The 115,581-nt window shown below is 35.3% G+C and overlaps 4 protein-coding genes and 1 long non-coding RNA gene across 6 annotated transcripts; 2 read left to right on the top strand and 3 right to left on the bottom strand.

Annotated features, from left to right (window-relative positions):
- The first annotated feature begins 535 nt into the window (after positions 1 to 535).
- LOC149780341 (uncharacterized) lies at positions 536 to 15,649 on the top strand. The gene is made up of 3 exons (XM_089937220.1): positions 536 to 730; positions 13,855 to 14,197; positions 15,194 to 15,649. Exons 1-3 carry the CDS (start codon positions 613 to 615, stop codon positions 15,234 to 15,236), a joined length of 504 nt encoding a protein of 167 aa, XP_089793346.1. The 5' UTR covers positions 536 to 612; the 3' UTR covers positions 15,237 to 15,649.
- An 11,572-nt stretch (positions 15,650 to 27,221) lies between these two features.
- On the bottom strand, positions 27,222 to 36,375 carry LOC149780340 (uncharacterized). Its single transcript, XR_016415059.1, has 2 exons — positions 27,871 to 36,375; positions 27,222 to 27,772 (listed from the first exon to the last, which is right to left on the bottom strand). It is a non-coding gene; the product is annotated as an uncharacterized LOC149780340 (long non-coding RNA).
- A 103-nt stretch (positions 36,376 to 36,478) lies between these two features.
- Positions 36,479 to 62,447, bottom strand: LOC149780339 (uncharacterized). Of its 2 annotated transcripts, XM_089937216.1 has the most exons (7): positions 62,318 to 62,447; positions 59,570 to 59,646; positions 56,933 to 57,014; positions 53,116 to 53,206; positions 51,017 to 51,163; positions 40,323 to 40,730; positions 36,479 to 39,353 (listed from the first exon to the last, which is right to left on the bottom strand). In XM_089937216.1, the coding sequence occupies exons 1-7, from the start codon at positions 62,390 to 62,392 to the stop codon at positions 38,752 to 38,754; spliced, it is 1,482 nt and encodes a 493-aa protein (XP_089793342.1). In that variant the 5' UTR covers positions 62,393 to 62,447; the 3' UTR covers positions 36,479 to 38,751. The 2 variants fall into 2 exon arrangements, with proteins under 2 accessions (XP_089793342.1, XP_089793343.1); XM_089937217.1 differs by lacking the exon at positions 51,017 to 51,163.
- Positions 62,448 to 71,613: 9,166 nt separating this feature from the next.
- On the top strand, positions 71,614 to 87,728 carry LOC149780338 (proteasome subunit alpha type-7-like). The gene is made up of 6 exons (XM_089937215.1): positions 71,614 to 71,769; positions 76,227 to 76,353; positions 80,764 to 80,888; positions 82,237 to 82,359; positions 84,469 to 84,651; positions 87,011 to 87,728. The coding sequence occupies exons 1-6, from the start codon at positions 71,668 to 71,670 to the stop codon at positions 87,098 to 87,100; spliced, it is 750 nt and encodes a 249-aa protein (XP_089793341.1). The 5' UTR covers positions 71,614 to 71,667; the 3' UTR covers positions 87,101 to 87,728.
- Positions 87,729 to 100,839: 13,111 nt separating this feature from the next.
- Positions 100,840 to 112,607, bottom strand: LOC149780337 (uncharacterized). Its single transcript, XM_089937214.1, has 4 exons — positions 112,308 to 112,607; positions 109,938 to 110,006; positions 108,808 to 108,906; positions 100,840 to 104,835 (listed from the first exon to the last, which is right to left on the bottom strand). Exons 1-4 carry the CDS (start codon positions 112,446 to 112,448, stop codon positions 104,713 to 104,715), a joined length of 432 nt encoding a protein of 143 aa, XP_089793340.1. The 5' UTR covers positions 112,449 to 112,607; the 3' UTR covers positions 100,840 to 104,712.
- Positions 112,608 to 115,581: the final 2,974 nt, after the last annotated feature.

The following is a 115,581-nucleotide window of genomic DNA, read 5'->3' as shown; positions in this document are numbered from 1 at the left end:
CCGTATATACCTAAAGAGAAAAACATTCTCACTTAAACTTATTATCCTTAACCCAAGTGCTCACGTCCGGTTTCCTCATCTTGAATTATTTGTGTTCCGTTTGTCTAAGTCTGTTGACCCAACGCTATGGGTTTTTAATGCAAAATCTGCAAGGCATGATAATGCCGAGAAAACTTTTCTGTAAATGTTCGTGCGTCATTGATATCCGCAGATACTGCCACTTTGCTCCTGTATTTGCGTATCAATGTTGGAGCAGGGTCAAGGCGAGTATCAGTAAGAGATCCAAAAGGAAATGCAAAAATTTAGCAAGACAATCAGTGGAAACAAATTTGTATATAAATGCCTATATCATTTACAGCGTTTAATAGAATATATGTCTGACAACAAAATTAAAAGGCAAAGGTGTCTGACAACATTTATATGGTCATTTTAGACCTTCGGAGTTAATTTATTTCAACCTAATGAGACGTGGGTATTACATCTGTATTCCCCTTTCTATCCCCACTGTTAACCTCTCAATAAAATAACACTAGATGCCGCTGCCTTCGTAATAAAAATTTTGGGAAGTAAATACAGACATCCGCCCCATGCAAGCAGCTGTTTGCCAGGCGTATGAGAAAGTCTTTATTAACTCCAAATCCTGAGTCAAGTCTTATTTACATCTACAATAGGAACAAAATGCTGAATTTAATTTGTGCATCGATCCTACTCCTTCTCGTCGCTGATGCAAGTAAGTTGCATTTTTGTATATGTTACAAAGGGCTAAATTTATAAGTATGATGCATGTTTTACCAGAATCGTTTTCGCTTGCCAATGGGTTCTGTGGATCCAAAAACCTTCCTGATATAGAGAAGATGTACGAATATCACAACACCGTTTCCTTGCTCTAAAGATTTTGTAAGCCAACTCGGATATTTTTTCTTTCTACTTGCTGGTGTCCTTTTGGTAAAAATTTACGTTGCTAACCCTAATGTATCTCGACATGCTCTAGACCCTACAATGTAAGACATAATACATGTTGCTTTTGTTTTAGTGCTTTGTCTTACTACCCAAATAACGGCCTTGTATAGAGTGTTGACAATGGAACGAGTAGTCAAAGTTTCAGGAATATCTAACATTTGGAAGCCTTTATCGACACTCTTCCACTAATGTATGTGTAATTAATGTACTTAATGAGCTGTCTTTATCCTGGTAGAATTAATATATGACATAGCAAATGGACGCATTTTCATGTTCGGTTAACATACATTTTAATGGTACCTGGACGTTTCGGCCCAAGACATTTCGCCCCACTTCAATGGACATTTCGCCCCACATGGTACATGGACGTTTCGGCCCAGGACATTTCGCCCCACATTAATGGAACTATCGGACATTTATAGAAATTCATCAGCATTACACCACGTTCTTCATTTTACTTTAAAATGATCAAAAAATATAATTAAGTGTCCTTTGTGATCTGAATTCTTTGGCATTATTCTAAATAGTTAAAGAGACGGCCTGCTACAGTCGGGAGAAGTACAATTAAATAACGTATGGACCCTCACTCGAGTACAGCCTGTCTCAGTATAATGGTAATGCGAGAAACGACACACATCATCAATCATACAAAACAATATGGTTTATTTGTCATTTAAATACAATACACCGTTTATTCGCCCAAATTCCAAATTAAATTTAAAATAAAAATCCCAAATTAAATTTAAAATAATAAAACAATGATAAATTATCATTGGATGGATTGTATCCAATAAGAAAATATAATAAGCTGGACGGAGTATTGCTTTCCAAAACTGGACATATTTTATATGCACGTGCCTTTTGCGTTGTCCATATGTTGCAAACATTATACTTCAGTAGAGATAATATGTATATTTGTATTTCAATTTCGTATAGTAGTAGCTGATGTTTTACTTGCATGCATTTAAAAAAAAAGTCATAGTTACTTTTGCACATCATAATTTGACACCCATACCTTGTCATGAGCTGTAATTTTGATTAGTGATGTGTGTTGATTTAAAAATGCAAATACATGCTTCATATTTCAAAAATATAAATCTCTGAAACCATTTTTATATCTCTTTATTGTTAATTACAATTAACATTCCTCGCCCCCAGTGTTTTCCTTGCTCGCGATATGTCGGGCTATTCTGTGCACAGCTTTGAAAAGATGTAATGTATAACGATCGGGCTATAGAAATGAAATACATTAATTTGGATTGTTTCTGTCAGCAGGTCAGTCGAGTAATTAGGACCCGATTTATAGCTAGTTTTACAAAATTCAATGTAACAATGCCAATAAATGGCAGGAGATAAAAAGCCAATTAACCCGAGCTTAAAAAAATTGAGCAAAGTTCAACATTTAAAAAAAAAGCTATTTTGCGGGCGACCACAAGTCTTTAATCATCGTAGTTTTTTATGTTTCGCGAAAGGAATAAACCTAACTCCATATATACGATCTTGATATTGACTGTTAGGCTTACAAAGCCCTCTTTTAAGTTGTGTCTAATTTACGCTCGCCGATTGGGTAAACGAACAGCATGATTGATAATTTCCTACAAACGGTAAAAGTAGTTTTCATCAGTTTGTGTAACAGCGAAAATAAAAGTACTGCCGTATAGAAAATGATCACTGTAAACGATAGATTAATTTTCTGATCAGTCTTATTACATAAATGAAGAAAAAAAAGAGGAAAATAATGTCTGATATAACGGCACGCTGAATGTAATTGAAATGGATGAGAGTGATGGGATTATGGGGCATGAAATTAAATCTTAACGGTAGGCCCCTAAAGTAAAATGAAGACAATGGTGCAATGCTTGTGAATTTCTATAAATGTCCGATATTTCCGTTGATGTGGGGCGAAATGTCCTGGGCCGAAACGTCCATGGGGCGAAACGTCCATAATCCATTTTAATTTGTTGCAAAGCGATGGTAGTCGAGGAACGCCGAAGTATGTTCCAGTACGTTCGTTGAGGGGATATGTTCCTTGAACGAAACAAAACGCTGCTTACAATTCCAATGGGCATACTATATTTTTATTCGTTTCGTTAAAGAATAATTTTTCATTTTAACCCGATTTCGGCATTCCCGGCTTTCCAGCCAAAGAAACTTGAAAATGGTCCATTTCTTTTGTGAGAATTTGAATTTATTGGAGAAAAGACATCAGGGTAAGTAAAGTCTGACAAAAACATAATTTCACTTTGTGGAAAAGCGTTATTATTGGTTGCAAGTTGTGTGTGATATTCCTAAAAAATTGACTTTAGTTACACTGTTAGTCAACATCAGAACACGCTAGACAGCGCCGTTAGTTAGGCTGTAAGACCCATCACGCCCAGAACAAAAATATCGGGGGATGTGACTGTCTTACGTTGTAGGGATAAACATGTTTAGGAATGTCTGGCCATTCCATCTCGAAAGTCTCTAGTATTAATAGCACGCTGCAATGACGTTTTGTAATAGACCACAACGTGCTCTAACTTCTTGAGGATGATACCTCACTTATAGCGTGTATTAATCAATGCAAAGAAAAAGAGTACATAAAAAGTTGCAACAATACTAATTAATTAATTGTGCATTCGACAATAAAATATGGATGAAAAGAAAATTAAAACTAATAATAAAGGTAAAGTGAGAAGAAAGGAGTTGTGGAGCCTGTATTATCTTGTGTACATTTACGGGTTTCACCAATATAAACCTAAACTCGGCCTGCAGATCAGATATATATATATATATATATATATATATATATATATATATATATATATATATATATATATATATATATATGTCGGTGCACTACTTTAGAAAGTTTGATAGAAAAATAACTAAAGACATTAAATTAATATTATTACACAGAAAACATATTTTGATGGATACAAATTATTCGGTGGTTGTAACAATCACCATAGAGATCTAAAGAAAGATTATTTTTTAAATCACTTAATCACATGGATAGGTAATAAGAACATTGATCACAAATTGGGTCAGACTTTTTGTAATGAAAAAGATATAAACTGTATGTGATATTCCACCCCACCCCACACATAATATGTCCGTTTCATTTGTGATTTAAAATTTACATTGTTTAATCATCTTTTCACCTTTCTTCCATTCGGCTGCGACACCACGTGACTTATTCATGAGTTTTGTTGTTTTTATTAAATCGACTGCATTTCTTGCAAAATACCATTTTAGTGATTTTCGCATTTTTCTCACTTCTTAAACACTTCATGAACTTGTATAGTTTTCTCATTTCTTAAACACTTCTTGGACTTTGGCATTCTTCTCAGTTCTTTGCACTTCACGGGTTTGTGTATTGTTATTATAAACTTTGTTATCATGAATATAAAAACAGCGGCGTCGCTAGGGTTGGTGTCACCCAGTGCGGTAAACTCATGGTGTCAGCCCTCCAGACTTCCACCATGGATTTCTTCTTCTTAAAATAAGTCCACAGTATAAAAATGACAAGAACAAAAACAAATTAATTGAAGGTCAGAAGGTAAAAGTATTTAAGACCTGTAACAACGTTAAGTTATAGTTATTTTTACATTAAACTTACTTGCAGACTGCATGGTGGCACCCTGTGCCTGCTAGTCATGTATTTAACTATGATCGGTTATCCGCTTATGAAATCCGACTAGACCGAGCAGTGTGTGCTCTGTAAAATTTGCAGTTTTTCATTTTGGTGTCACCCCTCTGAGATGGTGTCACCCGGTGCGGTCCGCACCCCCCCCCCCCCGCACCCCCCTAGCGACGCCACTGTATAAAAAATAAATCAAATTTTTCACAAAAAACTTGACTTTTAATGTAATTTAACAGACATTAGATTATTGTGTAATCTTTACACATCTGTCAGCTTTCTTCCTGTCAAACAAAGGAATGGATCATTCATGTAAAAATAATGTGAATCCGCTAGATGGGTCGCCCAGGAATAAAATTGAATTACCTTAAGTGAAATTGTTCCCGAGGTAAGAGACGGCAAGACGGAAGGGTAATAGAAAAGTCATCGTATAAAAACAAATATCAAAGTCAATGCACGTTCGCCATCGTGACTTCCTAATGTTTAATTTCCGGAAACTAATTTAAAACCTTTCTCAGCTTTGCTAGATATTACGACATTGTTGGCTATATCAGGCAGAAGAAATGCCACCTAGGCACCTTTCCTGCAGACAGTTGGCCTGGGAGTACAGCCGAAACCCTGACCCTTTGATTACACGTCCGACACTCTTTTAACTAAGTTACCGCAGCGCCCCGACCAGACTTTACTGCGATATATTACGTTACGCGGTAGTGTATTGCAATCAACACACTACTTATTGCAATATATGGAGAACAAATTTTCATAAGTGCTAATGGTATTAAAGAGTGAACAAGAAGTCGATGTTTAAGAGAACCATTATTGAGAAACATCAAGAGTCCGAGCATGAATTCCATTAAAGCTTATATATTTTTTTCCGTGTGTGTGTGTGTGTGTGTGTGTCAGAGAGTGAGAGAGAGAGGGGGGCAGAGAGACAGAGCGAGCGTCAGGGACGTGGTATATCGTATTATGAAAACATATTGTTTCAAATGCCCAATGTCAATGTCTAATGTATGATTTTGTACAAATATTACTTGTGAATGAGTTTCAATGGTACTCCGAATGATGTTCAATAATGTACTGATGTATCAACAGTACAGAAGAATCACTGTGATATAATTTCAAAATGTCTTTAAATGAATTAACAGTAATTCCGTAAATGGTGGTTCTATTAAGGACGCTTAATTATACGCAATAATTCTCTTATATAGATTGCTAAGCCAAAGTTAATAAAACATACAGACGTTTCAATGACTCATTCACATTGCGCATCGAACCGGTAAACAGTGTCACGTGGGTTAGATAGCTAATCGAGAATTGGGTCATCTTAGCTTTTAAAAAATTACGACCATTCACAGTACGTAATGTTTACTTGGATAACTCAACCTTCGAAGCTATGAATGGTTCTGCGCACTATTAGAATGACTCGTCCTATAGTACAAACCGATTCATTTAGAAAACAAGTGTTTAAAATATTGACTAAATAACTCTTACAAACTACAATCATGAATGATAGTGCGCATAATATAGATATACATAACAATAGTGAACAAATTTTGTGTTTGATTCTGGATTGAACGGGTAGCCAGCAGAGGTTACAGGCAGGGGGAGGTATGCTCCGTTCTTCGTACTCTAAAGATAATCTGTGTAGATGTGTTTTGAACTTGAAGTTTCTGTAGCAGATACTGAGATGAACCAGACGGAAGCGAATTTAATGAGTCCAGTCTTGAAAGTACTATGGAAAACACAAATGGTTTAGTGAAGTCAGCCGGAAGAAAGTTTCGAATGGAGTTGATTCGTGTCAGCTGCAGATAGGTAGCCTTGCATATGTTCATGACATGTTGGTGTAATTAGAGCGTACTGTCGAGAATGACACCTGATACTTATTGGTAAAGGATGTAAATGAAAAAGAATTTGCGTAGTGATAATGATGTCTTCAGTTTTATCATCATTCATCTGCAGCTTGTTACATGTCATCCATAACTTCACATCGAAAATGCACCGCTACGACGTGGATAGTAGCCTCAACTTCAGTTGGGCAGCTAGATTTGAATATTTGAGTGTGATCAGCGTACAACTTTTAAAACATCGGATGTCGGTCTATGCCACTTGAGAGCGGTTGCGTGTAAAGAGTGAAGACAATGTGGCTGAGAACAGATCCTTGTGGAACACCGAAAACATAGATTACCTGAGCTAGAATGTTTCCCATTTACGGACACAAGTTGTCTCCCGTTGACTTAATAAGACTAAATCCAAAACTATTGTGAATACCAAATACGTGCTGGAGACGGTGAAGTTATATGTGATGGTCTCTTGTGTGAAGTTGCCGCAGACAAGTCAAGGAGGGTGATGACTAATATTTCTACTATCCAAAGCGCAGCAAAAGTCGTTAACTACTTTCAGAAGGACAGTTTCAGTAATATGGAGACGGCTAAAAAGACTAATTTAATTCAAATGAAATCCAAGTTGGGATAGAAGAACTTTTTCTAAGATTGTTTACATCAATAGGAGGTTACAGAGAGAGCGGTAGTTCTTTAAACCATTATGGTCAAGCGTCTGTTTCTTCAACACATGCTTTACAATGGCACTTTTGATGAGAATTCTCCATAAGAGAGAGAAGTTTCATAACATTGCTTAGTGAAAGCAATATTGAATCAAAGCACTGGTAATCGGATCGAGTTCACGTGACTTTGCGGCGCTGTTCATCAGAATTGTTTGTACCAAATCCATAGAGACAGGCTTCTAAGGTGAGAATTGCTGCTGAAAATAAACGTATTAATATTTGTGTATTATTTTTATTTTTCATGTCCCACACCATTCGTTTCAGATCATTATTAATTTGATCTAATTCATTTTGTTCCATTAGTTGCAAAATGAAAAATATGTTAAAGCTTGACTCTCTGTCATAACTATTAATGTTTATATTTTGAATCTTCATATCGTTTGATATCATCTTGAATTCTTCCTCATGTGTTATCATTTCGTCATTTTTTTTCAAGGTTTTCATTTAGGCAATTTTGTGCTTTTTAATCTATTGCATTTTATCTTCTTTCTTTCCATCTGTTATTGCAGCAAAGGCAAATTCATCTAAGCTTTTCTGGCTATTTACAATTTGAAATCTTAAAACAGACTATGAAATGTAGAAATCTTAAAATTCCGTGAGATTACTGCGGCTGGAAACTTTTATTTGTTGAATGTTGCTGAAAATATTAATTCACAAAAATGGGTAGACTTCATCTAGTTCTAAACGTTTGAAAAGTACATTGTTGATTGTCACATTCGTCTTTATATAATAGTTGATTATTTCTTGTGTTTATGCCATTTAAATAAGATTGCTTCGTTTCTAATCATTTTCTGTACAATTCTATTCTAGGATTTTAAACTGGTTGACTGAGTGAACCATATTTTAACAAATGAAAATGAAAATGATGTTGATCGATCTTTACAAACATTTAAAAAGCATTGCTTATATTCCTAGACGAGTGCTTTTTGAAAGAATAAGCCATGTGGCAGGGCTATGTTCTCTTTCAAACATTTTGAAAACCCATTCACCGTAGATAGCTGGCTTAGCGATGATAAACAAGGTTAAAGCGATTAAACAGTCTCATTTACGGATATATATATATATATATATATTTGTGTGTGTGTAACAATTACCAAGATTCAATGCCAATTTATTATGTATTATGTACAGTTATTATGTACTTTTGAGAGAGTGACGTCTGTAAGGTGGAGTTGTTTGCATTTAAAACATGCACAATGGAGAAAATGGTGGTATACCTCTATGCTACATTAATGCAATGTGGATGATATTTCATTGGATATTGTACTTTTGGAAATTATACATGATCTAAGCACACTGCTAATTAAAATGACTGCTCCCTTGTGCTAAAAATTCGACCTGAATTAGTCTAAAGTACACTTTCCATATCAGCTATTAAAATAGGGAAAATGAATTTTGCCAGACTGGACAATACCAGCTTCTGAAAGTGCAATGAATGAATTACCAAATATATAAAATGTAAAACAAAAGTGATCGGCTCTTTTTTATACCATTTACCTCTGAAGTTCAGGAAGTGAAAATGACCAAGTGGAGCTAGCACTTTTTTGAAAGGTGCACATCTGGAGTAAAGCCAAGCTGTATACTCAATAACCCATATTACACTCATCAATCATACGCCAAAATAAAGAGAATTAAAGGTTCTTTGAATTATACCTAAGATATACAAGGTCTTTTTTATAAGCCAGTATAACCAGTGAGGAAAGCCGGGGGAATTCTTTTTCTTTAAAATTCTAACCCAATGCAAATAGCGAAACCGTAGAGCGCCACCTTAAAACAAATATAAAAATGTATGCAATTATTTGTTTTTAATTTTCGTATCAGAATGTATAATGTTCTGAATAAAATGGTACATTAATATTGATGTTAGCATGAAAATAAGCTAATTATGCTCATTTTGCTCTTACATACTAAATTTGCCATGAGGCATGTTTGTGTGAGGAGGGACCTTAATTATGGGGAAATTAGAAGTCTTAGAATATAGGAATAGAGTCAACTTAAATTTAAAACTGTTGCAATAAGTCAATGAAATATATAGTGAAAATGTTTCTTTTCATTTATTTGCAATGAAATAAAAAAATAAATGAATAAATGATGAGATAGCAAATTCGCTTCTTCCATATTAATCAATAAGCAAATAATTTACCCTTTGACCTTTATGAACCTGATCTGTTCCATCCCTTTTCAAACTGTAAAATTTATTGTTGATATCTCATAAATAACTCTGACTAGTTCCATGTCCCTGTCATTCAGCATCACATTGGTTGCTCTGTTGACAAAATGTAATGTGCATTTTTAAAATAGCTCACTTCTTTGTGGGGGGTTGGGGCTGACTTGTTAGAGACTCTGACACTCATAAATACCTTTCTGTGGAGGGGGGAAATACAAGAGAATTATTAAAAAGGGCTGTTTTGATGCTTGCGACTTAAATGTTTCGGCCATAGAATCAAAATTAAATCATACAATAAAAACACCTATGTTCTCTTTAAGGGGCGCTCACCAGTTCTTATGTACTTTTGAGAGAGTGACGTATGTAAGGTGAAGTTGTTTGCATTTAAAACATGCACAATGGAGAGAATGTTGGTTCACCTCTATGCTACATTAATGTAATGTGGATGATATTTCTTTGGATATTGTACTTTGGAAATTATACATGATCTAAGCACACTGCTAATTAAAATGACTGCTCCCTTGTGCTAAATATTCAGCCTGAATTAGTCTAAAGTACACTTTCCATAGCAGCTATTAAAATAGGGAAAATGAATTTTGCCAGACTAGACAATACCAGCTTCTGAAAGTGCAATGAATGAATTATCAAATATGTAAAATGTATTATAAAAAAATGTTATTGGCTCATTTTTATACAATTTACCTCTGAAGTTCAGGAAGTGAAAATAACCAAGTGGAGCTAGCACTTTTTTGAAAGGTGCACATCTTGAGTAAGGCCAAGCTATATACTCAATAACCCATAGTACACTCATCAATCATACATCAAAATAAAGAGAATTAAAGGTTCTTTGAACTATACCTAAGATATACAAGGTCTTTTTTAAATAGCCAGTATAACCAGTGAGGAAGGCCGGATAAATTCATTTTCTTTAAAACTCTACCCCTCCCTACGCAAAATGCGAAATTGTCGAGCGCCACCAACGTAGATCAGTAAGGTTATATATGTATTTGACCCATTGTTATATTTCCGCGCCACCTTTCAGTACTATGTATTTTACGGATGTACCGAAAATTTTAGTATCTCATTACATATAAAAAGGAGGCATCCACTATAAATAAAATTTTAAAAAAACGATTTCAAGCGCTTTGACTACTTTAAGCTGGTTTAATCGCTTTGAATCTGGGTAACTGTAATATACAGAGCATACTAGCTTACGGTCGACCACTCATTATGTTTGTAGGTTTGTACCAATCAATTAATAAAACAACTTCATGAATCGCTTGGATTCTTAAACCGTAGTACCCAGTTCAGATACCCATCAAAAATACTGTGCTCTTGACATTATATATTCACTCTTTCTAGATATGCACAAGAGGACACGGTCTAATTTACCGTATTGTTTATGTTTGCAATAAAAGGTTTTCATTGCCAAAGGAGTTCTAGGTGTTATGTATGTCTATATTTTTTGTAACTCCTGGTACATGATTTTATATCATTTTTGTAATTTTTATTCGTGGCCGTAAATTATAGTAATTTCTTATTATCTTTAATTAGATTTTGCGTACGTTTGTGTTGGGATTATTAAGAGAGTAAAAATTAAACAGGCTCTATAAACAGATACTTAAGTATTTGTTGCCAAGTACTAACAATAATTTTGATGGCGACATTGGGATAATTTCTTATTAGCAGATGGGATTGGGACGGTTCTAGAAGAATTAAGTAGTTCCCCATTGGTTGGGCTAGGTCACATGAATAAGGCAGTTTCTCAATTTATTGAGCAGTATGTTCTGTCACATAGGGGTATGTTGTGAAAGGTGTATACAAGGAGGGAACTGAGCAATCAGATTCATTCCTTTTTGGAGTCATCCTCATTTCTTGTGTTTCTCTTGTAAGTCTGCAGTAGACGTACTTTATTTTGAACTTAGATATTATTCGCGAGGAAAAGCATTTGTTTGGACTGTTCAGTGGAACTAGAAAGTGCTCATTTTTTGGATTAAAATATTTTTCGGGAACTTTTATGAATTTTTTTTACAAATTGGGACAACGCCATCTTGACAACGTCACGATTCATGGAAGACCAGTGCATTTCGGGTCTTGAAATTCATACGGAACTTTTGACTCTTTTGGACCTTCTAGAACTTTATCAGGATTATTTTGGATTCACTTCATAATACTGTAATTTGTTCTAACATTTTCATTTTCATTTATAACGTTGATAATCAATTTTTTTTTGTTACGGCTTACAAAACTTGGTTTTGTTTCTTTCTTTTACTTATTTTATGACCATAGAATCATAACAAAACTTAGGGGCTCGTCCGCGATCCGAATTTTTACAAATATTTCAGAGAAATTGAAATTAAAAAAACAATGTGGTTTAAAGAAGAACACTTTTTTAAATCCTTGAAAAATGACAAATTGCTCCAACATGTTTGACAACATGATTCTTTAGAGGAAAATCTATCTTTGTTGTAACAAGAAACAAAAAAGTTTTGGTTTAATATTTGGTAGAAAAGAATATTTTGGATAAATTTCCTTAGTGTGATTAGTAAGTCTCCATCTGGCTCTAACTTGCAAGTTCTGAAATTGAAATTTAAATACAAGAATGTAAGGGAGTTTGAAAAAGAGGAAAGAGAGAGACAAATTCAAAAAGAAAAAAAGACGTGAAAATGAAAATGTAAACGAAGGAGAAAGAAAGAGAAAGATAAATTCAGAAAGAATAGATGCAACTCAAATTGCAAATGCAAAAGGAATGGAGATGCAAATGAAAATACAAAACAAGAAACAGAGAGATGGAAATGCAGTCAATTATTTTAAAAGTACAACTGGCAAGAATAAAGTAACCCACGCATGAAAGTTCATGTTACAAAACGTAATACATTAGTATCCACTTTTAAAGAAAAAAATGTAGATCAGTATTGTTTACATTTTGAAGAAAAACACATTGCTAAATATTTAAAACTACCGAGAGAGCATTTGGCTTTGTTATTACAGGATATATTTATTGGCAAAGCTCGCGAAGTCTAGACTTCTCTGTTAGTAGAAGCAAGTACGGATTATGGTTTGTTCAAGCATTGTATCTTGAAGGGTTATGAGTTGGTAAATGAAGCATATCGACAGGTTTCGGAATTGCGAAAAAAAAATAGCCAAACCTATGTCGAGTTTGCAAGGGAAAAAAAACATCAGTTGGACGTATGCATCTAAAAGTATTGATGAAGATTATGACAAACTTACACATCTCATATTAGTCGAGGAGTTCAAGAACTGTGTCCATAATGACGTCAAAAATTTACCTTGATGAACACAAGATAGATACCTTAGAACGCGTTGCCCGTACAATTGACGAATATTCCTTGGCACACAAAGATTCATTGTCTATAAGTTTTCCTCTCAGCAGATGGTTTGTATGAAACGAACTCAGTCTCAAGATAATACTTACAAATTTCAATCTGGTACAACTAATAAGAATCAAACGTCTGATAAGACTGAACAGAAATACTTATCATATGAGCACGAGCAAGAAATTGGGGTACGTTATTTCTGATTGCTTTAAGTTAAATAATAAGCAACGGAATAAAGACAGAGCCGTTCTAAATGCTCTTGTTTCTCATAGATCAAGGTCATGGTCATGTACTGGAAACAATACATGTGTTGGGTCAAACAAACCCCAGTCTGATTTTGTTATGGAAAATTAATAACCATTTATCTCGAAAGGTTCTGTCTCCGATTTGGTCAGCCATATTCCTATTAAAATATTAAGGAACACAAGAGTTTCTTAGAGTCTTTTATTGTCAGATACCTTGCCTTTGTCTGAGAAGTCTTCTTCTTCTGAAAGTGTTCTTGTTCAGGGAGTAGAGTGCGCTTTTATTCAAATTCCTTGCCATAATGTTAATTTGTCGCTACATAATGCTGTAAGTTCCTCTCATATTTTCATTTATAATATTGATAATTAAATTGTTTGTTAAGATTTACAAAAATTGTTGCCTTTCATTCTTTCGGTTATTTAGTTTATGACCACTGAGTCATAAGAAAGGAGAGTGTTCTACCCTTTGATTAAAATTGTTGTATCATATAACTGGATTTGAGTACGTGAAATACGCCTATGCTCCTATTGAGAAATGATCAGTTCTTAACTCTTTTATAAATTTTCTAGATACGTAACGTTGAGGACATTTTAATGCCGTTTTCAGGGACATATTGTTTTACCCTGAGTCAATACCGATCAATAAACGATATAAATTCATGTTAAATCCAACGTTTATATCACCAAGTGCTAGATAACTATATCAAACGTTTGAAGATATAATTCTCGACACTTTCCTTCCGTTTTATTTCTAGTATATATACTGTAATGACCGATTGTCCTTAAGTTGTTTAATATAATATCAAATTTGTACAATAAATTAAACCTAGAGGCAATAACGCTTGTAACTTAATAAATGTTAATCTGACACACCATCTTAACAATAACAAAAATTCATTTTATATGATTTTATGTTGAGAAAGGGTTTTCTGTCTTTCTTTTGATTTCGTATTTTACATTTTCAGCTGACGCTCATCGGCGGCATGACTTTGATGACGTAATGCGACATCCACATTACCATCACGGAGGTCACCATGGACAGGGACATCGCCAGACGATTGCACTCCACGATGGTAGAAGGTATCGTGTCAGGGAAGATCAACCAGTGTCATGGTACCATCGTGCTAGAGAGAGAGACTACGATCGCCAACAAAGCGGTGGGCATGGGAACATTTTCCACGGCAGCCTGGACGAGCGTCAACAACAAAGTGGTTGTCCAAGGATGTGTCCCATGAACTACAGCCCTGTATGTGGAACGGACAGCAATACGTATTCCAATGACTGTGAGCTACGAGTGGCGGCCTGCACGTACGTATACAACGTTTATAAATAGCAACGCACAGGACAAGTGACAAACACGCGGGAATGGAAAAATAACGAATAGGAATAGAAGATGTACCTTGCATCCGGTGTGAAAATGCTTAAGCATCGACAACTGTTCTTCAGTGCTGCAAAAACTAGTACAGATAAATTTAGAAAAATAGTGCACGGATATGCACAATTTTGCAGCTCTTTTTCTATATACCTTCGTGGATCATTTTCAAACATTTGATAGCAGTTTGCATGGTCGGTCACAAAACCCCAGTATTGGTTCAAAGTGATTTGGCGTTTTCGCAAAAGAAACACATTTAGGCTTGAACTGTAGTGAGACAGGAGAACGATGATGATAAAATTTCCTAAATACTATTTAGGAAATTTATGTCTTGACCGCAATTGTATGTGTAGGGCATATATAAGTTCCAGGCAATATTTCTATCTCATATCATGCCTGTGCATTTAGATGTTTTACGACATTTCTATTTCAGTGAAATAAAACGATCGATGCCTGCCAAGCAGGAAAGTAGCAGGAAAAGGGATTATTAAAATCGAGTTTATCCTACGTACTGTGAAAATGATAGGAGTCAGAGCTGGGGTGGGATGGGTTAAGACTGATAAAAACAAATTTCTAGCACATATTTGGTACTTGTCCCATAAGAATATCCTTGTTTCTCCATCTACGATCTGACATATACCTTGATGAACACAATACAGAGAGTAATAACGTTCTCATTTTTTATATCTTTTCGGAATATTGGAGTTTAGGAAATTGAACGACAAAAATCAGCCTAACGTTTTTTTTTGTGTTTTTTTTTTTTTTTTTTGTTTGTTTGTTTTTGTTTTGTTTTTGTTTTTCCTCTTTCTAGCGGGGTTAGGTTGGGTTGTATTTATCTTGGGCGTAAATGGTGTATCCATGTAAACTGACGTTTTAAAAATAAATGTTGAAAAAAAAACACGTATATTCAATATTTGCTTTTCTCTTTTCAGACGACGCATGAGAATTGACGTTCTGAAGCAAGGACCTTGCTGAAGATACAAAAACCGCCAAGGATACTGCTGATAATTTGTTACAAAAAGTTCATTAAATTTGCTCATTAACACTGTAAAAATCTAAATTGTGTTTAATGGAAGCATTTTCACTCATAAATCTAACCGTATGAATATTCACATTATAAACTCTGACTGGATCCATTAATCAGAATTCTATGGAAGATTTGTCTTGTTGTTTGTGACAATAACCCTCTTAAAAGGCGTGTGCTCATTAAATTTCAAAATAGAAACATAATTATACACAAGACATCATTTTTATTCGATTTTGTGACGCAGAAAATTGACGGTTTCTTCAGGAATTCGTTTTTATTGCGAGTTCCAGAAATAAATAAAATATAAAATATCATTTAAAAAGAAAAATGTAGAAGAAATTTCAATAAATATGAAAATGTCTTTGAATTTTTAAATATTTATTTAGCTCCAATGATCAAAAAATATATTGAGATTGCCGGAGCACGAGAAAAGAGTTTTTGAAGTATGTATGCATGTGTGTTTGTATGATGAAGTTAATAAATCATTCATATTTACATGAAGTTCTTCTATACGCGTGTTCGTGTCGAGCTATTACGCCGGTACTGGTAGCAGACGCTGAGAAAGTTCCCATTGCCATCATCATTAGGTTACATTCAGTTGTTTACAATAAACAGTATACACAGTGACGTAAGTATTAAACATGACAAAGACAAACGTTATTTTATTCTTTATTATTCGCTTACATACCGTGCTATCGACCGTGGAGTAATTGTTATCAATGATATGCTTGCTGCGCAGTCTCAGTAATACAATATTACGTTTTGATGACTTACTAGCCGCAGTTTTCAGCTTACTAGTGTATGTTTTGTTTGTTTGTTTATTTTTATTTTGTTATTTTTAGCGCACTTTTAACTCTTTTCCCTATATCATGTCAAGAAAATGAGAGGCAAATGCTTTTCCTAATATACCGAGGTTTGCCGACATGGGCTGGCCTTAGCGTGCATCTATCCCGCGACCGTTGGATTACTATTCTGACGCTCTACCAACTAAGCTACCGCGACTACGAAGCGGGACACGGATCACTAAAATTGGAAACGACTTTTGGGTCCTTTTACAACGCGTCGCCTATATTTAGGTGCATTCTTGTCGATCTTCTGAATAAATGCGCAAGGACGCAGCCTAGAGAAAACGTTATATAATGGGTTCGAGAGGGGTGTTCACGTGACTTCATCTTGGCTAAAGATTTCCGATGTCTGATTTTGCCTTCGCAAATATGTTAGTAGAGTGTTCGGCAGAACAAACAAGATAAAGTAAAAAACTTGAAAGAACCAAACAAATTCTGAAAACAATATGCATATAACGGCATATAACCTGAACCATACGCATAGAAACATGCATACCAAATACTAGTTGTCTACCTCAGGTAGATTTTGCCTAATCTTGCTTACAAAATTTTCGTATTAAAAAAAATCCAAGTTCAAACATATGTGTTAAAAAAATAAACAATTGCTTAATTTTGACTGAAATCTAATCAGGTCATGTGCATATAACTGCATACATGTGTTCTCGATTTGATTTTTTATGTTTCAAGTGGTTTTCATCATGCTACCAAGGTCTTTTTGTCTAAATATCAAAGCCCCAAAAGTTCAAAACATATTTGTTTTTAAATTACAAATTGATATAATGGCCTCAAAAAGTAATCGGTTCATCTGTCTACGAACATAATAGTAAAGTATGTAAAATTTCGCGGCTCTGTCTATCACGATAACGTGCAAAAAAAGATTTGGGATGTACGGTCGTACGGACAGCACCAAAAGAAAATGTTCCCATTTTACGTATAAGCAGTGGGGACATAACAAAAGAACTATTGTCAAAAAATCGATTCTGAAGTTGGTACAGGTGTGTGCTTGCATGTTTCACGGCACATCAACATATGACAGTTGGTTGTGTCATGCCATCATCTTTTCGGAAAGAAATTAGTCTTAATAGAGATTGTATAACTGACCATTGATGTAGTCAAACGCATCAGCCCTCACTGGCTGATAAAGGGACAATACCAGATGGGTCACATGACTAACAAGATGGCCAGTGCCTGCATGTAGATCCCACGAACAAAGCTTTGTTGTAAAATGTGTGACCTTGACCCGAAGGTCAAAAGGCTGAACAAACTTGCTATGTGACTTTGATCTTACCCATATGTGAACAGGGGAGAAAGCGTGTCGTCGAATCAATTGTCTTCGCTTCACATTTACTCATGCCATGTATGAAAAAAAATAAAAGCATGAAGTAGTTTCGAAAATATAAGCAAACAAGACGCCTTGAACCAAAACTTTAACATTTTGTTATATCTTTCATCTTGACATCAAGGTCAAAAGGGCGAACAACCCTCTTGTACATTCATAATGATGTATAGCAAGCACGGCGAGAATCTAACAGAGATTTGGGAAATGTTGGCAAATTAAAAAATTACAACTTTAACCAAAACTTTTACGCAAACAGCACATCATAGAATAAATAGTCTTAGCTTTATGATAATTTATCCTAAATATGAAAAAAAAAATCCATCAAGAGACAAGCAAATTAAAATATATTAACCAAAACCTTAACGCAAATTTCCGATTACTCTGATCCTGACCCTATGGTAAAAGAAGCTATCGAGTATATCGCATACTGAATTGTCTCATTTTTATAATGATTCGTGCCAGTTGTGACGGGATTCTTGAAGGGTTTTTAGTAAATAAGTGTGTATATGCAAATGAAAACCGGAGCCAAAACCGTAATGAAATGTTGAAGAATGCCCCCCCCCCCCCACTTCGCAACTTCGAAGTCGATCCTACAGATTATACCTCGAGGAACCTCATGTTCATATACATAAGCCCGCGAACAAGACACTTTAATCAGCAATTATGCACAGACAGGGTCTGGTAACATTGACACAGTGTCAGCTGGGATGGGCAAACTCTTAATGAAAAAGTTATTTTTAGTGAACAAATAGTACTAATCCTTGACAATATTAGTTTCTTCCCATAAAATATGTCTTTACACGTCAGTGCAGCCTTTCAAAACAAGTTACCTGGTCTATGAAATGTTACTTACTTCGTAGAAAAATACAATTTTCATGAGGAATATTACTTTCCTGGCGAAATGTGCCTTTACACGTTATTGTAATCTTGTCATAAAAAGGTACTGCTTTACAAAAATAAACCTCATTTTAATTAAGAATATAACTTGTTTCATAATAAACGTGTGATAACGTGTCGGTGCAAAGTTTCCACACACAAAAATAAGTCTTGTGAAAAAGTGCAATTCTAAAAAAAATGTGATTCATTTCACAAAAAGAGGCAATCGTCATGAAAATGTTATTTATTTTGTGAAGATAGATGAATCATTAGAAGAAGAAAAATCTTTCGTGGAATTTACATTAGAAATTTATATTTTTGTATAGAATATCACAGACTTAGCCCTTTAAAATAATCGTGAAGAAAACAGTTCGCCCACAAAACGTCGCCTTTTTCGTGGAATAGGCACATTTGTTCACCAATTTTTGATATATTATTTTTAAGGCTTTTCTGCGTAACAACCACTACGATAATAGCATGAATGTTCAGTGATACAATATGTACATTTGTTAACGTTACCCAAATACAAACTCAGTCGCGAACATATTTTTCGACTTAGAACAAGATGAATCTTGTTTCTTAATTATCACGTAGCTATTTCTCCATCAAATCTTTTAATAACAGAAATATCAGAGCCAGACAATATAATCTACACAGTTTCATAATCCCTCAAACGAAACGTACAACAAATGTTCTTTTAACCCCAGAACTATCATGGAGTAGATTATATTACAATCTTCAATATACACATGTGATAACGTGAAAACTCTGTGTTGATATGTCCATCCATACAAGAGCGGTAGCGAAAACAAGATTTCCAAGATGGCTACTGTGGCGTCCATATTGGATTCCGAGAGGCACTATTTTAATTTAGGACCAATTAGACCATGGGATAAATGTAAATAAAATTTCTCGGCAATCATCCAAGAAGTTTAGAAGTAGCCATGATAAAACTGTGCCAACGGACGGACGGACGAAGTACCGTAACATAAGCTCTTCTTATCTAGAACTAAAATTATTTTAAAAAATAAGATTAATTTTAAAAAAGGAATATAAAAATGTTAGATTAATTTTAATAAAGGAATTTTGATAACATATCGATTTTCAAAACTTTTGTTTTTGTCATATTTTTACGTTATTAAATGAGCATTTGTTTTTCACTGAATAACTGCCACTGGCAAATAAAATTGTCTTCACCTAATTTCAAATTTATAATGAATTGATAATTATATTAATTAAATCTCTCTCTCTCTCTCTCTCTCTCTCTCTCTCTCTCTCTCTCTCTAAAATGGTACGACGAGCTTTTTACTGCTCGGTATTTTCGGCGTTAATTCAGATTTTTAGTTGCTGTATTTGCATTTATATATTAATGTACTTTTTCTGTACACGGATGCCGTATTGACATGGTTTGCTGACAAGGTTATGAATCGACTAAATTTTATAATTTGTATCCCCAACATCCTCATGTGGTATCGTTGCAAAAAAAGAACTTTACTATCCAATTCCTTGTCAAAATGTTCAACTGTGATATTTGACTCGCAAAGGGATTGAAACATTTCCCAGTCTGCCTTGTTCTGTTTCCATCTCTGTCCGAGCCCCTCATGTTTGATAGTGTAACTTTTTCATGTATATTTGAATAGTGTTCATCACCCCTTAGGTTGTCACTAAGCTCCCAAGATAAATCAAGCACAAGAGATGGACTGGCGGTATTCAGTTCTAAGGACGAGTTCGAATCTTATGGCATGATGCAGGTAAGTATACGACTTATTAAAAAGGTAATGACTGCGTTTTGAACCAAAGTCTTCTATCATGTTCCATCCTTTCTTGATAAATATACTGTCCCAACGTGTATGGTGGCTGTTAAAGTCGCCAAACGAAACAAAAGGCGTCGGCAACTGTTCAATAAAGATAGTCAAGATCAGACTGATTGATTGGAGCGCTTGGAGGAAAATATATTAAACGGAGTGAAAGAGCAGACTCAAGAACGTCTACGGCCTGAAAAGTAATACTGAGATTAATTTGGCTGTAAGGAGTGATATTATGTGTAATGATGGACACGTATCCAGCAAGCCTGATAAGCATTTCTTGAAATGCTGCTTTACATTGTGATATTTTTAATTGGCGGTTTGATGTTTTTTTTGTGACCGCTCCGGTGGCCTAGTGGTTAGAGCGCCCGCCTCAGATGCGGGAGGTCGTGTGTTCGATCCCGGCCGAGTCATCCAAAAGACTTACAAAAATGGTACTAACAGCTGCCTCGCTTGGCGCTCAGCATTAAGAGGTTAGTATTAGGACTGGTCGGCCTGGTGTCAGGATAATGTGACTGGGTGGGTCATCATGCTACATGTCTGCGGATTGATGAACCAGTGCTAGACATCGCTATAAACTGCTACACTGCAGACATCGTAGCGATATGATTGAAAAATTGTTCAAGTTACGTTAAAAATCCAAATCACATTACATCACATATTGTTTGTGAGCCGGACTGAAACGGCAATTCTTTAGGGCCGTCATTTGCGCTAGCCAAGGTTCAGATAACCCTATCTACACCTTGGCGGATCGAACAGCTATATTGGTGCTTTGTCCTAGCGACTTAAGTTTCATGTCAAGTAAAGCCATTGTAATCGTCCTCGAAGCAGCGAGCGTAAACGACATTCACCTGCTGTTGTCTTTGTGGAAACTGAAGTGTTGCCACTAGAACAATCTGTGATGCTGGGTTACTGTGGGCATTTTCGAACCTTGTCGTGTCACCTGAATTCTCTTCATCTCAGTTAAACTTTATGGGTTAAGATTCTGGAATATTTGTAATTCATCACAGTCCTCTGGATCACTGCATTGTATAGGTTTTGACGATTTCATTGACTTGTGTGGAGACACTTGTATACATGTATCAACAAACATTTTAACTTAATAAGTTGTATGAGTGTCACATTCCACAAGTAGTTAAGCGGAATTGAATTTTGTTTTACTTTATTTTTTCTTTCTTGTTTTAAACCTTTTGGACTCTAGTCAAATTTTTCACGGTCTTGGTAATTGCAAAAGATGACATCTTTGGGAGTGGTCAATCAGTTCACTTCCATATTAGTGTCAGAGTCAGAGTCAGTGGAATCGTTTCTAATTCGTTTGATTCTGAAAATGTTTCTTTGGTATTAATTTGTACAAAATGTCATCACCTATGCTCACCACCTACTGCGATAACCAAAGAGGCGACAGTACGCAAGCACGTCGGTCCAGCACACAAATGTCATGGTTACATCAGTGGTATACTTGGGAAAGGCTAGAAAGCGTGTTATTTCAATCGCTGTCTGACTTACTAGTGAACCGCCGCCTTATAGTACCATGTCCACAGTAATGAGTAATAGCTGACCAGTGAGCCACCACCTTCTATTATCATGTCCACAGTAATGAGTAATAGCGCTGACCAGTGAGCCACCACCTTCTATTACCATGTCCACAGTAATGAGTAACAGCTGACCAGTGAGCCACCACCTTCTCTTACCATGTCCACAGTAATGAGTAATAGCTGACCAGTGAGCCACCACCTTCTAGTACCATGTCTACAGTACTGAGTAATAGCGCTAACCAGGGAGCACCTCCTTCTAGTACCATGCCTACAGTACTGAGTAATAGTTGACCAGGGAGCCACCACCTTCTAGAACCATGTCTACAGTACTGGGTAATAGCTGACCAGGGAGCCACCACCTTCTAGTACCATGCCTACAGTACTGAGTAATAGTTGACCAGGGAGCCACCACCTTCTAGAACCATGTCTACAGTACTGGGTAATAGCTGACCAGGGAGCCACCACCTTCTAGTACCATGTCTACAGCAGGCTACTGAGTAATAGCAAAGATAGAAAACACTAAGGTTGGATAAACTTGCATGAATGGGATCAACGTGTGGTTAAATTTTAGAGACCTTGATCCCATGACGTGAACAGCCGATTGATCATACCGGGTTCATACGATAACCCGTCTAGCTGATGCTGAGACCAAAGTAGGGTGTTGCATTGAACAGACGTCTCCTCTACCTAAGTACCCCTCGGTCGCCTCTTGTAACATTCAGCCAGGATGCATCAGGCCTATTCTACAACCCAAAACCCACTCTATAAAAGAGGTACTCAAAAGCTGTTGAGTTTGATTTCAATGACAGAGCATTGTCTTTCAACATGCACAATGGGGTGGATTCTTGTATTTCAAAAATAGTAGTTTTTGAAGGTTGAAAACGGGATTTATGATGAGGAAAAACCGCCGTATCAGCAATCGTAATTAAAACGAGATAATTTTCCAGGAAATCGAGAATTATCACATGCATGTCAATAACGTCATTTGGCACAACAAATTCTTTTTGTAAATAGTTTTACTGATAAAGTAAATATCCGATTCTAAGGTACAGTTATCAAATATGTTTCTTATAAGTTTCCTTAATTTTGTTTCTAAAATGTTGATGAAATCCTGCTCATCAGCTGTAAGTACACAAGACCATCTTACTTATGTTACGCAATAATATACACATGTCCAAAAATCTCCCACCCCCACCAAATTATCCAAAACTCTGCATTGGTTATGTTGCATCTTCAGAAAATAGTTCCATTTGAACAAATTTGCTGGAGTGTTTAGTGCAAGTAATCTTGCTGGAGCTAGCAGAATCAATGGCTGAACTCAATAAACATTTATTTTCTGTATAGGCTTTAATACTGCTCCTAGTGAAAGCGGTTGACATTCTTCACTGGTTAGAAAATCTCCAGTATAAAAAAACAAAACAAGAGTCATAAGAAGGGACTGACGCTCTACTGGGAGAAAAGAATTTCCAGGAATTCAAAATAAGAGCATTTCCTCTTTTTAACTGTTAAGTGTTGATACAATCTATCATATTCTTCATCAATAACAAGATTGTCTAACTAGCGTATGTGGTACACAGACAGGATCCAGCTTGGTGCCATTTTCATTTACGACCATGAAGACATCGTTATAAATCTTTTGGTCAAAGCCCCATGTCGTAATGATAATCCATTATTAGTAACAACAATTATTTTTTAAAGACAGTTGTCATGGCAACCATACTGGATGTATGACTGGCACCACTTGCATTTAGGACCTGGTGAAAACACCGTCATAATGATCACCCATTCAGGGGAAGTAGTGCCAAGATTCTTAAGACAGTCATCGTAGAAGCCATATAACACTGTCATACTTTTCATTTAGGACTAGGTAGGTATCACAAGAAGCCTGTTGGTGAATAACACAGGCGATATAACCAACCTTTTGGAGAGGAGTAGAGATAACATGTTTTCAATATACGACTTTCCATTCCGGAGTACCAATATCACGATTTTCAAGATGGCTATCATGGAGATATTAATGGATGTCAGATCAGCAACATCTTCATTTAATACCTAATGGACATCATAACAAGTAATTTAGTTAAAACTGCATGCCAATATGACCTTCTGTTCGATGAGAGTTGTCACAAGAAGATTTTAAAGATGACTGCTAAGACGGCCATATTGGACTTCATATCAGCACTATTATCATTCAGGAGCAATTGATTACGAAGTCTTTCAGTGGACACCTCGTGTTAATATGATCATCCATATGGGAGGAGTAACGATAAGATTTTCAAGATGGTCACTTTGGCGCCATACTGGACATCATATCGGCATCATTTCATTTATCACCATCAGGACATCATAATAAGATTTTTTAAAAATGAAAACCCCATGTTCTTATGATCATCCATTGCAGAAAAGTAGCGATAAGATTTTCAAGATGGCTGCCGTGATGGCCATATTGGAAGTCAGATCGGTACCATGTTCATTTCGACTCAACAGGGCTTCATAAGAAGTCTTTTACTGAAAATCTCATGTTGATGTGCCAGCCAATATTTTCAAGATGGCCGATCTTGCTGACATATTGGATGTCCGATTAGCGCCATTGACAATTAGGACCAATAGGATGAATGTGTGTGTAAAGATACAAGGCAAGCATGCAGGTAGTTTAGGAGGAATAGCGATAACAAACTTGTGCTAACAGATGGGCGGACGTTGGAAGACAGACAACAGACCATTCCTCAATTTCTTCTGGCCTGTGACCAGTAGAAACTAAGAAAACGAGAAAAATGTTTTTCTTAGGAATTGCAATAGGATGCAATAAAAGCCAATTGACTAAATTAGTGAAGTTACACCTTTAAAAAAAGATCCAGAACGTATTTATCTTTAATTTTTATTGTGTCCGTGATTATATGTTATATTTAATTTGTATTGTGCGATTGACCTTTATCCATAACTGAGGAGGAGTTTGGGCCTACATGCCTAATGTTATTTTCTTGTAAACAAAATATTACAGATGTAGTATTTGCCTATGATTACGGATTATATATTTAAATCATTATCACTTGTAGATTAACACTTTTACTTGGTTTTGAGAGCTAGATACAGCATCGATTCAAAGTTCATGGAAATTGTCATTGAGATGACCTTCATCATGGTCCTCTTATTGTGTTTTAGGTTTTTATATTAGGGTCGTTTATATCAAAATGACTCATTCTTATTTTAACATCTGACTAATGGAACGTTTTAGTTGTGCAGATTTAATTTGAAAGGATTTATTTATTTAAATCATTCATTGTAATTACAAAGAGCTCTTTGACTTTAGAACTAAATCACTAAATGGGATTATTGTGAATTCACTGTGATATATCAAGACTGTTAGCACATCACTATTCCAGGCTATTGGTACATCAGTACAATGAAGATTGGAATTCACTTGGAACATCACAGACATTCATTCAAAATACTCTATACGTTTTGATTTGTGATAGAACATTTGGACTGTTTGAGATATAATTCACAATTCTTCTTTTTCAATTGTCACTTTGTATTCTAATGAAATCAATTATATAATTTTTCTAAACTTGTTGGTTTTTGCTCTTTTCCATTATTTTAACAATCATTTCTAACAATCAGCAGAGGATATTTCCTTCTGTATGTTAATACTGGATAGATTTTATCATGTGATACAAGAAGAAACACACACACACACACATATATATATAAGTTCATTTTAATTTCTTTACAATATGAAATAAATTCCGTATTTACACCAGTAAAGAATTTTTTAAATAAATTTTCTTATATGCCAAAACTCGGTTCTGAATGAAAGTTATTACGTTTTTAAGTTCAATTCACTCTTCAGCCCACCACCAATTCACAAATTCATCTCAACTTCAATTGCATTTATTCACTTATCATATAAAAATGAGTGATATGAGAAATGGTAGGCTTGGGATAACTATCATTTTGCAATAACTGAATTTTGTTTACTCTATCCGGCTATTACAGCAAGTCCAACTGAGTGATGCAGCACACCCGATATTTTACATTCTTGTCAAGGTTGTTTGAGGGACATAACTTTTTTGTAAAGCAAATGGTGGCATGTAAAACATCTTTGGCAAAAATTATGAAGGCAGTTTGGGTTTATTGCTCAAGCTCACAAAATATTAATTGACAAAATATGAAAAATATTTCGCCAATAATTGTCCATATTTCAAGTATGCAATAAATAGGACTGTAGTCACCAAACAGATGAAGACAAAGATATCCCATTGCAATCAATCTGTAATAAATAAATAAATCCCAGAAAGAAGGTCATAGTAACCCAATTTTATTGTGCAAAAGGCCTTCACTCCAAAATGCGTGTATGTGCATTTTTAACGTAGCTTTATATAAAAAAAAATCAGTTATATCGCTACAATGTCTGCAGTGTGGCAGTTTAGAGCGATGTCTAGCAGTGGATCATAACGCCACAGACATGTAGCATGATGTCCCACCCAGTGACATTATCCTGACACCAGACCAACCACTCCTAACACTAACCTCTTTATACTGAGCGCCTAGCGAGGATTCTGTTAGTACCATTTTATAAGTCTTTGGCTCGAACCCGCCACCTCCCGCGTCTGCTCTAACCATTAGGTCACCAGAGCAGTCATTCCGACATACACCCTAAAGGAAAAGTTGATGGTATTAAGTGAAAGTGTATTGCAGTAAGAGGCTCGATATAAACAGGGACAGGTAAATCCATTACCCAATGGCCCAAGGCAACCAAGTTTTAGTTCTGGGCAACCAAGTGTGAACAAGTCAATGCCTAGCCAGGCAACTCGATTTTGATGACTATGGTTCTTTGAACCACTATTACATAATAATCCGATTTCAAGTCATCACTTTGCAGTTCAGGACGGGGACATGCCAGATGCTAAGCTCATTACACAAGACATGTTTACTCTTCATCACTTACCAATATCAAATTAGCAGCAATGATGTGGGTATCTTAAAATGCAATCACTCTTTCATAATCCTATGCAAATACATACTTACACTAATCCTGACATTTAACCAATAAGAGTGGCTCAATCACTCACATGACAAATTGGGATAATATGACTATACATTTGGTGAATTAATTTAATTACTGTTTAGTATATCATTTTCAACTGGAATTGCACAACCAGTTGATTTTCTTGGACAGCCTATTTGTGGGCAACCACGCTTTCTGAAAATGTTTTCACCACTGAAAGATCAAGGGAAGCAAGTCAATAATGGTGTTTGGTGGTAACACAAATTCATCATCACGATGTGCCATCCCTCTCTCTCAATCTTGATCTCCAAAGGTGCAGTAAAAAAAACAAGCTACAGCCAAGGTAAGACAGATAAATTCACTGATGTACAGAAAAAGTGAATCCATAGCCTCAGTTTGAAACTGAAAATAAACAAAATATACCAAATGACTTGACATCTGAAGAAAATGGAAAATTCAACTTATTTTGAGAGATATTAAACTTGCTTCTCTTGTGAGTAAAATGTACAATTTGAAAACAACATATTTTCTATTTATTTTTCAGTCTTTATTATATTTGATATAAAACAATTACACTACAAATGAGGTCATACAACACAGCGTTATGTGCACACAAAATCCGAAAAACAAGAATTTTACAAGTAATTGTCAAGAATTTGTAACTTTTGATAACAGCATTTTTAAGCTTTTTAAAGAACTGGGGAAAGGTTTTCAATCAAAATGCTTACTGGTCTCCCTCATTACAAGAGAGCCCTCATATTATTGTGATATTCTGCATATATTTGCTTACAAGTTGAGTCAAACTGCAAACAACATAAATCCTGATCTACCATAGCATGATGTGCCTGTAGTTTGGGATCTATGTAGTTTGTTCTACTGATTACTCCTAACAAACTACACAGACCTAGATATGTTGGCAGATTATGCGCCAGCAGAATTGGGTCTGTGCACCTTGCAGCCGGACTCATGAGCAAATTTAAACAGTAGTCAAGGTCAATATTGGGAGGAATTAACTAAAAATATAATACAGTGTTTTAACATGGATGATGTGAGAATGATAGCACCCATGATCATACCTGTGTTTTAACATGGACGATGTGAGACTGATAGCACCCATGATCATACCTGTGTTTTAACATGGATGATGTGAGACTGATAGCACCCATGATCATACCTGTGTTTTAACATGGACGATGTTAGACTGATAGCATCCATGACCATACCTGTGTTCTATCATGGACCATGATAGACTGGGGTGCTTTACAGTGAGGGACCATTGTATCTAGCTCTGTGTGTGTGTGTGTGTGTTAAATTTTTAATGTAGCTTTAACAATTTATACCTAACTGAGAAACCAACTTAACACATCTGAAAAGAAAATGTACCAAAGTTTTCTATGTAAAAAGTAGACAACCCTACATGATAAATATACACACACAACTGCAAGTAACAGAGACCCAGATCTTAGATTGTATCATGTGCCAAGCAGCATTGACCTTGGTCACAGATTGTATCATAAGCCAAGCAACACTGATCCTGTTCTTTTACTGCATCATATGCTGAACAAAATAGACCCAGGTCTTCTATTGTATCAAATGCCAATCATGGTCCATGCTGTTCACTGTTATGTTACATGTAACAAACAATTACATGCCCTATGTCCCTCGCTGGCTCATAGATACCAATTCATTTTTAATTACAGACCTGTCAACTTAGCTAAAAAGACATCAGTAAAGCTTAATACTCATTCATTTCTATTACAGACCTGCCAACCTTGGCCAAAAAAAGACTTCAGTAAAGCACATTTTTAGAAAGGTCTAACAAAATATCATGTACTGCTAATTTAAACTGGAAAACATACAGTTTTACAAGTTCAGAAAAGTGGTTTGGTTCCGTGAAAGCAGCATTATGTTCAACTAAAAAATTTGCAAAGCACAACTGGGCCCTAATGACATCCAGTTAGGTTTCTGAAACTGCAGCTCCAAACCCAATGCAAGAAAATGACTTCTTCCTAGATCTCAAATTGACATAATCTTTGGGAGTTTTGTTGGGTTTTTTAAAGATCACATGGTACTTACATGCCATGGGCAATAATCAAATATTTTTTATATATCTGTGCCAATTGTTTGATCTTTACAAGACAAAGAGTTTGTCTGTCCCCTTCACCTTCAACGTGTTTTTTGTAGTTTAACAACATTTCCTGACAATGCAATTATGTAAAAGCAAAAAGCTCATACAGCTATTTAGCATAAATAATTGGGGTGGATTGAAACATCTTCAGTACCCCCTATACAACTGGTCTGGTTCCCTGACCAAATCCTGTAGGTTAATATGAAAACTTACATCTGTACCAAACCTGTACCAATATCCAGATCTGACCATAAGTGCTGTTCATGTTGGGTTTTTTTATATCAATAACAAAACCCATAATTTAAAAGCCATTTCAGTAAGTCTTAGGGTAAAAGTAAAGGTTGGCAAATCTGCAGTTAAAGTCAATGATAAAAATCTGCAAAGGGTATTTATTATGTGGGGTGGGGGTGGCTGTCAAGAGTTGCTGTTTAGGATTTAATGCCATTTTTCAGCATGAGATAGGCTATTCATGGCGGCCAGTATTAATATTGGAGAAAGAACCCAAGAAACCCCAGAAAGAACCACTGACCCAATAGAAGCTACCGGCAAGCACTGTCAAGAGTAATCCTGTAATATTCATCATCTCAATGAATCCAGTGGTGGCATAATGTGGTGACTCTCTGATGTGGTGGAAACCAGAAAACCCATGGAAAATAACAACTCTGGATGCATGGCCACTTCATCACGTATATGCATGCAGACTTGTGAAATCAAACACGGAACTACCAAGACGTAAAATAAGTCTGTTACCACAATGGTATACCCTGAATAACTATGCAACTTGCATATCAAATGAGTATAAAAACAAAATTAGCACATATTCAAAATTTGCAAATATTCTGGATAGAACAGAATCTCCAATGAAATGTTTTAGCTTGGACAGACAAAATACAAATGTCACTGGCGACTGTTACTAAATGAAAACAATGTAATGAAAAAGGAACAAGATTTCTACATACAATATGTACCAGAGTTGTGTTTGTAAAATGTATGCCCAATACACCAAAAAAGTAAATTTCCCAAAGTTTCAAAAATGTAGAAAATGTTGAAATGTTGGCATAAAAGTGAACAAAGTTTGACCGAATATTGTGCTCACAGAGTTTGTTTTAAAAAAGTAACATGTTATGTACATATTCATATAAATATCAAATTTCATTTCTCTACCTCAAGTGCTCTCTGCTTAACTGTGACATATGTATTTTTTTACAAAGTCCAAATATGTAAAAAAAAATTGCAAACACCTTTAAAATGTGTGTGATGAACTCAAAATATAATCAGGTCATCTACATATAAATAAATGCCTACCTAATTTCATTTGTTCACCTCATGAGGTTTTTGCTTAATTGTAAAAAAAAATAAAAATCAGTTTATGTAAAAATTAAAAAAAGTTCCCCCCAAAAGTATTTTAACAAAAATTTCCATGAAAGGTATAATGACTTCAAAGATTAATCAAGCCATCTACACATGACTATAATCAAGTGCATAAAATTTCATCACTCAAGCTCTAACAGCTTTTGTGCTATTGAACTGAAATAGATTTTTGATGGTTAGATACAGATCAGATATTCTGAAAGACATATGAAACATTTGTCCCTTTTTCAATCACAGTAGGGCCAAATAATTAAAATAGAGAACAATTTTAAAAAATTCATATTCGTGTAGATTTTAACATTATACAAAGTCAATGTGAGAAATAAATCTCAATGGCAACTTGTGGATTCATTTCCAATGAAACGCTACCTTCATAATTCTAAATCCCGTTTCAAGTTTAACAATATTATAATTACATTACAGATCTTTTCCAGAGAGGAACAATTTATGCAATGAAAACAGTTGAAATTAAGCATGCCATAAAATCAATTTAGCCATAACTCTTTGCAGAAATGTACAAAACAGCTAAAATTATATTCATAATTGACACAGTTATTCAGTGACAGCTTCATAAACATCATTTATATTCAGGTTTGTAAAAGACATACACAATACATAAACCTATTCTTTGTACATACTACGACATAAAACGAGAGAACAATTATGACCACAGTGAGAAGTGCCTACTGATGAAATCTGTATAAATTCCTGTCCGAATACATTAACACAATACCTCCTCGTTATAATGCTGTCCATGAAAGCTACAGAGGATACTGCTTTATAATGAAGTACATGATACAGTCCTCCCTCAATATAATGTTGTCCATAAAGAATGCTGCCTTACAGTGGGACTGCCTTATAATGAATTATAGGATACATATAATTTTACTACTAGTTTACAAAACGAGATCCATGACTTTACTTGCATTATAACAGTAACTGTTATAGTGAGGGGCCTTATAGTAAGAGAGTACTGTAGTAATTTCATTACTTTCTTATAACGAACTACTTCTAAATTCTACCACAGAATAATATGGGATCAATAACTATACATGCCTCATAAACAGAAACTGTGATATAATGAAGGGCATTATAGTGGGGAGAGCTGTACTAATTAAATAATTTAAGATGGATAAGACTGAAAGTAAGAATGACTAGAACAATAAAAACAAGAGTCCTTTGAAGGTACTGTTGCTCTACTGAGCACCAAAAACTTAGAATTTCTAGGAATTCAAGACAAGACCATTTCTTCCTTTTAACTGCTGAGTGGTGAAACCATTTCTGATATTCTCCAGTAATAACAAGATTCTCAAAATAGCTGCTGTGGTGGGCATAATGGTTATCAGATTGACACCATTCTCATTTGGGACTAATTAGACATCATCTTTTGGTGAAAATTTCACGTCAATATGAACAATCATTCAGGGAGAGTATTGACAGCAAGATTTTCATGACAGTCATTATGGCAGCAATTATTACACTAATGATTGGCACCATTTTCATTTAGGACCAAGCAGGCACATTAAGAAGACTACTGGTGAAAACCCCATGTTAATAACACCATCCATTTGAACAGATACATATTAGAGATAATATTTTGACGATGGACACCATGGTGGCCATACTGAAGGTCAATTTGTATCATTTTTGTTTTGGACCAACTACACATGATAAAAACTCTTTTGACGAAACTCAATTTCAAAATGATAATCCTGTTTTGGGGAGTCAGGACCCAGTTTCATTAAATGTTTCAAAATCTATCCTAAAACTGAGATTCTATTTACCTTACTTTCAATACATCTATGTTCAGATTTTTGTTAGAGGCAGAGATACTAATATGGATGCAAAAAATGTTTTCAAAGTTGTACACATTGAAATCTTTTTCATTCTTGAGAAGAGCTGCTGAAGAATTACTCAAGTTTGAGTAAAAACTGCAATTTTTGTTTTCCTTGAATATAAAAACTCTTTACAAGACAACCAAGCACAATGTTAACTTATTTAAGTTACCAAGAACTGTGTAATGTTCAAAATTGAATGTTGCCAGCAAATTAAACTTTGGGGAGCGTTACTGAAGCTAGAACCTCTTTTATCAATAACAGAAACACCCAAAAGTTAACAAATACTACTACAGTAAAATGTGCAGATCAGCTAGGTTGTCCCTATCAACCTCAATGTATTTGCAAGTTTGATATAATTAGCTGTGATTATTCAACAACAAAGCTTTAAATGACAACTGATACCTTAAACCGAAATCAACTTTCAAGTCCACATACCCATTCAAGGCTCCATCATACATGCAAAAGTAATACATTCTAATCTGTCTTTAGTCAACAATATGAACTGAGAAAAGACAAGTGGTTGTTGAATAGAGGTTAAACGTTACAAGGATATGATTGCTTAATATAGGTGACCTTTCAATAGGTGGGATATACAGTCCTACCTCCTCTAAAGCTCACCTTTCATCAAAAGTCACCATTTTCCAACATTATCCCATTTTACTCTCATTTTCGACTTGCATTTAAGTTTCATTAACAGCCACTTCCACAAATAGACACCTCTCTTGAATAATGCAAATCATCACACCACTCCATTTCTTGGATAGGTGAGATTACTTTGTTTTCTGTTATAATATTTATACAAATATTTATACAAAAAAATAAAATTTGAGCACTGAATATATTATATACACAATCTTGATCTCAAGACTTCCTTGCCAGTATAAAAACTGCACATTATTTAAAACTGATTAAGGATGAAAAATCAACACAAGCTGTAAGCATGAAATACAAACATATATACTGGATGCAAGTTTCATGGACTATATATCCAATACAATACAATCACTGTTATCCCATGTGGGTATTGTTGCGTTAACACCATTTTTAGCTATATAGACATGTTTTCTGTTTTATGGCCAGTGCTTTGAACCTGCATTGTTATTCATAATTCTACTGGATGCTAAGTTTACTTATGTTGATATAACACACAATGTATATCAATACCATAGAACAAAATCAGCCTTAAAAATGTTTCACATGGCAACTTATTGAAAGACAAACGGAAGTTAATAATCTTTTTACATAAAGTCTGGCTGGCAAACCAGTCTGCAAAGGACAGCCAGAGGACTAAGCAAGATAATTCATTATAAACAGGTGTCCTTAACATGGACAACTCTTTGTAATTACACATGAATATGCATAAATATGGACACAGGCAACTAATTCTTATGAGCTATGAAAGCAGCCTGTCTGTGGTGTTATATTAAATACTGTATTTTAAAAAATTAAGGTCACCAGAGATGCTGCCAGAAGATTTCTTATGAGGGGGATGTCCCCCACACCTACCTCGGGGTGGGGTGGGGGAAATCATTGGGGGTGGGGTGGAGATGAACTATGACAAATGGTAGCTGAATGGGTGACAACATTAATATAAAGTGCTGAAACACTTAATTTAAAATAAGCACGTAATAATTTTGCATCACTTCTTTGACAATAAATGTACCACGTATCTGCATACCTAATTGTTGATCAGATGGTAAATATTCTTCTTTGTTTCTTTAACTGCTTCGGTGGCCTAGTGGTTAGAGCGTCCGCCTCGAATGTGGGAGGTCGTAGGTTCGAACCATGGCCAAGTCATACCAAAGACTTACAAAAATGGTACTAACAGCTGCCCCGCTTGGCACTCGGCATTAAGAGGTTAGTTTAGGACTGGTCGGCCTGATGTCAGGATAATGTGACTGGGTGGGACATCATCCTACATGTCTGCGGCATGATGCCCCAGTGCTAGACATCACTTTAAACTGCCACATTGCAGACATCATAGCAAGATGACTGAATTTTATTTAAAGCTACATTAAAAATCCAAATCACATCACATCTTTGTTTCTTATCATTCCCCTTCAAAATAGCCTTTGCAAACTGAAAATCATTTATTGGACCACAAATAAACATTATCTGTATAAAAATCTGAATTATATATCTGTTTACAATTTTGTTTCCTTTTTTGTCTTCCTCAGATGTTCTGACATTTTCTTACTACAGTTGGAAAGGTCTATGGTTAGCCCTTTCCTCATAGTGGTGTGAATTTTGCTAAGAGTACAGAATCCTACTTTGCAATCAGCTTGATAATAAAGGCAGAACCACAGCAATTACAGCCATGTAACTAAAACATAATCTTCCACAATCCACGCATGGGGTACCTTGGACATTTCAGTCAATGTATCAGATTTTCTGCAAGGCCAAAAACGTAGTAAACAACATGATGCCAGTTATTTCTGTATCACCACTTTCTGAAAACTGATTGTTTAGCAGCAAACCATCCGATATTTCATCCTCCCAAGTTTCGTCCTAAATAGGTTATCTTTCCATCTCATTGACTTTTCTGAAGATATCAGTCATCTTTTTTTAAACATGATACAATTTTTCTCCTTTTTATAAATTTCCTAATGGATGATTGATGGATCAAATTACTTAATCCCTCCAGGAAGCAATTCAATTAGAATACCTACCTAGTTTCTGCAATACAAAGCTCCATCATATCAGTGATTGTATTAAAAAATATTCTCCATATATAGGACTGAGTTCATGGAGAAAAGGCAGAAAGGACGTGATCTGACCAACCTATTTAAAAAACAAAAAAATTGAAAAACTGCTGAGCCAGTACGAGAAGTCGCAGAAACCACAGGTGATTTTTGTGATCTTTCCCCCACTGGGTTTAAAAAGATGTGTCACTCTGGATCATTTTTGCGAGAAACCCTTGATCCAGTAGTTTGAGCATCTCCAAGGTTAGTAATCTTGAACCTAAACCCGTTTTAATTTTACTGTTGTCAACACACTGGTTCTACTGTATGTAAACAGAGAGAGATTTCACCAGGCTGGATTTTTATAACAGGCACCTAGAAGAGAATTTTTATTAAAAATGAGATGTGCAGTACATCATTTTCATCATTTACAAAATTTCCTCTTCTACAGATTATTCATAAGATGCCCGTGTGATTTCTTGATCTTGCCATAAAAGTATAGTAATATAGTTTAATATTATTGTTACAGTCTATTAGAATTTAATTAGTTGTCTGGGCCATATTGCATCTTTCTTTTACTGTAATATAACATGTATTATAAAAATGCCCCCTAAAAGTCAAACGATACACTTGTAGCAAGCATATAAACTGGTACTGTATATACTCCCTTATAAGTAGAGTCCATAGCAATGCACAAAGGCACTGATCTGCCCTTGCATAATATGCCAGCAGATCAAAGTATGTTGTTTGTTCTATTGACTAGCACCTAACATACCCCAAAGACCCAGAACTGCTTGCACATTATGTGATGGCAGAGGTAGTTCTGTGCCAGTTGCAGCTGGACTCGACTTCAAAGTTTGTATAAGCTGAACAAAAAATATAATACCTTGCAAAAAAATATTTTGTGTCAACATAAAATATCTTTCATTATTATAAACTTAAAACCAATTCAAAACAAAATCAATAACTTGTACATATGCTGTTGGAAATACATGTAAGACAAAAAGTATACAATGCTTACGAAAGACAGGTGTCCTAGGTGTTAAGAATTCGAAGAAGATTTCAATGAAAGTTTCTGTACTTAAAACAGAAGCTTATCTTCAGGCAGATTTACAAAGCAATTACACATGCCACAATATTACAATGATCAGTAATTTATCATATTATTCATGTCAAACAAACATTCCATACCAATGGCTTAATCCAAACTTGAAATTAAACCATCAAATATTATATTGCCACTATCAGAACATTTTTAAACTAACTTTGAGGCTTACATTTGGATGAACTAAACAAACCCAAATTTGGCCGCAGTCAGCACCTGTGCACATTATTGCACAAACTAAATTAAAGCTGCATTTCTTCACAAATAGTGGTAAATTATGTTACTGTAACTCAATGCATTACTGACTGGAATTAAAGAACATTTTAGATTATAAAACATGCATTTTCAAAATCTAAAGATGTTTCTCTTTCAAGACTCTCCAAATACATCAAAGTTAGAAAAAATGATTATGTACAAAACCACAAAATGAATCACATGAAACAAGTTTGATTATATTCCTATAAATTGGCATGTAAAGTCATTTCAATGTACAGAATATAAATTCTAACTTTATTTTGCTGCATTATGTTGCTAAGTGGGAACGACATAATGAACATAATGTTTTGTCTCCTTTCAAACCTTTAATTCTAGAGAATTTCATAGCAATATATATATATATATATATATATATATATATATATATATATATATATATATATATATATATATATACACGCATCTCATAGAAATTAACAGTTCTTATTACAGTATAAAAAAGAAAACAATAAACGCAAATAATTTGAATCTTGTCTTGTAACAAAAACAGTTAACCCTGAATTTATCTGTGTCAATATAATCCCAAACAAGAGTTTTCAAATACTATAATCTCATTAAGACGGTCTGGTTAAAAATCCATCATTTAAAAAACATTTTCAAAAGGTTTGACAAAAGACCTTCAAAATGATATACTGTTGTATAAACAAGGACTGAATTTTCTGCAAAATCAAGTTGTCTTCTTGTAATTTGTTAAACCAGTCTCCAAACCTGTATTGATACAGGGGCTTGTATCATTTTTTAATATATAATACAAGGGATGACAATTTCTCATTTCTGCTCAACAATTTGGACTACAAATTTGGCTTAAAACGAATAGCAGTCGGATTTCTAATCTGAGTTACCTCTGAATATTCCCACCCCATTTTACACATTTGGATATTTAGGTTGGAGTGTGGGGTCATTGCAACTGCATATCAAAAATCTGGAATCTGCCACCACCATGCAGTAGCGACGTTACCAGCGAGCCTAGAAAATTTAAACTTATGTTATATCGACTCGTACCTGCATGAAATTGATAAGGAAATTATTTATTTTCTCAGAAATGGCAAGTATTATAATATTTATGTCATTAATCCACAGACAGACAAGACGAAACTATGCCTTAGATTAAACATGACCCAGTATTCTCCATTTGCATTACTAGTCACATGACTTCACAAATCTCAAATGACGACATCGGAAGCCCAATAGTCACGTGATACCAACAACAAATGATCCATACTGCACCCTCTGAATATTCTGGTTCGAACTTGATAAATTTAACTCAAGATCAGTTTAGTTATAACTCAATTACGTGATTGTTTTGGGCGTCAAGTTGTGGCGAACAATTTCTGGGTTTTTACTGACTTTCATCAATATTTGCATATTTTCAAGGAATTTTCATAGTCGTGAAAAAAAAAGTTATAATTTCTCCCGACTTGTTCCTGATATTGTGGGAACCGTGATTACATCTTGTTCTCCATGTGTTACAAAGAGACGACACATTAGAACTGCTCCTAGATAAAGAAAACAATGGAGGATAAAAAAACGTTACTGCATCTGAATCGGGTTTAATTTGGTTTTGTGGGGTATAATGCCATTTTTCAGCACAATATAGGCTACACATGGCAGCCAATATATTTGGTGAAGGAAGAACCTATGAAGAGCCAATAAATCATGGGAAGCTATGCTTTCCCAAATATCCATGATGGTCGAAATGAAACTTGAACCCATACCGAGAGGTCTGTAGATACAAGTGCCTTAGACAGCCACCTGGCACTCTCATTTGAATCAGAAAATATGAACTTGTTTAACTTTAGTGATCCAGTATTCCTTATGTATAAATGGTCAATTCAGCATGTTATCAACATACATTTATTGTAAGTATGTAATACTTATATTACTTTATTAATTTTGGTGAAAAAAATTTAACGAACAGTTTCCACATCAAATTTACAGAACTGTTGTCATCCATAAAGTTTCTGATAAATAGTAACGGAATAACACTAAGATTTGGTTGTCTTAACATAGAAAAGTCAATACTCTCCAAAAAATTACACACATCAAAAATAAAATCATGGAAATGCACCACAGTGATTTTCAGTAGCATGCTCTTCAGGCATGTGTATTACAATGTAAAAAAAATGACAAAATGGTCATCATAGGACAAATGATCGCAAACAACCTTCCTATGTGAGCATGTGCTCTTGCTGTTCTACTGAAACTATGAGATATTTATGATAAACAAGTTAAACCCATAACTTATTCAACTTAAAACAGTGTAATCGTCCTAATCAAAACCAAAACAATCATAAAAAAACGAGCATATTTACAATTTTTTACCTATAATAAAAAGAGCCTCTTTTTCCAAGAGAAGTAAGTCACTAAGTTAGTAAACAGTTATAATCTGCAATGTCTGTGGGTTCCAAATAACAAAATGACCAATCTGAATCATCTTGATCTATTCTGGTGGTAAGACAAACTGCTTAAAAGTTTAGATTTACAAATTAATGTTTGTTACATCTGTTTACAACTTCTTTTAGGAGGTAATGCAGCTTTAACAATCAGCAGAAAACATTGCACTTAGTTGTGTCAGCACCCTACATAAGGAGCTTTCTCAAAACACCCTTTTTAACAGAAACATCCTATTTTCAAGGCCTATAGTGCACTACATGAATTAGTATTGACTCTGACTATAAGCAGGGTAATTACCCTGACCTGGACCCTGCATCTGTGGCCCCATATTCTGCATTGAGGTCGGAGGGCCTTGTCCCGACACCGGAGGACCCATTGTGCCCTGATTCTGTAGTGGCATTTGCCCACTCATTAAGCCTTGCCCGTGCATTTGACTGCCCATCATCCCCTGACCCTGACCTCCCATCTGACCTTGACCCTGCATCTGTCCACCCATTGGTCCCTGATTGGGTATTGGACCTTGACCCTGCATTGGACTTCCAATACTTCCTTGCATCTGGCTGGGTGGCATCTGACCGCTACTCATGCCTCCTGATTGCATCTGGTTGCCTATTGGTCCCGGCATGGGCCCATTTGGCACAGTGGCACCCATGTTACCCTGGGGCCTCTGGTAAGGATTAAATCTCGGCTGTGCCCCTTGTTGACCTTGATATCCGCCATACTGTTGCTGCTGCATGTTGGAGTTCTGAGGGTAGACTTGTCCCTGGGGGTATGACTGCTGACCTTGGGAACCCTGCGGGTATGACCCTTGAGGGCCCGCATACTGCTGCTGGCCTTGATATGTCTGCTGTGCATATTGCTGACCTGTGAAGACCAAAACTTTGGAAAATGAGATCAAAGTCCTCTATAAACCTCATTACTTCTCCTTATTATGAATTATATATTATATAAAGCCCAATTTTTGAAATTAATACTCAGCTAAATAAACAATACCTTCCACAATTCTATATCACAGTGTGAGAAAAAAAAAAAAATGGACCATTCAGTGTTCTCACTAAATTCTGGAAAATTTTCATGATTCTGAATATTTTGATTCTGAGAGACTGGACTTGAATGTCAAATGAACTCATGTACAAAATGGTATTTTTTTTCTCTTCCAAAATGTATTCATCGACTATATGCAATAGAATCCTCAATAGCTTTAAGTGCAAGAATCCAAGCTAATCAGTTTCAATAAACAGAGATGATATGCACCAGTTTGAACTCTTATTTGGATGATATATATTAACATTCAGAGAAGAAAATGACATAGAAATCACTCATTCCTAAACATCAGAAGATAATGATGTCCGGACAAAGAAGTCAATGTGAAATCTGCCAAAGAATCAAGTGTACACACATCATCCTAATACCCTACAGGCAGCAACCACCTCTTGCAGCCAAAGAATCAAGTGTGTACACCTTCTAGTACCCTACAGGTGGCAACCTCCCTAGCCCCTAGCAGCCAAAGAATCAAGCGTGCACATCTAATACACTTCTGGCAGCAAACTCTCCTAGCAGCCAAAGAATCAACTTTGCACACCTTTTCCTAGTACTCTGCAAACAGCAACTTACTCCAGCCTTTTTTAAATCCATTTTCCCGCTTTATTTCCTTTATTTTGTATCCTTAAACAAAAGAACCCAAAACTGATCGATTTTGAACAAGATGTGAATATCTGGACCAAAACAAATTACAAATCTACTCACACTAGTCTTCAATACAAATGCTGAAGTTGGATAACATATGGGAGATAGTGGCTGCATTAAACTACCTGATTTCATTCTTTCATATACCTGGCATCTGAGGTCGTCTATATGCCCCTGGTGGAGGCATCTGTCTCACTGAACTGCTGGGGGAAGTCTGACTTGGTACCATTGATTGTTGCTGGGAAATCACTGGCTGTTGCTGTGACATCATAGGCTGTCCTTGTGCCATTGGCTGTCCTTGGGGCATCATGGGCTGAGTCTGAGATATCATAGGCTGACCTTGAGGCATCAAAGGCTGTTGCTGTGACATCATTGGCTGTCCCTGGGGCATCATAGGCTGTCCTTGGGACATCATGGACTGTGACTGTGGCATCATGGGTTGTCCCTGAGACATCATAGGCTGAGTTGGTTGATTAGGGTATCCTTGTTGTTGCTGTTGTTGTTGGATTCCATAGGACTGGTTGCTCATTCCACCCTGTGTCCCCATACCCTGACCTGAAAAAATGATAAAGCTACTGCACAAACATGTAAATTATCCCCATTCATACTTCAACTGTAGCATTTGACTGACACTTTTGTGATTAAGATAAAGCAGAGACCATTCAACTGACATACAAGTTATCAAAAAGATTTTTTTAAACAAATGTTTCCATGTCTATAATAGTTATTTCTGTTTTCTCATACAAGGGCAAATATGCTTCTCCAAGAATACTTATCACATTACCATTTTTATAAGCCTGCTACCTCCCAAATCCAGCCCCTCTAAAAGGAAGAAAATTTGTCTTTTCAAGTCCATCTTCTATATACAAAGGGCAATTACTCTTGAACATTACTGCACCACCTGGTGACACTAGTTTTAAGCTGAGCAATATACCAAACAGGATGCTGCATGGCATGGTGGATGGGAGGGTTTTTAAGTAATGTGGTCATATAAATATTCTCTGAGAATATAATTTACTTACAAAATTGCTTTTTCCTTGAAATATGTTCCATGACCACATAGAAGGAGGAAATGCTGCAAATGCAATCTCTACCTCATGTATCCTTCTAGGGAATAATGCTTGGATTCACCATGTGAATGATAACCCATTCTCCTGATCCTGCCTAAGGTTACATGATCCCTGAACCCTAGATTCAGTTAAGTTGACTGAAATTTCTGTACCAAGAAGATTTCATTGGCAAATCTAGTGAAGCTAACAGCAGACCTGTCAACTCTTACAATTCTACCATAAGTCTTAGAAAATTACTCATAAAATATCGACTTAATGGCATCCTAGCAAAAACTATGGAAAAATGATCGGTGCCGAAAAATCCGGATAACTGGTTCATCTGTGTTTTATTTGGATCTGGGCTTCATCTTAGAATTAGTCAAATTAGTCAGGGAATCAGACTAACTTTACAGCAGCACCCCAGAGGCTTTAAAATGCCATCTATTTGTTCATGCGAAGCATCTGCATGATCAAACTGTTGACTATAGAATTTTTTTTAAATGGCATCCAGAAACTGAAGCATGTTTAAGACAAAAGGGAAAATAAGCTCTAGAAAAGTGTTAATAATCAACACATAAGAATAAAACAGAGTAATCAGATTCTTGTGAATAAGAGCTGGAGAGGACACAATTACATTTATTGGACCTCATTTGCCAATTTGAGTAAGTTTCGTGGCAGGTGATATGATTGCTGTCGTCATTGAAATGCAAAAGAATTTCCAAGAATTATGTCAAGCTGAAAGATAGCAACAAGTCACTGAGCTGCATAGGGTTTAGAACTAGAGTTTGTGCAACTGTACTAGCAGTAAATAAAGTCTATGCATACTTTACAAACTTTTCAGTTGAACATATTGGTTATTGTCGATGCATCGAACTATTAATTACATTTTCCAGCTTTACAATAGCAATTGATATTTTGTTACACCTTACTGAAAACTGGTCAATCTTATGGAAAAAAAATCAACTGCCTTACTGAGATGGACTCATCAGGGTTGGCAGGTCTGTAATAGGCTGTGTTGACTTTTAATTGGGTATGATGGTTATTTGGGCTGCTGCATGATTCAAAGTTGGTCTCTTTGAAGCTAATCCTCTGAGATAAAAAATGCAGAAGGTGGGCTTTGTATGCCAGCCAACAGCTTCTATTATATCTCAGATTGAAAGATTACATTCAAACATGAGGCTCTAATTTCATAAAGTGAAATCTTCATTATCTCCAAACCATCCAATCTGATCTTATGATAGTCAGTGGAAACAGCAGCAAGTAACTCATCACATGCTGTAGGAGAGTAGCTTCCTTGAAATGTGAGCTAAAGGCTCATATTTGATCTAAATTGAACTAAGGTATTCCATTTTCTGAAACAGTGTGAGGGATTCTGGTCAATTAAAGTCAAAATTGGCTAAAAGGACTGATAGATACTGCATCTGATATGATGGTTGAATGTTTCAGATAACATGGAGCAATAGCCTTTGATGGTTACTGGGGCCAACTGTTTCTCCTTATGCTGACAAAATTTTGACCAGTTCAGGGACTGAAGCACTCAATGGGATAATGTTATTGACTATGCACCAGGGCCTGAAAACATGCCACTTCCTCTCATAAGCCCTCAAAGTGGAGGGCTTTCTTGCTTCAGAGATTATACACATCAGAAGGTTTAAATTCTTTCTCTCAAAAGGCTGTCTTTATAGAGCCAAATGCGAAGATAATGACAGTCCAGGCATTGGTGGAACACCCATTACTGTTTGAGAAGATTCCTGTTGGCTGGAATCATCATGGGCAGATCTATTGAAAAATCAAGAACAGTGATCCAGGACTTGTCCCATCTGAGAGGGGCAATCATAATCATCTTGCAGTTTTGACCCTGCAACTTCTGGATTATTTTTGGTACCAGCACTTGGGAAAGGTAGGCAAAGGCCCACAAACCCTCCAGTTGACTGACAGTGCATCAACAGCCCAGGCTATTGGGTCTGGAACTGGCAAGACCAAGGTTGGCAACCTGTTACTCCACATTGTCGCATAAAGATCAACCATTGGATGCCCACAAAAGGCACACCATTTGAGGCAGTACAGCACCACCAGATTTGTCTGTAAAAAATCAGAACTGTCTTCTGATCCTTCCAGAACTGAAAGGCACTGATGACAGCTTTCATTTAGAGAAGGCTGATATGGACAGGCTGATCCCCCGGCTTACATGTGCTGCTGACAGTAATTAATAGACATGATTTTGGCCTTCCATAAGAAAGCTGAACAAATTTTAATGGAGTTTTGGGTGTCCTCCCCCAATGGGGTCTCGAGGGGCAGCGCCCCCGATCCAGGGGCCAAAGGCTCCCAGCCAAAAACACATTTTACACTCATAAAAACTGCTCATGGTGCAACTTATGATCATAAAACAAACCCCCCCCAAAAAATTTGAAAAACTAACAAACTTACCAAAAATGTTCAATTTTACTTCAATAATCTCACAATATTTATTGTCACATGAATTTGTTTTCCAATTCTATTGATGCTTAAGATATTTCATGTGCATGTCAGTATTCACATCATAATAAAGTCACAATAATTTTTCAAGGAAGAAATTTTTCTTTTTATAGTAATTAATTGCACTTTTTCCAGATGCCTTCTGAGCTTCAATTTTTCCATATCCAACTTCTTTTCTAGGTGCTGTTCTAAACTCTTACAACCACGATAACAGTAATTCAGATCTTCATTGCAGAGGTCACAAAATGCCAGTCCTCTAGCGTTGTTTTCTTATAAACTGACCAACTAAATTTCCATCAACTTTTCACTCCAGTCATTCCCATTTCCATAAGTTTCCTTTATCTATACTTTTCATGTCATGGTCTCTCTCAACAACTTGGGACGCCATGTTTTTCAAGCATGCTTCTTCTTTCCATAGCCATCAGTTTCCATTACACAAAGAGTCATTGGATGAATTTTAACCTTTGACAAATCAGAATACTCTTTATGACAGTCGTTTGCTAACTTATATATGAAACAAATAATTTACAAGGGTTGTTGCGGAATTGGAACGAACAGACGGTTTTTTAAAAACCATATCGGAGATAATATAAAAAAGAACTATATCAAAAAAATCTGATTCAAGTCAGGAGAAAAGCGGAATTCCGCTTTAAAACGGAGAAAAATCATGTCTGAATTAAGTCAAGCAACATGTGGGCAGCCCAATCAGACATAGTGGCATTGGTACATAGTGGTCCCCCCTCTTATGTGGCCACCCCTTCTGCACTGGGATAATGCTTGTATAAGATGGTGGTCTTTCCTTAGGGAGAATATATTGGTGAGAAGTATACATAGCTGCCAACCTTCCAGGCTCACAATTAGTGAAAATAGGGATAAAAGGTCGTGAATTTTGATAAGAATTTGTGAAAAATACCATGACAATAACTCCATCCACTCTGACCACTCCGACCGTCAAAACTACACTATATCAAGTTTGCAATATAAAACTAAAACACTACATATATGCAGAAATATTTATTTATCAAGACATGATACTGTGGCAGACTTGAACTTCCTCAACTGCTTGATCGTAAATTTGTTTTCTAAACAGTTCAGACTTCTTGCCGGCTGGTTATCTTGTTGACTAAAATTACTTACAAATTTTCTGCAGCTAAGGAGGCCTTAAAGTCTTATTTTTCCTCACAAGAGAAAATACACTTTTGCTTGCACTGTTGCTTTGAGGAATGCACAGGAGCTGCAGCACTTCTGGCCCTTCCACAGGAAAATTTGGAATCGATTTTCGAGTCCAGCAACATTTGTCAGAACAAATGTTTAGCATGGTCTCCAGCTGATAAAGGTAGATTGTGTTCGACAAGAAAACTCACAAATAATGCTTCAGCATTGGTAGCCTGCATTTCTTCCGCCAATTGTTTAAAATATTCCAGAGCTGAAATCTGCGAATTCTTAATTTTCCCAACTTCTACGTGTTTTTTGCAACCGATGTGCTTCCTCACAGCGTCTCTGCCATGGCACACTGAGTGCAAAAAGCATGATGAATATCAATGTTTAATGGCAGAATGCACGGCCAATATTTGATATATTCCAAATTAAACTTCACTTTTTGAGTAATATAGTTCTTTTTTTCTTAGTGGTGAAGACGTTTTCAAAATCGTACATGCGATGCTAAAACGTAACTCAAATCAGTGTTGGTGACGCATGCGCGGAGCAAAATTCCAGTTAGGCCCCAGTTTCTCTCAAAAGCATTTGTAAAACTACTCTTATACATATAGATTAAAATAGGCTAAAATGCTTGCTACCGGGCCAACTGTACTAACCGGCTGTAGATCTACTAATATCGCGACCAGCAGTACCGGACTGTTTCGGCAACTGCAAATATCACGACTAGCGCTTAACGGGAAATCGGTTATTTTATTAAAGATTTAAAATAATTGAGGATTGAAGAATTTGTGAATTTTTGGCTTGCGGCGTGAATCCATGAATCGCTGAAAAAGTCATGAAATTCACACCAAATTCGTGAGGGTTGGCAGCTATGCAACCGAAGCTGTGCCACTGTCACAGTCTATTTTTCTGATGGTAAGAGGTATCAATCTTGCTGCCTCCATCCTGAATTTCCATGGCATAATGTATGGGTGGAAGCAACTTGGGTTTAGCCTCAACAGGTTGTTTGCGATTTCTGGGTAAGAACAAACCTAAAATAAAACCTTGAGATTGTGCTTTTTGCACCATCTCTACAGCCCATTTGTTAATAAAAGCAACCCTATTCCAGTGGTAAAAAAGCATCCTTCTCCCATTCTAATGACATGCCCATGAAATGGGGAGGAGGCTGGATATACGAAAGGTGAAAACCCTCCTAAATGACCTGGATCACCCATTCATTCAGAGGGAAAAGTGTGATCAAGCGAAACTGCAATTGCAGCAGCTGGGTGCCCACCAGTTGGCCATCTGTGGGCAGTGGGGTTGGCAGGTCAATATCAAGAGTTGGGAGGGTTGGCAGCAAAGAAACCTGGTTTCTTGCCTTCCCTGTAAGAGTGCCTTCTAATCTGGTTAGGCTGTTGCCTCATGGTATAAAACATAACTAAATGTACGACTGAAAAGATATTTTGTCCCTGGTCCACCTATTGTCCCTCCCTTGTGGCAGGGATGGACTGGTCCTAAAAGCCTGTTTGGGTCAGGCAGCATGTTGGAGAAGCTGTACCTGAGCTACCTGTCTCTGTACATCTTCAATTTTGAACCCCAGAGGGTAATTGTGAGCCGAAGGTAATCTGTAATGCAGGGATAGGATGTGGCTTGAACTTTATGGAGCGCAAAGATGTGTCACATCACAACAAGTAAGAACTGGCAGAGGCAGTCAACGAATTGGCCGTGGAATGGTGAGCTGCCCTGTAAATCACCTGTGCAATTTGGTCTATCACCTACCAGGGATGTTCATTACCTGCATTTTCTGTGAGTAAGAAATTTGCTAATGAAGCCAATTTGATGACATAGCTACATTCTGCACCAGCTTTATAGCAGCATGGAGACTTCTGGTCCGCCTTAAAAAACAGTGGGAAAGACATATGAACTGCTGTCAGATTTTTATTCAGAGCCAGGAGGTCAGTATTGAAGACATCGGAGTGGAAATATTTGACTGTGAACACAACTTTGAAGACAAATCCCCAAAATGTGTGTGGCAGACAGTCAAACTCCTTTTTTTTATAAAAATTATTTGCTCATGGGAAAATAAACTTTTACTTCCTATTCCATCTTTTAATTTCCTTACATAAGCGTAAAAACAAATGGCAAAAATAAATCTTTCAAAACTATATAATTAAATAACAATACACTATATAAAATCCAAGCATCTTGCATGCAATTCTTTATATAAAACACTAAAGATTTGAAAGCTCCTAACAAGTAACAGCAGATTTCATCTTTCCTGACAATTAGTCTACATCAGAATATTTGCTCTGCCTGAAGGCATGGGGTCAATTACAGGTGTTTGATTACGATAACAATTATGATTACAGGTTATTAGGCACTATGATTACAATTACATGAGTATTATTATGATTTCACTTACAGCAACTTTGTAGAGCAATGTTTGCAAGCAGCTTTAAAAAGTCTAGGCTTGTCTGTGCTTTAACAGCCCGAAGTGGTTAAACACAGAAGCATGTTGAATAATTGACTTCACAGTGAACCACAAAGAGTCACAAAACAGGTCTTTTTCGAAGAGCCTTCTGAACTTCTCTCCTAATATGTATAAACTTGGCATTCTGCTCAAAGCCAAGTAAAGTACATTTATTTGAAGTCTACTTCAGTGCTAACTTATACCTGATGAAAGGGTTGCTAAATGAACATGAATTATAAATTGACAAATGGTCATCTATAATTATAAGACAGTGTATTCTTAGAAAAATTAGCTTGTATATTGGCAAACGAACATTACCCATTCCTTATGTTAAAAGTCAACATTCATCTTTTGTTTATGGAAACTTTTATTATTCTTACAATTATCAAGAATATAAATAGTGATTTTTTTGTTGCAATCACTTGTAAACATGATTACACTAAGTGATTACAATGCCAATGAAAGACAATTACAGAGCTTCTGAACTCAACAATTATGATTGTGAGTACAGCTCAAACTGTAATTGTATTACGATTAATAATAACATAACTGGTCCCATGCCTGCCTGTATCAAATTTACTTGTCCTGTGCAACAGTCAATAGTAATTTTGAAACCCTGACTATGCAGAACACAAAAATATACTTTCAATAATGATCTCTATAGGTATACTAGATTTCATCAATTTATCTGGAACACGGGGCTTGAAATTAGCAGCAGTCTGCCTGCTTGCAGCTGGTAGATTTTCTATCACACCAGTAGTTTTTATAATTTCAAATGTCCACTGGCTTGCAGCTTTGGTCATCATCAGGACCATTCAAGATTCAGCTGGGCCTACAAATTTCAGTCTACTAGTCCTTCTTGTTACAAAGAAATTTAAGTTACATTCTCAGCTTGAAACATCTTTTCTGTTATAGCATATTTCACACTGTATATTAAGAAACATACAGCCAAGAAGTGTGATGGCAAAAAGCTTTGGTTTTTTTTGTGTGACCATGAACTCAAAGTTAGGATTCCAAAAGTGATAATCAAATGCCTTGTAATGATAATAGAACTCTACCAATTTTCATTCATTTATCTCTGACAGCTTTAAAGTGATAAACAGAAATTGTGGTCAATCCCACTTTTCAAAAATAGCTGGTACAAGAGTTCAATAAACATACAGGTAGTCAAGCTAATGCCAAAATGTTCACAATGCTAAGAGATCATCAAAACTGTATGCTGGAAGTACCTGCTAATATCTGAAAATCATCACATGTTGCAACTTATTTATATTACAAAAGACAAGTGTGAAGCTGGAAAAACATCCAAGCTGGTAAAAGCAATCTTTCATTTACTCATCACAATACAGATGCATTCCACCCAAATACTATTTGTGCAATTCCATATAGATCAAGCAATTACCAACACCAATATGATTAGTCATACATTATTTATGCCACACAGAAAGCAGGCCAACAACACAATTGAATGAAAAATGGTAATCATGTACACCAATAGAAATACTGCATGCATCAAAAATGCAGCACTGAAACAAGATGATCAAGTGGACATGATATCGTTCACATGGCTGACACCCACCTCAAGCCAAACTGCAAGGGCAGTTGTCCAAGAAAGCCAGGTTAATATAATGCTTTCTAACATAAAAAGATTGCTATATCTTTTAGTAATGGCAACTATACTGGACAGCAGATCCGACTTGAACCTATGCTTCCTCCTGTTAGTAACAGCCAAATTCAACAGAAAATCAGCATCATTTGTATAAATTATAAAGGCTTATTTGTCAGAAAGCTTTTTGTCAGGTTTGGTAAACTTATGTTCAGTTGTTGTTGCAGGGTTTAACACCAATTTTCAGCACAAGATAGGCTATACATGGCAGACAGTATTAATGGTGGAGACAGAACCCAGGAAAACCCCGGAAAGAACCACTGACCCACGAGGAGCCACTGGCAAGCTTTTGCACATACCCACATTGTTGGAATCCGAGATTTGAACCCATGCAGACAGAGGTGAGATGGCAGTGATTCATAACGGAGCGAGCTTTAGACCACTTGGGGCCCCCTTATGTTCAGTGGTTTGTGAAAAGTTGCATGAACATTTGCATTGTGTATAACAGTTAGGCTGAGGAAAGGGAGTCAGACAATATTTATGATGACTAGACCATGAAAATTTAGTAGATAATGATGCAAGGATTTCATAACTTTATAAGAAAATGATGACGAATTCATGGGCTTCGTATCAGATGACATTAGGTAGTGATAATTATAGGATACCATGAATTAATAAAAATCCTGACTTAACTTCAGTTCTGCACATATTTAATATAATTTCCCTTTGATCGGGTACCCGGGTGACCAGTCAGTAGGATCAATGGGTTCCTGGTAGAAGTTTTCTAAAATTTGGACAGCTTTATCCCTAAGTATATTTGTGCTGTCAAAAACAAAACTGGAGGTCAGCAACAAGAAATAACAACTTCTGAACCTTAATGTGGAACATCTGAAATTCAATTTGACCAGGGTCTCATCAACGTGAAGCTGCATACCAAATGTGGTTGAAATGCAACAAGGCTCTGTAAAGGAATGCTGTGGAAACCAAAGCCAAGAGGGCAGGTAACCAGGGGTCATAACTCCTGTAAAGGAACACTGGAAATCAAACTTGCCCAAGTGTCATTAATCTGACCCCAAGTTATCTATACACTTAGTGTCAACATATTTATTTCTACCAATGAATGTATTGACTATAATCATTCATTTTTCATTGCAATGCAACAGATTGAGACAATGTAGAAATACAGCTTATAAAACAGCATGCATCACATTATGAATCTCTAACAAATAATAAACAGAAATCACACAGAAAAAAACTGCCAATTTTGTCCTCCTGTCTTCCTATGAACAGAAAATTAACAATAACCAGAGCAATAATAAACAGAAAAACATATATAAGTAGATTCATACACTGGAGTAATCCTGTTTTTAAGAGTATAGTTTTAAGGAACTACTCCTATTATCTCTAAGTTCACTAGCTTTTCTGGATTATTTACTCATTAACCCCTGGAAGTTTTTATCATTTTCGCCTCAAATTTGAGAAGGAAACACATTTTAGGGGGCTATTTCTGAATACATCCTAATACATAGACTCCCAAGATATTTCCGGTTAACCTAAAGCCCAGTTGTTAGAAACGTCATTTTTCATTGGCTATTTCACTTGCGCACAAGCAGAAGGGTAAAAGTGTGAGTTCTTTTTTTGTTTTTGATTAATGGACCCATCATTTTCATATCCAGACCACTTTTTTATTCCAAAGGCCCATCTTACCCTACTTTTTGCAAAGGTTTGCCTGTCTGTGTGCAGTTCAGATCGGTCTGCCTTAGACCTGAGGCCAAAAAGTCTAGAAACTAATGGGATCTGGTGCCAATTCCTTTATCCAAATGAGATCACTCTCGTCTTGCTTCTGTCTTAGCAACCAAATGACTTCTTTGAACTGTTGTTACTAAAACAGTGAATGATGTTGTAAACAGCTTTCTTAGCTTTGGAGGGTTAGATCTGCAAGGTACTAGTGGATGTACTCCTAATATAGTATGATCAGGCGATGTATTTGAAAAAAAAAATGGGTGATTAAATATTTTATATGAGGATGCACAACTATAATATGATATGGATTGCATGCAACACCACACCACACCACGCCAGATGACTGTACATGTTGACTCACTGTATGAGCTTTGTGTCATAGGGTTGTTTCCATGGTTACCAGATTGGTGCTGCTGTGGGGGAATCTGGGATCCCTGCTGGGGATATCCCACTCCCCCCATGTAGCTGGCTTGGTTACTGGCAGGACTGCTATTCATACCCCCTTGGCCTTCAGGTTGAAACAAAGTAACACTTCAGTAAAAAGATCTGACACTTCAAACTTTTGACACACACTTGCTGATGTCCAGATTTAGCCTCAAAGCTTTGGAATTTAGTATTCAATTTCAGTTTCCCTCTTTGCAAATGGATTGACCTGTGTGTCATTTACAAAATTAACACTGCTGAACAAAAGTTATTCCAGGCAATTAAAATAAACTTCCAGCAATATAATTTCACAATATCTTCAGTATAACTTCCATGCCACTAGACCCTGATTTTCTTTAAAAAATAATAAAGCAAGTATACAGACTAGATCAATGGGTTTAACTGCAAAGCTTGCAACAGTCATAATAGAGACTTGGATGACACATCCATAATGCTCTCCCATTTCACTTCTGTGGTCACAGGTTCAATCCCTAGTTCTAACATCTAAGCCATCTAAAGCATATCATACAAGCTGACAGAACAACCTATGTCTAAAAATAAGTTTTTGACCGAGGCACTTGAACTCTTGTGTGCCAGGCAAATCAGATAACAAGACTGATGCTCTACTGGTCAAAAAGAATTTCCAAGAATACAAAGTAAGACCATTTATTCCTTTTAATTGTTGACTGTTGAAACCATCTCCAATTCTTTTAGGCAATAACTAGCTGCTGTGGTACATATATTGCAAGTCAGATTAGCATCCTTTTCATTTAGGACACAGTGGACTTCATCAGACATCTTTTGGTGAGAACCCCATGCTGATATAGCAATTCAGTCATTCATTCAACAGGAGTAGCGATATATTCAAGATTGCCACTGTTTCAGCCAATTTGGATGTCATATTGGCACCATTTTTATTCAGCACCAACTATATATCAAAAGCAGCCTTTTAGTGAGAACCTTGTGTTGATATTACCATCCATTCTGGAGGTGTAGTTATCACAAGATTTTCAAGATGACTGCTGTGGAAGCCATATTGGACATCAAATCAGCACAATTTTACATTTTGAAACCAACTACACTTCATAAATTTTTCAGTGAAAAGCCAAAGCTGATATGACCATCCATGCAAGAGGAGGATTGATAAGATTTTCAAGATGGCCACCACAGTCAATCTACTAGGGGCACATCCACTACCTTGCAAATCCAACCCTCCAAAGCTAAGAAAGATGTTTACCACATCATTCAGCTTGTTTTAGTAATGAAAGTTCCAAGAAGTCATTTGCTTGCCAAAACAGAAGATGCGAGTGATCTCCACTGGATAGAGGGATTGGCTCCATCAGTTTCTAGTTACAAGAGGCCTATATTTGTGACTTTTCATCGGTTTCAACTATCCTTCAGATTTGTCTCACTAGTGGACCTATATCAGTTTTCAGACAAAATCTTGCTCTTGCTTCAAAGCTGATATCACCATCATGCAGGAGTAGCAATTTTCAAGATTGCTATAGTGGCCATCTTGGCGATCATATCAGTAACATTTTCATTTCGGACCAATTAGACCATGGGACGAATGTGTGGATAAAGTTTCAAGGCAATCCTCCAAACAGTTTAGGAGGAGTGGTGATAACAAACTTGTGCTAACGTATGGATGGATGATGGATGATGGACCATCACATAAGCTCTTCTGGTGAATGGCCAGCAGAACTAAAAATGAGTACTAATATATGTTGACTGTTAACTTTTTATGGACTGTCACACAGTCAAGGGTGATGCTTAACGGACAAATTACAAAATAAGAAGTGAAGACAAGTATTTTAAACCTAACTGAAATCCTATGTAACTTGACCTCAATCGAAGCCAAAACTTGACACCACAATTGGCAAAAAAAAAAAAAAGAATATCACATCTCAAATCTGAAATAAGTTTCATATAATGATAAGATTTCAAACTGCTACCAATGGTGACAAATGTAAACAAAATTAAAGGCTTAATTAAACAGGCTTACTGTGTATGGATGATTTATTGTGGATAGTATACCTGGAGGCAACTGGTTTGGCATACTGCCTGGTGGTCTCATCTGGTTCATTTGTGGGTTCTGCTGCCCTGATTGGCTAGTCTGCCCTGGGGGCTGCAAATACAATCCAAGGAACATGAAAAGAATTCTATACAAAGACAGTACAGAAGACAGAATGAGACCATTGTATTAAGGTTCTTCCACCACAATTGTTTTAATAAGAAACTCCTTATAAATGTATTCCATCTAAATATACGTCCCTTAGGTATCCTTCTTACAAAACAACAACTTTCTTATTTAAAGGCAGTCAGCTGCAAATTTCTTTCTGTTTTGTTTTTATAGCTGTGAAAAGATTTCTTATGATCATAGTGATCTTTAAACATAAAATTTTACTGTTGGTATGGTGTTTTCTGTTGCTAGGCCTTTCCTTATATAATAAATGCTTGGTGTATTATATATGGATAAACATTTTGACATCACAAATTAAAACATTTTTGCATGTATCAAACCAGAGTAATGGCTACGTAGTTACATAAAAAATGAATAGGTCTGCTCTGTTGTCCACATACAGACTACAGTCCTCGCGTACCTTCGAGCCTGTTTGTACCCCCAACTGATTTATATAAAAAAAGAAAAGCATCATCAATATAAAAAATGTACAAAGCTTAGTCATATCACTCACTGATATATAATTTCTAACCTGACTACAAAGGGTACCTAACAATGTCAACTTTGTGATGTTTTAATGCAAACAGAAGTGCCTGAGTGGTCTAAAACTTTACTGTTACGGATCACTGCCATCTCACCTCCATCTGCATGGGTTCAAGTCTCTGATTTGGCCAATGTGGGTATGTGAGAAAGCTTGCCGGTAGCTTCTCATGGGTAGATGGTTCATTCCGTGGTTTTCCCCAGGTTCTTCAAATTATACTGGTCGACATGTATAGACTATCTTGTGCTGAAAAATGGCATTAAACCATACAAAAACAACAAACAGAAGTTTCTGATGTAAACAAGCAAACAGGCTGCTCACTGTTCATTTCATTTTCCTAGAACAGTCCATTTCTGTAAAAACTGTGTCTGCATCCAATATTTGCAATGAACAAATAAATTGGAGGAACTCTTGTATACATGTGTTCAAAGAAACAAATCCAAAATTTACAGAATTATTGAGATTTTCAAAGATAGTTGTTGTTGTAGGGTTTAGTGCCATTTTTCAGCACAAGATAGGCTATACATGGCAGCCAGTATTAATGGTGGAGGAAGAACCCAGGAAAACCCCAGAAATAACCAATGACCCACAAGAAGCTACCAGCAAGCTTTTTCACACACCCACATTGGCCAAGCCTGAGACTTGAAACCCACGTAGACAGAGGTGAGATGGCAGTGATCCGTAAAGGTAAGCGCTCTAGACCATTCAGGGCCCCATGATTTTCAAAGATAGTGAACTACATAATATCTGTTTCTTGAAAACATAGATTGGCCCAAGCAAATATGGCGACCACATTGCTAAAGAAACTCCCTTTTGATTTCATATTTCCCAAGTTTTCTAAGCCTATGGCTTGTAAAGGCAGCAATCACTTTGTTTTCAAGTTCAATCTTTTTGATTAAGCCATGGATTTAATGTATTTTTTTTCAGTACCAAAAGACTTCTATGACTTATTCTGTATGTATAATCCCTTGGCTTACAAATGCAGCATCCGCTTTGTTTTCCCACATGACATCATAATCAATCTGTGAGTTCGATACTTGATCAATGGCAAGTAATTGAGGGTGGTTATTTGAACTCCTTTTGATCTTTCCACAGAACTGACACATGTTCAGTAGCAGCCGTTAAAAGATTTCACCAACTTTATGATCAAAGTGTTACTGACAGAGCCCAAGCTGTCCCTACATAAGCACTTGCATGTGACAATTACATCGATGCAACATGAGTTGGACAATGACTAGATGACGTCAATTACAAAGACTAGACCATAAGAATTTCAGAACTTATCAGACAATGAGGATGAATTCTTGGACTTTGTACCAGATGACATTAGATAGTGCAAGATAGTGTGTGTGTGTGATTTGGATTTTTAATGTATCTTTAAAAACATTCAGTCATATTGCTACGACGTCTGCAGTGGGACAGTTTTTAGTGACGTCTAGCACTGGGGCATCATGCTGCAGACATGTAGCATGATGTCATACCCAGTCACATTATCCAGACACCAGGCCAACCAGTCCTAACACTAACCTCTTAATGCTGAGCACCAAGCGAGGCAGCTGTTAGCACCATTTTTGTAAGTCTTTGGTATGACTTGACCGGGTATCGAACCCATGACCTCCCGCATATGAGGTGGACACTCTAACCACTAGAGCAGTGACAACATATAGAGATATTTATAGGATACTGTGAGTCACAAAAATGTGGACTTAACTTTCACCGTTTATTTTTTAAATGTGTGGAATGAGCATTCTGAGCTATTCTTTTTATATTGGTACATGACATATAATTGAATCTATGGATTTATCATATATATGAATTTAAAGCATTATGGATTTTAATGGATTCAATTAGGACAAATAGTAAGTTGTCAAATTATTTGTGATATATTCCACTCAATATATAATTTTATTTTACACTGGCTTTATTTATTTATATATATATATATATATATATATATATATATATATATATATATATATATATACCTACTTATTTTTGAACAAGAGTTTTGAAAATATCACCATACTGTACAATATTCATCAGGCTGCTCCATCTCACAAACCAAAAAATAGCATGGTTTTAACATTGCACTCAAACTAAATTTTCCAAATTGCAAAAGTCTTGCAGAAATGGAGCAAGTTATGGTTTGAAACTTATAATACATGAAAGGATTAAATAAATCTGAGCTTGATTGTAATAGTGCCAAGTAAATGTTTTCCATGATTGAAGGTGGTGTACAATTCAGAATGGTCTGAAGCAGATGACAGTCAGAACACTGTGAAGAGACTATAAGAATCTTTCTGGGGGTTGGCATCGAGACAAGGTTATTCCAGCTGTGCGATTACATCCTATCATGAGTTATAAGGCTCTGTCAAGCAGAGGGCAAATAATGCATGTCCAAGAACAAGTGTTCTTTGAACTGGTGCCAACCTCAACATTATTTTTCTCGTACACTTTTTACCCACAGGAGAGTAAAAATAAGTACATTAGTTGTGCATTTAATATTCTACTTCTTTAACGTGCCAAAAATAAAAATGTTGTTTAATATTGTTGTTGTTGTTGTTCTAGGGTTTAATGCCATTTTTCAGCACAAGATAGGCTATACATGGCGGCCAGTATAACTGGTGGAGGAAGAACCCTGGAAAACCCAGGGAAGAACCACCGACCCACAAGAAGCTACTGGCAGGCTTTCCCACATGCCCACGCTAGCCGAGTCTTGGACTCGAACCCACGCAGACAGAGGTGAGATGGCAGTGATCCGGAATGGTGAGCGCTTTAGACCACTCGGCCACTCGCGGCCCCTGTTTAATATAATAATGACACTGAAGCATGATGTGCCATGATAAGGCATCATCAAATTGCAATGTGTCAATGAAAAACAACTGGCCCAAGAAAACCAGAAGAAAAATGTACGTCTGGCCATGCAAAATCAACATTAGGAAGTAGTTTTATTGAAGCCAAAGATAGCTGACCAAAAAAAAAAATCTTTAGCAGTCAACTTGAAAATTTACTTTAACAAATTTAACATTTCCTTTTAATCTTGTTGCACTGATCCCGTCTTGTATTTTTCAGTCTGAGCTGGCTACTTGAAGAGATAATGAAAAGTCTGATATGGTGTAAGGCTGACTTACTGGTAGCAGGGCTTGAATATTTTGATTGGCATCTGCTAGTGTGGCCAAATAAACCAAGTTTCTATGCAGCATCTGTTGGTACCTACAATAGAAAACACAAACAAATGTCTAAAATAACACTGACAATGAATGTAACACCTTCAATGAACACTTTCCCCATCTCAAAATCTACAAAAACTTAACCATATTTCTTGTGCATAATATGTACCTACCTATGAATAGCACAGACACTAATATGCCAAGAGCCATTATGGCTCAGATGGAAGAGCATTATAATCTAAGATTTGCAGGTTTCAAACTTGCCCAGTTTGCCAAAACGTGTCCTTGGGAAAGGCCCATAGCTGCCATTTTCTGTACATGATATAACCATATAATGTGCTGACAGTGCAATTAATAATAGTCCCTTTTCTACTGGCTGAAAAGAATTTCCAGAAATCCAATATAACACTGTTTCTTCCGACTATATTTTCACTTGCTGAATACTGAAACCATCTCTGTCTGCACCACTTTCATTCTGAACCAATACTGCAAGAAGTGCTAAAGTGAAAACTACAAGTCAGTGCCACAATGCATACACAGGTAGTAGTGATAACAAGATTTTGTAAAGTGGCCACTATTGTGCCATGTTGGAAGATAGATTTGCACCATTTCTGTTCATATCAGCTGCATATTGCTATAACAGTATTCCAGTAAATAATAAAAAACTGAAAAGACTATCCATTCAGGAGAAATAGGCATTAAAGATTTTCAGGATAGCATTCAAGACAGCCATTTTTGAGGTTTGATGAGCATAATTTTAATAAAGAAATCACTTTATGTGGTGAGAAAGAAGATTTTTGTTTTGTTCTCTTTAAATGTGCGTGTGTGTCTGTGTGTGATTCAGATTTCTATCGTAGATGTAAATCACTAAATCACTAGGGCATCATTCCCCACCAGTTCATATTATCTCAGGGTTCATACAGAATTCTGAATGATAAATTCAAAGACTTTTCCCAAACTTTCAAAGACAACAAACATAGATTTCCAAGACCTCTTTTCGCTAACATTTTGTATAGAAGTTATGTTATATGAGAAAACAGCAAATGCAAAATACTACAACATTGTTTAATGATGAAGTGAAACTGAATGGGTTATCAAAAGAAAGAAACCAGAAAAACTCTACACATCCGAATCTAACAACCTTGGACAATTTTATTTGTGATTATAGAAAGAAATTAAAATGTTTGGGTTTATTTCAAATTTCAAAGACTTTTAACTCATTCAGCCCCAGCACTGTTATCAGTATCACTGCTGCTATGCCCCAGCAGCACTAAGCTGTGTCTAGTTGCTTGTGCCCCAGACAGTTTTTACCTATTTGGAAAATTTTGTAAACATCATGCACATGCATTCACTCTTACCTTAATTTCTCTTTTTATATTTAATAAAAAACCACAACATTTTCACCAATTATTCTAAATGAATTTGTCTACACAGTGATGTATTTTTTCCCTATTTACCCAAGTCTTTCACAACTTATTTATCCACTATATACAAAATTATGTGCAACATTTTTAGAAATATGTCATCAGCCCTAGCATCATCGCTATCAGTATCCTCTTCTTCTGACGATTCAATCTCAGAAACTTCTATGTCCGAATCTAAATCTCGCAAAATATCCAACTGCCAAACATATCTATCCTCTGCATGCTCAATATTTATGAGATCAAACCTGAGAAACTCTTTATTTTTGCTCTCATTGTCATAAAGAAACACTCTTACATCTGCCATCATTTACGATTTTTCATGAACAGAACACATGAAGTGAACCTGCTCTCAATTAGTAGCCCTTGGCTTGTGAACAATTCAAATTTGCAGAAACGAAAGTAAAATCATTTCTGACTGGTTTAATATTGGTCTGATTCTTGGAGAAAAAAAACATTTGTAACCAATGAGAGACGTATCTAACACACATTCACCACAACTGGAGACGGGATCAGCCATTAATGGCAGAAAACAAACCACAACTACAGACAGGATCAGCCATTTAATGCAAAAACTGGATCACGCGTACAGACGGAATTGGGGCCGACTGAGTTAAAGACCTCAGGGTAATCTGCTCGATTTTCCCAAACAGTGATTGTTCTGCCAGTTACTTGTGTTTTATACAGGTCATCTTAGCCTGGAGAGACATCACAACCCGACTTTCACTCACCAAATATGCCCAGTTGTTTAAGTAAACAAACTGCCTATGAACAAATTGCTTAACAAGTTTAGACCCTTAAAAGAAGTGAAAGTTAAATATAAAAAGAAATGAAATCTGGCTTGGAGGTATTGCATACACTTTATCAAAAACATGATTTAATCACTTGCATTTTTTTATAAATATTTACATTTAATTTGATCTTAATTCATTGCATATATTATTTAAAAGATGACCACTGATGGGCTTTGCATAATTGCTGAATCTATTTTTCTGTCATCATTCGGTTAACTGGCCATATACCTTTATTTTCCTTAAAACTGCAGATGATCAACTACTTTTTATTATTTGGCTATATTTCTTTATTATACATTAATATGCATTGCAAATGCCCTTCTAACCTGGCAGGACAAACTTCAGTTGCTTTTCATGGTCTGTGAAAAAACACAGGTACTTACTGTAGACTTTCTGCAGCTTTGCCCTTTGCCTGGTAATCTGTGATTGCTTGAATCAGTTGGTTGTTTTCATCAAGCATCTGTAATACAGAACCGACACCTGGACTTAATTTATGTGACCAGTCAACAGTATAACGATATAACATTGCCAATATGTGGCACAGAAACCGCTTCTTTCTTACACTTAAGTAATTAAGGCTGTGCAACAACAGACAAACAATATAACAATGTTTGGCTTAATGTGATTTTTCCTTTCAATGAACATTGATCACTGGTACAGTGTTAACCCATGTTGTTACCATAGTTTACAACCACATTACAGCCAACTTAGGTCAATAACTGAGGAACTGCAACTGTTGATTTCAATGAGATTTACGTTTTTTTAAAAAGAGGAAAGCATCCCACTTTTACAAAAGTAATCAAGCTCTAAACTTTATGCACAGACAAAATTGGTACCAAATGAAACCTAACTGTAATCAAGAATTAGACAGCTCACATTAATTTCACAAGACTCCAATTAGCTATTGTAAACATCTTGACATCATTTCAGACTAAAACTTTTTTGCAATCTATTATCTTAACATTTGAACTTTAATCATTTCAAGTTAAATTTCAACTTTTTTTTAGTTATTTAAAGCCAGCAATGAGATATTGTATTGTAAGTCCACAAGGATAAATAAATATTACCTTACCAATCTTATAATTAATATGCTAACATACAAATACAAAAACTGGAAATGTTTTATGACAGATGTGTATCTTAACTGGTACAGAAAATTTCTAGAGATTAAATGATTGCAATATTCTGACAAAAACAATGAATAAAGAAAAAAATGCATGTACAAATTTTCCCTTCATAAATCTGAATTTTGAACTTGACAAATGGTAAACCTGTTGTGAGTGACCGCTTTTTGTTGGCAGAAGGTGTGGTCACACAAGACAGGTTTTACTGAACAACTGAAAATTATATCTACTTCTTCTGTCAAGCCATTAAGAACTGGCAACAGAGAATACCTGACAGTTTTAATCTTTTATTTCATTACATGCCATTGTAATGTAATATTGTCTATTGGACTTAATTTTTTTTTTTAGAATTAAGTTCAGTTCTGTTTCACCTGCCTTTTTTTAATTTTCATTGGTAAACACCTAATAACAGGAACGCTATCTAGTTTCTGACCTTGATTCAGAATTAGTAACAGTTTTAGTAAACAACTTTTCTGTAAAAAAGAAAATTGTATTCTTTCTCAGAGTAAGAATTATTAAGTCAAGTCAAGGTCATACCTAGACTATGCGATATTTATGATGTAACAAACTTCCATTTCTAGACAGTTGACCCCCATCTGGGAATCTGTTTTGTGTCTTAATTAGACTTATTACTAATGTTTTGAGAAAGAATAGTCAGTCATGCCTTAACACTTGAGGCATCAAGGTGTTTTATGTTGTGTCCAGTTTGGGCTAATTATTTTATTTTCTTCAAATTATTTTGAATTCAAGTGATTCTTTTACCTAGTGCTCTAAATTAATTTATCAAAATTTATAAAGAATTCAAAAACTGGAATAATACTTTCTGTGATTCAACAAGAGACTGTTGACACTGCAGCACTTCAGAGGTTGCAACAGACATCATCTTCCATTTTGTATTTCATCGGGATTCAAACTCAGTTTCATTCAGGACTTTTTATTACATGGATTTCTATTGTTTAATTCTTGGATTATTTTTGGATTTGATTCATAAAACCATAAGTTCTATTTTCTCATTTTTTTCACTTGATATTCTAGGGAAATAAATTATTTGTCAAATTTTACAAAGCTTAGACTTGTGATGTGTCACATGAAAAATATCATTTTTGACTATCAAACCTACCATGAAAACACTGTGCACAATTTCCAGTCTTATGAAGAAATAAAAAAAGGGAAACCTTTCTTGACACCATAATATATGCTCATAACCCCTAACCTGTATCCACTGTATACTTCTAGTCTGTATCCACTGTATACTAAGTGTACTGCACATGGAAAATTATTGCCATGGGGCAGATGCTACAGTTAATTGCCACTGAGGCTACCCCATGCTACCAAATGGTGTCGGCAAATTCCAACTTTTCGACAGTGAATGGACATGGGTCAGAGGAAACTCTGACTATCCATTCAGCGGGATCTCACTTGCATTATTAAGCAGGCGCGATCATGGCCATGTCCAGCAGTAGCATGGGAAAATGATTTTACATTCCTTAAAGGTATGATATTAAATCAAACTTTCGATAAGGATACACAGTCGAATGCCTGAGCTAAATATCGGTACCAAATTTATTGAGCTTTAAGCTACGCAATGCGTAGCTTGAAATATCAGCGTTTATTCTTAAATAAGGTCATGCGAGCAAGGAGAGGTGTCCTCCCTTGTAGTTATTATATAGTACTTGTATGACAGGTCAATTGTAAGCAACGATACGAGCCCCTGTGAGCGAACTAGTTTTGGCTCGAAATGAACTTAAGCCGCGCGCTGTTACCCTACGAGACCACACACTTTTTAAGTCTTATGTACCAACCCCAACCACCCGCAACATTGTCTGGAAGGTTGGAGTGTATGCTACACAATTGTTATTTTAGTTATTTTCAAAAATAACTTTCAGTTTACGCAATTAAAATAATTTAAAAAATATTATCATTATAATCAAATCATCTGCAAGAACAGTTAAAACAACGCAACATGACGACAAAGTTGTCATTGTTGTACTCTTTGACATATTCGACCTTCTGAATAGTGGCTGTAGAAGGGGCAGACCCCTTCCCTCCTTTCTGTTGTTGTTGCACAAATGCGATCGACATGTTCTTTGTCGAAATATTTTCAGTTTTACACAAATGGCGCCGTCAAAACCGGATGTTTATGAGTCAGACTGGTTCACATCCCTTAAAGTAATGGCTGTAATGTACAAAAAAATGAATGATCAAACTTCACAAGTTCCGGTGTTGAGCGGCTTTTAGCGCAAAATGATGAATGATCGCTGATTCAGAACAAATGCCAGGCTGATTTGGACCATGCGAAATATTATGAGAAGTCAATAGGACGACCACTGTCGAACCAAACAGAGGGCAACTAAGGAGAATCACCCCGGGAGGCACTTTTGTAAGGGTGGCAAACAAGGGAAAAAAGAAAAATGGAAAGAAAAAGGAGAGAGAGAGAGAGAGAGAGAGAGAGAGAGAGAGAGAGAAAGGGGGGTAGGGGTAAAGGAGGATAATATTTCAATATTTGGTGATACCGCGCTTGGTTATGACACCGCCCTAAAACAAGTGGCAGAGAGCGGCATCCGTTTGAGCTTTGTACGGCACTGAAAAGGACATGGATACCCTATTTATTTTGGTAGTTATTAATGTTTTCGCAGAATTAGCAAGATAAAGAAGAACGTTAGTAATCAGTTTTAAAATTTACATCAGATAGTTTTGGGTACATTTCTGACGTATTCACACACCCAAACGTTTGTTTAGTGATAGACATAGACATTTTTGTAAAAGTTGGACTTGCATAACATAATAAGAAACATTACCTCTTTGGAGCTATCTTACCGACTACAGCAATAATATAACATAGTATTCAACAGACATAGTGTATTTACAATCATAATGGGGGTTTTATGAGGGGGTAGATGTAAAATTATTATTCCAATACACATTAAAGATACCCCACACAATTTATATTGTCTGAATAAAAATTAAATGCAGAGAAGTCAATTTACAGGAATATAATATACTCTACGCTTACGTGCAGTGTTAAAACATTCTGATTAAAATAATGACTGGACAATAGATCGTTAAGATTTCGTTTACGTGCATACAGGTTACAAGGACAAGGACAGGCTGTGCCAAAACATTCTATGCAAACATATACGATAAGTGTTAATGCATCAGAATTGTATAATTAATAAAAGTATCGTCTAAAGGGGTGGGGGGTGGGGGATAATCCATCCTCATAAATAAAGTAACGTCTAAAAGGAGTATAATCCATCCACACAAGCCCACATTTAGGTAATCTGTAGCTACAAGCATTTATGAAGAACTAGGATTTACTTGTGTTTACATGAGGAGCATTTACACAAAAAGCTCATCGCCCAGGTCTTTAACAGGGATTTAAAACTTAAAATATGAGGAGTTCGTAAATTGTTAGAGAAATATTTCCATCATTTTTTTGCTGCATACCTAAAAGATGGTAGCTCATACCTGAATGTTCTTAATTTTGGAATCTAAACGGTGTTTACGTGCATAAAAGCGAAAGATTTTTAACTAATGGATTATTTAAGTATGCTGGACATTTCTTGTTTAAAATTTTGGAATACTTTAAGTGCCTTTGTCGTCATTCTTTTGATGTGAAAAGTTGATAATTTGCCAAATCCAAGAGTTCCGAGTAAGATTTCTTGAAATCAGTTAAAACAAATCTCAGAGCTTTTTCATGGAATTCTTTTAAAAGTTTGTTCATATTTGTGAGACTAAAATGCCAGGTTAGTGGACAGAAACTATAGTTTGTCATGATGATTGACTGGTACACAGATAGTCTTCCTTCGGTTGTAAAGAATTTTCCATTTCGTGTGAGCACATTTAATTGTTTGCTGCTTTCGAACAAATGACTTGGTTAAAGTTTTGGATAAAGTCCAAAGTGACTCCAAGAAGTTTTACCGCAATCTTCACAAGATAGAATAGGCTCGCTGGAAGAGAAGGTATCAGGTTGTTTGTTGGTGTTCTTTACAAGTGTGTTGTCCTTAGCATAGTTGTATCCCCTTAAGGACTTTCAAGTCAAAAAGCAGCAAGGAAGAATGAAAAATGCACATAACAAGTCCTTTCATTCATCAACTTACAATTTATTACCTGATCCTGGCCTTGAGGTCCCAAACACTATCAAGTTGTTGGCGTTTCGAACCAAATGGAAGATTCTTTAACAACATGGTCGCCATATTCTCAAGGGCGAGTCTATATTTTCAAGTAACAGGTGTGATATAGGTTGCCGTCTTCGATAATCTTAATAAATCCGTAAATATTGTAGTTATATATGTCTGAACACATACATAAAAGGGTTCCTTCTTTTTATTTTGTTAAATTAATTTTTAAATTTAAAACTAGATCATGCAAAAATTGGACACAGCTTTGACTGACTTGGATTGTTCTAGAAATCAGAAAAGGGCACTGTTCAGTATGCCTGCTTGTTTGCATCGATAGGTTCCGCGTTTGGTTTGAATCACCAATAAGCTGACAGTGTCGGGACCTTCTGGTAATCCAGTTAGAAATTATAAAATGATGAATGCATTGATTAAGTTTTGTGCACGTTTATTTTTGATACTTTTCGTTTTAAAATTAGTGTGAAGGGGTACAAAGAAGCGGGAGGGTGTGCGAATACTGTGTCGAAATCAGAACAAAATAGATATGTCCTGTCGCAGTTATAACTGAATTGCATTCGCACGTTATTGAATAGGGTGGATACAGCTGTAATAACTGCTTTTCTACTATTGTCCAGTCATAGATGTAACGCTGTCACTTAAACAGGTATTTACTATCAGCAGATTTTAATACAAAGAAATATTTGATGTAAAGTCAGGCAAATTTTGATTCATTAGTTTCTGTTTTGTTTTGTTTTGCTTTGGCTCTGTTTGTCTGTGGGGGCCCCGAGTGGTCGAGTGGTCTAAAGCGCTCTCCGTTGCGGATCACTGCCATCTCACCTCTGTCTGCGTGGGTTCGAGTCTCCGATTCAGCCAATGTGGTTATGTGAGAAAGCTTGCCAGTAACTTCTCGAGGGTCGGTGGTTCTTCACGGGGATTTCCCGGGTTCTTCCTCCACCATTAATTCTGGCCGCCATGTATAGCCTATCGTGTGCTGAAAAATGGCGTTAAACCCTACAACAACAACTGTTTTTCTGTTATGTTTGGGGGTGGGTGGGGTGTTTTTTTAAATATAATTTTTATTTTATTTTTTCTTTTGTTTTCGCTTGTTTGTTAGTTCGCATTTGATGTGTCCTTTGTGAAAAATATGAAAACTTTACGATATGCCACAGTAGCTAGATTTAGTAAACTGACAGAACTTTTAACTTACTCAATGCGCAATTAAAAACAATGCTTTTTAAGACCAGTGGTGTTTTTTTACAACATTGTCAAACGAAGCAAACTCTAACGCGAGCTAGGTTTCGTTCTTAATGTTTATGTTACAAATTTTACAATTCTGCCAGCTTGCACTGACTTTGCCCTGGCTAACCCTAATGTTACATTTGTCGTCTTAGATTTAAGGAGAGGACTTAAAATATTGTCTATGTTGCTACATTGTCAAACTAACACATTTGGCTGTATGATGTTAAGATTTCTTGTAACGTTGCAACATTTGATAATCAAGGTTTTAAGCGGCAAAATTGTTTCCACATTGAATATGATGAGTGAACTGTTTCTTGTGAAGAGCTAGGATGGGAAGCAGAACACAACGGTTCCTCATTTTTGCACATAACCATTTTGACTACGACAGAACTTTGTATTACAGCAAGAAATTATTACACTCGAAAACACAAAACAAACATCAGTTTACCTAATATTACATTTGTCGACCCTCGTTGCATAACTTGAGTGAAAATGTGTCTTTTTGGTGAGGGGTTATATCGATAAGGAAAAATGAAATGTTAAAATTGTCCATAGGCTTAACATGAGAATGGCGCTATGGGGCTTGAGAGGAATATAGCACGTAATAGCACTATGGCCTCCAAAGGGAATTTAACTTGGCGGGGCTCTCTGACCTCTAACTGAAAATGTAATGTTAAATGACCATAGTTTTAACGTGTCTGGGTCTCAAAGGGGTCTAATTTAAAATGGGAACGGCTGTCTATGATCTAACGGTAAATGTTGAAATTATACAAAAGCACGCCTTTTAAAGGGGCCAACAAATAACCACACATTCGAACATAATATGTGTATGTGTATGCGTTTGTGCTTCATCCATACTTAAAATAAAGTCAAAACATAGAGTCACTTGCATTATTTCTTGACTGGCATGGGTACAGGTCCTAAGAGGAATAGAAGACTACGTTGACAAAGAAAATGCACACAGTATTGTCCATATACCATTCTATTCCTATAATTGTAATCACACATTTATTGAATTGCATGGATGCAGATGTAATACTGGTTTGTTTTTGTTTTCCAGTCCTCGATGTACTGTGCTCAATTAAACGGCTACCTACTGTCCGCATGTTGCGTTAAAAAAATATTCAGTGTTAAGTCAGAAAACTTTTCATATATAAGTTTTTAGGTTGTTGTCTTGTAGTTGTTATTTCATTGAGAGGGGTTGGAGGGTGGGGGTCTTTTGCAAATTTGTGAACCCTACACTGGCTTACCCAATGCGAGGAGTGAAAATATTGCTGCTGAGAGTTATTTTGCGACATTGTTGAATGTAGGCAGAATTTAGCGTGAGCCAGGTTTGGTCTTAAGTCTGTGATGCAAAGTTTAGACGATTTTGTCAGCGAACACTGATTTTACCATCCCATCTCAATATTACAAATAGTTTTGCTGTTTCTTTTATTTGTATTAGATTTAAGAGTTTTTCTAAGACCTAAGACTAATTTAGGCTGATTTTTTTTAGCACAAGGAAGCAATCATTTTAATTAGCAGTGTGCTTAGGTCATAAATAATTTCCATAAGTACAATATCCAAAATAATGTCAGCCACATTTCGTCAAAGTAGCATAGAGATATGCCAGCATTATCTGAACTGTGCATGTTTCAAATGAAAACAACTTCCACCTTACATGCGTCACTCTCTCAAAAGTATATAGTAACTTGTGAGCGCTCCCTGAGTGTAAAGTAAATTAAAGTAAATTAGATTTCGGTTTCTCATTCAGCAGTTTGTTTCAAATTTTGTCAAACCTAGATTTTGTACACTGACCAACTTAACTCAAAGCCACTTCGTTTTTGTTGCAAAGTTTGTTTATCGTCCGATGAATAAAAACACGTCATTTGAGCAGTGTTAAATGTAGTACGGTTTTAAACTAAGTCAGAATCTGGAGTGAAGCTAAATTGTCAAGTCATGTAAAAAAAAATTGTTCAAGTTGTCAGAATTAGGAGTGCGGAAGTTACGTTTTCTGGCATGGTTATCATAATTTGGCGTGAAGCTAAGATTTCTTGCAAAATTATGATATTTTTCTTTTCAAGTTGTCAGAAGTTTGAGTACGATTTTTTGCAAGTTCGTCATAATTTGTGTCAAGCAAAGATTTCTAGTACCGTACGGTTGATAATTTCACACTGACGTTATCGATGGCATTCAACCAATCAAACATCGCTATCTGACTCATTCGATTAGGTGACTGACTCTGTCTTATCCTTTAGGACCTTTGTTTTTGATAGTGAACACAATTTTTATAGCCTGCTATTTTGTTTTAAAACTAAATATTTATCACTAATAACATGATGAAATGTATTCCCAATATATTCCCTATCTTCATTTTGAGAAGTCCTGTGATCACTCACTTAGATTCGTGTAGTGCAAGATAAAGGATAAGACCTGAGTAAATCAAATGTTGAAATTATCTACTGGACAGAATATTGTTTGTGTTAAATCCAAATATTGAGAGAAACAGAGTGATCGTATGAAAAACTCGATTACGACTTTCGTTCAAAATGTACAATTAGTAACAACTTTATTTCCTCAGTGTTTACATGGGCATTAAACAAGTTGCTGTTTCAAGAATTCCAAAAGTATGTGTACCTTCCAAAGTGTATGATGAAATCTTCTTGTTATTAAGTTTCTTTTTTCTGGGAAGTTAAATTTAATTTTAATGGGTGTTAACTAATGTGAACAGCGTAAGATGGGCGAAACATTTTTAATAGAAAAGATGCTTTCACTAATAAAATGATGCTTTCACTAATGTCTCTTTTAAATCTATAGGCAACAAACTGACAACAAACAGTGCAAAACTAGTTTTTGACCAGCGAATGCGCTTTTGACTCGAATTCGTGTCTTTGTCAAAGGCAAATGAAAAACAGAGAGAAGACATAAAACAATAAATGCAAAAAGCGTTAAAAGTACACAGTTTCAAGTGACAATTTCTAAATTCTTTAAAGCTTGAAAATATTTGATGTTTCACCTAGTTAATACATTTTATTCAAATAATTTAATTGAATAGCGGAGAATACAATATACAACAAGGAATCATCGTCTATAGTATACTGTACAATTTTGGATAAAATCTGACGATAGCCTTTATAAAAAAAGCAAACAAACAAACAAACAAAAGCAAAAACATGTAAGTGTCATTAATGCCTTGATTAAACTAAACATCAGAAAAACCTAATCTTGAAAACAATTTTGTAAAACTAAATATGACCAAATTTACCTACTGGGTAGAGCTTCTAAATCGTTCAACATCATTTAGTGTGTGTGTGTGTGTGTGTGTGTGCATCAATCATCATCACCACCACCACCATCATGATCATCATCGTCATCATTATCAATCCCTTAGCCCAAGAGGTCGTTGGGGCACCACAGATGACTTTACAGCAAATTCTCTCCATCTTTCCCTGTTCTCTATTGCCCTTTGGGAAACTCCAGGTCCCATGCCTGTTCACTCCATAATGTTGTCTTCCCACATCTTTTTATGCCTGTCTCTTCTTCTGCACTCTCGCATTGTGCCTTGCAAGATTGTTTTTGCCTGTCCAGATGATCTTGAGACTTTACCTTACCACTTCAGTTTGCGTTTTTTTTTTTTTTTTTTTTTTACAGTGGTCAAGAGGTCTTCATAGGGTCCGATGACTCGTTGGATCCTGTTGTGAACCTCTTTGTTGGTTACATGGTCAATGTGTGAGGTGCCCAAGATCTTGCGGTAGCATCTCATTTCGAAGATTTGAATCCTTCTTTGTAGATCTGATGTGAGCGTCCATGTTTCACAAGCATACAGAAAAATGGATATGACAATCGATAGCATCAGCCTTATTTTGGAACCAAGATATATATATAGTTACAACTCTCTCTATGGTCATAAACTATATCACAGAAAGAAGGAAAACCACAAAGTTTATATAATCCTGACAGCTCTATCACAAGTCCAAAACAACAGAGTTTTCTGAATGAATTCCAGTATTGAATGTGCTGATGTACGAGGTCTTGACAGTCTTGATGTATCACAATGATATTATCCAGAATGTCTTTGAATGAATTCACAACCATCCCAAAATAGTGTTTTACTCCAAAAAGTCAAAGAACACTTGGTAATTCCAATTTATATCTTAAATAAACGATTCCTCTTGAATTATATCTGAACACAACTGTAATGATTCCACTGAAGGAACTTAAAAAGGGAATTAAAATAAATTGTTTACCACAACTTTAATAGTCTTAAGATACAATAAAATTACCAGGATGTGGGTCAAAAGTTCTCTTCCAGAAAATACAAAGTTTGTAAACGAAGCTAATGGATATATTTAAAAAAATGATTGGCGTTTGTGTCAACAACATTTAGAAAATCGGTACAGCTTAAAGCAAGCATGAGTCTCTCAGGTTTCGTATCACTGACCTTTTGTACAATATATTTATTTACATATTTTAATAAATACTCATTATATTTCCTATAAATATGATTCATGTGTTCCATGTGTTTAATGACACTAACTTCATATTATTACCTTTATGAAGGAAGAATTCAATCAGGAATTTTTTGAATGAATTAACCTGCTTATTTCATTTGAATTTATCTGCATGCATATTTAGTTTTGTTTCTTGTTATGTTTTCTTTTGTATATGCTGTACCATGTATTGATGATACATTGTCTGTTATTATACTATCTGCCATTTAAGTTCATTAAGTTTTAAAAAAGTATCCTCACAGTCCGTTTTGGGAGTATCGGAATGAATGAATACTCTTTTTCTATTAATGACAAGAGAGGTTTTCCCCAGCAGAGAGTACGGCTGTTCTTTCTAATATATAACTATGAACGGTTTGCTAATTAGTTTTAGTTCTTACGACAAATTATAACTCAAAGTAATAATAATGTGTACCTGTGTTACTTTGCAGCTGCAGACCGTCACGAACAAATTTTAGAAAAGTGTGTATATATACAAATTTGAGTTACTTTGCATTGTATATCGTCGAAATGTGCAAAATTAACAAAATATCGTTTTATTCTTTCATCTTCGCCTACTAGTAAAAATATTTGCAAAAGAAATAATTATGTGACCAAATTGCTGGTTAAACTTGAACACGAGATTATGATCAAAAGTATCAGTTAAGTTCATATTGTGTCACTATAAAATTGAAAATGAAAACAATAAGCGTTCTCCATAAGCGGCCTTTTGTTTTGATCACATGACAATGTGGCGTATACGTTCTAACGGAGTGTAAAAGCAGAGAGCATACGAAGCATGGAACCCGATTAATCAATCCAGTGCTGTCAGTCAGATGGAAGATGTTAATTCTCTGCTTTTTACTCTGCCATATCGCCATTACGTAAGCTACTCAACTATCTGGCGATTTACTATCTAATTTAAATAGTATCCGTACACCGACCAACTCGGAGGTCACACCTGTATGTTAAGAGTAAGAAATTAGTTCCAAATACGTCTCCCCAATAATTTGTTTATTTTCATGACATGCCATGGTTGGTCTAATATATCTCTTGACTGTAATTTAAACTAAGCACAGCTCTTCCTTTTAAAAAATTGTGCCATAGTATGTTTTTGCAAAGCGTAAACTTGCCCAAACTAAAGGTATGGCAACTAAAGAGCTCCAGAAAAACACTTAGTATTAATATTTATGCATACTCTCGCCACCTAACATGTTACCATATTTTTAATTATTAATTTACTTCGCCTAATTACAACCAAGACATATATCACACTGACTTTAGCAAGTCATGATAATAAACAAAATAATGGGTCCGGATATCTGAAACTATTTTCGAATATAAAGTGTATTCGGAGTTTTTCGTTGTTGGATAGTAAATCGCCTCTAGCTTACTTATTGGCGGTGGATCAAAATGTCTTTGGTTCGACGTAGACTATTCCCTTTTCTCAAAGTGTAGCTGCACATTGGCCGGGAACCAGACTAGACCGAGGAGCTGCAAATGCATCTAATATCCGGTTTCCAGTGAAACAAAAATGTCGTCCCGGTATGATCGTGCAATTACCGTCTTTTCTCCAGACGGACATTTATTTCAAGTTGAATATGCACAAGAAGCCGTAAAGAAGGGATCAACTGCTGTATGTGCACAATTATCTATCACAACATGTATCGTTCTGCATACGACAAGTCAATAATAATTTTGCTGTTTCATGCTTCGTTGCGGGGGGGGGGGGGGGGTAATGGAAAGAGTGGTATGGTAGCTTCCTACGATATCGTGGGTTGTGGTATAGGGGTACTAGAAGTTGTCTGTATTTTTTTATATGTATTTATTTTTGCATATCGTCACGTATCGTGTACTTATCTTACATACACTGCGTGACCATAAGTTAAAAGTTCTGCATCACCAGTTGATTTCGGGAAAATCTCATGATTGCTGTCGAGTACACTATTTTAAAAAGACACCCATGAATATAACTTTCCAAATAATAGCTCTACCCCATGTTCTCAGATAGCAAAACTATCTTCTTAAAATTCGATATTACTGTAACAAATCACTTAACCAGTTTGTCATCTCATAATATCCAATGATCTTATACAAGAGTTAGATCACATGATTACCGTATTTGTCAAGAACCTAGAGATCGAATCTATGATAGCAAATAATAGCAAAATTGTGAAGTATGGACAGATGTTGTTTTCTGGTGGAGTTCTCAACTGACAGGTGTTGACTTTAAAAACTTTGTTGTACTGGCCGGTATGGTTAGGTTTACAATAAACCAGAATTTTCTAAGTGCCATCTATGTTTTTGATGGTGTTTGTGTCCAAATAAGTCAGTCTGACATTTTTTTCCTTTCAATGGTGAATTTAATATATGGATTAATATGATCTGTGAATTCAGTTACATATTCTGATTTCTGCTTAGTGTGTTTGTCATCCACATTTCTGTACCTGTGACTCACACCTTCCATTAGATCAGGGGTGGTAAGAACATTAAATCATTGAGCCAGAGTTATTACATCACACCAAAAGATTTAAAATTGGAACTAGATCCTGTCAAGTGGTGTCATTATCTAAAATAGGTGTTCAAGAAGGTTTCCAACAGTTGAACGCTAGTCCTGATGACAATACCAGGAATAGAAGACCAACTGGGAGAATAGGTTTGAAAAGTATCATGATCCTACCATATGTAAAAGGGAATTCCAAATGCCTGAAGCGCATTTTTCAACGACACAGAATTAGTGTTTTTCAAACTGTACTGGACCTTAAGACAGATGCTAGTTTGCCCAAATGGTAAGTCTGATAAGAAAGATATTTGTGGACCTATCTATCACATTAAGTGTGAAGGACAGGGTGAAAGTCAGTGCCATCATGACTACATTGGGGAAATAGAGAGGACATTGAAAACGAGATGTAATGAACATAGAAGACCAAGTTCAGGCTCATGTGAAGTATCATGGCACATCCACAATGTTTGCCCTGGGCATACTGTAACTTGGAACTCAAGTAAAAATCTTAGATCTAGAAATAGCCTGGTTTGAGCAGGAGGTTAAAGAATCTACATCCTTGTGCACAAACCAACGCTGAACAAGGACAGGGGCCATTACAACCTGCTGTATATGTGGGACAATCTGTTAACATCACTCATCATTCCATCGAGTGATCTTAACAGTCAGTAGGGATTAAATAAGTCTTTTAGTGAAGTCTTTAGTGTGAGGATGATAAGCTTCAGGTTAGCTTTCTCTATACTGTTGGTGTATGTGATTGAACAGATAAAACATTGTCAGATATGAATATCAACAATCAGTTCACTTTTGTGTCATCAGGGCCTCCCTTGGAAATATTTTTCTTTGCACCATGAAATGTGTCAGATTTAAAAATTTGGAGCCACTTTTCAGCCAAAGGAAGCATTTTATGCCATGATGCAGGGACTTAAATATATGCGTAATTTGACATTGGCCCTATTTTACATTTATATAAACATGATAATAAAACAGTTTTTACATGCTTTTATTACATTTCAAAGCATAAGTTATAGTTATGAATAAATATAATAATACCATTATATGCATGTGAAGTTCAGTGTGTAGCATACGAAAAGCAAGAATGAATAAGAATGTTTCTTTATAACTGATAATACAAAATAATGCTTAGTCTCTATGAACAATGTCACTGACACTTCACCAATGTCTGCCTCTTTTTTTTCCCAGACCATTTCATAAATGCCTTCCTGAAAACACTGGGCCCATCAATAGAAATTCTCATTAAATTTGTCAGAGTATATATACCTGTAGAATTTTGTAAGTTTGTTTTGATTAGATTCTGGTGGCTGCACCCCCTCTCATAGTCTGCAGTAGAAATAGGGGCAATAAGTAACCTGGTAAATGCAGCTGGGCATAAATCTTTTTTTCAGAGCTAGAATAGCCATATACTTTGTGCTTGAGACAGACTTGTTTTATAAAATAAATTTTTAATTTTTCATTGATTTAAGTGACTTGGGCCCATTGCAGTTGACAACAGGCATCCTTGTATTGGCATCCTGTGTTACTCAGTTAAGTTCAGACCAAAAAAACGTGTTATGTAAGTAAATAATCCCAAAACTCTAAGCAGTCCCAAGTGCATATCACACACTCAGTTTGTAATAAACATAAATTAACAACACATGCAAATGACACTGAATCTTTTTTCTGACCTGTTGAACAATAGAGTATAGTATATCCCCCGGGCATTCCTTATTTCTTACTAATCACATTTAATTGCTTCTCAAAACTGACTGACAGCTTGCATTTAGCTGCAATCATGTTCAAATAACGTCTTATCCATCATCTACCGACATGATCCATTGACTGCCACAGATAGCAAAAACAAGTATTAGGTGGTCTGAGTCACTTATATCAATGAAAAATACAAACTTTACTGTATGCAAATTTGTCATCGGCTGCTTTTGCCAGTTAGTTAAAAAAAATAGCGCCACTTTCAAAATTCTTTTGCATTTGGTGACAAATGCGAAGCCTAGCAGAGGCCCTGATTATTGACAGTTATCAAACTTCCACAGTTAATTGCTGGGCTATGTTTAGGGCTGTTAAATGTGATGCTCATGAACTATAATAATACCTTTAACAAGCCAGGATCTGACATTTGTCATATCTTCATTTGATGCTAATTCTTGTCAGTATTTTTAAACAATGTTGATGATGGTCACTGCTATGACTTCTTTAGAACATCCACTGAAGTCAGGTCCCTATTACGATACACATGCCTATTGTAAAAGAATCTAACTGCTTAAAGTGGTGTATGGTGAGCATATGTTGTTGTTGACAATGTACTGCCATTACTGATCCAAGGTTTCTAGTAAGTAGAGGGTTTGTATTTTAGTGTAAATTTCATGGTTTGTTTGTTTTCCTTTTCTTCCTTGTTTTAAACAGCATTCATTGTTATTTGGATTTGTCCATATTTTATGGGATTACATTTCCTTTTTAACAGTGAGATAAATTTATGCCTTTATTAGAAGCTGAAAATCTTTTTCTCTTGCTCACTGCACAGGTTGTTTCAGATTCTTTTTGAATGAAGTAAAAATGTAACATTGCTAGAACTACCTACTATGTTCTGATTATAATATGAGATTGTGAAGCTACATTGTTCCCCTCACCGACTGAATGATGACCTAGAGATTGTAATGCAAAATATGTTACGTATAGTGTCCTCCTGCAGTTATTACATATATAAAGTTCAGTCAAAAAACTTTTGAAAATGTCATTGTAATTGCAATTTGTGTATATTGAAACTTTGACCAATTCCAGCTGGTATACCCCTTGGTAGGAGCCATGGCTAATATCCTTTTGACAATGGATACCATAGGGCAACATAACAGCAAAGTTTCATACAATTCCACCCAGTTGTTTAGGATGAAGTGTGTTCATGTGCAGGTGGACTCATGGATGAACAGAGGGAAAGAATAACACATTTGACAAAGCACTCAGATAAAACACTCAGCAGAATTTGACTAGCTTTTGAAAGAGTGTTCTGGCGTAAAGGTCTTTGAGTATTGAACAAATGCTGATGAGTCATCAAATATGGATCAAAATATATAGAAAAAAATAGACTTAACCTTGCAAGAATTGTTTTCATAATATATGCAATCAGCAATATTGGAATAATGCATTGGACTGACCCAGATATTTTGCCAACTAATCTTCCTGAGTATCTGTTAGTCAGGAGTAAGTTAGGTGAGCTATCTCAGACTCACTTGGGTCTCTTGTTTACCTTTCTACTCTAACTTCACTGTAGGGCCCTTTATTTTAAAATCTTTGCTGTTATAAGGTGGTTATTGTTATGAATCTCATTTTGTTATATAGTAGTAAAATTATACTCTATGTATAATATTCTTCATTATAATGCAGTCTCACTATAAGGTGATATAATCCATGGCCCCATGGATGGTAATATAATGAGGGAGTACTGTATTACTAAGATGTTATCATTATTCATCTAATTAGGTCAGCAAAATATGAAGTTTTATTTCAAATTTATAATCAATACACCCATTTTCTAATGATTTTATTTAAGCTATGACAGTAAGTTTTCCATCTTATTTCAGGTTGGAGTAAGGGGAAAGAATATAGTTGTGCTTGGTGTAGAGAAGAAGGCAGTGGCCAAACTACAGGAGGACAGAACTGTTAGAAAAGTAGCTCTCCTAGATGATCATGTTGCCTTAGCTTTTGCAGGTACATGTATTTGTTTTATTTTGGATGTTTGTTTGTTTGGATGAAAAGGAATTGTACTTGATATTTACACTCAGCTGTGTTAATATACAGGTTTGATACATACGTTGCCCGTAACCAAATAAGGAATCCTGTTGAATTTGGCAACAGAAACTACATTCATAGTACATTCAGCAACTAACCACATGTTGGCAGGAACTAACCACATGTTGGCAGGGTATCATCAGAGTTTTATCTACACATGGCTTCATGTAAGTTGTTTGACTCATCAATGCACAAAACAGTGAGTCAAAATCCAAACCTTTGAGTCTTATTCAAGCCGATGATCAGTTTTCAGAAATTTTTAAAAATAATTATAGTGTTTAATTACACAACAAAAATATTAGTTACATAGTGTGACTAAAGCCAATAAGGCAATTCCCGTGCCAGAAGCATCTGAACATTATATATTTGTTAAAAGTCTTGTTGATGGTTTCATGTCATCAGAAATAATCTGAGCATATATGACAATGTGTTTATTGCTGACTGTGTTAGTACTTTCATCTGCTACTGCAGTCACAAATGACAAATTTTGCAGGTCACGTATAAGACTATCCTCAACAATGTTTGATAGGCTCTCAAGTCACTCTGAACAGGTAATAGCAGAGTTATACTGATTGGCAGAATTCTTCAAAATGCCAATGGCATCACTTTCTTAAGCTGTTAAGTCGTGTATTAAATTAAGAAGAGATTTATATTTTTAAAAAGGGATGTCTTCTACACTCAGCCAATGTACACACTTTAGTAGCACTTTCACTGCTATGTCTTGTTTGAAAGAATGTTTTTTTGAACCTGCATTCAAATCTGCCTGGTGATGTGTACCTTGAATCAGCAGTTTGTGTTCTGGCAACCCAGCATGCCTTGCCAGTGTACTGTTCTGAAAGTTACTGTTTTTTGCACATTTGGTCATGGAAGTCATTTTTTAGCCTCTATACATATAGGGCAAAACATGAAGGCGTATTCACTGTCACATTTTTCATGCAACGGAACTTCTTGAAACGAAGCCAGTTGTGTTTTCAACCATTGCTGCACAAATTACATTTTATCTTACAAGTAACCGTTACCTCATTTTTGAACGATGATGGCTCCACTGGTTTGATAACAATACTGTTATCATCGGTATGTCATAAACACAGTCCAAAAGATAATTTTGTTTGTTTCAGATAAATTTTAATGCTTTTGCCTTGGATGCCATTTTCAGTCGAATGCTGACAGACATGTTTAGTTTCCGCCTCTTTCTTGGGTAAGGTGATTATATGGTTCTAACATCCTGTTGCTACAAATGATGTGACAGTTACAGGTCACATAAGGTCAGATCCAGGCTCCACACTCAGTTGAACCCTATGTATTATGATAACATTAGCGTAAGAAACTGATGTGCGCATGTTTTCCCTGTTTGGGAGAGTTGTAATCAAGCCATTAAAGAAGTTAGACCAAACCTTAATTTTGTGTTAATCAGCAACACATAATAATGGGTGTGTCAATTTAAGTACCATCGATGATTTGTAGACTGAACCTTTGTTTTTTTTTTTTGTAAATCAGGAAAATATAACATTGGGGTGCATCAATTTTTGTGCGTCAAATCAGAAAAGTTTGCATATATGACGCATGGGTAGATAAAACACTGGTATCATGTGTCAGTTGTGATGCTCTTGTTAATTTTTGGAGTATAAAAAATTAAGTTGGTTTAATAATGCCAATACTTTAACTTTTCTGAATTGGATGGATACATTTTACATTTTCAAGAACGGGGTAGCTGCCTTTGAAGTCAAGTATGTTTTTATGATGTAGTTGTGTGATTGCATCAGCCGTGGACAGCTCTCATGGTGACGCTGGGCAAGGAACTTTATTCTTATTGCCATGGCACCAAGTGGTCTTCCTGTGTTGTTCTGTATTAAAAACAAATGCCAAACAAAATCAGTTTTCAGCCCTATATTTTGACACCCACTAGCCGCTTATCAATCTGTCCATCTCTCTGTCAATCTGTCCATATCCACACTCCTAAAGCTCTGGGTGGAAATCCACCAAATTTATTACATGGGTTGCCATGTGATGAGTGTTATTGGGCCCTTCCTCTTGGGTCCTTCTGATAGTGTCATTGGGCCCTTCCTCTTGGGTCCCTCTGATAGTGTCATTGGGCAAATATAAAAAAATTGCAATTACAGTGATATTTTCTTTATTGTGACCAAACTTTGCACAGGCATACATACTTAGAAGGATGGCATTTAATATATGTAATTAATTTTGGGTTACAATCAAGTGTGGTGGTGTGGCAGAGTTGTAAAATATAGGAATTTACTATGAAGGTGAGTCACTGAAGTAGTTTTGTCTGAAATGTTTCATCTGCGGTTGTTTTATTAAGGTCTTGTCAGTGTGTTCCAATTAAGATTCAGTTTGTATTGAATGAAAGAGCCTGAACTGTACAAAGTACTGTTCATGAGGATTATTTCATCTTTAAAAAGACATGCAGTTAAGAAAATTAAGAGTGTCCTGATTTGATCTTTATTTCCTGTCATTGGTATCAAAATCATGATTGTTTAAGTAAACATTTCTCTCTGAAAACTCATTCCCAGTCATTTATATCCACTGCATACATGTGCCTTGCCTCCACAATGATTGATAAACTCTTGCAATCAAGCACTCACAAATGCAATAGCTGTTATATCTAATTTCAGGTTATGTACATGTGACTTTATAGTTTGATAGATCCACTATGTATGTTACAAATGATCTCATTGGTCAATAGTGGGAAGTAAAAGATCATTTGATCAAGCAAAGTAGAGTTAAGACATGATGGTTTTTGCTGTGAAGGACATCATATGCTAAATATGGTTAGTATTGGGGTGGTTTGGAATCGGTACCAAGTGATACTTGATGCATGTGGTTGTTTTTGATACTGGAGACAGGGGCTTTTGCTAGTGATTCAGAAACAGATTTTTCTTTTGTTTTTTTTCTTCTTCAGAGTATGAAATTAATGATATTGAATTAGTGAGTGTTAGCAGTGATATTGAACTATCTTCTTTGTCCATTCTGTTGGAAATTTAAGCAGAATCGGACAATAAAGACTGCACAATGTGGACAAGAGAGCCACATGTCCTGCATGTCAGTGAGTCCACTGAAAGTGAGTCATACTTTTGTTTTTGATAAAGGGAAAAAAAAGAGATTTATTCTCGTAAAGTTTTCTCCAGGCAATAATTGAAAGAACGACTGACACTAACAACTATGTGGCAAAATACTTGGAAGAGAAGCCTGATTCTTTCTGGCAAACCACAACTCTTGAAGAAACCCAGGCCATTCTAGATATGTACCTAGCGTTATCAGTCTTGACTCAACTAGCATGTACCTTAGTTTGGCAATCTACATAGCCTTTTAGACACCCAGTGTTCTGCAAATTATGACAAGATTATGTTTGAAATCTGTCCACGTATTTATGTGTACCAATTTTACATATCATTTGGTATCAAGATGGCAGACAACTTTTAAGTGTGACTGCATGTTTGTGTTTTTTTAATGACATTAACTTTCTTATTGATCATGTGGAAGTTACATAGATTTTTGAAAAATTGCACACAGAAGGTAGTTATAGCTTTTATATTTGCATGGTTTTAATATATAATATCAGTCAATTATAAGGACAAAAAATTTGCCTCTATTCCCAAGTCATGAGATGAAAAGTTATTATTTGGCTTCAGTAGCATAAGGTTCTAATTGCCAAATTAACTGCAGTAGGGACCTCAGCGGATTAGTGGGTCAATAGAGCAACACTGACAATTAAAGAATTAATTAATTTATAATTGTATTTAATTGTAGAATTGTAAGTTAGTCATTAGTTATTGCACATGCACAGCTCTCCTTAACTTAAAGCTGTCCATTATAACAGGGTTGCTGCTGTTGGCCCATCATTGTAACATAGTCCATATTAAAAGAAAAGTATGGTCATCAACCCCATTTCATTAAGTGGTAGTAAAATTATATATATCATGGACTTCATTATAAAGTGATCTTAATATAAGATGATCTACTCTATAGATAGCATTATAATGAGGGGGTACTGTATCTATAGCTCATGCAAATGCTTGGATTTACTCATGCCCTGTTAACACAATGTGATGTGACAGAAATTTAAAATATTGTGTGTAAAATGTAGTTGAGTCAGATTTTTCATGTTCTGCCAGATAAAATTATTTCATATTTATAAATGTAACTTCAGCATGACATCATTGATCAAAGTAAATATATCTGAAATCAGCTGTCTCTGAAAATATTTTTGACACAGTCAAGCCAGAATTCATTAAATTTAGCTTCAGCTGTTTGAAGTTTCTGTGCCTGGATGGCTTTTAATAGCAAATTAATATTGCATTTTTTTTAAAACAGGACTTACAGCAGATGCCAGAATTTTGATTAACAGAGCCAGGATAGAATGTCAGAGTCACAAGCTAACTGTAGAAGATCCAGTAACACTAGAATATATAACCAGATATATTGCACAACTAAAACAGGTAGGATACAAAGAGAATCACACCTGATTATACTCAGCTCATGACTTCCTGTGCAAATGCATTGTGTGGATGATCCAGTTAATTTTCCATTGATTTGAACATTGTCAAGTACATAAGGCACCCAGTAAGTGTGTTGTTACATAACATTATATCACAGCATGTCTGTTACACTGCAGAAGTACACAAAATTGTCATTTCTTACCATATATACTCCCTTATAAGTTGAGTCCAACTGCAAACTACACTAGAATAAACAAGATATACCCTAGTATGCAGATGCATTAAGTTATGGCAGATAAGGATCTTTGTTGTTTGCATTTTGAGTAATCTTAAAAAACAAATATATATGGTATTATCTGTTTATGTGTGATTGAGTCATAAAAGTAATTCAAACATTATTTCTCATCAAAACTTTTTGTATTCACTTTAATTTTGTGAAAAGTAACTTAAATAAAGTTTATTATTTAATAGAAAGTTGTATATCATAGATAAATAAATTATATTTCTTTACCATTGGATAACTGTGGTGTTGCCAGAAGTGTATGGGACTCACATGCTGACCTCATTGTCCTTCAGTCTTGCCCACAGTATCCAACAGTACAAACACTGTAATCTGTGCCTATATTACAGTGAAAGCTGTGTACAAAGGAGACTCATGTGACAATGAAACTTTGTCCTTGGATTAACGTTATTTATATGGCAGTCAAACAAGTAAAGGCAATGAGGTCTTAAATGTTGTCTTTTATAGTCAGGTGTCCTGCATATGAAGTTGGCCACTACATCAGGTTAAGCTGTATGTTCTAAAGATATAGAATCTGGTCTTTTTCTAGGTTAAAATTATATAGTTTTTTTTCTTTCTTTCACTAGGGACATAATGCTATTGGTTGGATAATTAAATTCAAGGTTTATGATGTATAAAAAACATTTTTTTTTTAAATACCATATAGTTATATCATATTTTGAATGGTATAGAATTACACAAATTCCTTACAACAAAAATCTAAAAAATGTTTTTAAATACTTCATTGTTAAGAATGTTTGCTTTGTTTGCATCATACATGAAATCTTTTATCTTTATATGCTTCTCTGTCGATGTTTTTGCATTTGTTTCTAAAAAAAAGCACTGAATTGAGACCAACATGTAAATAATTATGACTGAGGAAGAGTTGAAGGAAATTAATTTAATTTAATATGATTTAACATTTCACCAGTAGTATACACCCACCCACCACCTCCCCCTACCCCTACCCATTATACTATTTTGTTGGTCTTTAACTAACCTAGGTTTGTGCTGCTTTTATTTACATAACCATTTCTAAGCAAACCTTGCGCATATTTTTTTCTTCAGAAATACACACAGAGTAATGGACGGCGACCTTTTGGACTTTCAGTTCTGATTATCGGATTTGACTATGATGGATCTCCACGTTTGTACCAAACAGACCCCTCAGGAACCTACCATGAATGGAAAGTGAGTTGTAAGGTCCTTTGCATAAAAAACCCTCCCATCCAAGGCGAGGGTCTGCACGAAGTAATTGTATCATAAAATTTTCATTCCAATGCAGATTTAATAAATTCTGGCCTGTTTTAGTCACTGGACACTAAATTGGGATTAACTCCTTTGGCATGGTCTGCCTTACCAGCAGATACAAGAATGTACTCAAAGACACTTAATAAAGTTACAAGAATGTGCTTAAAGACATTTTCATAAAACATTTGATGCCCACAGTAAGCAGATCTTTCGTTCAAAAGCAGCAACAAATAATGTAAATAACATTGTAAATAAAAACAAAGAAAAATATAAATTTGTGGGAAAAATTATTTGAGTTAACAGCAAAGTATCCAAAATGGAAGCTTGCAATTATTATCTTTAAAAGAGCAATTGCTAATGTCAGGAAGTTTGATTGGATGAATACCATATAAATGAGCTCATTCACAAACAGAATGCTTATCACTTATACATGCTTTAACATTTATCACCTGCATTTATCACTTCAGACTACACTTATAGAAAGTAGGGCATAACCGACTTTTGATCCGGAAATCGGATTCCACCGGATAGTATGAACTTCCGATTAATCGGAGTCGGACAAGGCAGGAACGACCGATTCGGATAATAAAAATAATAAAGTTGAATTTCTATAGCACCGTGTCTAACACTGCGTGTCATTCGATAGTGCGTTAATAAAGTTAAATAAGAAGTCAGAAAAGTCCAATATGGTCAACACAACGGGGTGAAACGATAATACTCGAGTTAGACCGAAAGATTTAAATTTATTAAAATATATAATACAGTCCTACCCGTTTATGTCAACATCCTCAATAATGAAGGCATAATATTGAATACATTGACACATGCTAATGAGGTATTAAAAGAAAATGATTCCGCAAGAGGCCAACTTTATAGGACCAAACAAAAGCCTGTTTTATTTTTATTTGACCGCGACATTAAAGCATGGCGGCAAGATCAACTAATTGTTGAATAAAGTACAGGATGGAACTGGCCGCTTGCCGACATAAATGATTAAGGCGGGAAAATAAAAGCCTGGCGGCAAGATCAACTAATTGTTGAACAAAGAATGGGTCGGAACTGGCAAAAAAATAAAAAATTTCATGGATTCTTTGTGGCTTTGAACTTCGTTGCATTTTGCTATAGTCCTGCCATATCCTTCCCCTTGTGACATCGGTGTGATATGCAAAACGTGTGTAACACGGTTTAAAAAATTAATTTGAAAAACCTTTTAATTTAGCATTTCCGATTAATTGAATCGTATCCGGAATCGGAAAAATTTCATGCCCAAAATCCGGAATCGGAAATCAGTAGAAAAATGCTAATCGGTTATGCCCTAATAGAAAGCAAACTGTAGGATGGAAATAATGCTTACAGTGCATGTCAAACAAATTAAAATACTAAAGTCATTTATACATTAAGCCCCGGTCAGTGAAGTTTTGCAGTATAGCGCTACCACACACGACTGATATGGTCATAAAGCCCATTAAACTGGTTCTGTAGTTGCTACTCCATTTTGGCATGATTATTTGGTGTCAGCACTGTAATATTGATAAATAGTAAAAACAGTGGGCTACCCACTAGAACCCATGCTGTTAAAAACAAAGAAAATCAGCAAGACAGTACAAATATGTCATCAAAAGGAAAATTGTACAAGACAGTGCAAATAGTTTGATATAAAAAATTATGCATAAATGGGCAAAATCAATGATATACTTATCATTTTGCAATTTGTGTCATCATTTTTCAAATTTTTTGTTGTATAGATCATTATGCTACCAAAATTATTTGACTAATTTGCCTTGTTTAAAGTAATACAATTTTGGCTTGTCATTTTATCCATCTTCTGTACATTGTAGCACCATTGCTGCCACAAGTTAGCTCTCATAGTTTAGATATATGCACGGGTATGTGATCAGTTGAAGATCTGGTTTCCCCTGGACTCGTTTTTTTTAATATTCCACCTCAAAAATCTCTGGACCGACAAGAGTGCTTCTTATAAATGGTAAGAACTTTGATACATTCATTGTATACTAAATGAGTAAAGTTTATCAAAATCTGTATATTCAGGCAAATGCAATTGGTCGCAGTGCTAAATCAGTCAGAGAATTCTTGGAGAAGCATTACACAGATGAAATCGCGGCTAGTGACCAGGAGTGTATCAAGCTGACTCTTAAAGCTCTGCTGGAAGTTGTCCAGTCTGGTGGCAAAAATGTGGAGCTGGTCATCATGACACGGGGACAACCACTCAAGGTCTGTGATGTTATTCAATTTTTTGTGTCAGTATTCAGGGCTTGAAATTTGGATTGTTGATCACCTAGGCACAGGCAAGATCTAAGACACTTGGTAATAACCATTTAATTGCTTGCCTAATGATAAGTTTGCGTCCGTCTTTTGTAGTTATCATGTGAATAAGAGACCATAAACACCTCTTGTGTGTGCTAAGATTTCAGTACTTTATCCCACTTTTAATGATATTCTGATGGTTAATTGTTAGAGACAGTGTGCATTTTATTTGCATAGACACCTGTGAAAGAAATATCATGAGTTGTATTATTAATAGTTATCGCCTTGATATTGCTGAGAGGCATCAACACAGTCTTTAACAAATCAGCTGTTTAGGATTGACAAGCTCACAAACTGCCTGGGGCTGTGATGGGGCTTGAAAGTGAGTGAGTCCCAGATATATCCAAATATTACAATAAAAAATATTTATTTCTTCTTTTTCAAAACTTACTTTATACAGTAAATATTAAGATTATCACACATATGCAAGAAAATGTGAGACTGATATTGACTGCAAGATTGAAATCACTGACTTAACAGTATATTGTGTGAAGTAAATGATAGTAGATGAGGGAAACTGCAGCCATTTATGTAATAGAAGAATGCTTTACATATAAACACTAAATAAAAATGCTGATATATGTACTGTGAGATGGCAGGGTATCAGACTTGCAAAACATAAAGTATTACAAACTGATCGTCACCCCTTTCTTTATTGCTGTCAATTATTTTTACTTGCCCATGAGCATGTGCCTTGCAAACCTGAGCTTGCCTGAGCCAGATTTGAACTCATCCTGGGTGTCAGGCTAGTGGATTTATAAGGCATTGACACATAAAGTGCTCATTGAAGTTTCTATTTTAAGCAGAAAAGTGCTACTCCAAATCTGTCCCTGCAGCAGGAACTGAAATATTACTCATGTAGGTTGAAACATTCCCATAAACACATGTAAATATGAAAACTGGACATTCACAGCAAGTATTCATGGATGTGCTTGAAAATACTGTTCCAGTCATCCAAATGAATTTAATAAAAAGAAGTTTTCTTTACTTCATTATATTGGGACAGAGGACAGATCTATAGAATTAAGTTGATATTCAGGGTTTGAAAAGTCACATTAAGGTTTTCAGATGCAGTAATTTAACATAACATAGAAACAGCTAGAATCATAAACATACATAATATGCCCAAGTATCTTACCTAATGTAGGCAACCTAAGGATGTATTTATTCAGTATAATCCAGTAAATCTTTTAAGAAACTCTGATACCCTAACTCAACTGGTTGGACCCAGGGACCATTATTTTAGATGTAAGGGGGCACATGGTCCAAATTTTTTAAATCCTAGATGCAACCCTCTGTTATCATCATCAGCAGTCACCAATCATAGATTTGTTATCCAGTTCCAATATCATATACAATATTTGTTGTACAATGCATAAGGTATAATTCATGGCAATACCTTTGAGACAGAGTGATGACTTTACAGTGGCATTACATTTTTGTAAGTATATGGTGAATTGTCATGTCTCAGATTTAAATATTGATCAGTTAACAAGATTGATCCACTTGTACAAAGTTATTGGCATTCTGGTACATTCTGTCTAATGAATTGACCCTTCGGTTGATCAGCTTCCAGTACATCTCATTTACAGAGATGCCACATGTTTTAGTTAGGACTAGAAAGGTGTTAAATACTTGTAGAAAGGCAACATAACAGTTTGCACTGAGTGGAATAATTAATTAAAAGTTCAGTGAAGGACCATCCTAGCATTCAGTGGTTTCTTTTTGTTTAAAAATAAAACATTTTTTTGCACTCCTTTCAGGTGAGGACTGTTCCATTTAAACATACATGGTACCCAGGGAATGTGGTTTTCTAAATATACATGCCAGTGTAATTTAATTTCAAGGAGTTCATATTAAAATGATTACAAAATTCAAAATTGCATCTATGGGTGAGCACCCCACATCAGAAGTGTCTTCCCAGGTATGTTTTAATGGAACAGCCCTGAACATTTGTATCAATAATCAGATTATCACTAACTATGGATTTATTATTGTTGTTATTATTATTGTTATTATTATTATTATTGACTCTAAGTGAGGACTCTGGACTATCAATTTAATTCAATGAAACTTTACAATGTTTGATATAGGGAGTGGAAATTTGTTTTGCTGTAATTGAAAACATTCAGATTTTATTTATTCTCGTGTATAAAAATTTTGGAAGAAATAAAAGATGCCTTTCCAGGGAGAGGTTTGTTTTGTGATAATTATTAATTCATTTAAAGCATGTTTGTTAAGTACTCTTTTTTTTATATGATTTTAGATGCTGGAATCAGATGAAATAGATAAATATATGGCAGAAATAGAGAAAGAAAGAGAAGAGGAGGCTGAAAAGAAGAAACAAAAGAAATAGTGAAATTTGTATAAAGACACTTACATTCATTATTTAGTGCTCATCGTCTTCTCATACTTGAGACTTACAATACATTTACATTTTTTCAGTAAATAATAAATTGGGAAAGAAATTCCTCATGCAGAACTGTACTTTTGAAAGGATGCTAAACAACATCAGTTTTAATGAACCACTGGTTTTAAATTGGAATAAAATGTGCTTTAATATATCTGATACATAAATGTAGTAAGGTTTGCATACACATTGAAACATACAATTACATTTAAACCTAATTACAATTGATCATGTGTGATCATAAAGCAAATTTTTAGAATAAGCGCATTCATTGGTATTTTTCTTTTTAAGTATAAATCTTTGGGCAAATATGCTTTTAAAACACACTAGCCTACACAAGGTCAGCAACAGTGATTCTGAAAATGCAATGATACAGTTACTACATTTCAAACAAGAACCACCACAACACTGATTTCTGGCTAGTGCCAATCCTTTCTTTGTACAGAACAAATCATAAGATAATTTTAACCTGTCGTTATTTTGCTTCTTGTATTTTCAGGACATTTGATGTATAGTTAAAATGCGAACCATTTTTTGATTCTGCTTGATGAATAAATGTTGAATTTGCCTTTAATCTGTGTTGTAGTTTTCATTAATATTAGACGCAGTTTTATTATTTAATGAATTGAATAATTGAAGAGGCTCGGCCCAGATATCATAACACTTTACATTTTGAACTTAATCTTGAAGTTTCCATCAACAATTACAATGGGTTTTACTTTTTAAATGTCACTTCGGATCACCTAAGTGTGGAAACTTAGGCCCACACTGAAAAGCTCCAGGTTTTATGATCTCCAGGCCTTGTGAATACAATGACTTAATCATTCTGCCATCTCAGGTTCAATCCTTGTGTATGCTGAATACATGGAAGTGTAATTACACATACTTTGAGACGGCAGAGTCTGAGCTTTCCAGTTTCTATGAAGACTACCGTAAACCAACATCAGACCATTAAGAGTACTTGTATAGATTCTAAGATCATCATAGATAATCAAAAGTATTCCAAATACTGATGATTCAGAGGCTGTTGCCATAGTGATAACATACATTGTGATACATACATGGTCATCAAAAGTGCATGTTTATAATTTCTGAATATATGACGATGTAAAACTGCTCCAAAATTTAGAAAATGAATTTTTGCAATAAATAAAAAAAAACCATCAGAAATGTGTTCCCTTGTGTATGTTCCATGCCAAGCTTGGAGAAATCTCATTGGAAATCGATACACAGAATGGTTAATATTTGGTTGTTAAATATTTGTAGTAAAAAAAAAAGTAACCTTTGACGTCAACTATTAAAGATTATGTTGAATGACATATAATCCAGATTTCACAACATACATGGATCACTCGCATTAGAGATATTGGGCAGTCTGGTACTGCATCATAGCTTCATAGTTTAAAATTAAGCAATAAAAAAAATCTTGGCTGTCAGGAATTGCGAAAATGACATAATTAATAACTTGAGGCAGAGCCTAAAAGCCATGCCTAATTTCCAGGTTTTGTATGCTAGAGTACATCCAAGCTCCATCTCTTTACCCCAATACAGTGCAAGTGTACTTTTACATTGGCAAGGTCAGCCATGTTAAATTCAGACAAGAGGGATGATAGAGTTCCAATTGACACTAAAGCAGTAATTCATGCAAGATATATTTTAAACAATCCTATTAATGAAAATAGGACTTAAATCATAGCATCTCCTTTGTAATAATTAATAAAAACAAATTCATTTAAACATTGAGGGAGAGAGAGAGAGAGAGACAGCATTGGTTGGGGTGGGTGTAAAAAAGAGGGAGACTGATGCATTAAGTAATCCAAAGCAGTTACAACAAAATATCATGAAATTGATATCTTGTCATATAATCACTGTATCTTTTTAGTGTCTATCTGAAAATCACAATCAGCAATTTGAAAGTAGTGAAGAAAAAGAATTGTACTTAATTCATCTAATATAAATGTCTTCTCTGGACCATTACAGTGTGAGAGATGGATGCAGTATGAGAGAAGCAGCCTATATTTTGTCAGAAGGTCAGCTGATCAGTAGAATAGTCACATTATGACATTTGTTGACATTAACATAAGGAAACGAGCAGAGGTTGAAAGTTTTACTAGCCGATAATGCAAGCCAGTAGAGAACAGGCATGTAGACTGTATGACATGCTTGCTCACTTCTTTTACCATGAGGTCAAGCTCATTAAATATTTGCTGTAAAGTTTCAGTTGAAGTGTTTTGCATTTATTAATATTTCCTAAACCCTTTGATAGATTTTCATACTACTAGGAATCAATCATTATGAAGCAATTACAGTTCCTTCTGCAACACACTCACTCATCCCTATGACCTTGGACTCAAGGTCACAGAAAGTTTGCATTGAGGTTTTGGTAAAAGTTTTGTCATTTGCTTATAGTGACTAAACCTGATGGATTTTCTTCACATTAGTGTAGGAATTGTTATGAAACTGAGACAAGTCATTCTTGGGGTTAAGGTCTTGTGGTTTCGAGCAATGATTTGAACAGTTTTTACATGTTCCTCTTCACATCGTATTAATGTTTCACCTGTTACTAAAGATTATGAATGCCCAATCCCACAGAGCCTCTGTGTCAATGTATGGTATAGTTATAACCTTAATGCCCGATCACAGAGCTGTCAGTGTATGCTGTTTTGTTATAACCTGAATGACCTAACCTAGAGCCTCTGTCAATGTATGCTGTACATGTATAACCTGAATACCCTATCCTACAGAGCCTCTGTATCAATGTATGCTATACAGTTATTACCTGAATACCCTATCCTACAGAGCCTCTGTATCAAAGTATGCTATACATTTATTACCTGACTACCATATCCTACAGAGCCTCTGTATCAATGTATGCTATACAGTTATTATCTGAATACCATATCATACAGAGCCTCTGTGTCGATGTTATGATATACAGTTAGTACCTGATTACCATATCCTACAGAGCCTCTGTGTCGATGTTATGCTGTACAGTTAGTACCTGATTACCATATCCTACAGAGCCTCTGTATCAATGTATGCTATACAGTTATTACCTGAATACCGTATCATACAGAGCCTCTGTGTCAATGCATGCTGTACAGGTATAACTTGAAATCCCAATCCCATAGAGCCACTGTTAGTGTATTCTAACTTTTGTCTTTACATTCTTAACTTGAAGCTAACTTTCTAAACTCTTCTATGCCTATAGGAGATAACTGAACTAATGCTAAAAAACAATGCTAATGTGCCATATCATGCTGCTGACTGCTCTGATGGCCCAAGTGGTTAGAATGTATGCGAGAGGTTGCTGTTTCGAATCCAGACCAAGTCATAACAAAATGGTCCTAGCAGCTGCCTTGCTAGACTTTCAGCTTTAAGAGATTTGTGTTAGGACTGGTCGGCCTGGTGTCAGGATAATGTGACTGGATGGGACATAACGATACATGTCTGCAGCATGATGCCCCAGTGCTAGACATCTCTATACACTGCAGATATTGTAGCAGTATGACTGAATTTTTTTTAAAGGTACATTAAAAATCCATGTTACACACACACATCAAGCTGGTCAGGTTGGATTTATTTGCTCATTTCACAATAGTTATGACTCATATTAAGCTATTCAGTCACAAATGATTTCAGAGAATTTTGTTTTCTTTTATTGATCTCAAAATGAAAAATGTATATTTGTAAAATAATGCATACAAAATATTATTAAACAATATTCTACCACTGCTAGCTACGAAACTATCAGGGGAGGCAACTAAAGCCAAGTCCCGTGTCTCCTTATCTAATGTTCACATTTTGGCTGTCCTGTTATGTAAGATTTAAGTGATACAGATTGAAAGTTGCTATTGCTAAGATTCAAATTTTTTTAGTATATATTATAGACTTTGGAGGGATTCAAATCACTCCAAACCAAAAATTAAATCGAAACCTCATTTTGATAATCTCTCATCACTGTATCATACTATTAATATCACTTACAGATAATAAAAAAATGAAGAAAAAATTAGCTTACTTGAAAACATGCAAGTTTCTTATTTCACTTGTATGCATGTACTTTCAAAATCAAAGGGGTCACTACATGAAAACCTTTTCACCAACCACCAAAGACATCATGAAGGCACCCACAGAAGCAAAGTAAAGGAATGTGATGGTTGGGCAAGAGAAAATATTACTTCAGCAACAAAGGATTTCTTTTCTTACAGGTTGTCAAATGCATGCCCGTCTCAGGAGTCAGGAATCATAATGACATCTTTTCTACCCTGTATGTGTTTAATAATCATGATACATGCAACGGAGGCTTACTATTAAAGGCCATTTTTTTGGCCAAGATAATAGGTGATTTTTTTTAGACAAGCAGCTATTAATAGGATAAACTTGACTTTAATGCACAGGAGAATGCTTGAACTGCTACAAAAATTTAAAGCTTTCATTCATTGAGAGTTCTGTTGAGAACTAATGTATATCTCCAACATACAAAATACAAATCTTGGTTCTCAATTTAATTGTCAGGCAAACATTTAAAAAAGATAGTATTTTTAACCATCTTTTTCCTTTTCAACATGAATTGGCCCTTTTACTATTTTGGTCATTGCATCAGTCCAAAACCATTATATACTTTCTACTGAAATATCATTTTTGTTTCTCCTTTAAATACATTCCCTAATCACATTAATATTAGGAATTTAAGCCCTACTACCCCTCAAATCCAGTACTTCCAAAGACTTTGTCTTTTCGGTCTGCATTATCTAGACAAAGGGTAATAACTCTTGTACATTACCTCCCTTGCCTTTATTCCACAATTTTCTCAAATTCTATTTACTGGTTGTCGAGAAGTCATTTAAAGGCTTTCAACTCACCTGGCTGTAAGCAAGTTTAAGATATAGCACTGTGTCAATCATGCACAACAAAAATTGCTATTGAAACTTATTTTTAAAAACAACTAGACTGGTTTTGATTAAATCTGGCACAAAGCATATTAATGACATGAAAGGCTTCCATATTTGTACAAAGACTCTATTATTAAAATAAATCAAAATTCTATAAATGATTTATTCTTGAAAACCGCTGAACAAAACTTTATCAAATTTGGTGGAAAGCAACCAAGAAGGTAGAACTTTCAAAATCTAAACAAGTAAGGCTGATCTACCTTTAAATATGCAAGATCTTGATGATATAAACTCTCATTCCAAATTTGATCAAAATCTGAGTATAATTGTGCCTTTGAGAGTAGTATATAGCTCAACCAATCAGATGCAAGATCACCTCATTAACATGTTTCTCTTGCTTATTATCAAATCCATTTAAGGTCTTAAGATATGAGCCTATATTCCAAGTTTGATCAAAATTAGATCAGAATTATGGCTTCAAGAGTGATAGCATGCTCAGCGAACGAGATCCTCTTATTAATAAAGATCTTGCTAGTATCAAACCATTACAATATAGAATGTAAAGGCATTTAACGTGGAAAATTTACCATTTAATTATATTTATTCCTACTTCCAACTGCACTGGCTAGAAAGGGCCTTCTGTGTTGACTTGGATGTGTATAGCACATACAAATACATGGTCATAAACACAAATATATAATGTAAGTTGAGCATACAATTTAGGTCACAGTGGTTGTGTGTAGTACTAACAGATTTGATGACTGGAACATGAACAGGATACAAAAATGAACTTTAAACACAAAATATCAACCAAGTCACTGTAGTATGTAATGTATGCCACCATGAGTTCTTTTGTTGCAAGTGTATGGTGGTAACAGATGCATGTCATGATCAATTTCATGATACTAGCATGAACTGAGAAATAAACATCAAACATAAATTATAACCCAAGACAGTTAAGTGTAAAATATAGGCAATATTGACCTATAACTGATATGAATTGGTAGTACTCATTAAGATGTAACCTCTCACAATGTTTTATTATTCTAGATTGGATAGAATGTGATACTATTATTATTCTAGATTGGATAAAATGTGATGCTATTATTATTCTAGATTGGATAGAATGTGATACTGTTATTATTCTAGATTGGATAGAATGTGATACTGTTATTATTCTAGATTGGATAAAATGTGATACTACTATGATTCTAGATTGGATAGAATGTGATACTGTTATTATTCTAGATTGGATAGAATGTGATACTATTATTATTCTAGATTGGATAAAATGCGATACTATTATTATTCTAGATTGGATAGAATGTGATGCTATTATTATTCTAGATTGGATAAAATGTGATACTATTATTAAAGATTGGATAAAATGTGATGCTATTATTATTCTAGATTGGATAGAATGTGATGCTATTATTATTCTACATTGGATAGAATGTGATGCTATTATTATTCTAGATTGGATAGAATGTGATACTATTATTATTCTAGATTGGATAGAATGTGATACTGTTATTATTCTAGATTGGATAGAATGTGATACTGTTATTATTCTAGATTGGATAAAATGTGATACTACTATGATTCTAGATTGGATAGAATGTGATACTGTTATTATTCTAGATTGGATAGAATGTGATACTATTATTATTCTAGATTGGATAAAATGCGATACTATTATTATTCTAGATTGGATAGAATGTGATGCTATTATTATTCTAGATTGGATAGAATGTGATGCTATTATTATTCTAGATTGGATAGAATGTGATGCTATTATTATTCTAGATTGGATAGAATGTAATACTATTATTATTCTAGATTGGATAGAATGTGATACTATTATTATTCTAGATTGGATAAAATGTGATGCTATTATTATTCTAGATTGGATAGAATGTGATGCTATTATTATTCTAGATTGGATAGAATGTGATGCTATTATTATTCTAGACTGGATAGAATGTGATACTATTATTATTCTAGATTGGATAGAATGTGATACTGTTATTATTCTAGATTGGATAGAATGTGATACTGTTATTATTCTACATTGGATAGAATGAGATACTATTATAATTCTAGGTTGGATAGAATGTGATATTATTATGATTCTAGATTGGATAGAATGTGATACTGTTATTATTCTACATTGGATAGAATGAGATACTATTATAATTCTAGGTTGGATAGAATGTGATACTATTATGATTCTAGACTGGATAGAATGTGATACTGTTATTATTCTAGATTGGATAGAATGTGATACTGTTATTATTCTAGATTGGATAGAATGTGATACTATTATTATTCTAGATTGGATAGAATGTGATACTGTTATTATTCTAGATTGGATAGAATGTGATACTGTTATTATTCTAAATTGGATAGAATGTGATACTGTTATTATTCTACATTGGATAGAATGAGATACTATTATAATTCTAGGTTGGATAGAATGTGATACTATTATTATTCTAGACTGGATAGAATGTGATACTGTTATTATTCTAGATTGGATAGAATGTGATACTGTTATTATTCTAAATTGGATAGAATGTGATACTGTTATTATTCTACATTGGATAGAATGAGATACTATTATAATTCTAGATTGGATAGAATGTGATACTATTATTATTCTAGATTGGATAGAATGTGATACTGTTATTATTCTAGATTGGATAGAATGTGATACTGTTATTATTCTAAATTGGATAGAATGTGATACTGTTATTATTCTAAATTGGATAGAATGTGATACTGTTATTATTCTACATTGGATAGAATGAGATACTATTATAATTCTAGATTGGATAGAATGTGATACTGTTATTATTCTAGATTGGATAGAATGTGATGCTATTATTATTCTAGATTGGATAGAATGTGATACTATTATTATTCTAGATTGGATAGAATGTGATACTGTTATTATTCTAGATTGGATAGAATGTGATACTATTATTATTCTAGATTGGATAGAATGTGATACTATTATTATTCTAGATTGGATAGAATGTGATACTATTATTATTCTAGATTGGATAGAATGTGATACTATTATTATTCTAGATTGGATAGAATGTGATACTATTATTATTCTAGATTGGATAGAATGTGATACTATTATGATTCTAGATTGGATAGAATGTGATACTATTATGATTCTAGATTGGATAGAATGTGATACTATTATTATTCTAGATTGGATAGAATGTGATACTATTATTATTCTAGATTGGATAGAATGTGATACTATTATTATTCTAGATTGGATAGAATGTGATACTGTTATTATTCTAGATTGGATAGAATGTGATACTGTTATTATTCTAGATTGGATAGAATGTGATACTGTTATTATTCTAAATTGGATAGAATGTGATACTGTTATTATTCTACATTGGATAGAATGAGATACTATTATAATTCTAGATTGGATAGAATGTGATACTATTATGATTCTAGACTGGATAGAATGTGATACTGTTATTATTCTAGATTGGATAGAATGTGATACTGTTATTATTCTAAATTGGATAGAATGTGATACTGTTATTATTCTACATTGGATAGAATGAGATACTATTATAATTCTAGGTTGGATAGAATGAGATACTATTATAATTCTAGGTTGGATAGAATGTGATACTATTATGATTCTAGACTGGATAGAATGTGATGCTGTTATTATTCTAGACTGGATAGAATGTGATACTATTATTATTCTAAATTGGATAGAATGTGATACTGTTATTATTCTACATCGGATAGAATGTGATACTATTATGATTCTAGACTGGATAGAATGTGATACTATTATTATTCTAGATTGGATAGTATGTAATACTATTATTGAAAGATCCTACATGGTCATCAGCTAAAAACAAAATTTTAACCTAAGCCAGTAAAATGTTGGTCACATTAAACTTCCATGTATGTGTGTGGTACTAAGAAGGATGTATACAAATCTACTAATCTGAGCATGAAAGAGTAAAAAAATTTTTTTTTAACCAAAGTCAGCGAAGTATGGGTCAGTGACCTACTTTTGTGATTAGGGTTTAGTAATTGTCTTGATGCATTCCCTCATCAAGTGCACAATTCAAAATAGTAATAGCATATATACAGGGTGCAAAACAGTACTGGTTCATGAGCCGAATGCAAAAGCTTAACCTAAACCAGTAAAATGGGAAAAGTAGATCACTGTGACATTTTTTTTTACATGTGAAGTACTAGCCAAGATAAATACAATCATCTACTTGGATGATCCTATGAACAAAACTCAAGAGAAAAAAACGTAAAACAAAATTTAACCCAAGTTAGTGAAGAATAAAATATGGATATTTGTGACCTGCTTTTGAGATGAATGCGAAGAACTCATCAAGATGTGCAAATGTCCCTACACCAACTGTTGCCTAGGACTTGGAAAGACATAATTGTCAAGATTCAGTAAGGCTATATATATGGATATGTTTTTATCTGTGTGGACAATTGTGTCAGTGACCTAATCATGATTAGTAAATGCCCTACATCTCTGTAGATAAAAAGGCAATTGTGACCTAAAAGTTGAAGGGCTGCTGTGCAGTGTTAGGTCCATTACAGGAACATATTCATGGATATCAAGATCCAAGATGACTTTTAATTTGTGATGTACGAGGCTGATAACGCCCTGTGTTCAATGACTCAATTTGGGACACATGCACTTTCATAAAGAATGTTGAACTCTCACTATTTTAGATCTAAATTCAACAATATCTGGTCAATTTTAATTTTAAAACTATTAAGACATCTGCATGAGGTGCTTTGTGGCCATATATCAAATTCATGAATTTTCAATTGTTCCCATTTTCACCAGAAATAATCTAAGAGAAGTGGAAATTAATGTATGCCTCAAACACTGAGTCTGTTAGCTTTTAATGTCATCTGTTTCCAATTATATGTACATTCTATTCCCGATATCCATCTATGTAAACTAAGGTTCTTTTAAGTAAGGTCACCAATGGATGATTTTAGCCATGATGGTCATAAATTTATATGTGGAAGAACAACTGCTTGTAGAACATTTTAGTTTTAAAAAAATTTTCCTTCGAGAATTCTGTACATCAGAGTATATGTTTCATTAAATCTTAAACTAAGCCATTTGACCCACCAGATTCAGGTTTTATCTCTGCAAAGCTAAATCCCCAAGATATAATATCAAAATGATTGATGCTGTATTCCTGTCAACAGCTGCTATGATGTCTCAGATAAAAATCCCCATTTTTAAATGCAAAACTTGCAGCAGAAACTGCTCTTCCTTCACGAGCTCAAATTCTGATTTACCGAGATGTCAACTCTGATTTACTGAAATGTCAGAGTATGCTAAACATACATTAGGCCATGAAGATTGGACATGGGAGGTAATTACCCGCTTTCTCACCTCCACAGGGAGAAAAAGACCTTTGCAAATGCTATGACTCATCTCTGTGCTTCAAGTAGTGCTTGAGTGCACAGACAGAATCTTGCATGGCTGCTACTCTTGACTTATCTACAGATGAGAGGAATATCTGGATGATTCTCTGACTGCCCAATTGTGACTGATTCCATATGGAGGTTAAGATGACTGTCGCTTTAGAGGAAGTTGGCCAGAACTGGGCGAAGACACAATCCTTAGTTTGGTAATGATATAGGAATTGATATTTAGACTGAATAAAGGACAAGAAATTTGTAAACATGTTGCAGTATGCAAACCAAAGAAACTTTTTGCAAAGCTGGGTGAATAGGGGTGTGAAAGTAGGCATCTGTGAGATCAAGACTTTTGGCATACTTTTCACCATCTTGAATCTTGGCATAAGAAAAAAGGAATTTGTTGAGCCAATTAAAGTCTGTGATTGACCTTAACTTGCAGTTTGGCATTTTTGGTATGGAACAGCCATGAATAGAACCAAGAGATTATGGTTTTCATACAAACTCCATTGCCCATTTGTTGACGAATGTGGTCTCTCCTTAAGGATTTCATCTTTCCCTTGATCTGACAGCCTATCTATAAGAGGGGAGAGGAAGAGAATGGGATGGGATAAAGGAAATCCAAAGCCCCTCTGAAATCACAGGAGTCTGGTGACCCCCAAGGAGACTTAAAGGTGGTGGTCGTGTCAAGTCTGTGACTGGAGACAGGAAGATTGTGGATGGACAAACTTGTTTTTTCTTACCTGCCTTCTAATAGTGCCTCTTAGACTGGTTTGGCTATCATCTGATGGCACAAGGTTGAGATCTGAATGGCACTTGAAAGATAAAGGATATCTTTGTTTTGCTTGCCTATCTTCTATCCAATGTGGCAAGGATAACCATTTTCTAAAACAAGGATACAGGTGGAGTGGCAGAAAAAAGGGGTAATTCTTTAGCTGTCAGCCCCCAAACTTCTTCAAAAAAAACTCTCAAACAGCAACAATGAGCCAAATAGTCATCCTTAATTTAAAAATTTCATGGAGAGCAAACAAGTGATGACATCACGATTGGCAGAGGCAATCAACACATTTGGCATCAAATTGTGAGCTGCTCAATCCACTTTGTAAAAAGTGGGTGCAGACATGCGAAATGCTGCTCTATTTTTATATCTAATGCTGGGAGTTTAGTTTCATAGACAGTGAAATGTGTCTTGCACCAGACTGTTAAAGGACTGTTTCCATTTTGGGATAAACCAATCTCTGCAGCATCTATGATGCAACGCCATCATCTATATATAAGTCATGGCTTATACCCTGCAGGTATACAATGAAGAAGGAAATGCTTGTTCTGCTGGATACATATTTTCATACTGGTAGAGATGGATCATTCATAGAGAGTATGGATGGCGCAGATACCAGTCATGCAGAAGGCGATCCATTTGGTGTTGGTACTGCCCGTACCATGGGCATGACTGGGCGGATGAATCAATCCCTAAAATCCCCATCGTAATGTGTTTGGGTAGTGTTACGCTAGGCAAGATGGATGCAAAGATCTCTGTTAATTGTTCTTAAGCCATAGGCATATTAGGATGGGCAAATCTAACATTAAAATCTCTGTAATTACAGAGATATGAAGCTGTAGACTATGCAAGATGGACAGATCTATCACCAAGATCCCTAAAACTGAAGAGATCTGAAGCCATTAACTGGACAAGATGGGCAGATCTGTTGCAAATATCCCGATAATTGTTATTGTGGCCATATGCATGTTAGGATATTCAAATCTATCATAAAGATCTTCATAATCTTAGATTTGAAGGCAAAATACCTGATAAGATTGCCGGATCTATCACTAAAATCCTCTGTAATTGTAACTGCATGTAGAATGGAAAATTTATCGTTAAGATCTCTGCAATAGTCACAAGATGAAGCCTTATGCCTGGTGACATGGATCTTTTCAATAAGATTCCAAATGAGATGGCTGGACTGACTAGACTGGATGGACAACTGGCTCAACTGCCTGGATAATTGTGTAGCTTTGGGCAACTATATGGTAGTAAAGAATAGGTCAGCTGGATCCGTTAATAATCACATGGGCCTGGACTTTTATGTCCAAAGGCCAGGCTTGGAATTCTGGAGGACTCACACTACCCAGACTGATAAAAAATGGGGGTATATTCCTCCATGGTCTCTTAATTACTTGCAAGAGTTTTAAATTTTATGTCATCATCACTCTCCTTCTTTGCATTGGTCAACTTTTGCAAAACAGTAGTCGATACTCTCTCAGACCACATATTGCATGGTACTGGCCAAGTACATTTTGTAAATGCAAGGCATGACTTGTGCATGTCTTCCTTAGCCTTGTTGCGTTTATTACAAATGCTAAATTAAACATGGCAAAAATGTGTAAATTAATGATTCAGTGCGTTAATATGTCGCTAAAACAAGACCCATTGCTGTCTGGGTGAGCAAATAACAGGCAGCGTGTGCAAAACCATGGAAAGCTACATGCAATAACATGTTGTACAAAGTGGTGTAAAAATTGCCAAGTTCAAGAAAAGTGTAAAGATTTCACAAAATTAACCACAAAAAAATTATAACCCATTTAGGAATGAATATTAATCCAAATAAATCCAAAATCCTGTATGGATGGTTCAAATTTAACACAAATTTGGCTTTGGATTCAAAGGAGTGTATTGTTCAATGTTGTTGTGTAGAAGCGAACTTAAAAGCTAGTGAGAAACGGTTTTGGCAAAAGGAGTCACTGAGTAACAGATATTGCCCTTGTCTATATGAGCTAAACAAAAACGGGGATTTTCATCTTTAAGGCTGGTTTTGGGAGTTAGCATGCTTGTGTGTGTGTGTTTGGATTTTTAATGTAGCATTAACAAATTTAGTCATATCACTATGATGTCTGCGGTGTGGCAGTTTATAGTGGTATCACTGGGTCATCATGCTGCAGACATGAAGCAGTGTCATCACCCAGGCACATTATCCTGTCACCAGGCTGACCAGTTTTAACACTAATCATAATGCCTTAATGCCAAGTGCCAATGAGGCAGATGTCTGTACCATTTTTATAAGACTTTGGTATGACTCAGAAGGGGTTCAAACCCATCTCCGATAGGCAGATGCTCTCACAACTTAGTCCACTCAAGCAGTCCCTAACATTGATGTGACTGGGGAATGTATCTGAGGGAGAAAAAGTGATACACAATATCAAACATGCATGTAACATTGACAATATCTTCTGTTGCACCTGTTTACATAAGGCGAGAGGAAAAGCAGTCCATGAGTTTGAATTAACCTGTTGCTGAAAGCAATGGATATAAATTACAAGAAGCCATTATCTGCAAATTGATATTTATTGTTTCCTAATTAGGCAAACAAATGTTGACTGTACTGCTGACAAAATCCCACATGAACAAGCTTAGTCCATTCATTTTCACATATAATGCAAGAAGACATACATGTCTGCATATGAACAGTCCAAAGAATGAGGTGCAATGGTGAGAACAAAAAAATGATCATTTATATAATAATACATATACAGTATATAAGCAGGATACACAAACTAACACTTTCATAATTGTAAAGAACATTACTATGGTTGTAAGCAAAGGCTATTTATCAGGGGATGGCAATTCCCTAACCCAAGTAGATGACACTTTCATTGTTAGGCAAGTGAAATTTCATGCAAGTAGTCTAATTTATACAGAGAAAAAAGGACTGGAATCGTCATACCATTTTCTCCATACAATCCTTTTTTGGCTAGTAAGTTCAAAATGGAATTGTGCCTGTGATTAATCAGGATTCATACAGAATTCTGAATGATAAATTCAAAGACTTTTCCCAAACTTTCAAAGACCACAAACAGATTTCAAAGACCTATATTCGCTAAGATGTATAAAAGTTATGTTATGCGAGAAAACAACGAATGCAAAATACTAAAATATTGTTTCATGATGAAATGAAACTGAACACGTCATCAAAAGAAAGGAAACAGGAAAACTTGACTACATCCGAATCTAACAATCTTGGGCAATTTTATTTGTGATTATGGAAAGAAAATAAAATGTTTGGATTCATTTCAACTTTCAAAGACTTTTAAAGACCTCAAGTAATCACACCAAATTTACCAAACTTTCAAGACCTTGAAAATGCTACCACATTTCCCCCAAACTGTCAAAGACCATATGAACCCTGTTAATCTACAACTACAACACTAAAATAAAATTTCCACAAAATGCTATGTCTCACCAGACCTGCCATGGTAGCATCCAAATCCATGCAAAGTTGCTAGAGCAAGAAGCAAGAAAAAAAAATGTTGTTGTGAAGAACTGTCTGGTGGGTATTATATTACAAAATGAACACAACTATCAAGCTTCAAAACTACACAGAACATTGTCAGAAAAACCATAAAATCCAAAAAACGTAATCATTGTTGCATAAAAGGTATTTCAATGTGACCTACTTTTGCCTGTATTGAGTAGTATCCTCCAAAATGAACACATCAAGATTCCTGACTGCACAAGTCAGACAAACTGAGCCAAAAGACAAATCTCAAACTTTACACGTATGAGGATGAAAACACCATCTGAAAAGTGATTCATATGTCCTGTCTATGCTTTGCAGGCAAGAGATAAATCTTACAAATGAAAATACTGTGATTTTTATGCAAGTAAACTCATAATAAGATTCCAAGTGCTTGCACTGAATCTTTCATGTACAAATGTCAGCATCAAACTTTGCTTGTACTGTTTCCAAGCGCAGTTCAAATCGCTGTATACTTTGGTTGTAGTAAAGACCAAGATACCTGAAATAGCAGTTATTCAAGTGGATGTGGTACATTGGGCAAATTTATGTAAATGTACTGCATAAGTTTCCTCTGCTCTATGAAACACCCAGGACACTACCATGTTTTACAATTCTTGAAGGGACCCCCACCCTCAAGCCCAATATAAAACATAATTCGGAGAACTTCTGGTCTCCACCCTGGTTAGACAAGAACAAAATATAAAAAATTTAGAAAGCATATTATTTTCTGGTTAAGAATCATGGGATAATTTGACTCACTTTATTAGGAAGAAATACATATTTCCTGGTGATGAAAGAAATAGCACAAACACTGAAAGCACATAATATCATCATTACAACAAACTACCACATCATTTGAAAAAAATCACTGAACATGAAAGGCATCAGCTTAAAGATTGCTACATCATGATACAACCATTCTTTGCAACAAATTAATCAAAGATCAGTGCTAACGGTAAAATGCAGAATACTGAATTACTAATTATTATGAAAATCGTGAAAAAATGATGTAAACTTACTAAAAATGCAAATTATCAAAACAGCTTTACAGAACTGTTGGTGCTAAAATGATAACTTGCAATTTATACATAATTTTACATGAAGATAACCTGCAAATGTGTTAATACAGCACTATAATATCTATTTAACCAGACTGTTCCCGATTTGTTTATTACTAAAACATCATGTTACAGCCTTTGCTTGGTTACAGTATCTCTTGCCAAAGAGCTGCTCATATTTAAAACCTTTCAGTGTGAGTGTAATTATTCACCAAATTACAATTACACAACAACTGACTATTATTAACTTAAGTATTTAAGCTGCAAATGGATGGTCCAATGGTCAAATCCACTTCATTCTGGGTTTAACTTCTGAAGGTGTTCATAGATAGTAATATACATGTAGTAATATACATGTCCATCAATGTATATATACTATATCAGCTTAAGAAATTCCAGTTAGTACTAGGTACTTTATATTTTGTTCATAGAGCACACATTCTCAAATACTAGATGGCTTCTGACCATAAAAACCACAAAATACCGTATAAATACGTGTTGCTTAGTTGCTGTTTTAAGCTTTAACACCAGTCTGCACCATTCAGAAACCTTCATCACAAGACACCAGCTTGCACCATTTGGAACCTTCATCACAAGACAGAGTACTGAATGGCTGAAACTGTCAACATTGTGGATCACAATCTACTACTGCTGTCCTACCGATGGAAGAATTTAAAACAAATCAGAACTGATAAAATTACATCATATGCATACCCAATGTTTAATAATCCTCTACACAGGTACTAGTAAGGCATGGTTAACTACATGTGCGAAAATCATTACTTTCTTATGATTTACCATGACCATCATCCTTGACCTTGTGATCCACAAAAGGTTTCTGTATGTGCCTATGTGAAAGCCATCCACAAAGTTTTGTTAAGGAACTTACATCAGAACAAAACATTATTCTATAAAACCCACTTTTCTTTGAACCAGTTATTCTGACCTATGAACTTCTGACCCCAATATCAATAGGATTCTTCCATATTTTAAATGCAAGCCCTTCACAAACTTTGGTCAAGGTACAAGGTCAAGAGCTAAAGTGATATGCAAAAGTCCTTTTCTTCTTTTAGTGACTTTAACCTTTCACCTTTTGACCCCAAAATCAATAGTATTTTTTTTACTCTATGTGTAAGTCATCCAAAACTTTGGTCAATGTAATGCTTTAAGACAAAAATCTCTGTGCAGAAATTATTTTTCTTCTTTCTGATGTAGTGACCTTGACCTCTGACCTGTTGACCCAAAATATATAGGCTTCTTCCTTACCCAAAGTGCAAACCATCTATAAAAGCTTGACAAATGTAGATTGTGAAAAACTCTAGTTACTGTGTGGAAATGAAATCTGTAAGACAGAGACAAATGAACATTATAACATGACATTCTTTACCTTAAAGTGGGTGTATGAAAACTAAGTATTGTTCAGTTTTTGAAAATTAAGGATTTAACTTGTGCATGCAGTGTACTTCATGATTAATGCAAAAAGAACATCATCTGTTATCATTTGATGTTACAGTGTTATTATCGGTGTATAATGCACACCCAACTGCGAAGAGAGTACACCCAGATCTGTCATCATGAAATGTGCCAGCAGATCAGAATCTACACTCTAACAAGCTGGGTAGACCCAGATATGCCATCAGTAAATGTGTCTGCAGAATTTACAATGTTTGTTTTACTTACTATTATCAAAAAGTAGCAAAGACCTATTCTACCAGGACATTATATGACAGCAAATCTGGGTCTATGCTGTTTGTATTAGGGCATCCAGTATACAAAGGTAAATCTGGTAATACACAGCACTGTTGTAGTCCATTGAACTTCTAACCAGGTTTCTTCCATCAAGTTTAGCTCCCATCAGGTATATTGTGAAGTGCTAGCCGAAATATTTCATGCATGATATAAAAGGTTCCATCCTGTGGCCGAAGCACAAAAACATGACTAAAACCTATCGGTCGATCTTCATCAACCTGAAAAAAATGATTACATCTCATTTCAATAGCCCAAAAACATGACTAAAACCTATCGGTCAATCTTCATCAACCTGAAGAAAAAAAATGAATACATCTCATTTCAATAGTATAAAAACATTACTAAAACCTATTGGTTGATCATCATTAACATGAAAAAATTATTACATCTCTTTTCAATAGTATGAAAATATCCTACAAGCATTCAACCCAAGTATTTTGTCATTTGCTTATGAATATAAACAATATTGCCATGTATATTATAAATATATATGCAAATAAATAATAAAATGGAATCCATGAAAGAATGATTTCTCAGATGGTTACACGAGTATCCAATGATGCCTATTTTTAAAATGTGTTTGTACAGCCTGAAGTTTAATGATTGCTGGGTGTACCAGTTTTGTTGCTGCTACGTATGATTTTGAACAGTCAATAAATAATTGTTGTTGTTAAGGGTTTAACACCATTTTTCAGCACAAGATAGGCTATACATGGCGGCCAACATTAATGGTGGAGGAAGAACCTGGGAAAACCCAGAAAGAACCACTGACCCACGAGAAGCTACCGGCAAGATTTCTCACATACCCCCATAGCCGAGCCCGAGACTCGAACCCACGCAGACAGAGGGAGATGGCAGTGATCCGTAACGGTGAGCGCTTTATACCACTCAGCCACTCGGGGGCCCACTCAATAAATAAATGGCATCAACTGAATTAACAACAAAGGTATTGAATACTGGTAAAAGTAGAATGCTTTTAAAGATCATGAATGACCCAACAATGTTATCTGTGCAATATATTAGTTCCCTGCCAAATTATGTTATGTATAAATTTTAACCAAAGTCAATGATGAAATAGATACTGGTCACTGTGACCTTTTTATGAGTGATGTACTCATCAAGACAAATCCACACAAAGTTATGTAACACTGGAGCCAAGAGTACATGGGCAAGATTTAATTATGGCTGTTCAATCATGAAATATGGGTAACAATTACCAGCTTTTTGGAGAAAGGCATTCAACTTGCAAAAGAAGCATCCACAAGCTCTATGGACCCTATGAGCTCTGGATGCAAGCTGTATGGACCCTATGGACTCTGGGAGAAGACACACCAGATGGTACGAAGACTCATTTCCACCCCTAAGAAAATATCACTAGTTCTCCCTGTTGACCAGCACTGAACATACTGAAGTCCAGCACTGTGGCTGGTTTGCCCAGTGAATGGTTGGCCTGGAAAATGGCATTACAGAAGATGGTCCAGCTATCACCAATACTGTCTGCTTCAAAGGCCTGGCTGGACAGACAGATTTCTCACCAAAATCTGTCATTGGAAGGTCATGTAACCAACAGTACGGTTGGACAGACACACACACCTGTCACTAAGATCCCTGTAACTCATAGTTGGCTGGACTGATTTGATGAAATTGTCATTATGATGGAACAGCTGGACAGCTTGCAATGGTCTGACATTAGACCCAATGGATCCAGAGTGAATGGTGTGTGGTCAGCCTGGATGCTGGTTGTATATAAAGCAGTCTGGCAATCACCAGTACTGGTAGTACCAAAGGTCTGGCTGAAGGGACAGATTTATCATTTAAATCTCTGGTAAAATAATGATAAGTTAGCTGGGTCTATAACTAAGAACCCATATGAACTATCTGGCTGGACCAGTACAATGAAAAGGCCCTCATCCAGTGGCGGCTAGAATGCCAGAGTCAGCTGGACTGCTGGCATTGTTGAGACAGCTGGTGACGGCTGGTAACGGTACAAAAGTATGAAGTGTTGGATCCAATGGATCCGGCATGAATTTCATGCGCCTTGACTTACAGACCCAAAAGCCATGCCTCATCAGCTGCCTAAAATTGGGGAATATTCCCCAATGAATCTGTATCACCAACAATGAACTGTAGATTGTCTTCCTTGAATTATTCCGTCTTTCCTTCCCTTTGATGACAAAAGTACAATTCCTAAGAACGTGCATTTCATGCATATAATAAAAAATTCTCCTGAAACAACACGAGAAAACAAAGCATAGATAAATTAGTATGGGACTAACTAGCTACTAGCATAATCTGACAAATCAGCATTTGACTAATTTGCTAAAATTGAAGCTCAGACTTCCACTGACTATGTATTATCGAGGCTGCATATCATAAATGGTGTATACACAGTATAAACAAGAGTCACTTCCATGCTCAGAAAATGCATACAAATCATTTAAACTGAGATTCTACTGAGACTACAAAAAAACACAAATTAAAGTGGAAACTGGTAGTGTACTGAAATTACTAAGTTGCTAAAACAGTCGTAACTAACCGAGCAATGAAAGTGTTGTATCAGAAACCCATGACCCTGTTATGAACTGATGCACAATGCTTAGTTAATAATTAAACCATAATTCTATCAAAACTGGGCGAAATACGAATAAACTAAGCATAAATATCAAGCATCACTACAGAATGTCGCTAATAGGAGCTCCATAATGGACCAGGGCCTTGAGTGGCCGAGTGGTCTAAAGCGCTCCCCGTTACGGATCACTGCCATCTCACCTCTGTCTGTGTCGGTTCGAGTCTCGAAATCAGCCAATATGGGTATGTAAGAAAGCTTGCCAGTAGCTTCTTGTGGGTCGGTGGTTCTTTCCGGGTTCTTCCTCCACCATTAATACTGGCCGCCATGTATAGCCTATCGTGTGCTGAAAAATGGCATTAAACCCCACAACAACAACAACCATAATGGACAGAGTAAGGAATCAAAGTCAAAGGTACAGTAACACATAATGACCTTGTATAAGATCAATGATAGCATGGTGGGATGGTGGTCATAAAAGATGAAGTCCCGAAAGATGAAAAAATCATTCAAAAATTGGCAGAAATGTAAAATAATGCATACAACTATCAGTTGATAAATCCACACAACAAATCTAAAATTAACCCTGGATGGGCCCATAGGAACATAAAAATGGCTGGATTATCAGAGGATGAATTGTATGATGTGTGGTCTGTGAAGTTAAAAACTGGTGACACCTGGTATTGCCAAGTGGAGGTCATGGGCAAGAGATATTGCCCTTTATCTATTGATATAGACAGTGACAGACTATTTTAGACTTCCAGTAGGGCTCAATTCACAAGGTAGCAGGCTAATATTCCCGAACATAATGAAATTGGGGAACATATCTGAAAGAGAAACAACATAACTCGATTTTCTCTATTCTCTGTTCACAGGTGTGTGCTTGTGGCTTCATTATCTGTGTGGGGCACAAGCAGTGATTTGAAATGGCCTGATAAGCTTTCAAAACCATATTTTATACTTGAACAAACCCAAACATTGCTATCTTGTCATCGAAATTTGACTGTAATACAATAATATAAGTAGATATCTAATTAGTTTCCAAACAGAATATAAAAAGTTTAGAACACTGTACGCTCATACACGAGCTCTTCTGTCAATATCCATGGGGAATTTCAACATATATAACTACAACAAGTTTATAAAGAAAGTTACATTGAGTCTACTTTTTTTTATATATCATACAACATTAATTTTATTTAAAAAATCTATAGTGCATTGCAATGGAGTATTCTGGAGGTCAAGCTACACTGTAAACACACAACAGGTAGCTTTTGGTGAAACACTTGTTTTGCTAGGTATATTTACCCTGTAGGTAAGATATTCTACATCGGGAACAAATTTTTTAATTGAAAAGCTTGATCAACATCATTTCTACAATGCCAGGATGCCTGTTGTCAAATTCTATAAATGTAAGAGCATTTTTTTAGAAGTCATTTAAGTTTTGTTTCTGCTTTTAGTAATGGATGCCATAGTTGAGAGAAGAACAACAAATTATGGGTGTATAACGCACACTAATGCAGGGTCATGCCATTAGCTCACTTGGTCCTCTTACAGAGTGAGATGACTTTACTCCAACAGTAAATATAGGTACAGAATTTTACATGTCACACATCAGTATTACCTTCACTTGCCCTAATACATTGATCAAAACTCCACCATCTGTTGTTGGTTGACAATCTATCTTTGTTAAAGCATGGGCTACCTTCTGGAAGGGCAAATTCTGTACACAGACAAAATTAAAAATATTTTAAAAATAATTTAACGAATAAAAACCTCTTACTTTCATATGTACTTTGAAATATGTTCAGTATAAAAAGTATGCACTAATATTTTATTCAAATCCACTTTGTACTTTAATTGATATGGCTGATTCATTTCAATCATTAGTATCGACCTTGAGTATGAAAGTTTCCATGATACATATAGCTGTGATGTTATTAGGCTGCATCTGGTCTATTGCCAATAGATTGATCGAATGATTCGCTACTGACAATATATTTATTTCTGAAACTTTATAAAAGGAAAGAGAACAATGATGTCATATAATAAATAACAAAGATGAATTCAGTTTACTGAGCTAAACAAGGAACTAGTTTATAAGACTATCATATCTACATAACCTACTTTTAAAGCCTACACCTGTTTACTATAGAAAAATATAAATTATTCGTAATTAGAAATTCATTAAAATACCCTGCAATACTGGTAAGAAGTATACTTTCCTCATGAAAACAAAAATTAAATTCATCCTTCCAACAGCATATCAATTTCCTTTAACACACATAGGGTGAAATGTGACAGTTATGGCTTATAAATTATCATTTATAAGTTGCCATGGCATAATTAAGTATGAGACACACAGCTACAATTTTAATCAGATATTATTATGATCTTTTGTTTAAAAATAAAGCAGCAGTTTAAAATAAGGAATTTCACTTATTTTACCTGGACTTCAACTCTTAACCTGATTATTTGTTCTTTGCAATTCTGCATAAATAATCATGTGAACAAGTCCTTATTTCAATACGTCCACTTTCAATGTTCTGCAGGATTTCCAAACAGTACTAAAAGTGAAAGAGGAATCACAATAACTACAACTAACAGTACATATTAAACTTCACCCACTTGTCACCAAAAAAACTTTCTGATATATATTCACTAAATGTGCTGTAATCATTTTTGAATGCTTATTTTCAAATTTCACAATGGACTGGATTCAAACAAATTCATCTCTCTTAAAGGTATAATTACTTTCAATTTGTCTACTATCTTGTCTCTTCCCATCCTCTGATCATCTTCAAATGTGAGAAATGCATTAGCCTGAAAAAACAAAACAAAAAACAAATATAATTATCACATTCACAGTTAAAAGGTACATAGTACAGCAACGACATTTAAAAAAGTGATCTGCAAGATAAAAGAACCTAAAGAAGAATCCAAAGAAGGAACTAACACTCAAAACTGGCTAGAAAGATTTTCCAGGAATGTATGAGAAATCCATTTCTTCCCCCCTCTGATTCTTTGCAACTGATAAGGAATGAAATAATATGAACTCATAATAAGTAATGAAATAAAAAAAGGATGCTCTGGATAAATCCAAATATACAGTATATATTCACAAATAACACAAGTCCAACTGCAAAGACCCAGATCTGCCATCGCATATTGCGCCAGCAGATCTGGGTCTGTGCAGGGATGTCAGATCTTGGTCTGTTGCTTACAGCTGGACTCAACTTAGGAGTATATACAGTATCAAATTTGGTCAATTCTTTAACAGATCTTTGAATCTATGTGTAGTAATAAAATGAAGATGAACCAAAGTCACTGATGGCAAATCACTAACTTGTCTCACATATTCTAAGAAATAACATCATGCAGATTATTTGATGTAATATCTGCACATGCCTTAATCAATGCACACCCCTTTTTTATGGTAAACGCTTGCATTAAACTTTAAAGTAGCTAGTCCTAGCCACATTGTATTGATCTTAGCATGGCTTGTGGGATGGAGACAGACACTATAATCCACCTATAACATACATGTTTTTCTGAACCTACCAATATGCAAGCCTGGTCAATCACTGTTATATAACGTTGCTGGTTTAATCCATCTAAAAATGGATCTTAAATGCGTGTAATGTTACGTGCCACCAGACATGCCGAAATCAGGTTAAGCTGAAGAATACTTCTTTAACGAAACAAATAAAAATATATTAATATTGAAGAAAGTGTTTAGATAGCTCCATTTCGTTCAAGATTCTTATCATCCTTTTAACCAATTTCAGTATTCCCAGCTTCCATCGCATTCCAGCCAATTGAAATGTAGGCCAACAGAACTTGAAAACCTGTCAATTTGCTTGAGTGGGAATTTGAATTTATTAGGAAAAAGACATCAGAGTAATTAAGTCTGACTAAAACAACTTTAATTTATAGAAAAGCAGCTATATGGGCATCCAAGTATGTGAGATATTCCTGAAAATTTGACTTATTGTTCTAATGTTAATTGACATCGGAACACTACACAGTGTCATTATTTGGGCAGTAAGACATCGACACCAAAAACATAATATCAGGGTCAAGGTATTACACTGTAGGACTATGCTTATCAATCGTTTCCCATAGCCATCTGATTTAAACTGGAAATTAAATACATTTTAATACAGAGCAAAGAACTAGTAGACATGTATAATATCTTGAGGGTATGTGCTTTTATTTATGTATTCGCCAATCACAAACATTAGGATCCACAGTACCATTGCCCTCCCTTATACATCACAGGGGCTCGTATCATTGCTTAAAATTGACCTGTCATACATGTACTATATAATAACTACAAGAGAGGATGATTGTCCCCTTTCTCGCGTGACCCATTTAAAAATAAACGCTGTAATTTCAAGTCACATTTTGCGTAGCGCTGAATGGAATACTGTCTTCTCACTGGTTAAAACAAAATGACGTCATGTATTTATTTATAACTTATTTTCAGTTGGCCAATTAGAAGGTAGTATTCCATTCAGGGCCTTGTTTTTGCACACTAAGCAGGCGCGATCAGGTACATGTCGATTGGTACCATGGGAAAATGAATTGGCATTCCTTAAAGGTATGATAGTAAGTCAAACTTTTGATAGGGATACACAGTTGAATACCTGAGCAAAACATTGGTACCAAATTTATTTACGCGAAATGTGGCTTGAAATAACAGCGTTTATTCTTAAATGGGTCACGTGAGAAAGGAGAGAAGTGTCCTCCCTTGTAGTTATTATATAGTACATGTATGACAGGTTAATTTTAAACAACGATACGAGCCCCTGTGGTATACATTCGCAGTTTGTGTTAAATAGTTTGGGGAGGGGGTGTTTTTTGTCTGAACAAAATTTAATATATTAAAACAGATTCCTGCAGAACATAATTTTATTTAGTCAGTAACTTTTTTTGCAATATTAATTTTCCGGATACATTTTGAAGATTCCATTTTGTTCCCGCCTGCGACTAGGAATACCCGTTGCGGGGTCTCAAGTAACTTGCACGTGGTGCAATAGTATGCACATAGTTGCAACCTGACAATTAACCCGGTGGAAGTATTATGATGACAATTACCTCCAACTACATCGATTCACTTACGTGATACATTGGTTCTAATTTAGGTCTCTGTAAGGCATCGTCGAAAATAGGATAATACGCCTGAACGAACTGTTGTCCGATTTCCATGAACTGTGGGTTGAGGTTGTCCGGTGCTGGTTGTGCTTGTGCAGCGAATGACATTTTTGAGTAGATTTGTTCCTAGGTTAAAAAAAAGAAATGAAAAGCCTTAAGTACTTTTCGTGAAGAAAGGATGCTTTTTGCTTGGTGTATTGTTACTTTTAGCGTAACTTTCGTCTTCTCATTGCATCAAAGGAAGTTCAAACACATTTATGGCGGAAACGGCATTGATTAAAATATGACGAAGTACCAATAGAAACTAGAAACGGAAAATATACCGTGAGTAACAACCATAATAATAATAATGATAATCAACCATAATAATAATAATAATGATAATCAGGGTTACATATTTAACTGACGTTAATGTTTCACACGGACTTCAGAAGAAAAAAGTGTTTATTGTAACATTCACAAAAGTAAGATATCATATATCCTAGAACTACAACATATGTCTCCTCACAAATGTAACCGATTTTTGCACACACACACACACACACACACACACACACACACATATATATATATATATATATATATATATATATATATATATATATATATATATATATATATATATATATATATATATATATATATATATATATATATATAAAGCATATATGATACAATCACCGCATGTTAGACGTAAGACAGCCCTGCTGTTCTATACTTATTAATACGGATAGTATGTATATACGTCTCTGTTGTTTCTTTTGGAGAAATAATACGATGCATGATGATCTACGTTCTGAATATTTTGCTTTAACGTGTTTGCCTCCTTCAACCTGTCAAAACATTGAATGCTGATCGAAAGACATGGTAAAGTTCTATAGAATTACTACAAGCGTTACAACTCACTACACAGCACTACCGACGTAATCCTTTGTTATAAATCCATCTTTAATATTTTCCACATTCATTAATACACGAACAACTGTGATTTCCTCTGCAATAAGACTGTTATATCCTGTTGGGATGGTAAGTGGATCTACGGCACAGCCAAAACATGACCATATGGAATCCGGAATGTCAGTGCTGGCCTGTTGATTGGCACAAACCTAGCCGAGATTATGATGGATTTCGCCGTGGATAACAATATCCAACTTCCTCCAATGAACAAAGGACTACACGTTGCAATCATTCCGATGATTCTACTGTAAGTAACTAACATTAATAGTAAAACTATTCTTTTCATTATTCTGTACTGCATGTGCTCATACCAATGCCTGTTACAAGAGTATTTTAAGGTTAATACATTTTCTTTATTGCATAAGAAAAGAAAATGAACTGTATGTGCCTTCATTGGTGTAATTATAATTCAAATCAAAGAAGATATATATATATATATATATATATATATATATATATATATATATATATATATATATATATATATATATATATATATATATATATATATATATATATAATTTGTTTTCAACACACATACACACACACACACACATTATAATTTCTTATCTTGAAATAATTCTTAGAACAATACAACCATAATAATTTTAAAACTTAGCATACCTGTTGATTCTACATTCAATGCTATTTAACATTTTCAACTTTTGGAAATCCAAGGGCCAATGAGAATCCATTTTTCTGGCCCTCTATGTCTTTTGGCTCAGTTGGCACAACTTTCAGACTGGAAAAATTCTTAAGCAAAACAAATGGGACACAGTCAAGGACGAAGAGAAAATATTCAACAGGCCGTGTGCGAAGGTGAGCGCGTAATAACAAGCAAATTTGTGAGAATCTGGGAGAAAGATTCATTCTGCCAAAGAACAATATCTTGAATTCTATAAATATTACATTTTATAGCCCGAAATAGGTATACAAAAACAGACTCCGACGCAAATCTCTGAAATACATTTAGAAAAGCATGCGGAAAAAAAAATACTATCTGTATTAAATTCTTAAAGGCAGAAATTATACAATGAAGTTGTTAAGGACGATGGGAAAGTGTAACTTTCTATGTATTTTTGTATTTTAAATATAAAGGCTCTATAAATGTATATTTAGAATTTAAAATTATATATATATATATATATATATATATATATATATATATATATATATATATATATATATATATATATATATATATATATATATATATCACAATATAAAGTTCGTTCCTCGAGTCAGAACACCTCTGTCTTTTCCTTACAAGGATTCCGTACCTCATTCCCCAAGATGTAACCGTATCTCCACGGTTATTGGTGACACCTTGTTAGAGAGCCTGAACTGCTTCTTCTTTTTCTTCTCTCTCTCTCTCTCTCTCTCTCTCTCTAACCATGGGCAAAGACATTTCTTAACTTATGAGTATTCCCTTCTCATAGCAATAGATAAGAAGAAGGTAATGATGCAAACCATATCATAACATTTGGTGGAGAATAAACAATAAACCATATCATAACACATTTATCCATTAAACATTTCTTTATTAAAAGTAAATTCAGAGGTTAAAGAATATGGTTTGACATATCACTAACTTAGTCACTTTGGCTGTTTACCTGACCGCGAAAATTTAATGTGTCTCTGATTTGACGGCTCTCTTTATGCATCTGAAATTATTTTGGATCTTATATGTTCATGTTACTATAAATTAGTACATGACAAACTGAATTGCATGCAGATTCTTTCGATAATTAATTACGGTGATGCTATTACAATTCTGCACTTTCCATAAATTTGTTTATACTACTGGCTTCTATTGAGGTTACGTTTTAATACGAAATTCAGCAAGATGAATTTCTGGTGTGAAATCCCATATAAAGGTATAATAATGCACCCTGAAGTGAATACCAATATAAAAGTAAAATAAAGCACCTTGAAGGGAATACCCATGTGAAGGTAAAATAAAGTACCCTGAAGAGAATACCAATATAAAGGTAAAATAAAGCACGCTGAAGAGAGTACCCATGTAAACATAAAATAAAACACCCTTAAGAGAATACCCATAGAAAGGTAAAATAAAGCACCTTGAAGAGAATACTCATATAAAGGTAAAATAAAGCACGCTGAAGTGCATACCCATGTAAAGGTAAAATAAAGCACGCTAAACTGTAAAAAGTGTGCATAACCTGTCTTGTCTATAAAACATGTCCTCAACTGTTGAGAGATTTCCTCTTCATGCCACGATATCCGTCATTGTACAATAGTATTCTCTGACAATATTTGCTGA

The sequence above is a fragment of the Sinohyriopsis cumingii genome, chromosome 16 (assembly GCF_028554795.1).
Source record: "Sinohyriopsis cumingii isolate HCF-2022 chromosome 16, ASM2855479v2, whole genome shotgun sequence".
NCBI lineage: Eukaryota > Metazoa > Mollusca > Bivalvia > Unionida > Unionidae > Sinohyriopsis > Sinohyriopsis cumingii.
This window is presented reverse-complemented; position numbering and strand designations above follow the sequence as displayed.

Coding starts and splice junctions, on each gene's coding strand:
- LOC149780341 (XM_089937220.1), top strand. CDS start 613: ATGAGAAAGTCTTTATTAACTCCAAATCCTGAGTCAAGTCTTATTTAC. Junction 731..13,854: donor CCTTCTCGTCGCTGATGCAA/GTAAGTTGCATT, acceptor TTACATTTTCAG/CTGACGCTCATCGGCGGCAT. Junction 14,198..15,193: donor CTACGAGTGGCGGCCTGCAC/GTACGTATACAA, acceptor TTCTCTTTTCAG/ACGACGCATGAGAATTGACG.
- LOC149780339 (XM_089937216.1), bottom strand. CDS start 62,392: ATGTCGATCGCATTTGTGCAACAACAACAGAAAGGAGGGAAGGGGTCT. Junction 59,647..62,317: donor CTACAGCCACTATTCAGAAG/GTCGAATATGTC, acceptor TCTGTATTACAG/ATGCTTGATGAAAACAACCA. Junction 51,164..53,115: donor GCCAAACCAGTTGCCTCCAG/GTATACTATCCA, acceptor TTCAACCTGAAG/GCCAAGGGGGTATGAATAGC.
- LOC149780338 (XM_089937215.1), top strand. CDS start 71,668: ATGTCGTCCCGGTATGATCGTGCAATTACCGTCTTTTCTCCAGACGGA. Junction 71,770..76,226: donor TAAAGAAGGGATCAACTGCT/GTATGTGCACAA, acceptor ATCTTATTTCAG/GTTGGAGTAAGGGGAAAGAA. Junction 84,652..87,010: donor CACGGGGACAACCACTCAAG/GTCTGTGATGTT, acceptor ATATGATTTTAG/ATGCTGGAATCAGATGAAAT.
- LOC149780337 (XM_089937214.1), bottom strand. CDS start 112,448: ATGTCATTCGCTGCACAAGCACAACCAGCACCGGACAACCTCAACCCA. Junction 110,007..112,307: donor AATTAGAACCAATGTATCAC/GTAAGTGAATCG, acceptor TTGTTTTTTCAG/GCTAATGCATTTCTCACATT. Junction 108,907..109,937: donor AGATAGTAGACAAATTGAAA/GTAATTATACCT, acceptor GTCTGTGTACAG/AATTTGCCCTTCCAGAAGGT.